The 144,179-nt window shown below is 37.9% G+C and overlaps 3 protein-coding genes across 6 annotated transcripts; 2 read left to right on the top strand and 1 right to left on the bottom strand.

Moving 5' to 3' along the window:
- The first annotated feature begins 1,487 nt into the window (after window positions 1-1,487).
- On the top strand, window positions 1,488-20,156 carry CSRP2 (cysteine and glycine rich protein 2). 4 transcript variants are annotated; one of them, XM_053921036.1, is made up of 6 exons: window positions 1,488-1,507; window positions 11,510-11,622; window positions 14,229-14,397; window positions 18,470-18,599; window positions 19,223-19,316; window positions 19,850-20,156. In XM_053921036.1, the coding sequence occupies exons 2-6, from the start codon at window positions 11,511-11,513 to the stop codon at window positions 19,924-19,926; spliced, it is 582 nt and encodes a 193-aa protein (XP_053777011.1). In that variant the 5' UTR covers window positions 1,488-1,507; window position 11,510; the 3' UTR covers window positions 19,927-20,156. The 4 variants fall into 4 exon arrangements, with proteins under 4 accessions (XP_053777011.1, XP_053777013.1, XP_024435471.1 ...); XM_024579703.4 differs by lacking the exon at window positions 1,488-1,507 and adding an exon at window positions 1,709-1,935; XM_053921037.1 differs by lacking the exon at window positions 1,488-1,507 and adding an exon at window positions 6,130-6,148.
- Window positions 20,157-25,511: 5,355 nt separating this feature from the next.
- Window positions 25,512-120,474, bottom strand: ZDHHC17 (zinc finger DHHC-type palmitoyltransferase 17). The gene is made up of 17 exons (XM_024579699.4): window positions 120,171-120,474; window positions 92,364-92,467; window positions 83,179-83,301; window positions 75,376-75,453; window positions 74,704-74,848; window positions 69,406-69,470; window positions 68,590-68,752; window positions 61,376-61,501; window positions 49,233-49,375; window positions 47,549-47,649; window positions 36,729-36,853; window positions 35,649-35,711; window positions 33,005-33,098; window positions 32,125-32,208; window positions 30,968-31,125; window positions 30,299-30,393; window positions 25,512-28,370 (listed from the first exon to the last, which is right to left on the bottom strand). The coding sequence occupies exons 1-17, from the start codon at window positions 120,261-120,263 to the stop codon at window positions 28,232-28,234; spliced, it is 1,899 nt and encodes a 632-aa protein (XP_024435467.1). The 5' UTR covers window positions 120,264-120,474; the 3' UTR covers window positions 25,512-28,231.
- On the top strand, window positions 87,333-87,777 carry LOC112322135 (protein tyrosine phosphatase type IVA 1-like). The gene is made up of 2 exons (XM_024579698.2): window positions 87,333-87,642; window positions 87,719-87,777. Exons 1-2 carry the CDS (start codon window positions 87,333-87,335, stop codon window positions 87,775-87,777), a joined length of 369 nt encoding a protein of 122 aa, XP_024435466.1.
- Window positions 120,475-144,179: the final 23,705 nt, after the last annotated feature.

The raw sequence follows: 144,179 nt of genomic DNA, 5'->3' as shown, positions 1-144,179 counted from the left end.
GTAAGATATACTAACACAAATACCTATATGGACAGAAATACTTCCAGGTTCGAAGCAAGCCCAAGTTCAAGTGACAGGATGTGGCCATGGAGTTTAGGGTCAAGAAGAGCCTGTTGGAAAGCTACAGTCTTGGAGAACCCAAGGGTTGGAGAGAAAGGATAACGGTTCTAAGAGAACCAGGCTGGCGGTGAAGTTCACAGATACAGTTTCATTCAGTAGAAATACTACGTAGACCTATGCGAGAAAAAATAAGCAAACAGCAAAGCTAAAGTACATTCTGAAGGACAAACGTTTCATGTGTCTCAAAAGTCAAGTCGCTTTTACATGAGCTGATTTCATGAAAATACAGATTGCCCTTATTTAGAAAAGCTCACAGCTGGCAGGAATTCTTCCAGACCGCTGCCACAATATCAGGAGATGTCAGTCACCACTGTGTTTTTGCACAGTGCTTGGCAGACAGAGAATAAGGCCACTATTAATAATGAATTTAGCCTGGACTGGCCCCAGCATATGAAATAAAACAATATTATGATAAGCCTAGTCTGCACTTTGTCATGCAGATAGAGAGCAGGGCAGTGGTTCTCAACCAGTGCCTTCTGCCCCCTCCCCAAGTGGGCATTTGGCATGTCAAAGAGCTTTTGATTGCTCCAGTGGGAACAGGGCAGGGGTGTGCTATTGGCAGCTAGTGGGTGGAGGCTTCCTACAAAGCATGGAACAGGCCCCCACAACAAAGAATTACCCAGCCCAAAACGTCAATAGCGTGGAGGCTGACAAGCTCTGGACCAGAGGAGGCTACTACATTTGTGGCCTGAGGGATAGTTTTACTGACTTTTCTGAGCCCCCCACTCTTCCAAATATCTATTCTCCGGGATCATAGCTTCTGGCACAGAGGTCATCAGTAGGCCTAGAATGTGAACCCGATATAGAGACCAGCATTTTTACTATTCTTTCCATTTAAAACAACAGATCATCCTGTAGCTCCGTTATTAGGTCCCCTCGATTGTCAGTGGCATCTCTGGGCTTTCTGACACCAACAAACCTAAACCTAGGCCCTTTGGAGCACCCCGCTTTATGGCTGGGTTTAGGTTACTCCCCCACAGCAGCCTGTGTAGCTGTGCCCTCGTGGTGGGAAAAGCAAAACACTTGGGGAATGAGGCGTTTTCGTAACGTCATTTATTTAGTCTAGAGGAGAAATTCTGCTCTTTAAGAACAGGAAGGTTGTGGATTCCCAGAAGCTGGGAATTGAACCAGAGACTATTTGTCCTCTGGGGAAGTTAGTCACGTTGTGTTTACTTAGAAGGATAAGGCAAGGAAGCGGGTGGTGGAAATTCCCGATTTGACCGATATTTCGTCGCTGGAGCCTCCTTGACCTTGGATTCCACCCCCCCCGCCCCCCCCCTCCCCGGCCCCTTAAGGAGACGGGACGCCCGCGGTGAGACGGGTACAGCACTGGGCGGCGGGGGCTATTTGCCGACGGGACCGTCCCGCGGCCCGCCCTCTAAGCACGGTAAGGAAGTCTCCTTTTCCAAATCCCAATTCCTTCTAGAAACAGTTCCGCCCGGGTGGGGTAGGGTGTTAAAGCCGGCCGGCTCGGTCGGGTAGGTGGGAAGTTGCCGAGTGGGCGGGAAGCAGCAGGAAGAGGCGGGATTCCTGCCTTTTGTTTCACGGTCCTTCAGCCCGGAGTCCTGCGGCGCAGACGCCCAGCCTCGAGCCAGACGCCCCCAGCCCTGCACGGCCGGTGCGGGAATCCGCGGGGCTTACCGGGGCGGGGCGCGGCAGGGTGGGGGCGTGGCTCACACAGACCCCGCCCGTGAAAGCATCTTTTAAAGGTGCCGCACTCGCTGGGCCGCGGCTTCTGGACTTCTCGCTCTCTTCCTCCTCCTCTGCTTCGCTAGCCATCTCTGCCCGCGGTGCGTGGTCCTGCCTCTGGCTCAAGTGAGTAGCGTCGGTGGAGGCGTCTCCGGCGACCCTGGGGGAGGAGGGTTCCACCAGCCGCCGAGGGTCCTCAGGCTTCCCTGCGCGCGCTGCCCGCATCTACTCTGACATCCCGATCTTGGTCCCCATTTACACCAACCATTCAACTCACCCCTGCTCTCCGATCCTCCCCATCCCCCTTCTCACACCAGCGCCCCTCCGGCCGCCCTCGGGTCCTGGGCCCGATCCTGTGCCCGCGGGGCAGATAAGTAATAGTGCATGACCTCCATATCAGTGTGTCCCTACCGGTTTTCTGAGACAGAGAGAGACACGGGGTCGAGTTTCGCGTGGCTGCTAATCAGCCTTTTTTTAGTAGCCCTGGGCCCCCTCCTCCGGCGGCGGGTTCTGTCTCCGCGGAGGGGAAGGCGGGGTCCGAGTCTTGGGGTCTCCGCTGTCTGGAGTGTGGTGCGCGCTGAGGGCGAACTTCCCGGGGGCTGCTTTGGACCCCTGGGGGTGAGGTGGGGGCTTCTTCAACCCGCGTAGCCCAGAATCCTTCCCCTGCTGTGGTAAGGAGCTACGGCATCCCATTGTTCGGTGGGCTTTGCCCACTAAGCCTCAAACCTAAAAAGGAGCAGTGAAATGTCAGAGAGAAAGCTCCCAGCTTTTCCCGGAACTTTCTGCTATTTAGGTACAAATAGGAAAGTAAAAATGCTTGGCTGTGAAATTCTGCAACAGGTCCTTGAAAATCACATCGTGGGTTTCAAAGCTCCACGTAGGCAGCCCCAGTGGAGTCTGGAGACACCCACCTCCAGCCGCTCCCAAGCTAGGACATTTGGTGAACATTATTTGTTAAATGGTTAGCTAAAATGTTTAACCTGTTTTATGTGCAGTCTGCAGACAAAGTACACTTTCATTTTATAAATGCTTTTTATTTGGGGTAACTTTATACTCGGATAGTAAGAATGGTCTCTTTAGCTCTTAACTTCTCTAATTCACCTGTTTTAAACCTCTACCTATATAAAACGCCAAGAACTCAAATACAGCAATCACAAAGTTGGCTATAATTTGCCTCACATTTTTCAGGAAAGAGATGAGCAATAATCTAAGAGGGTGAATCTTACAAAATTTCAAAGCTGCTTACCAAACTCTAACCAATTTTATCAAATCCTCCATGGTCTCCCTGCGTTGCCTTCTTGGTCATTGCTCCTCCCAGCTGATTCCTGCTGATCCTTTTATCTATACTGCTCAAGGTTCCTTCTACTCTGGGTTCTAGTTTGTTTTGCTCTTTCAGGGTGAAGTTAGATGGAGACAGGATCTGCATCCCATGAATCCTTGAAACTCACCGCCCTTGCTTGGGTTCCTTAAACAGAGTTTGACCAGAGCCATTGTTGGTTAATTGAATGAAGGAAGGAATGAGTAAGGTTGCAGTTGTAGTGAACGAAGATTTAGTGGCACTCAAGCAATGTGTGCATTAGCAGATTTGATCTAAGGTTTCTAGCATAAGTTTTTTAATGGATTCCTCTAAATATATTCAACAAATATTGGTTGATACTGTTATCCGCTAAATACTGTGCCGAAGGCAGTACTCGGTGGAGCTCTACGTCCTGATTAAATTGCCCAACTGGCAGGGCTGAAGCCAGTTGGACCCTCCAGCACCCATTGGTTTGATGACCTTGGGCAAGTTATCCTCTAACCCCAGTTACTTTATCTTGTAAAGTATGTATAATATCACACACCTTGCTGGGTTGTAAAGCCCAGCCCAGTCTGGAGAGGTTCTCTATAATTAGATACTGTTTCACATTTTGTTGAATCTTCGGGGATAAGGCTATTAGTGAAGGTCTCTTCCAGCAGTGAACACTATCTCTAGGCCTTGCCCAGCGGCCAGCTCTCTTCCCTAAGCAGACATTCAACAGGTTTCCATATTTCCCGGTCTGGTATTTGCATGGACTCCCTTGGGACCTTGATCACCAGGATGGTGCTACCTAACTGTTTCTGTGTCATGGGCCTTTCTGGCATCCTGGTGAAACCTCTGGACCGCTTGTCAAAAATGCTTAAGCGCATAAAATAAAGTACTTGGTACCACGTTCACTGATCCCCAGAATTTCAAGGATTGTGTGGACCCCCAGGTTCAAAACCCTGGCTTAGGGGAGTTTTCTCAAACTGGATTGTGGAGGAGCTGGGCACAAGTTCTGATTGTTAATAATTTTAACTTTTAGTGTAAGTCATAGAGGAAGAACCAATATAAGTATACTGTGAATCATTTGCAAAGAATATCAGGTTCCTTGCGTTTTTGCTTATCATCTATCTCATTGCCAACAGTACCACTAATTGTCCTGGACTCATAAGAAGAAACATAGAACCATGTAATACATTAGGGCCAGTTCACTGTAAGAAAGAAAGTTTCACGATGGCTTCTTGCCCAAAAGAAAAAAAGTGAAGAGAGAATTGAATCTTTATCCAGCACATAGCAGTACAGGAAATACGCAATTTAAAAACAGTCTGTTCCAAAGCCATATAAATCAGCGCTACATTTGTGTGGCTACCAGTGGTTTAGTTTTAGAGAAACATCAATCAAATAAACTCAAAGAGTGTATTTGAATTTTATTGATATTAATTTTTAGGTTGAATTGGTAATTTTGTTTTGGTTTCACAGTTATGAGCCATTTGATATCTCTATACCTCGGCTTCCCCACCTATAAAATGGGGATAATGATAATGCCTACCTCAGTTGTTGTGAGGATTAAGTTATGCTCAGTAAACTACTTAGCATAAGTAAAGCATATAGTAAGCTTTATAGAAGTAATAATGTATAATAAGTGAATAATGATGTAGTAATTATTTTTACCTATGATGTGCAGGCAATATTCTAAGTGTTTTACATATATTGTTTAATGTCAGAACTGCCTTGTGATATAAATAAGCATTATCTCCATTTTTAAATTTTTTTAAAAGACTTTATTCATTTCTTTTTTATTTTTAAATATATTTTATTGGTTATGCTATTACATTTGTCCCATTTTCCCCCCTTTACTCCCCTCCACCCTTCACACCCCCTCCCACTCCCATTCCCCTCCCCCCATTATCTCCATTTTTGAAATGAGAAAACTAGTAGATCAAATAACCAACCTAAGATCATTTGGCAGATAAACAGTAGTCTTGACAAATAAATCTTGGTCTGACTCCATGTGTAAATCTTACAAATGTTAAATTCGAATAATTAAATATCTTGCAGTTGGCACCGGTTGTGAATTGCTATGGCAGGTGCTGGAGGTCAGGGTAACTGAGTTTGTAGCCCAGTCACACTCTGATTACAATGCGATTTGCTGGGTAGTGTCCAGATCTCTGTCAGGGATAGTGCTGTACTCTAAGTTGAAGCTGTAAGTCATAGCAGACTATCGTATTAGTAATGAATGGTGAGGAGGAAGACTGGGTAGAGGAGAAGGTGTTTCTGTGTGCAGGTCTTTGGTACCACAGGACTGATAATTTTCAGGTGACTTGAATGGTCTCAACCCTTAAATCAGAAATGGGAGTTTTGGGGACAGTTTAAGGACCTGGAATCAAACAAGCATGGATTGAGCCTGGATTTGCTTCTTTGGGGGTCAGTGACCTCAGCAAGTCACTTTACCACTGAACTTTTTGCAGCCACATTCAGGCCCAGTAGTACTCGTGAAGGAAAAGGAAACCAGCATTGGTGGGGTACAGGCTCTTTGCCAGGTACTTCAGGAGCGGTATCTTATTAAATCCTCCCAGCCACCCTGTGAGGGTGTTCTCGTTAGTTTTCAGGTTATAGCTGAGGACGTCGAGGCTCAGAGCTTAAGGAGTTTGCCAGGATCATGCAGCTGCTGATGGACTTTCACACTCCGAGTTGCACACTTTCCCTTTACCAGGTGTGTCTCGGAGGTGGCATGTGCACTGCAGTTTCCCTGGCAGACATTGTTAATCGCAACAATCTTTAATGTGGAACCTCGACTGAACTTCAGAATCTTTCTCAGCACAGTTCAGGAACCCCCTTCCGGTGGATCTACGGGACGAAACCGTGTTGCCATCCCTGTAGAAGCAGACGGCGCAGACTTCGCAGCGCCCTCTCTACACGCCTCTGTGTCATTGCCTATGTTGTGTTGCTGTCATTTGTGTGCGGATTTCTGCCCCGACGGTTGGACTCCCTGAGAAAGAGGCACACTTCATGAGAACCCTTTTACCCTCAACTCCTGACCCAGGATGTGGCTCATAAAAGGTTGAATTAATACTTTTGTACGAGAACGCCATAAACAGTAAAGTATTGTACAGCGTGTATTAGCTGTCCCAACCCTAGAACAATTACCTGAGACACAGAAATGAAGTCAGGAGTTAGCTGGGTGAGGGAGGGAGGGAGGGCAGTTGCCCTGAGGGAAGGGGTTGGGGCATAAGGACGAATGGATACATGAGATGGGTAGAAGAACATGGGTATTGACAACAAGGATTGAACTTTGCTAAATGTTGATGATAGAGACTACCAATAATTGAGTGCCTACTATAAGCATTTTCTCAGCTCATTCTCTTAACAATTCTGTAAGAAAGGTACTGTTATCCTCATATTACATAAGAGGGAAATGAGACTATGTTGACTCCAAAATCCATGCTCTTAATTCACCCCTAGGCTGAGAATCTGAAAGGCCAGCTAGAGGATTTGGCTTTGGTAGAAGGAGTCAAATGACACACAGAGCCAATCACAGAGACACAAGGGGTCTGTCCTTGGTTCACGGTATTCGCTTACATGAAGGAGATTAAGGTAATTTGGGTAGAAGAAGAAACAATTTTTAGAATGGTCATTGAGTAAAGCTTCATTTCCAATTATTGACAGCTCTTAAACTTTGGCCTTGTTAAAAATTATTGTAATTGGGGACAATGCTACTAACTTACATTCTTTAGCAAGTGACCCCTCTGGATGTGGCTGAAGATGAAACTGATGTATAATAAAAAATTCTCTTTTTGGGAAATTGGATTATAACCACATTCTAGTGTAACAACGAAGCTATGCATGCGGTAATATAATGTCAGAGCTTCTGGAAGCATTTAGAATGTGGGGGTATTGACAGACTCGCTCCAAACCTTTGGTATTAGAACAAATAACAAACTACAAGTGGTGACATGTAGTCTCGAAATTCATGGTTTCAAGTCATTCCGATTCTAAAATAAGACGGTAAATGCCGCAGGTGGTAAGAGTGATTCATGTGCTCACTTTGCGGCTCTCCTTGGTTATCTAGAGAATGAGGTAATTGTACCACAAGGTGACTCAGGGTTAGACAATAGTAATTTTCTTCTGGGGGTAGGTCTTAGGAGTTTTGGGCGGCGTCTTAGACTGAGGAGAAGCAGCGAACAGAAATTGCACGTAGTATGCCGGCGTCAACAAGCTTTTCAATCTAACCCAGTGCATGAGTCCTCGTGCTGAAACTCTTTCAGACACCGGAAACCAAAACCAAGGCGGAGCAACAGAACAAGCCTGTTCGGCCAATTTGTGCGAAAAGTGTGTGAAGTGGGATTTTATTTCTCCTCTTACCATTCTGTAAATTAATACATAGGATTAGGGCGAGGCACGCAGCCCACATTGCTCAGTGAAAATCCAGTTTGCTGTGATTAATGTCAGCTGTTGTGAAGTTGTGCAGCCAAGGGGCTGTGTGAAAAATGAAGCCTCGGGTTTCCTTACATGCATAGCCACGCCAACGGGTGACAGAAGGGAAGACGATCACACCTCCCCCTGCCAAGTGCGGGACATGGCCACAGGAGTTCACCCTGCAAGTGTGAACAGGAGCTTCATTGCTTAGACAGTCACCACAAGTGGAACTATCATATTTGCAGTCTGTTTCAGTGTCCCAGGGAAAGAAGGTTTCTGAGTGACCAAACAGCTCCGTTTTTTCTTTATCCTGTTTGTGGTTCCGAGCTCTGTTGGATAGGTGCTGGTCCGTGGGTTTTCCTGCTGGGGTACTGAGAGCAGGGTGGACAGTATGAGATTCCCCCTCCTCCTTCAAGCTAATGGTCCCTTTATGTCTACCAAGGCATTTGTTTACCGCGTTTTGTCTTCTCGGTGTCTGAGAGAGGGAGAGGGAGAGAGCTTCAGTTCCCTACTTCGCAAATGAGAATCTGAACTATATTATAGATAAGCCCAAGGTTGTACAACCATTACAATAGTAAAGTTAACCCGGGTCTGTCTAAACCAACCTCCCCCTCCCCTCCCTCCTCCTTTCTTTTCCTTTTTCCATTGGGAAGTATTTCAGACATACACTCTAGAGAATATAAGGAACACTCAAGTACCCACTGTCCAGCTTAGAGAATAAAACAAGTTGAGCTGAAGCTTTCTGAGGACGCTCCTTCTGTTACACCATTCGCCAGGACCACAGAGGGGGTTATTCAGAAATCTTTAGGAAAGCTTTGAAACTGGATGGGACTTTAAAAAAGTTAATGACTTGAAAATTTTACTTAGACTCCAAAAAAGTGACAAAGAGAAATAGAGCAATTCTGCCTTTGTCTTGAGAGGTATAAGATCTAATTGGGAATCATACCAACGGGTTGAAAGAGGAAGGATTCTTTAAAACGATGGACATGAAATATTTCGATATAAGCCAAGTACTCTGGTAGGTGGGAGGATGTGGGGGGAATACAGACGTGTGGTCTCCACCCCTCAGGGGAAGAAGTTTATTACATAGTAAGCTGAGTGCTGGAGAACTTTGATGGCTACTTCCTGAAAAGATGACACATTCACATTTGGCTCCTGTGGATGTACAAGAGAAATTAGACTTGACATGCAGGAGGTGAATTTAAGTAACCCCGAATTACGTAAAACGTCCAAGCTGCTCGAGAGAGAATAACAAAGTGATGTTCGGTTTTTAAAAATGTATTTTTAAATGTTGTTCAGAGACAACCCCCAGGATAGTGTTAACTTTGATGGAAATCTGACTTATTGGTGATGGCTCCAAAGAAAATATGTGGGACAATGGAAGATGACAGGTCGATAGTAGACAGTAGACTTTCTAATACGATGATAAATGACTACACAGTAACAAAATAGGTTAAAAGCCAGCTGGGCTATTCATTCTTGGGATCCGATTTTAAGTATTGTAATGTCATTACCTACAAGCCTGAATCTGGTTTTTGGTTTACTCAGGAATCACGAGGGTAGTGCTCCCAGATGTCTGTTGCCTACTGAGAGCGTTCCAGAACACAGGTAGCTTTGGAGCCATGGGGCAAGGTCAATACCGCTAAGTGCACTCCAAACTCAAGCCAGTGCAGGCAGTGGGAGCCAAGGCTTTGTGTCAGGTTGTACAGCCAGGCTCAGGTTTCATTGTATGTTTAAACAATGGAGCACCTGTCTCCAGGGAAGGGAATGAGAGATTTACACAACTACTAAAGGAAAGCTCGCAAGGATGTTCTGTTATTGCAAGATATTGACCCTGTGTGGACGCCTTCACAGTAGCCTGGTAACACTGTGGACCCTTGGAATTACTTTGTTCCTGCCTGAATAAGGGAAGTAGGCTTTTTGCAAGTTGAAACTGAGTGTTGGGTGATAACTAGTCCTATCAGTCAGGTGTCTTTGTGTGAGTATGTGTGTTATTGTTGTTTGTTTCAAGGAACGGGAGCGCCATCTCCAAATGACTTGAAAAGAGAATTTTTTGGCTCACCTAGAGAGTACAGGATTGGATGAGGCATGGCTATAAAGTGTCTACATCTGGTCTCTCCATCTCTGTTTTCCTCTGTGTTGGCTTCAGTCTTAGCCTCTTTTCTTACAGTGGCTAGAGACAGTTGCTAGCAACCCCACCCCTGCATCCACACAGCTCTAAACCAAAGCCCCGGATTTCACTTGCACTGAATTGGTGTGGGTCGTGTACCGGTTCCTAAACCTGTCCCCCGTGATCTGGCCGCCATGACTGAGTCACAAGCCCAGCCCTGGAGTTGATGGTAGAGTCAGTACTGTTCTACCAACGCTTCTCAAACTACCTGTGATAAAGGACAGAAAGGGCCTTTTGTTTATTTCAAAGTACTGATCGATTCTGTGACTCTACGCTGTTCACCAAGATGAGTTCACTGATCATGCTCTTGTTACAGCATGCATTGCATGGAAGTCTAGAAATGCTTGCCTGAATTTTGTCTTGAATTGGTACTTTCTGAACCAGAGGGTCTAAGGAAGAGATGTGTGCTTCCCTGAAGAGAATCTGGGGAAAGTATTATCAGAAGAGGCCCAAGAGAATGCGTGCTGGGTGCCAGAAAGACGCCCGACACAACAATTCACTCTTTCTTTTGGGAAAGTCTCAGGGCCATGTTCAGAGTCGATGGGTTCTGGATGGTCTTAATGTTGCAGGAATGGGAATTTACTGCCCTCCTGTTTACTTTTTTTACTGAAGACTCCTCGGTCTTTTTGCTTAGCAGCCCTCCTTCCCCTTCTTTTCTAGCCACGTTTGAGTTAGTAAGGAGGTTTCGGCTTTCTTAACCAGCTAGTGCCTAGAGAAGCCAGTAGCTTACCTGAGACTTAACAGGCAGCAGCTGCAAATACCACCCACAGAAGGGAAGTCTGAAAATGATGGTAGGATATAAAGGAATTCTTTTGTTGTGTTCTGAGGGCCCAACTCAGGGCAGGGCAGACATGACACCCTGTCCTTTTCTGTACTGGTGCGGGCACAAGAGTCCGTTGGCCATTCAGAGCTAAGCATTTAAATGGGGGCCAGGTAGACACGTTCATTGAGAAGGAAATTAGAACACGTTGGCCCTACATCCTAGCAAGGGAGCGAGCTGAGGATGTAAAAACTTCCAGCTCTAACACAGCTTCGGGCCACATTGCTCAGAGCTTACTCTGACACACCCAACAGACTTCACTTTGCTGGGAAGCGAACTTGGTAGCACGTTCCGTTCATGTGTTCATGTGGATTGACAGCCCCGGGCCAGAGGAAAGATTAACTGTTGGCTGGACTAGGGAAGGACAGCCATCCGGGCGGGTGTTTGTTGTGGTTACAGCCAGGCTCCGTGCCTGCAGGCGCGCTGGTCAGAGACCGGCTCTTTATGCTATAATCTCACATAACTTGAGCAGACAGATACAAGATGTGTTTTTGCAGGGCAACGCAACACTTCCTTCCTCCTTAGAAAGTGTGTCATAACTTGTATAAGATGTTCAGAATTTGATAGTGTTATAATGAATTAAACGTGTAGTAAAAAACTCCACCCAAGTGTAAGTTCTTCAGCTAAGTTTTTAAAAACCATTCATTATGCGTGTGTGGGGGTGGTGTTTGCCTCTCCACTCCCCACCTTTACCTCCTGTGGATGCCAGTGGCATAATTTGTTTTGTGCCTGGCGACCCAAACTATTGTAGTGAATGTAGGTCCTTTGTCCTGTAGGACAAAAAGGAAAAAACATTGTGCATGACAACCCAGAGCTTTCTAATGAAAGACCTGTAATTCGGGAGAGGAGATGGGGTCATTTTGGAGGCATGCAGGCCTTTTAATTAAGACGTGGTTAGAGTGGTTCATAGAGAACCAAAATCTTCCATGATCCCTGGGTTTAAACAGCCCCCAGGGAGCTTGTAAGACACCTCACAGGGTATGGGGTCATTCTAATAACCCTTTCATCCCTTCAGAATGCCCGTGTGGGGAGGTGGAAACAAGTGCGGGGCCTGCGGGCGGACCGTGTACCACGCGGAAGAGGTGCAGTGTGACGGCAGGAGCTTCCACCGCTGCTGCTTTCTGTGCAGTAAGTATCTCCCCGGCTCAACCCGGGACCCTTTATGTGTAAGAAGCTTCAGTCTACTTACTTTAGGAAAAAACCTGTGGTTTTGTGAACAAAGATTATTTTAGAAGCACAAGTGGTTCTTGCCTCTCTAGTTCTCCTGGACCTTGTAAGTGCTCAGCCCAGCAGCGCGAACAGCAGGGGGACCCAAGACACTCGGCCTTCCTGGGTCCTCCTCGCCCCGAGTCTCCATTTGGCCTTGACTCACCTCATTTGTTACGTCTGCCTCCCCTGCTTCGTCCCCTGAGAGTTCAGTCATTTATAGTCTGGCAGCTCACAGGGCTCCTGGCACACCATCAGGGGCTCGGCTGCCGTTTCCGAGGGAACGTGTGGCTCCTCACCCAGCCAGCTTTCTCCTTCTGGCTGGGCTCCTATGCTTGGAAGCTGACTGCTTGTTTCTCACTGCACTATTAGTCGAAATTCAAATGTCAAGAAGCTCCGTTTCTCTAGAAGGGCATATTCTGTTCTCTCTGCTAGTGAATATTCAGAGTTATTTCTGGTTATTGACATCCTACATTTAAGGGAAAGGAACTTAGGATATGAAAATCCCACAGAAGCAAGTTGGACATTACTATTGTTTCTAGAGGGGAAATTATCAGAGGGTCTGATTTAGGTAGGAAGTGGGACATAAAACCACGCAGGCCTCCGTACTCGAAAGAGTAAATACCTGGTAATGGAGAGACGGGGATAAGAGATAAGCCCCTTCTCTGCTGCATGTTCCCTCCAAGTCTTCAGTTTCAAAACAGGAGAGCAGTCTCATCAGAAAGCTCTTCGCTAATCATCTTCTGATTTAAATGACAAAATTGTTTCTTATGAAGGATTTGTTACGGAGGAACCCACCGATATGTGCAGTTACTTGCTTTACCTATAGCACTGCACAGTGAACAGGACTGTTAAAAATAAACTTGGTTACACTAAAATAATCTCTGGAGAAAACGTCTCAAGTTTTAGTTGTCCTTTGCCTTCTAGGCGCCAGCATTCGAGGTGTCTGGACCTTTTTATAGTGTAACTGCTTTGCAGAGAACTAGAAATACAGCATAAAGCCACAGTAACAAAGAATAAAAAGACAACCTGTGAATGTTTGCTAGTAGCCTCCATGATGGCTACCATTTCTCAGATTTGGTTTAACTATTCCTTGTCTTAGAGGTTACTTTTTTTTTTTTTGAGAAATCCATTTTTCAGCAGGTTTGTAGTTAAGAGTCTGTGAACACAGAGGAAGTGCAAATACTTTAGAAATTCTTAGTTTCATCCAGGTTAAGCCATGGTGTTTACACCATAATAAAGTCAGTGTTTACGAAATGTGAGGGTTTTTTACTGGTCCTTTTTACTACTCCTTCCTAATATTTGTCTCTGCTGACTTAAAGCCTTTTAAGGAAATAAGACTATTTGGAATAGGGGTGAGGACTGGGAGAAGGAGAGGTGGTTGTGTAATAAAATTTTCCTATGCATGAGCTTGCCTTGGTTATAGATGTTTTTCAAAACAGCTTACATACGAATTTGTATTTAGAGTCTGTGAAGGGTGTTTGCTCTTCGGCAGTGTGTGCCGGTGACCTGTGTCTTCAAGCAAATGTATGTCAGTACTTGAGTCGGCACAGCAAGGTTCCAGAGAGGGCGATGCCATTTTGTTCTATTCTCTTGGTCTAAGATAATAGAGACTTCAAATTTACCTCTATTTTCAGCCATCCGAATAGTCGCCTTTCCTGGCCCATCTCTTTCTTTCTCTCCTCTTTTTGTTTCTCCCCCTCTTTTAAAGAAGAGGGGGAGACCCCTTGTTCTACTACACTGATGTTGGATTGTGCCACCAATGAGCTCCCTCACAATCTCTTTTTTTCCTCAAGCTTAACTGAAGTTTTAGAAAGTGAAATAATGTCTGGAATAAAGATGACACTTGGCAGTTTTGTGAACTGGAGTACATAGAAATGCCTTGTGACAAGAAACCCATCCAGAAAGATTGCGTTCTCCTGTGGGATGGAAGGGAAAACCAATGCAGACTGGAAAGCACTTGATCTTCAGACGGCCTTCGGGGGGAAGCCGCGGAAAAGCCAGGAGCTGGAAAAGTAATGCTCTTTGTCCTCGAGACTGGTGGTGAAAACTAGGACTCTGGATTGGACGGAACGCGGTTTTTATCCCAGGGGCGTTTTCAGGGAGGGCTTGCTTTCGTTGGTTGCTAGGCTCTGATGTCGCGGCGTTTGTAAGGAGAGGCCCTAAGGACTTGGGTGTTGCGGGCTTGGGCGCGCAGTGTTCCTTTTGTTCGTGCCATCAGCGCCATCCCAGACTTCTCTCCCTCCTGCTAGAAAGGCGAATCATACTGAGAAGTTCGAGGCTTCAGGGCGTTAAGATTCTGATACGTTCCTGAAGCAGCGGCCGTGCGCCCGGAGGAAGGCAGACGGCCTCTGATGCAGCCGAGCAGACCAGAGGCTGCCCCCGGGCTTTGGGGGAACCACGGAATAAACTAGGAATGTGAGCGAGCCTGTGCCGCTACCATTTGTTGACCATGTGTCTCTGCCCCCATTGTTCCCAGGGAAAAGTGTCTTTGGCACAGCTTTAAATTCTAACTTTCTCCCCCTCAGTGGTTTGCAGGAAGAATTTAGATAGCACGACAGTGGCTATTCACGATGAAGAGATCTACTGCAAATCCTGCTACGGAAAGAAGTACGGGCCAAAAGGCTATGGCTACGGCCAGGGCGCCGGCACGCTCAACATGGACCGGGGCGAGAGGCTGGGCATCAAGCCAGAGAGGTGAGTTAGGACCGTGCTTGTTACCTGCAGAAATGAGTGGTAGCTATTAACGTTGTTTGGCGAACAGGAATCTGGGAGTTCTCAGACTTTTATCTTAAAATAAATCAAGTGACTCAGATTTTCTTGTATAAACTAGTCACTATTGTTTGATCTCAAAGCATTGACAGTTTTGGACCTAACACAGTTCATGGTGCTTATCCAAGTGACTTCTAGTCCTGGTTTGAGAGCATTCCAAAGTGCATCACGCAGTCACGATGTCCTCGAAATCACATGGTTTAAATTTGCTTCCATTTCACAGCACGCTGGAGACCAGATGTAGGGAAGGCAAATGATAAAGAAATGAGGCATCTGAGTCATGAGATGCATTTCTCATGTGCGATTGAGCAGTCAGTAAAAATTCCTCAGTCGCTCCTCGGGTGTGAGAGTGTTGCATCATCAGGAAACTACTCTTCCCTAGCTTAAAATTTCTTAAAAATGCCACTTTTTTTCTGTTTTTGAGGCTGAGACAATTAGTATTAAACTGTAAAGGTTTCAGTACTAAAGTAGCAAGGTGCTAAGTCTGCTAAACTTTACTTAGTATTCCCTGATCAGGCTACCTCATTTCTTCATTGGGGATTTCCTCTTATTTGATGCGGACATCCGCAAGCAGTGTCCACGGCGTTGTGGCTAAGATGAGACAAATTCACACGGACTACTGAGTCCTGTGGAAGAAAAGGGACGGCAGGGCCACTCTCTCAAGGGGAGGGCACTTACCCTTGCCTGGACAGGCTTTTATTGGCTTAATTTGCATAGGAATACAGGGCGTGTATGGAAAGCTCATCAGTCATTGTCAGGCAGAAATGATCAAATAATAGATAACATTCAGAGAACTATGACAGCTTATTTAGAGTCAGGGTCAGATAGCTAAAGGGCTGTAAAACTTTGGGGAAACAAACTCATTTCTTGCTTAGACCCTTATTATTTAGATTGAGGGTATTAGCAAAGCAGGTTTCACAGGATTTTATGCATTCTTTCTCAGGCCTGATCACCCTGGGGAACCTGCCCTTTCCTGCACAGGGCCACACCCACCTCCACCATTGTTTCAGGCTTAAGTCAGGGAGGGGAAGTAAGGCAGCCAAGAGATTAGGAGACTTCTGGCAGACAGAATGAGGACTCGGCTATGTTAAAGCCAAGGGGCGAGGGTCCATCACCCCCCCTTTCTGTAGTTCCCCAAGTTATTCTCTGATGGCCCCGTCGCGACCGTGCCTGTCTTAGGTCGTCCCTCTCTTGAGGAATCTTACCCGTCATTGGCTAACCAGTCATCTGCCCAGGGCCAAGCAGGGTGAAGTAAAAAGGGGCAGAGGTGGTGCCCCTGCCAGGGAGATAAGCTTTGTCTCCTAAGTGGCTTATGGTTCCAAGGTCTCTCACTCAGGCCTAGCCATGGGGAGTTATAGCTTCTGAAACCAGGCAGGGCGGTTTCCCAACACTTACTTCTATTTTTGACCCAATTATTCCCTCATTTGACCTTCACATTTTTCCAGATCCATTTTATATCAAAGAAGCCAAAATTGGTTAACATTCCAGTCAGATGGCCTTTTCCTGGACAAGACCATTAACGGTGCCCTTCCTGTGCGCTGGACACCGTGCGGCAGTAACGCACGTTAGCTCGTGTGATCCTTACAACAGCCCTGCCAGGTGGGGCTACCGCCTTACTCAGGAACAAACTGAGACAATGGGAATGAAGTGATTTGCCTGAAGTCACACTGCTAATTAATGGTAGATAATTGTAGGAACTGGAACTTAACCTAGTCTAACTCCAAACCTTATGATCTTAAACACGGTACATTATGGCCTGCCCCAAATTATTGAGTGCCTGTTGTCTGCTGAACATTTATGTTCATTATGTATAATCCTCACAGTCACTGAGTTTAGATACTTTGTCCCTATTTTATAGATAGGACATTAAGGCTCAAGTCACAGCAGTAAGTGGCAGAGCCAGAACTTGAACCCATGTCCATTTGGCTCCCAAACCAGTGCCGCATTGTGTACTACATCAAGGCCCACCTTTCTGTTACTGGGTTTTCTCCACACTCAGTTGTGCACCAGTTGTGCAAGGGCCGACTCATTCATTGTTGCACACCATCACTTACAGGAGCCCAGCTTGTCTTTGTTACACTTCATTGTTCTTATTCTGTTCTCCTTTTCCAACTCGTAGAATCCAGTCATTTCCCACGATCTTATTTTCATACCTTTCAAAACATAGACATTTGTATTCCCACCCCCAAACAAAACCAAATTCACTCATGACCCCAAAAGTCAGGCAGTGGCGGTGGCCATGGTTTTAGGAGCAGAGACCAGTGGACCTTCCTCTTTCCTCCTGCTCCCCCATCTTCAACACCTGTTGAGCCCCCTGTTGAGACCTGTCTCAACGTCTGCTTCATCTCTTCCCCTTCTTAGCCTGGCCACACACTTACTATCCTTCAGGACCAAGCCGACTACCTTTGGTCTGGCTCCCCCTTGTGGCGAGTGGTAATTGCAACAGTCAGGGGACCAAAAGCCTTTTCAAAGCTCTCGCGGAGAGGCAGCACTGGATGGGCAGAAACACTGAGGCCCACTGGTGGTTTTCATTCAGGTCCACCAGTTTACTGACCCCCTAGCCTTTCAGAAAGTTGCTCAACATCTAAGCCCCCATTTCTTCACCTGTATTTTGGGGGTAACAATTATCCTTAACCTACAAAGTTGTTAGAAGGCAGGTGGGAGATAATCTATATGAAGTTCTTGTTAGTACGATTGACAGATTTGGAAAATAACAAAACTGAAGTGTTGGATATCTGTAAACAGCATCTTTTTAAAGACCACTTTTAAAGGAAAGCATATATACAGCAGGTTGTGGAAACATTTTTAAAAGTATGCCTCTCCAGGGACAGTTGGAGAAACCATTACTGTGTTAGTGCTATGAATTGGTATTTGTTGCTTAGAATAAAATTTCCAGTGGCCACATCAAACATGATTTTAAGAAATGCTGTGCGCTGGCCAGTGTGGCTCAGTTGGTCGGAGTGGCAACCTGCAACCCAAAAGGTTGCGGGTTCAATCCCTGGTCCAGGCACGTGTGATCCCCAGTCTGGGTGTGGACAGGACGCAGCCAGGTGATGTTTCTCTCTCACAGCAATGTTTCTGTCTCTCCCTTCCTTTCTCTTTAAAAGTGATGAGAATATAATGTCCTTGGGTGAGGATACAGTTTTTGAAAAATATTATACTGTATAATTTTTTTCCAGTAAGAAAAATTGATACTTGTTACCATTTGCTACATGCTAACTATTGTTATTATATCTGATCTGCTCGACTAGTTTTTAAGGTTCTAGAAGGGCCTTTAAATCTTCTCCAAGCCCAGAATGGTGTTCTGCATAGTACGCACACTAACACTGAATAGGAAAAAATTAGAAAGCAAGGAAAATACAGTTTACCCAGTGACCTATAATAGTGACAAAAATACTACTCAAGAGAAAAAAGTAAAGATAAATAGATCACATAGTAATAGGCAAATTTTCTGAAGTATTTTCCCACAAAGAAAGTGGTAGAGTCAGTTTCCCCTATGTAAGCTATTGGGAAATAAATTTGTAAAACATGCTTAATTTTCTTAGTTATAGACTACTTAAGTCAACTGACCTATATGCAAAAACTGCTTAAGTTAACATTGATTTTCAATTTCGTGTAAAGTAAAAAGCTAGATGGGATTCTAGTGGCGCTAGTAGGACTCTGGGTCAAGAATGTGTGTTTGGATGGGATTTTACAGAACACAGCCTCATGGTTTTCATGGAGAGGCTAGCCCTGGGGAGTAATGAAAGTGGATGAAATTAGGCTTGAAAAAAGAGATATTTAAGTTTGGGTCTTTTTGTAATAATGATGAACTGATAAACAGGTTAAAGTAATAACTCTGGCCAGCACCTGAGATCATTCTCCTTTCTTCTTCGCCCTCTGCTGGCTGCCCCCATGGCACAGTACAGCAGGAAGTCCCAGAGTCCCCTGTGCCTACCTTATGGACTTACAAGGGCCCTTTGGAAAACCTTCCATTATTTTGTCTCCTTTCCATTAGTGTTCAGCCGCACAGGCCTACAACAAATCCAAACACTTCTAAGTTTGCTCAGAAATACGGAGGTGCTGAGAAGTGCTCCAGATGTGGGGACTCCGTGTACGCTGCCGAGAAGATCATCGGGGCAGGAAAGGTAGGACGGGGTTTGGCAGCGACAGCAGTTCATGGCCACTCCCCACTGTCTGCCTGTAGCCCTCCACATCCCACTCGGGCACTCTGTCTTATACGTAAATGCCTTGGTGTAAACTTTTCCTTAACTGCATTTCCATTGGAATGGTTAATTTTTTGAAGCGCCGCCCTTATCTGACAGCAGGTTGACAATGACAACGGCCGGGCTGTTCACCAGTGTGCACTCTGCAGGTTGTTGGGTGTAGTGGCAGAAAAGCAGTGAGCCGCAGCCAGGACGCCTGCTGCGATCCTGGTGTGCGGATGTAGAATTTACTTAGTCACTTCCCCTCTGACCTTCAGGGTTCTCAGCCATAAAGGCGGCGGTGTTTAAAGTGCGCACCAGGCTTGCCACAGGCTCTCAACTGCTCTTAGCGAAGGGCCCTCCCACGGCACAGCGCCCAGCCCCTGCCTTCTATGGCTGGAGTCTGAACTCAGACCAGCAGTGTAGACACTGGGGAGGTGCAGGCCCAGCCTTCTGGGTGGGCTGAGCCCCAGCAGTCAGGAGCTCACTGTGGGTTGATCTTCCCGCGAGTCTAACCCGTACTGCAGGAAACCGGCCTCTGAAACTTAGTTATTTGTCTCTTTCAGCCCTGGCACAAAAACTGTTTCCGATGTGCCAAGTGTGGAAAGAGTCTCGAATCCACAACTCTGACTGAGAAAGAAGGTGAAATCTATTGTAAAGGTAACATTAATTTCAGCAACCGCTATCCGCATGAATAGCCCATGCTGGCTGGCTCTTCGTTAACAAGTGTCGTCAGCACTTTAAAAAAGAACCAAAAAGTACTCTGAAAACGGGGGAAGGAGTGATAGTGTCACTGGTTGTTTGAAAGAAGATCTAAATAAAAATAAATAAGTAGAAGATCTAGAGACACTTAGACATGACAGAAAACCACAGAACAATTTTACATTGACACAGTAAAGTGCCCGATCATTAAAACGCCCCTACCAACAAAAACAAACACCCCAGAACAAAGTCTTCTTTCAACTTCTTGTTATATCTAACTTGTCTGGCCTGATTGTCATGCTTGTACATCCGTGGGACCACGCACACTGTGCAACCAGAACACTTGGAATTGGCCTTTATATTTACTCCATCCTTACTAAGTTGAACTCTTTTTTGGCATAGTCAGCAGTTTTTGTTTGTTTTTTAACTTATGGTGGGTCTTAAGCAATAAGCTCAGCGGGCTGGCAGTAACTCTCCCTTTTCTTTTGTAGGGTGCTACGCAAAGAACTTTGGGCCCAAGGGATTTGGCTATGGCCAAGGAGCAGGAGCCCTTGTTCACGCTCAGTAAAGGTGTAAACCCAGAACCGCGATCGCACACTGAGAATCTCTACGTAATCTAGGCACAGATAATCTAACACTAAACTACTGTGAAATTCTACCAGCACTCACGTACTGTATGTTGCCCGTACTTGGATAGGCTGGCTGACTAGTAGGAAGAGAGCACTGTCTCCTTTTGCTTTATCCATCAGCATTTTCAAGAACCACTTCTTTTACATTTTAAATAAAAGTTCAGCTTGATTTGGGTGTTCAGTGTCTTTCAGTTAACCTGTTGGAAGAGCGGTTGTGATTTAGGTGAATGGAAAACCCTTTGGGTCCCTACCTTCATTTTACTCGTAAACAGTGTCCACCCCATTATCCAGTTGACTCACTAGGTTAATGTTTCCATTATAGCTCTTGGAAAAGATTTCTTTTTTAAGATGGTAAGTGTGCCTCCAGAGGGAGGGTTACTAAGCAACAGTCCGTGCCATTCAGACTCCTCAGAGCTAGCCTTTCAGCAGTGCAGTATCTCCTCTGGCAGGGGGGTTACTCCTCTTTCGGAGCAGTTTCCTAAAGAATGAATGGCTCCTAGACATCCTGCACTAGAATCACATGAGCGTATTAAAAGGCAGAATCCTAGGCCCCACTTCAGCCCCATCACAGCAGAATCAGCAGGGGCAGGGCTGTAGCCCTTTCAACAAGCTCCTCAGAAAGGTGCATTGATCTGGGGTGGGTACACTGTTAAAACTTAAAGATTCTCCTCTATACCTGAAGATCATTATGAACAGCTGCCTGCTGACAACTATCAAGTCTCAGGCTTAGGGTGACCTTTCTACTAAACCCTAGAAATGGGAGTGCTTTTCCCCCATATTTCAATTCTGCTAAGTAGCACACTGCATTGTCCTGGCTCATGAAGCTGGCTCAGGTAGAAGAGTATTATTAGACTATGTAACGAATGTTTTCGTTATTTAGAAACCTTTTGTTCTTTACCAGAGACTCACTCAATCCAAACTTTTATTTTCCAGGGGTAGGTCTGAAATTGGTGTGTTTCAGTGAAATTGAATCTGCCTAATCTGTGAACACATCTTAATCTTTTCCAAAGCCTATCTTGACATGTTACTGGTATGTTGCTTATTTTGAAGAGCTAAAGGAGTTGTGTTACGTGTGACGTAAAAAGATAGCAGAAAGAAGTCAGCTGAGGGTATACCAGGTGAAAGAATTCAAGCTCATTTATGCTGTAGCCTTGAGGACTTCAAGAGTTCCATTGTGGGAGAGCCTTTTCTTTAAGCACACTACGCCAGTTTATTGGCAATAGAGGAGATACCTTGATATGACAACTTAATGCAGTAATTCCTCTGTGGAAATTTAAAAACCCGTCCATGAATTCTTTGACAGTCTAATTCCCTTCCCTTTGAACAAAAGCTAACCTTGGTGGCATTTTTAACTAACAACATTTGATGGACAAGGCTAGGTTAAAAAAATAAAAAAGGCAATACAGCTTCCGTTGCTTTCTCTTGGGATGCTCACTCTTAGAACTCAGCCACTGTGTTTTAAAGAATCTCCAACTCCATAGGGAAGCTAAATGCAGGTATTATAGACAGAGCCCCTTGGCTGACATCTGACCCCTCACCTGGACCAACCAGCACACTTGGAGTGATTCTTTAGATTACTCCATTCCCATGTCTGAACCATTCCAGCTCACAGAAGGGGACTAAAGGGAGACATTCCTGCTGAGTCCTGACCAAATGCAGATCTGTGAACAAAAACACCATTTTCAGCCACTAAATCTAGGGGAGGGGAGTTGTTGAGGGCAGGAATAGATTACCCGAATGTTATATGTATTATTAAACTTCCTCACAGAGCCAACATTTCCCACACTTAGTATAGTGTTTCCCAGTTGTATTGGAGATGCTCGTAGGTACACTACAGGAAAATATTCTAAGTGAATTGCCAGGTGCCTGGTAATTTAAGATTTGTCTGATAAAATAAACAATTTAGAAACCCATTTGTAATGTGAATTATCCTTAAATTGGGAGCCATGGCAAAACTCCAAAACTGTGAACTTACCTTCCAGCAGTTTCAGGAGTGAAAAAGGGAATCTGGCTTTGGGAAGACTGTTCTGGGGCAAATCACTTTCATCGTTTGGATGTAAATCAACACGGTGGCGCCAAAGAAGTCCAAATGTGGTATTAAAGTGCTGCATGGCAAATACACATTTTCCCTTTAAAAATGGCACATTTTGAGTATTTTCAGCCCCTTGTGATTTGGTATGTTTATGGAGGACTGCTGGCAGAACTCTGATTCCAAAGTGACTTCCTCATTACGTTTAGGAAGTGCTGCCGCCATCATACTGACGATCTTGAGATGCAGTGGTTGAGAAGTCTGTTCCCAACTTGGAAAAGGCCTGACACTCTGTTAGTTGCCCAGAGGACCACTAACATCTTGAACCCTGGGAAATGCTGGTCTGGCCCACTGGTTTTCAAACTTCTTGATCTACAGACCCCTCAACATTCTTAAAATTATTGAGGACCCCAAAGAACTTTCGTTTATGACAGTTATATCTGCCAATATTTTCTATGTTAGAAACTAAATTTAAAAAAATATATTAACTCAGACTTCCACTTACAGTCAAGTTGAGGTAAGAGGGACAATATTTACCTTCGCTAGAAACAACCAAAAACAGGCATGAAAAAAAATATGGTTTTAAATACACATATATAAAACTATACGGTTTTGTGACAATTGGACGACAGACAACAAAGAACAGTTATAGGGAAAATGAGATCGATCTTGGGACTCGCTAAGCTTACTGCTTTGACCTTCCAACCTACAGTGCAAGGAGGTAAAACAGGTGGAACTGGACACATCCCAAGTTTGGGAAATGAGGACGAGTTCAGAGAGACTGGAGAGATTAGAACAAAGAAAGGACTCCAGAAATATGAATATGCAGAGTATACACCAAAACATACCGTCCAGGCCTTCAGCTGAGTTCTGAGAGCACATGCCTGTGAAGTAAGTGCCCAAGAACATGGGAAAAAACCACCTGAAAGATAGGCACGTGTCTGGTGCTCACACGGAGACTGGGACAGTGCCCATTTCCACCCGTGAGATTGGGAAACATGCTTCCTGGGGCTTTGGATGGAGTGCACGGGTCTTGCCTCAGTAATGGGGAATAATTAACCCTAAATTGAACACTACTCTTGGACCTGCCTAACAAATCTTAGTTAATAGCAAGACCTAAAAGGATCAAAATTTTCAAATAACTGCACTATAGAATAAAGCTCTGGAATTCTTACAGGAATGCAAAAAATATCCAGAACTCAATTCATAGTGCCCAGCATCACCATGTTGTCAATCAAAAATTATCAGCATGCATCTGGCTGGCATGGCTCAGTGGACTGAGCTGGCCTGCAAACCAAAGGGTCACTGGTTCGATTCCCTGTCAGGGCACTTGCCTGGGTTGCTGGCCAGGTACCCAGTAGGGGGTGCACAAGAGGCAACCACACACTGGTGTTTCTTCCCTCTCTTCCTCCCTTCCCCTCTCTGAAAATAGTAAATAAAATCTTTTTAAAAAAATTACCACTATGCAAAGAAACAGGAATACGATCCATAATGAGGGAGAAAAAATACCTATCAAAACCAGGACCTGATAGAGGGGAAAATTAGCAGTAAGGACATTAAGACAGTTAAGCTACTTCATATTTTCAAAAAAAATAGAGATTTGGAAAACACAGTCCCAGTCAAACATCGTAGGTGCAAACTATGATGTGGAAGATGAAAAAGTACAACTGAATGGTATTAGTGACAGTGCAGAACAAATTTAAGTTAAAACTCAGAAACATACAACCTATCCAAAATAAACACTGGAAAAATAGAGAATTGAGAAAATGAATTGTCGCCCTAACCAGTGTGACTCAGGTGGTTGGGCATCATCCCACAAAGTGCAAGGTCACTGGTTCCATTCCCGGTCGGGGCGCATCTCTGGGTTGCGGCCCAGCCCCTGGTCGGGGTGCGTGCGAGATGCTACCAATCAATGTTTCTCACATTGCTGTTTCCCTCTCTCTCTGCCTTCCCCTCTCTCTAAAAGTAAACACAATCTTAAAAAAAAGAAAAATTAATTGATCAGTGAGTTGTAGGTCAGCTCAAGCAGTCTAATACATGTGCAACTGGAATTTCTTGAAAGGGGGAAGGAAAAATCTTTTAAAAAGTAACTGAAAACATTTCCAAATTTAATGAAAATTATCATCTACAAATCCAGCAACGAGGCTTTCTAATGCTTTGAATGGAAAGTCCCTCCCTCTTAATACTAGAAACATTGCTGTCTATTAACAAGTATTTTTTGATCCAAGTAAATGTCAGATGAGAAATATTCTAGTAAAATTTATTTGAGCAAAACATTCGTACTCTAAAGGCAAAGAGTATTCTAAGAGACAAGGCTGGTTTTCTTGAGTTTGTGACTTAGCTGACCAAGATCAAGGGACATTCTCAGTGTCACTTGGAATTACAGATTTTTCTATTTGAGAAGTAACATAAAGATATTTAATAGAAAACTCTAATACCAATAACTTGATGAAACTGAAGGTTTACTTTCTGACAAGAAGCTAAGATTTCTTATCCTGGTATGTACCATTATTTCCAATCATCTCTATACATTCTTAGATCCAGACATCCATATCATAGGTACAATCTGTTAATATGGGAGGGACTTGGAGGGAGGGTGGACGGGATCCAGACAAGGAGACAATATAGAGAAGAAAACTACCTAGAATGAAATAGATGGCTTGCTGTAGAATCTGCTTTATTCTATATACTTGTTCAAAATATCATTACTTGAGCTCTAGGTACCTCTGGAGGCATCATGTTCAATATTACAAAATAAGATGAGCCCTTGCTGGTGTGGCTCATTGGACTGAGCACCGGCCTGTGAACCAAAGGGTTGCTGGTTCAATTCCCAGTCAGGGCACATGCCTGGGTTGTGGGCCAGGTCCCCAGTAGGGGTGCAGAGAGGCAACCACACACTGATGTTTCTCTCCTCCTCTTCTTCCCTTCCCCTCTCTCTAAAAAATAAATAAATAAAATCTTTAAAATAATTAGTGACTGTTAGTCCAATATGAAAATATTTAGTACACTGGGTTCTCAGTTACACCACAAACAATCATGTGAACAACAGGAAAGGGCTCCTTCATAATTTTTACATTTAAAAGTTTTTCAAATAAAGCGTTCTTTGTCATGCATAACTTCTCAAGTAATATTGGTGTTGGTAGGTTTCACTTTCCAATATTTTACTACAGTGTCTTTAAGTATATTTAAAACTTGGAGATTCATACAGTCCCAGAAGAACCTAATTAACTACATAGAATCCAAGATTCTTACAGAAAACTTTATTCTTTATTAAAAGATAATTACACACATACACATAAATACACAAAAATTGTGGAGCTTTGTTTAGAATACCACCACCACCTTTTTTTTACTTTTGCTAATTTCTAGAGTCTTGCAACTTGAATCCTGGGCAACTCAGACAAAGTATACAGAATAATCTTTTCATATCATAGGTGCCTCCACCAGCGTTTCATCAACTTCTTGAAGTGAATCGAATGAAATAACAAGCAAGCACACACTTAAGAGTCAATATTTATTCTGATTAATATTTTACAAAATTTTGACAGATTTAATTTATGTAAGGAGATCTAATTTATTAAACACTTTACAGGTTTTTCTTTCCACAGAGTAACACGGTAAGTAGCAAAATAATACTTGGCACAGTTATAAATAAAGAAAATATAAAATAAAAATACCCATAGCTTAAGTATAAGGATGCCGTTTTATGTCTATTGATATTTCAAACAAATTCCTGGGAACAACAAAAATATGAAGGAAATGAAGCTCCAAAGAAACAATTCATGTTCAGAGCTGAGAAATAAGTTCCTATTTGCTAAATGTATCCAATTAAGCTGATATGAACTACTTCCCAAAGGGTCGCCTTCATACACAACTTCAGAACTGGGTTAAGCTGGTTCCACACACAAGACCTACGAAACAATTACACAGAGGGGACACTGCTGCACAGCTGGCTCCTGCCCGTCCGGCCAGTTCTGAGTTCTGTGTGTCACTGGTACTATGAGATGGTTAGTACTAAAGCAGTAACATTGCTGATGTTTTCCATGTAATTATACGTCATTTCCCCCCCTATTTAACTGAAAGACATCTCTTTTGCACTGAAAGGAACATTGTACCACAAAGAAAGAACATGGTAACACACTCATCCAAACTAGAAAACCACCACAGTATTTGACTGTTAATAAAAATGTATTCAATAAAAACTGCAACCGAGTCTTCATGTGAAGTGGCTCAAAATATAAAAAATTAAAACAAATTCTAGGCTTTTATAAATAATTGTGAATTTAAAAATTATCTAAATTTTGCCCCAATTAGTAGTCAAAACACTAGCAGAGACATTTGTAAAGTTAACCAGTCCTTCACACTCTGACAAAATGGCACAATACTATTGCCACCCCATGCCCATCCCTTCTTCCCTTTTCAAAAATAAAGTACGTATGCCAATTTTCTATTATTAACACACTCACATATGCTAAGGGTAATCTTTTGTGACTTATGTGTGACTTATGGTCAAAGAAACTCCTATATAAAAATGGTACTTGGAAATACTGAACATCAACTATATACATTTTCACTGCTCCTCTTTACTAAGGCAAGGGGCGGCTATACCACTAGATTGCTTTAATACCTGTAATCTGCATTGTACAGGGAATACTAGTTTACCAAGCATCAGACATGCAGTGGACTTGCAGGATATAATGCCTATTAACAGCAATATTGAACATCACTAGAAGCTCATCAGTTATCTCCCTTTTCTCCTGGCTGGATAAAATGAAATGAGCAGCTCTGCACACTAACAAGACACAAGGAGAAAACTATCTGATAAATTACTTATATACAGATACACAATCTTTACACTGGCCTAGGGTCTGCCATCAGTCTGACCGCCCTTTTCCCGCCCTCCCCAGCCCGCTCCCTCTCCAGGTTCCCCACAGGTTGCTCGAACCACAGTGTGCGACAGCGCTTAGGAGGACTACAGGGAGTCTCGCTCTGTAAACAGTATTTATGGAAGCAGTGAGTAAATAGTTCACCACAAGTATGAAAATGTTGCAACAAAAATCAGTGCATCGCGTTCAACAATAAAATCTTTTTGAAATTGTCTGAGATGGCATTAACAAATTTCATAACATCAGTACTGAAAAAATTAAAATAAACTTGGGGATTAAGTTCTTTCTGATAGGTCATGTTTTTGAAACCAGAACAGACCATTAGCTTTTCTTTTATTCAGATGTGCTATATACAGAGATCATGCTCCATCTTCAGCAAAACTCCATCATTTTGTCTATAATTTATTTTGCTGCTCAGAATTTAAAAAGTATATTCATTTATCTCTATTACTGAGAATTTTGCGTTAACTAATTTCTTCTGCCTTTTCTTGAAAATACCTTAACTCTTAAAAATTAGACTGCACATCAAATTAAATTCTAATTTATGCTTTACTGGGTAGTATGTGCTAGTATACATTCTATGAGGTATATCATGCACTTAGTAGGGCTTTTATGCTTGAACAAAATAGCATGACTTACTATACTCATGCAAGTGTTTTTTTATCAGACCATAAAACCTCATAGCAAGGTTACTACAAATTATTTCACTGAACCAGAAATATATCAGGACTGCAACAGCTGATAGCAATGAAGTATTAGCACATTTTTTTTTGGTGAACATTATTTTCTTGTGCCTTTGAAGACACATTACAGAGGATCCCTAATAAAACCACATGATTTCCATCAGAGTATTTACATATACATCCTAAAATGTACAGACTACTAGTCTGAATCAATTTAAGACAACTTCCATAGAATTAAATGCAATACAATTAGATTGTACCATAAAATTTTGCTGTTTACCATAAATTTAGTTTTAGCAAGACTCAAACATTTCTGATTAGTATCTGTCAAACAGAATAAGTTCACTCTTTTTTTGTGAAAAATGTGATGAGAACAAAATCAACAAGTTGAGTTTGTTGTGAATTCCCACATTAAGAACCATTAAAATTCTTTTCAAAACCTTTACTCTTCCCAGAAGTGGCAGTGGTGTGTTCTGTCCACGTTTAGTTTTGTTAACAAAAATGTTGAAAAAAAGACTGAATTTCACCGTTAGCCCTACATATAGCATGCTATTGTTCAAAGGATGTGGATTCGAGTGTGAGAGAGACGGACAGACACAATTTTCAGGCACCACTTAGCAATATGCTTCATACGATAAAGACGCTGCTACACGAGCTGGTACCCAGATCCTGATATTTGGTCATATTCTATTGTATACTGCCTGGTCCAGTCCACGATAACAGGACGAAAGAGGCCACAGCATCGAAATTCAAAGAAGTCTATAATATTCCTTACACATCCATGGCTAAAAAAAAAAACCCCCGAAACAAAATACCCAAGAAAGAAAAAGAAAGTCTGTTAGTACAATAATTTAATAAATGAGTTTTAATGTAATTTTGGTGGTAAATGTATTTTTTTCTAAACTTAACAACTCAGGTTACTTGCCAGAAAGAACCTGTTGTAACTATAAAATATATATGCACTCACGTTTCTTCACAGTTTGGCCAACCCTGGTTTTTCTTTTCTCTTTTGCTAATTTAAGGGGTTACACAATTACATTTTGAATGTAAGACCTAAAGCCATAAAACTCCTAAAAGCACACATAGGTAGTAAGCTCTCAGACATCAGTCCTGGAGATGCTTTTTGAATCTGACACCAAAAGCAAAAGCCACAAAAGCAAAAATAAACACGTGGGAGTACGTCAAACTAAAACACTTCTGCACAGTAAAGAAAATCAACAACAAAATGAAAAGGCAACCTACTGAAGGGGAGAACATATTTGCAAATCATTTACATGATAAGGGCTTCCTATCCAAAATATATCCAAAGAAGTCATACAGCTTAATAGTGGGGAAAAAAACAAACAATCTGATTAAAACATGGACAGAAGATCTGAACAGACATTTTTCCAAAGAAAACATATAAATGGCCAAAAGGTGTATGACATGAAGAGATGTTCAACATCAGTAATCATCAGAGAAATGCATATCAAAACCACAATACAGTAACTATTATCAAAAAAGACTAGAAATAACAAGTGTCGGTGAGGAAGCAGTGAAAAAGGAATCCTGTGTGTGCACTGTTGGTGGGAATGTACATTAGTGCAGCCACTGTGGAAAACAGTATGGAGATTCTTCACACCTTTTAAACTAGAACTATCCCACTTCTGGGTATTTACCCAAAGAAACAAAAACACTACCTTGCATGTTCATTGCAGCATTATTTCCAATAGCCAAGATATGGAAACAACCTAGGTGTCCACTGATGCATGAATGGATAAGGAAAATGTAGTACGTACAGAGAAAAACACACACCACATGCTATCGCTCGTATGTGATAAACAAACAAGCAAACAAAACCCCGCCCACAGATACGGAACAGACTGGAGGCTGCCAGAAGCAAGGGGTGGGTGAAATGTGTGAAGAGAATCCAAAGGCACAAACTTCGAGGCAATAAAATTAGTAAGTCCTGGGTGTAACGTGCACAACATGGCCACAGATAATGACACTGTGTTGCCTATTTGAAAGTTGCTAAAAGAGTAGATCTTAAAAGTTCTCATCACAACAATTTCTTTAAACTATGTATGTTGACAGACGTTAACTAGATCCACGTGGTGATCATTTTGCAATATATACAAATATCGAATTACTACATTGCACACCTGAAACTAGTATCATACTATACGTCAATTAGACCTCAATTATATACACAGTAGGCACGTGGGGATTTTTGTGTCATTCAGATGGTAAATAAAATAAATGACCTGTACTGAGAAGGAGCTGCCCTGGAGCTTGGGAAATTTCCCTAAAGATCAATTTCAATTGACTGTATTTTTAAAAATCTTATTTCACTGCTATGGATACATTCATTTTTTAATGAAAATTTATAAATTGATGGAAAAAGTTAAAGATCAAATACTAACATTAGTAGGTCAATAAAGTTTGAATTGTGCAATTAAGAAAAAAAGAACATCAGAAATTTATCAACAGTTAATGTGATGAATTCTAAAGTTATGATAAACTAACCAATGCCACGTCCGGCAGACTTTACCAGGATTTATAAGCTATTTTACATACTGCTAAGTAAAAGAAATACTTCCTGTTTAACATCCTGTTGCCATACCTAAAGAAAACACTTCTTTTTGATGTATTCACTAGATTAATTGCTGCATTTGGTTTAGTAAGGGAATTTGTATGCCAAGGGAAAATATTAAATCGATAAATATGTACGTACTTGAATGGGCTTTCAATAGATGTTGTTGTGACTTTAAAGTGCTTGTATCTTCTGGCGTTCATTCTTTCATTTGTGGTAATACCTAAACATGATATCTAAGAGATAAGGGAAAGCAAATTATTAATTCCCTCCATATTCAATGTAAATAAGTTAGTTAATTCTCAAGACCAGAATGCAGGGGAAAATAACGAAGCCCGTTTTTGGTTTTCCATCAGTAGCTAGTTAAATGGGGAAAGTATTTTAAAACAGGTTACCTGGCATTGAGATGGACACTGTGTAAACAGCCCCTTTAAGAATGAGCTTTTTAAAAAATCCTGATTTTAAGAGACAAATATTGATATTTGTGGGTAATAAAACATTACTATTAAAACAAACACAAAATTAATGGCATCAATCTAAGCTTACAAACATATCCAACTGAATGTATCTGAATCAGGAAAACCAGAAAGAAATAAAAAGTTCTGTCAGAAGTTTTAAAATAAGAAGAGGGAGGAGAGCAAGAAGGAAAGAAAAGTAGAAAGGAAAAGTAAAATAAAACTATTCCTTGAAATGTAAGAGTGGGTGGAAAGAGAATAGAGAATACATTATTGTCTTTAAGCACAGAGTGAATTTTTAGGTTTTCAATTAGCACACTAAAGAACAGTTAGTACCCTAAGCACTTTCACATACCTGGTACATCTGACACATGAGTAATACCGCCACCCACATGAAATGAAAAACACTGTTCAGAAACATCCAAAACATCCAAGGCGAACATGTGGCGATCTGGGTAATGTACGTCCAAAATCCATCCTTGGTGTAAGTGGTCTCGCAGTGCAGGCCCCAGTCTAAAGTCAGAACAGAAGTATTCACGTTTACTCAACAGTCATCCAGGCACCTGTGCAGACCGCTGTGGTAGGCACCACTTAAGAAACATGATCCAAGAGTCTAGCTTTAATTAATGACTTTCAATGCACACTTTTTAATACATATGTGAAAAAACAGCAAATCAAACATGGAAAGAGAAGCAGCTCATCTTTAAAAAAAAAATAAAACTACTGTAACAATATACAGTTTTTATTTGATGGGTACTACAAACATCTATTTGAGGACATAACCTTCTTTTTTTATTAGAGCAATAACAGAGATTATTCTTAATATCTGTGGGAGTAGGAAGACCAGGAAATCATCCTCCTAACACTTACTTTTTAAGTTCGGATCTAACAGATTTTTATGCCAAGTACCACCAAAACCTGAGGCATAGTAACTAATATCTTTATTTAAAACTCTTTCCAAACTATGTTCTCAATGCAATGAAAAGCCGTGATTTCCTCTAAGATACTAAACCTATATGATCAAGTGAATGACAACTTATTCTTAAAAGAGTAACTTCTAAATACCTTTTAATCTTCTCTGGTAGGCAATAATTATACCTTACTTTTCAAAATATTTCAAGTTCTCTGCAAAGTTAACTTCAACTATCTTTTTTCAACTGTTTGGTAAGAAAGAGCAACTAGCATAATCATAAAATCTACAATACACTACTAGAGCAAAGCAAGCGATGTACAAAATGTGTGTATTTAACCCAGAAGCTTTTCAAAGCCTATTAAGCCAACACACTCGTCAGGGGACACACATATTAAAGGGTAGTTAACTGATAATTCTGTTGCTTACACTGTATGTTGAACATGTTCACTAGTTCTCCTTTTTCTTTATGCTTCATTGCAGTGAGGCACCTCAAACCATAAGTTTGAGAAAATTTCTGTCATCATATTTTTTGTTAATATGGAAAGCATGACTATACAAACATTTGTGTTTTAAGAAGAGAAAAAACTAATTGTACTCACAAGAAATACAACCGTAAATCATCCAGCAGATCATAAAAAGTAGGAAGAACAGGTAGCCCATAAAATATCTATGGTTGCCTGCACCTAAAGAAGAACATAGAAGCAATTTTTTTCAGCTAAGACAAAACAACTGGACACACACCAGGGGTGGAGAGAGATGCAGGGAAGAAGGGACTGTCACGAAAGGTGTGATACAACTTAGACAATAATCACACACATTATTTTAGAAAATGTTCTTCAAGAAAATAATGTTTTAATTAAAGTCTTAATGTAAGATTGCTTATAATTACATACAAAGGCGTGACGACTGCAATGATTATTCATTCTGAAGGCAAAAGAGTCCCAATGAGCCAAGTCAGTCACAATTCTGAGCTTTAATGCTACTGTTTGCTTTGTGATGTTTAAAATATCCCTATTAGCTTTACTTTTATAATCCAACTTTTCAAGAGCCTCTCCCCAACTGAGTTACACAATCTTTGTAATGTTTCCCTGTTGGCACCTCAGAAAGTCCCCAGGGCCATCTCTCAGACCACTCAGGTATCTCCTCAGACTACACCGTTCTTGAACACTAAAGTCTGCAGAGTTCTTATCTGCCATTCCTCTCTGCCTCTGAGCCTAACATCCTTTCAAATATTTTTATAAGAAAGAGTAGGCACCAGAAAAAATTGATAGAGAAATGATATCTTTTCTAGATACTAATTTTATAACTCCTCCTCCTCAACCGAGTTACTGTTTTGTCAACCAGAAGATAATCAGAAGGATGAGGTGAGTGTAGTAAGGTATAAGAATGAACTTTAACTACTTTAATATTCTACTTCATAAATTACACCTAGAATGACTTTAACAAACAATATATTTAGAAATTACTAATAAAACTTACCTACACAGTTACCCACCCACGGGCAATGATGATCAAATTTTGCTATACAGCGGTTGCACACACCACAATGTTTGGACCTCACTGGTTTCCGTATCTGTTAATAGGTATGTTAAAAGATTATGAAAGGCACTATACCTTAGAGAGGAAAGCAGAACATTTATTTTCTCAAAATACAATTATGAAAAAATAAAGCAATATTTTTTGGGAAAGGATTATACCAAGGTTTCCCAAAGTAAAACAAAACAAATTTCAACTTCAACAACGGAGATAAAAGGATAAGGCTACTCTAGAATATAAACTCTTAAAAATGGACTAGAACCATCAATTTGTTTAAGTGATTAAAAATCAAAGCCCAATTTGCTGTTTGGATAAATGGCACTATATTTAATTCCCTCAAATTTCTAAATAATAAAAATATCACCCTCTAGGCTTCTAAATGCAAACTTAATGGTCACGACACTAGTTGTTCTTTAATAAAAAGGAACTGTGCATTGGTAAAAGGAAGGTCAAGTTAGAAGTGAAGAAAAGCTTTTAAAATTCAGAATTATTTACCATGCGTATTTCCAAAGTTAACATAGCTAGCAAAAAGCCATAAGTGTACGTATCTATTTCTCTTTGAGTGCCTCCTGCAATCTCAGATGAAGACACACCATGACCCCTACTGAAGGGCACGGCCGAATCTAAGAAAGTGCAGCGTGCTCAGGAAGTTTAGGTAGTGCCTATTTCTGGCAAAACAAAATGTAAACTAAATTATTCAGCTCCTGACAGGCAATAAGGAGTTCAAGTTTATAATGTCTTAATGTTTTAACTGTTGTAAAATGTTTTACTCTATATTATTCTAAATCAGCCAAGTGAGTACAGGAACTCAATAGTAATCTTTGAAGAACTTGTAGTCCCAATGCTGGAAACATGACAAAAACTAGAGTTATTAACCAATGCCAGAAACATAATATCTTTCATTGGTGTTTCAACAAAAGCACTGCCATCTAGCCAATAGTTTTGCAATAAAGTTATACACAATTCTGTGGTACTAAGAAAAAAATACAGGTGGACTATGCAGTTCTTAACATGTACTATTAGGGCCCGTGGATCAAAGAAGAGAGCAAGCTATTCTTTACCACAGACAATGAGACTACATCTACTTAGAAGAAAGCAGTAGGCTTTATCAAACAAATTCCACCCCCATTTCAAATCCTCTGCTACATCTCCCCTTTGGGAGTTCACCTGTCAATGAATTCTGAACTGAAGATGGACACAGGCTCCTGAATACAGTGGTCTCCTCAGTTCACTTACGGAGTAATTATTTTTTAGTAAATTGTGATCTACGTGTGTCTTCTTAGGGACTTGTCTATCTATCGAAGTGAAGGACACCCATACCATGGCAAACACCTGTGTTGATTTGAATCATTTCATAATATGTATACTCTTACTTTATGGCACCAAATTATCTATGCAGAAGTACACAGCTTGCAATAACACATAATAAAATGTTTATGCTATGATGACAAATAGTCTTGTTCTTGCCCTTAAATATGTTTGACAATGAAACGGTACTGAGTGACTCAATACTGTGTTTGCCAGACGGAAAACACAGCAGCAACGCTCGCTTGCCTTTAGGGGACAGATCGGAATTTCCACGGAACAGCAGACTACAAAAACATTCTATATCTTAATGCCAATCACGTAAATAACCCATTGTAAAGCACAGAAACAAAAACTTTTTAAAAGAATGCTTGAAAATAGAAAGAATCTATCTAGTCAGCACCCTAAAGTTACTTCCAAAGTACAGCAATACATATTTTAAATATTCAAAATTATGACTGGTCAAAGAATTCTAAGTGAAACAACTTAAAAAATATGGGGCACTTAGAGCTCAGTTTTAAAAACTCATTACATAACCCTAAACTAAGTTAACTATTTTATTATTATTCAAATGTTAAAACATTAGTTCAGTGGCAATGTATAACTTAAAGAGCATTTAGTTTCAGGTACAAATTGAGGATATTTCAATTCCATATAGAAAAGCATGGTAACCATTTATAGCAATTTACACATTTTTCACAAGAACTATAAACATTAAGCAGAAAATAAATAAAACTACTATTAGTGTTATTCTATAGAAATTTGAAATCTATAATCAAATAAATAATACCATACTGACTCCGTTAGGTAAATGCTATTTAATTTCATACATATCTTTGTCTACGAGCTGGTTGAAGATGACAATTTTTAATATCAATGATTAAATTTTTAAGATCCAAGTTGCATAAACATTCTAATACAGACATATTGATGTAGGTAGAAAAATAGAGTATTAGGGACCATACTAAGCCTTTGATTTGAAAGACTTTATTACTTAGTTTTTTATTTGTTGTTTACATTTTAGGAGACAAAAAGAGAGTAAGAATGAATACAAATAAATGGCATCTGAATAGAACTGTAGACGAGTTCTACTATCAGGGAGAATGAAACACATTGGGGAGGAGACATCCTTTTACCATCTTTCCTCTTGTATCACTGATTTGGAGGTCAGGAAAGGTGCTCGGCAAGAAAGCAACTGTTCTCCTTGTTCCCCACACCCTCTACGCTCTGCCATTGCTAGGGGAAGACGGTAGACGGAAGAATGAAGAAAAAAAAATACTACCAAACAGGTACTGCAGAATATACTGAGGTCCAGACTTCCTGTCTCTGCAAGTTCAACTATTGTCTGTGAATTAAAAAAATAGATATATGTTTTATTTCAAACTGAACAATGTTCAACTATTGTGCCACCAATATCAATCAATAAATGTGATATTTATCTTTAACTAATATTTTCAACATGAAATCTTTTGTTCATTTACTTCTGCTATTTCATCACAGTATAAATATAGGAATTTTGTTTCTTGGATACAAGAAAAGGCAACCCTAAACTTAGTTATGGGAATATTCCTCTGAAAATAAAACTAAGTTACCTACCCTAAGAGCTGGTCTACGCAGTTTCATGATTAAGGCATGAAAATAAACCTAAGTCCTAAATCTTTAATACTGGGTTATAACTAACTAAGAAGATCTGACAAACCAATTAGTAGTAGTAATGTCTGAGGACACTGTAATACTATAGCCTTAGAGTAGCAATCTCTATGTAGCCTAGAAAAAGGGGGAGTAGGCCATAAGAACATATATGCCAGTGGTTTAGTCCCTTGTAGGCAGAAATAACCCATCAGGATTTGTTGTTTTCAGAAACTGGATAAAATAGCTCTTAAAATAATCTAACTGCCTCTAGTCCAATTCTCCACTTACATGATTATATCTTGGGATTATAAATCTGGCTTCCTAAGTACTGGTGAGGGGTACCGTGCATCATATATACAAATATTTCAGTTACTGGGACAATATATCTACGCTACCATCCAATTTATTGGCCTTCCAATTTACAAAGGTATTCAACAAACATTTACTGAATGCATACCATTTGCTGAGGGGTTTACAGAGATATTTAAAATACTGTATTCACCCCTCAAAGCAATCACAGTAGCCTAACAAATAAGAGAAACACGAAATTATAAAATGTCAGGGAAGTGTAAGGACAGGTACCACAAGAATAGCAACTATATACCCACTTTGGTTTCAAACTTCTTTAAATTCTAAACAACAGTTTCTTCCTTTGTACTCTAGTATCTGCTACAACTACTGATAATTTGGCAGTGAAGCACATGTGACTAATTAGATGGTATCTTGCTACCTTTTTCTTTTGTTCTTCTGTAGCTTTAATTATCCCTGGATCTGATTTCCAAGATTTCCCAAAATTGTAGAAAAGTGCAACACTATTGGCAAGGAATGGAAGATGGATAAATAAAAAGTTAAGATGTACCTAAAGTTAAGGAATCTAAAGAGACAATGATAATGAGTTACTCTGTTAGGTAAACTTATAATCCATAAAATTTTACCACAAAAAACCCACCTACCAATCAAAAAATACAAGCTGGTTTATTTATTACATCAAAATAGGTTATTACATGTACAATACAATCGAGTTTATCTACTATGGCAAAAGATACATTTTCCATATGTCCATAACTAAAAGTAAAAAGTAAAAATGTGAGTTCTTTAGGAACTTTAAAATCAGGCAGGCTCATCTGACACTTTTTAGAAGTCAGTGTGGTGACTTCGAGGGTGGGTGGACGTGGAAGAGGCTATGGGGGGATAAATGGTAATGAAAGCAAACAATAAAAATGTGATTTAAAAAATACAAGTCAGTGACTACATTTTACAGATTCACTGAATGCATCATTTTCAAAATGATTATTATTTTTTTTGACAAAAATGAAGGGACTTCTCATGTTATTATTATTAACATGTAACTTTATATGCATTAAAATCCTTATTTAGCTATCAAATACTTCAGATATCATACCCATGTATTTAAAAGATTGCTTTCATATTCTCTCCATTGCCTTTTTTGAAAACATTCCAGTTGATTTTAATTTTAGAAAAGATATTTATAAAGTTGCTTAAAACAGAAATAGTTTCTATGGTCATATTTTTCTATCTAATGAAAACATAAAAAATGTACTAGGAATTTATAAAAATAAGTGAAGAATCAAAGACTTTTAAAACAACAGGAAAAATAAAGCTGTGTTAGAACAACACATTTCTGAGACACAATAATCTGGAACACTAAGATTTCATTTTCAAGACTTTATGTATCATACAATAATTTTGTAAGGTTTTTGGACATTACCCCATATACACACTATTTAAATTTCTTATGAAGTACAAAAAAAGCACTGCTTCTTGAATAGTATAACCACATAAAATACAGGAGAAAAAAAAGGGAGGAGAAAAAGAGTAGTTACTGTCACCTGCTATATATAGAAGTGATTTGTCTGTCTCCAGTCTCCTATTTCTCCCAATGTTCACCATCTTTATTTCAGAAAATGCACCAGTACAGCCAGAGGAGAGTAAACAGGAAGTCAAATTTCCACCTGTTCCAACAGCTGAAAATCTCTTGAGAATAAAGCTGAGTAAACGTATGTACAAAGAATGCTGAACCCTGGCATTTCTCAGGGGCAGTACCTTCAGTATAACAGTTTCAAAAAGGTGCTAACATGTAAATAAATAGGTCAGGTTCTTATAGCCTGGATGAAATTTGCAGGGGGCTAACTACCAGCTCAATAAATGACTACAGATTTGAAAGAGATATTCAGGAATTAAATACCAAAAGAACTTTAAAGATTTTTTTTTTTGCTTGTTCTTTAAAGGTAGAGATTAAGTTCTAGCCAAGATGGAGGTGTAGGTAGAAACCCTTCACTTCCTTGCACAACAAAAAGGAGGATAACACCAATCTGAAATCAATAAATACCCAGAAGCGCCAGAAAATCAAACTGCATGGAACTCTGACAACCAAGGAATTAAAGAAAAAATCAACCAGAACAACCAGACCAGTAAAAACCTGCAGCACAGTGGCAGACCACGCAGACCGGGCTGGCTGAAGGCGAAACCGAGACTCAGAGCTGGCTGTGGACTATGGTGGGGGTTGCCACCATGGGAGAAACTCCCGGTCTCACATGAGTCAGTTGGAAAGCATGCGAGAGCCAGAGGCAAGCTGCACTGTCCCTTCTCTAGCCCCTCCCCCACAGGCAGCTCCACAGCACAGCAAAGAGGGTTGCCCTGCCCAATGAATACCTAAGGCCCCTCCCCCTTACAACTTATCAGGTTCACCAAGACAAAGAAATATGGCCCAAATGGAAGAACAGAGCAAAACTTCAGAAAGAGAACTAAGCGATGAGGAGATAGCCAACCTATCTGATGGAGAATTTAAAGCCCTGGTAATCAAAATGCTCACAGACCTCATTGAGCTTGGTCGAAAAATGAAAAAACAAATGAAAGATACCCAAAATGAAATAAAGCAACATATTCAGGGAACCAACAGTGACAAGGAGGAAACCAGGACTCAGAGCAACGATTTGGAACAAAAGGAAAAAATAAACATCCAACCAGAACAGAATGAAGAAACAAGAATTCAAGAAAGTGAAGAGACTTACAAACCTCTGGGGCAGCTGAAATGTTCCAATATCTGAATTACAGGGGTGCCAGAAGGAGAAGAGGAAGACTAAGACTGAAAACTTATTTAAACAAATAATGAAGGAAAATTTCCCCAATCTGGAGAAGGAAATAGACTTCCAGGAAGTCCAGGAAGCCCAGAGAGTCCCAAAGAAGTTGGACCCAAAGAAGAACATGCCAAGGCACATCATTATTAAGTTACCCAAGATTAAATATAAAGAGAGAATCCTAAAAGCAGCAAGAGAAAAGAGACAGTTACCTACAAAGGAGTTCCCATAAGGCTATCAGCTGATTTCTCAAAAGAAACGTTGTAGGCAAGAAGGGGCTGGAAAGAAGTATTTAAAGTCATGAAAGGCAAGGACCTACATCCAAGATGATTCTGTCCAGAAGAGCTTTCAGTTAGAATGGAAGGGCAGATAAAGTGCTTCCCACATAAGGTCAAGTTAAAGGAGTTCGTCATCACCAAGCCCTTATTATATGAAACGTTATAGGGACTTATCTAAGAAAAAGATAAAAAATATGAACGACAAAATGACACAAACTCATGACTACCAACAAATGAACCTAAAAGAAAAGAAAAACAATGAAAACAAAAACTAAGCAAACAACCAGAATAGGAACAGAATCAGAGAAATGGACATCACATGGAGGGATTTCAGTGGGGAGAGTGAAGGGAGGAATCGGGGGGGAGGAAAGGTACAGGGAAGAAGCACAGTTAGTAGGCATAAAATAGACGGGGAGAGATAAAAACTGGTATAAGAAACAGAGGACTCAAAGAACTTAGAAGTATAAAACATGGGCATGAACTAAGGCGGGGGGATGGTGGAGGGTTGGGGGGCAGGGCGGAGGGGGGATAAAGGGAGAAAAATTGGGAAAACTGTAATAGCATAATCAATAAAAAATACTTAAAAAAAGTAAAGGTAGAGATTAAATATATTCAAATGGTAGTCTGAACTTAGTTTCAGCAATAGGTCAGACCAGCTAATTTTTAACATTTACTATAATAGCCACTCTATAATGCTATGATAGTTTTTCATAAAGGTTTAAAACTTTTTTTTTTTAATACTCACATGAGGATAGGTTTTCATTGCTTTAGAGAGGAAGGGAGAGAGAAAAACATCGATGAAAGGGAGAAGCATCAACTGGTTACCTCCCGTACACACCCAGACAGGGGACCAAACCAACAACCTACATATGTGCCCCAACCGAGAACTGAGCCTGCAACCTTTTGGTTATGGGATGATGCTTTATCCAACTGAGCCACGCTGGCCAGGGCTAAAACTACCTTTATTTTTGATGGAAATCAGACAACACTAGAAAGTATAAAGACAAAAACAATAATCCCACAACCCAGAGATAAGTTCTTTTATTTTTTGCACTGTGTATTTTTTATCACAATTGGGATCATAGTGTATTCATTAACATTAATAAAATAAAAATCACACAGTCGCCAACTACGAGTGCCATTTAAGCGACATAAGCACTCTATGATAAATCCTGCTGTCTATCCTCGCTGTATAGATGACAAACTGAGGCAGAGGTTAATTAAGCAGTCTAAGGTTACCAAGTGGATCAGAGATAAGAGTGCGTATTAAAACCGAGGCTCTTGTTATCTATGCTACTCTGCCTCCACAAAGTGGTCAGTGGAATGTCCTAGGCTATTAAATATTACGAAAACAGTATCTTCCTGTTAAAAATTTTTAAAACTTGATATATATTGTATACTGTCATATATTTCCAGAAAGATAAACTAATTCATAACACTACTAGCAACACATAAGGTTTGATTACTATGTCTGCATTAGCACTGGGTAAAGAAAAAAATGTTGCCAATTTTACAGGCAAAAGAAGCATTATTTTATTGTCTTAATTTTACTTATGCTTTTATGCTTAGTCTTCCAATTAGAGATAAATATTTGTCATCAATGTTTATGGAATCTTTTTTTACCTTTAACTCTTTAATCTACTTGAATGTTATGTGAATGCCTGCTGTGAACTGCAGCTCAAACTTTCTGTAATACCTAACAAAATGAACCAAAAACAGCAAATCAAAACAGCAAATCAAATTTTGCCAGGCAAAATACCAGAACTACAAAAAGGGGACAAGCCACACTATGTCATAAAGGATAAACAGCAGTTCAAGGCAGGCTCCCTAGGGGGTTCTTAATCCCAACTCCACCAGTGTAACTAGCATAAAAAAATGTAGAGACAAAATCAAACTCAGAATTCTCACCAATCCCACTCTTGTCCTCTGCTATGGTCTGAATCATGTGTGAGATCCTTTCCCCATTCATATGTTGTAGCCCTAACCTCTAATGTGATTATATCTAGAGACAGGGTCTTTGGGAGGTAATTAAGTTTAAATGAGGTTATAGAGGTGAGACTCCAATGAGATAGAAATGTGGCCGTATAAGAGGAAGAGAAAGATCCCTCTTCTGACTGCCTCCCATGTGAGGACCTATGGAGAAGGTGACCACTTATATACAAGCAACATCAAAGTTGATACTGCAGTTGAGTGAGGGTAGGGTGTGTTGGAGCAATAACTTCTTTAACAAGCAAAAAGGAAGATACCACACTCTTCCCTCACATCATTCATTATACACTATAGTCAAATACATATGATAAGAACTTAAATAAAAGATCACCTTTAATGACTTCAGAGAAACTTTCGTATATGTGAACAAAAAAAGACTACAAGAATATTTATAGGCTTCTTCCAGCCAAGATGGAGGTGTAGGTAGATACACTTTGCCTTCTTGCACAATGAAAAGGACAATAACAAATTTAAAAACAAAAATTAACCAGAACTGCCAGAAAATCAAACTGTATAGAAGTCCAACAACCAAGGAGTTAAAGAAGAAACATTCATCCAGACCAGTAGGAGGGGCCGAGACGGGCAGCCAGGGGGAGAGGACGGGCAGCAAGAGGGTGGCTGAGGACTGGTGGTCCCACATTTGCATGCGGGTAAACCAGAAGGAATAATTGGGGAGTGAGACAGACCACACAACCCAGGGTTGTGGTGTCGGAAAAGAAAGCTTCAAAACCTCTGGCTGTAAAAACCTGTGGAGATTGCAGTGGCAGGAGAAACTGCCAGTCTCACAGGAGAGTCTGTTGGAGGAGCCCACGGGGTCCTAGAACGTACACAAGCCCACCCACCTGGGAATCAGCACCAGGTGGAAGGGTGCAATTCACTGGTGAGTAGTGGGGGAAGTGCTGAAAGTGGGGTGAGAGCTGAGCAAGTGGCACTGTTTCCTCTCAGACCCCTCCCCTACATACGGCTCCACAACACAGCCAAGTGCATTGCCCCACTCTGGCAAATACCTAAGGCTCTGCCCTTACAATGTCACAGGTGCACCGAGACAAAGAAATATGGCCCAAATGAAAGAACAGATCAAAACTCCAGAAAAAGAACTAAGTGACGAGGAGATAGCCAACTTATCAGATGCAGAGTTCAAAACACTGGTAATCAGGATGCTCACAGAAATGATTGAGTACGGACGTAAAATAAAGGAAGAAGTGAAGGCTATGCAAAATGAAATAAAGAAAAAATATATAGGGAACCAACAGTGAAGGGATCAAATAAACCAGGACTCAAATAAAAGATTTGGAACAAAAGGAAGAAATAAACATTCAACCGGAACAGAATGAAGAAACAAGAAATCAAAAAAATGAGGAGAGGCTTAGGAATCTCTGGGACAGCTTTAATGTTCCAACATCTGAATCATAGGTGTACAGAAGGAGAAGAGAAGGAACAAGAAATTGAAAACTGATTTGAAAAAATAGTGAAAGAAAACTTCCCCAATCTTGCTAAGGAAATAGACATACAAGTCCAGGAAGCTCAGAGAGACCCAAAAAAGTTGGACCCAAAGAAGAACACGCCAAGGCACATCATTATTAAGTTACCCAAGATTAAATATAAAGAGAGAATCCTAAAAGCAGCAAGATAAAACGAGACAGTTATCTACAAAGGAGTTCCCATAAGACCATCAGCTGATTTCTCAAAAGAAATGTTGCAGGCAAGAAGGGGCTGGAAAGAAGTATTTAAAGTCATCAAAGGCAAGATTATAATCTAGATTACTCTATCCAGCAAAGTTATCACTTAGAATATGAAGTACTTCCCAGATAAGGTTAGTTAAAGGAGTTCATCATCACCAAGCCCTTATTATATGAAATGTTAATGGGTCTGAGAAAAAGATCACAACTACGAACAATAAAATGACAACAAACTTACAACTATCAACAACTGAATCTAAACAAACAAAAAAACAAACTAAGCAAACAACTAGAATAGGCAAAGAATCACACAAATGGAGATCACATGGAGGGTTATCAAGGGGGAGGGGAGGAAGGTACAGGGAATAAGAAGCATAATTGGTAGGTAAAAAATAGACGGGGGAAGTTAAGTACAGTATAGGAAATGGAGAAGCCAAAGAACTTATATGTACGACCCATGGACATGAACTAAGGGGTGGTGGGAATGATGGAAGGGAGGGGGATACAGGGTGAAGGGGGATAAAGAGGAGAAAAAAATGGGACAACTGTGATAGCATAATCAATGAAATGTACTTTAAAAAGAGAAAGAGAATATTTATAGCAATATTGTTGGTGGTGATTGGATACCTAAGAAAAGGTATTAGAAAGAAACTAGGAAAGATACACAAAATTGAAGAAGTCTTAAGAGTAAACTACAGAAAAAAAATGCTTAAAAGGAAAATGCATAGAAGAGAATGGTGAAAATGATAATTTTGTGGTCTCTTCATTTTTATGTATGTAATCACCCCAGGCTCTAGAGTTTTTTGTATCTATCTTGAATTCAAAAACTTAATTGAACTCAAAACCTAATTGAAAATAATTTATTTTTAGACACAAAAGATTTCTAATAACCTATTGTCAATATTTCAAGAGTAGTTCTATGTACTGACTATGACAATGAATTTTATATTATTATAAAAGAAGCAGTCAACACAATTTTCAAACATATAAAAGACAAGAAACAAGATAAAATCACTCACGAATTTAACACCCAGAGATAATCACTGCTATAGTTACATGTACTCACTTCTAGTTCATATATAAATTGTGCATTTTAAAATTAGAATCATTCTGTAAATAACATTTGGTATTTTTTCACTTATTATATCCTAAGTTATCAGCCCATATTATTAAGTCTTTAAAAAGCATTTTTAATGGTTATTTTATCCTATTCCATATGTAGTATAACTGATAAAACTATCCCTGTATTAAGGTTGGATATTTAGGTTGTTACCATTTTTCTCTATTACAATAGTACTATAATAAACGTGTAGTAAATAAATCTTTTTGATCTTCTCCCTGATTACTTACTTACGAGTGATTAAGAGATCAAAGAATATTTTTAAAATTCTTTCTAGAGGTTGCCAAATTGCTTTACAGGAAGGTTTACTAACCTAACATTATGTTTATGGTATAATATAAGGACATTGGAAGACACATGGTAGCAGTTCAAAAGGCTGGGGTCTGCACCAGGCTCGACAATCACCTACCTATGTGACCTTGAGCAAGACACACAACTTCTCTGAACCTCGATTTATCCATCAGTTAGGAAACAGCATTGGTTTGTGCATTTTGTTTTTCTTTCTTTTCTCTTTTTTTTCCACTCACCCCACCCCACTCCCCTGATCCCACCCACCCCTTGGTTTTAATCCATGTGTCCTTTATAGTTGTTCCCCAAAACCCTTCCCCCTTTATGTCAGTGTTAACGAATCAAAAATAAGTATTAAATTTGATGTTTAAACAGAAACACATGTAAAACAAGCTTATCTACTGATTGGCTCACCAGAGGCTTAGAGGAAGCTAATCTTTTTCCCCTAGCAGCAATGAGTATTTGCGTGACTTTACAGAACATAACTACCATGAATAATGAAAATTAGAATTCTACTTTTCAAAGCTAGTCTAATCAGCTTTAATTACATACATAGCCTTTAGTAGTATGAGGAAAGTGACAGAAGCAAGAGCGAGGGGACTGGGGTCAGCAAAAGAGGTAGTCCCTGACAGCTGCTGCTATTTTATCTCCGTACCACGAACCTCACGGCTCTTCCCCGTCTAACATCCTCTGTGTGTCCGCTCTAAATTAATCTGGGCTCTTCACTGTTCCCTTCCTGCAGGTTTTTTGAGCTTCTCTCTCTGGCCTCAGACATTTAAAACTGGAAAACAAAAAATATAGCTCTCATCTCATTTAGGTTCTAGAGATACATTTCTTTTACAATATAGAGAAGTGTAAAGGGTTTTTTAAAAATAATCAGAATTTAAAGTTATTTGTGATTTCATTCCACATTCCATGAGTAAGATACACACATACACATTCAAATATGTAAATGTACATTTAAAGCCCACTGGGGCACAAACTTAAAAAGTCATATATAAGTAACAACAGGGACTTACTTTAGCACTTCTTATATGGCAAGGTACATCTTTAACTATATTACACTCATTTTTTCAAGAATTCTCTGAGACAATACGACGATCAACCCTCCTTTACAGACAAGTAGAAAACTTAGTATTCTCATGCTACAATTTTTATTTGAGAAACTAGCATGTATAATTTATTCTGTGCATTTAAAAAATGAATTGCATTATTCGAATAGGGCAAATGAAACAGACTTGATTGTTCTGGCCTTCCCTTCAAAATCTACCTCTCACATTTTCAACTCCCAAGCTATGGTAACTTGCAGAGCTATTTTTTTCCTATATCAAAATAAAGAAAATAAATTCAAATTATACTATATAAGAAAGTCTGACACAGTTTTCATTATTTGGTAATTTACTAATTTTCTTGTTTTTCTCCACATACATGCATAACAGATTAAGAGTTTAGCAACAGTCTTAAAATTATTTTAACATGGAAATCTAAGTTTTTTCTTGAACATAAAATTTACTGTCCAATTTAGGAAATAAAGTTAGAAAATATGTCTGGAATACGAAAGTCATTTCAGAGGTCAGTGCTGTTTTTAGAAATTTAAAATAGATGAGGTAATGAAAATAAGCAAATCTGTTTTACTCATTAAATGTCCCAATAAGATAAGTCTAAGGTTTAATAATAAATCCTTTAAGAACAATTTTATGTCAGAGTATAATTCAAGGACAGAATGAGATAGTAAAGACTGTCACATGAAAAAATTTCACTAAATATTTTTTTTTTAAATCTTCACCCGAGGATATATTTATTGACTTTAGAGAAAGAGGAAGGGAGAGAGAAAAAGAAACATCAATGTGGGAGACAAACATTGACTGGCTGCCTCCCATACATGCCCTGACTGGAGACTGAACCCACAAACTAGCTATGTGCCGTGTCAGGGAATCGAACCACCAACCTTTTGGTGTACAGGATAATGCTCCAATCAACGGAGCGCCCAGACAGGGCCTGAGGAAATATTTTACAAGTATTACACTTTCTGAAAGTAATCATATACACTGTAAAAATCTAAGAATTACAGTGTAGCTACAATTTTGCCTTATTCTCAAAAGTAAAATAAGCATGTTTTGTTTTACAACTAAAATACAGGACAACTGAACAAAAAGAATGCAGTATTATAACATGCAAGGCTGTGAAACGAAACCAGGTATTAACTAAAATCATTTAAGTCACCAAAAACTTAATCTATTTAAAACATATCTATACACTTTATGGAAATGTTTTAAAAATGACTTATTAACAAAAATACATTTATGAAAAATGTACTTTTATTACAATAAATCAGACTATCTTCCTGACTGGACCTTTTCTATGCAAAAATATCAGAAGTTGACACTGACCTTAACTTTTTTGATATCCACACATACACAAATATCTACGATTTGAAATTATATTACTTTTTAAAAGTATACTACACTGAAATAATTTACTGACATCAGCAAATATTTGAAGATGCAGCATTACATTGCTTCTAATGAAGCACAAGAGAAAATTAGCTGTCTGCTATCAGAGCAAAACAACATTATGAAATTAAGAAAATATTTAGAGAAAATAGTTTGATACTAAAACATAAAATCCACAGTTTAAAGGAAAGGTTTAGAATATGTGTTATAGAATCTGGTAAGTATGTATTTTTATTCCACCTATACCTGGGACTAGTTGGGTGGCCTTGGGCAAGGAAAATATTCTAACCTATTTAAACCTAAATTTTCTAATTTATAAAATAGAGATAACACTAACATACAGGATGTGTATTAAATGATACAAAGTACTTAAGAAAATGCCCTTTAAACACACAATAAATGGGAGCTATTATTATTATTGATATTATTAAAATCAGTTTCCAAAAGCAACCTGGTCAATACGTAACACTGTTAAAATATTTACATATTTATTGTTCTAGAAATACCGTTCATACTTATTTTTCTAGAAATACTGTTTTATTGTTGCTAATTGTGAGTTCAGTATTAATGTTAAATTATTATGAAACACTTGTTTAAAAAACAAATAAAAATTGCTTGGGTACGACCTTTATAACCAAAGGATATCATTCCAAAACCAGAAGAACCACGTCACATACATCCAGAATTTGGTTGCCAAATATATTCCAAGGGGCAATGCACTGTGCATTGAATGATCAAAAAAGGACCTGTAACAACAATAAAAAATATGAAAAAAAATTTTTTAAGAAAAAAAAAGTTACTAAGAAAGAAAGAAAACTAAGTGGCCACTAGCAGTATAATGGGCAAATAAATTGTATATTTATGTATGGAATGTTATGGAGCAATAAAATGAACATTCTACAACTAAAAAAAAGGACCTGTAAAACATAAGTTTTATAAAATTTGAGTTATATATTTCATTATGAAAATGAGTATTTACATATTTAAATGAAAATTACACATTTCGCACAATAAATTCTGGTTTAACCAAAATCCAGAAGTCTAGTATGCTTAAATACCAAGGCTGTTTTCATGGCAATCAACAATAAATGAGTTCACAGCTGATGACTCACCAAGATTGAAACTCCTTATTTAATTTACCAAGAGTTAAAATTATATTCCATTTACTTTTCAATGTCAACATTTCAGTATACTCCTACGCTCTTAATCAAAAGTTCAACTTTAGTAATGCTGCTATCATTCAGCATATTACTCACTGATGATATGTTATAATTTTGACAAATAAGTACAAAGCAATCTTCAAGTTTTTCTCTACATCATTATTTCTCTTAACCTACATACTGCTGTTAGTCTTCATCACATCTTTTCAAGTAAAATGAACTGCTAATTTAGTGGAATTGAAGGTCATTTACAGCATTTAGAGTTCAGGAAAAACAAGTTAATTAGTTATTATATTAATATATTAATTATATTATTAATAAATTTCATCAGACTTAAGCAGGATCAACCATCCATGTAGGCTACTTAGAAAATCTTGGTGAATTCCTGTTTATAACAGCCCTCAAAGCTCCTAGAAACACTTAAATGAGATTAATTACCTAGAATTAAGCTCCTTCCTAAGAATTAACACATTAGTGCATTGCTGATCATTCTCATCTCTGTGTAAATTATTTGCAGAACTCTTGTTTGAAACGGAAGTAAAAACAGAGTACTAAAGAAATGAATGGATGGTAAGTGAGATGTTCTGGATCACAGACACCTGCCTAGGCTTGCTAGATGGGCAACGTTAAGGAAATGGGATCTAGGGACAGGAGAAAAAGAAATGATCACAATGTTTCAAGAAAAAAGAAGGAGAAGAAGATAATAATCTAAAAAGACTGAGATTACTTCATATGCTTAGACTCTACCTTGCTACTAAAATCCACCCTCTTTCCTGCATACTGCCTGTAACCAAAGACAATGCAATTCCTATGGAAAGGTAAACAAGCAAACTCAAGTATTATAATCACCTAGAAATAAACAATATATATATTACATTTAGAGTTCAACAAATTCAAGTCCACTTTTACTGAGATGTTTTAAAACTGTATTTTAGCCTTAAAAAATTAATACTAGACTGTATTTGAAAGCACCTTTAGAATCAGTTTAACAATATTAAAATTTTTATATTTCACATATAAATTGCCAAAATTCTTTAACATTGAATTAAGATCAAACATGTAACATAAAGACAGTGTTCTGAACACATAAAACAATAATTTTTATATAGCAGGATCCAAATTATAATCTTTCATGTTTAGTTAAAAATATAGTTAAAAAAGACACTTACTTTGAAAGAAACTGTACTGTAGCCCAAACACCGCCATACATTAGCCCCTTAATGAGCCAAGAATCAATATTTAGGTCTGCTATAAATCCAACCAACCAAATAACTAGGAAAGGAGTTCCTAGCATTACTTTCTGCCGAAATTCCTGTACAGAAAAAAACAATTAGTCAGAAAGTTTTGCTTGTTTGTAGTAATTTCAATGTGAACCATTGTTGCCTTTGTGAAAACATGTAACAGAGTGAAATTCATTCATCCAAATAAGCTTACTGTATGTAAATAGGTATTATTCAAGATGTTAGTCTCTGTCTTCTGGAAACAGACAAAAAAAAAACCCCATAATTTAAAAGTGCCTTGTTGAAATTGTGAAAAATGAGAACAGAAGTTATGAGAGTGTGTCTAGACAGATAAAGAAGAGAGCAGTACCAGCTGCTAACACACAGACAGGCTAGAAAACAGTTCATGACAAATATCTCCCCATTTTACAAGGGGCACTGGTAACTGGAGACAAGGACAATCAGAATAACTGATGGTCTAAGAACTACATTAGATAAGAAACTGAGGATGCTTAGCCTGAAGAAGACATTTTGAATGATACATATAAACAGTATATCAAAACTTTGAAATTGAATAGATAATAAAATCCAACAATCTACAGAGTAGAATGGAGATTATGTGCCTCTGAAAACATATCAAAGTAGAATGCTTAGCACTCTAGAGATAGTTCTATTTCATTTTTATACTGGTCTGGTTGTTAGCAAGTCTATTCCAAGTATAAAACCTCTCTACTTCCTTGTAATATCTACCACAATTTTATCTTTGGAGCAACACAAAATCTATTACCTCTTCCCCATAACAGTCCTTTGCAAATTACATGCTGGTATCGAGTTTCTCAAGTTACCTTAGGTGAGAAAACTATATACTTTTTCATGTAAATGGCCATGTCTTTCCCAATTCAACCACCATAATTCATTTTCTGAACTAAATGTGTAATTTTAATTTAGAATAATTAAACATATCAAACTCCACAGTTTAATTTTATGCCGCAGTAAAATACGTGATCCTTCCAATCTGTTTTTCATCTCTAGTATTTGTGAATTTTATATCAAGACATTAGAGAAGATTTATAACTGGAAGAAAGAATGTGTAAGTCAGGGTATTAGGTGGGATTTGAAAGAGTCTTTTCTATAATTCTCTGTAATTTGGCTTGTTTTTAGCCAAGATACTTGCTTTCCCTCAGCAATGACCACATTTCTTCATCATTAAAAAACAAGATATAATTCATATATAGTAAAATTCATCTTTTCTGCATAGTTCTCTGAGTTTCGATTAACATACACAGTTGAGTAACTGGCAAGAAAATCAGACACAGAACAGTTCTATCCAGTCAGTAAATACCCTTGGTCCCAGTCGCAGCTCCTGGCACACACTAACCTGATTTCTGCCCCTATACTTTTTCCTTTGCAGGAATGTCACATAAATAGGATGATACCGAATACAATCATGTGAGTCTGGCTTCTTCCATTTCCAGAATGCACCTGACATTCATCCATGTTGTCATGTATATCAGCAGTTCTTTTTTAATGCTGAGTAGTATTCCATTACAGGATTTATCAGAGGGTTTTTTTTTTTTTCCAATCCATTCCTCAGCTAAGGGATTAGGGTTGTTTCCATTTTTGATGATTGTGAATAAAAGCCACTATAAACACTTACATACAAGTTTCCATGTAACCAAAGTTTGTTTCGCTTAGCTAAATACCTATGCATGGGATTTCTAGATTTGTTTTCAAACTGTCACTTAAGATGCATATTATAATATTATAAAGGTGTAAATGGTGACATGCTACTTTTTATAAATAAGAGAAATCTATTTTTTCTCATATTTTTGTGTGGAAATTTTCAAATATAGAGTAAATCTCAAAGAATTTTACACTGAATACCTGTACGTCCATCACCTAGCTTCTACAATTCAGTAATCTATTGTTCAATTAAACTTTTTATTTTGAGTAACTGTAGATCCACATGCAGTTGTAATAAATACCATAGACAGATCCCAAGTACCTTTTAACCAGGTCCCCCCAATGACTAACATCTAGCAAAAGCGTAATACAATACCACAACCAGGATATTGACATCGATACACCTAAGACACAGAGTATTTCCATCACTCTAAGGGTTCCTCCTGTTGTCTTTTTATAACAACCTCCCTCAAACCCTCTACCCTCACCCCGTAATTAACCTTGGGCAACCACTAATCTTTTCTGCATTTCTGTAATTTTGCCATTTCAATTATTTTATATAAATGAAATATTACAATATATAACCTTATAGGATTGGCTTTTTCAGTCAACATAGTTCTCTGGAAATTCATCCAGGTTATTGCATGTACTGTTAGTTCACTGTTTTTTATTGCTGAGGACTATTCCATGGCATGAATGTATTAATACTACAGTTTACCCACGGAGGAATTTTGGGGTTGCTTCCAGTTTGTGGCTATTATGAATACAACTGCTATAAACATTCACATTCAGGTTTCTCTGTGAACATAAGTTTTCATTTCTTTGGGATAAATAATTAAGAGTGAAGTTTCTGGGTTGTATGATAATTGCATCTTAAGTTAAAAAAAAAACTGCCCAACTGTTCTCCAGAGTGCTGTACTGCTTTACATTCCCTCCAGCAATATATGAGGAGACTGGTCTCTCTGCATCCTCGCCAGCATTGGAATTCACAACTTTTAAGTGTATGAAAGTAAGTCGCTGTGGTTTTAAGGTGCATTTCCCTAATGACTAACGATGTTGAACATCTTTTCATGTACTTATCTGCCATTTTTATATCTTCTTTGGTAAAATATCTCTTCATGTCTTTAGCCTATTTTCTACTTTGACTGATTTTTACTTTTGAGCTTTGAAAGTTCTTTATATATTCTGAAAATTAGTTCCTTACTGGATATGTGTCTTGCAAACACTTTCTCCCAGTCTGAAGTTTGTCTTTTCATCCTAAAAAACAGGTGTTTCATTGAACTAGTTTTAAATTTTGAAGCTCAACTGACCAATTTTACTTTAATGAATCATGCTTTTTGTGTCATGTCTGACTCTTTGCCTACCCCTATAGTCTGATGATTTTTCTGTTTAAAACTTCTGTAGTTTTATGTTCTACATGTAAGTGTGTGAACCATTTTATTTTTTATATGGTGTGAGATTTGAGTAAGGTTTTATTTTTATTTTTTGTGTATGCATGTCCAAATGCTTCACCATTACCTGTTGAAAAGGTTATCTTTCCTCAGTTGAATTGCTTTTCACTTTTGTCAAATCAGCGAGCATATCTTGGTGGTTCTATTTCTGAGCTCTCTGTTCTGTTCCATTGATCTCAGTTTATTCCTTCAGCAACGAAGGAGGAATATAGTCAACCTGCATGTTGACTACAGAAAATATTGCTGGGCTTTTTATTTAATTGCACTGAATCGGTATATCAGTTTTGGGAAAACTGACATTTCCTATATGGAGTCTTCCAATTCATGAACACAGTATGCCTTTCCATTTATTTATATCATCTTTGACTTATTTCATTGGCATTTTAAAATTTTCAGTATACAAGTACTTTATGTGGCCCTGACTGGTGGATTGGGCATCATCCTGCAAAGCAAAGGATCACCAGTTCAATTCCCAGTCACAGCACATGCCTGGATTGTGGGCCAGGTCCCCTGTTGGAGGCATGAGAAAGACAACCTCTTGGTTTCTCCTGCACATTATTTCTTTCCCTCTCTTTCTCCCTCCTTTCACCATTCTCTAAAAATAATTAAGTAGAATTAAAAAAAAAAAAAAAACAAGTACTTTACATATCTGGTTTGATTTACCACTTAAGTATTTAAATTTTGGGGTTTCTTTAGCACGTCTAAATAGTACTTTATTTTTTAACTTCAATGCCCACATGGTTATTGCAAGTATATAGAAATAAAATACATTTTAAATATATTTACCTTATATCCCGTGACCTTGCTGAATTCATTTATTAGTTCTAGAAGTTTATTTCACAGATTCCTTGGGATTTTCTATGTAGACAGTCAATGTCAACCACAAACAGGGACAATTTTATTATTTTTTCCTTTCTGGTTTATATGCCTTTTAATTTCCTTTCTTTCTATTACTAGGTAGAATTTTCAGTACTATGTTGAATAAGAGCAGTAATAGGGATATCTCTGCTTCGTTCTTGATCTTAGTTAGGGGTAAAGCATTCAGTCTTTTACCATTACGAACAATGTTAGTTGAAGGTTTTACATATGTTCTTTATAAAGTTCAGGAAATTCTTCTCTATTCGTATTTTTCTCAGACTTTTATCATGAATGGACATTGATTTTTAATAAATGCCTTTTGACTGATATAATCATCAACTTTTTCATTTTTAATCTGTTAATATGGTGCATTACACCAAATAATTTTTTAATATTAAATGGGCCTTGCATCCCTGGAATAAATCACGTTTGGTCATGGTACATAATTCCTCTTAGTAGTGCTGACTTCATTTGTTAATACTTTGTTAAAAATTTTTGAGTCTATATTTATGAGGGATATTGGTCTATAGTTTTCTTTTTTGTACTGTCTTTGGCTGGTTTTGGTATTAGGGATACATATGGTTACCACTCTGTTACTCCCATATGTAAGCAACTTAACAATATTCTTACATGTGAAGTGAGTTTCTTATAGATAGCACATAGTAGGGTCACACTTCACCATCCACACTGCCAATATCTGTCTTGATATATTTAGATCATCTGTCTTGATTTATTTAGATCAATATTTGACTTGATATATTTAGATAATTTGCATTTAACATAATTATTAATGTTAGGGTTTAAGTCTGTAATTTTATTTTTTATTTTGTCTGTTCTGTTTTTTGTTTGTTTTCTTTTTTCTGCCATCTTGTGGGTTACTAGAAAGCTTTCTAGAGTTCTATTTCATTTACCTACAGTGTTGCTGAGTAGAGTTTATTTAATGATTACTCAAAATATTACATTATATAAACATAACTTATCACAGTGTACTGGTGTGATAAGTTTTTTCATTTGACCAGTTCAAGTGAAGTCTGGAAAGGTTACTCCCCTTTATGTCCCTCTACCCTCCTTTATTTGTATTACAAATTATCTGAATATATTCTCTACATAGACTAGAGCCACATCAGGCAGCATCATAATTTTTGCCTCACCTGTCGAGCAAAATTTGGAAGACTTAAGAGAAAGAGAGTCTACTGAATTTACCCATAGTTTTGCTTACCATAATTATGTGTTCCAAGATTCTCGCTTTTATCATTTCTTTTGTTTAGAAAACTTCTCTTAGCCACTCTGTTAGGATAGGTCTGCTGATGACAAATTCTCTTAGTTTTCCTTTATCTGAGAACGTGTTGATTTCTCCTTCATTCCTGAAAGATACTGTCCACTGGAATGGGATGATGGGTTGCTAGTTCTTTCCACTCAGCACTTGGAAAAAATGTGCCAGTTCCTTCTGGGGTCTATGATTTCTCTCCATCTTCCAGTCATTTGAATTGTTTTACACCCTATTGGTAAAGGGATTTCAAGATTTGTATTTTTTCCAGAAGTTTGACTCTGGTATGTTCAGTGAGGATTTCTTTGAGTCTTTTCTGTTTAGGATTAATTCTATTTTTTAATCTGTAGTTTTGTCTTTTGCTAAATTTGGAGAATTTTTTGGCTACTATATCTCTGAGTGCTTTTTCAGCTTCACCTTTTTCTCTTCTTCTGGGACTCCATCACATTAATGTTATATTCTGTTATAACCACGGGTCTCTGAGGCTGTAACAGTTTTTTTTAACAGTTTATTTCCTTTTGTTGTTCAAAAGGAGTAATTTTTATTGTTCCATCTTCAAGGTCATTGATTCTTTTTCCTCTGTCACCTATATTCTGCTGTTGAACCCATCCAATGATTTCTTTTGGCTATTGTAATTTTCATTTTAAAATTCTGATTTGGTTTTTCTTTATATTCTATTTCTATGTTTTTATTTCATTGCTAACTCTATTTTTCATTTGTTTCAAGCATGCTCATAATTGCTCAGTGAAGCTTTTTTATGACTGCTTTAAAACCTTTTATCAGGTAATTCTAACAACTCTTATATTGTTGGCACCTGTTGATTTTCTTTTCACTGTTCCAGATCTTCTTGGTTCTTAGCACGGTGGGTGATTTTTGTTTGAAACCTGGCCACTCTGGATATTGTGAGACACTGGATCTTAGTTAAACCTTTTCTTTTAGATGGATTCCTCTGTGTAGCTTGAGAGGTGAGTGAGGCACTCTCTCTTTCCTGCTAGGTGGGGTGCAAATCCAGGATTCCTACGTGGCCTCCACTAACACCTAAGGACTGGGCTCCTCATTCTGGTTGACCAAAGCTGGGACTTCTGGCTCTCCACTGTACCTCTACTGATGTCTCCAGAGCTGGGAGCAGTGCCTCATTACTGTTTCCTATGTGCTCTCCACTGATACAGCAGAGGATGGAACTTCATTAACAGCGAGTGGGAATGAAGTCCCAACTCTCTACGCAGCCTTTCCTGACACCACCCCCTAAAGAGAAGTTGGAGCACCTCATTATAGCCTGCTAAAGGCACAAGTCCAGGTCTTTGCTGGTGTGAATCAGGGTGGGGCCACAGTTTTTCTGTATGTTTGACTTTAGTAGAAAGTTACTTTCTAAAAGTTTCTATTTTGCTAAACTGCCTCTTTTGTGGTCTTTTTACTAGGGAATAAATTTTTTGTTGCAGCTTTTTTTGTCTATACCCATTTGTGATTCTACATTATTAGCTTTGTCAGGCACAATAAAACTCCAAAAAACAAAACCAAAAACTATAGGGAACACAACACCATGTCATTCTTTGGGTCCTGAGTTCCCTAGCCACTCTCTTAATTCCATCATCCATTCCATCTTCTCTCTCTCCATCTTCATATATTCCAATTCTCTCCATCTTCCACCGCCTTTATATATTTGTTCTATAAATAATGTCCAGGTTTTTTACTTGTACTTAGCAGAGAGGAAAAGCAAAAGGCACATACTACTCCATCTTCCCAGATTTCTTTTCACATAATCAATAAACAACATTAAAGAGGAAGATATATGAGATTACCACTGTTAATGAAAGGGATAATGGATTTTTTTTTAATGTGGAGAAATACTACTTTAGAGATTTCCACCTAATTTCTTATTAAGCAAGTTAACACTTATTTAACCATAAATCTCCATGTCTAAAATCTCATCTTAAAAAACCCAAGAGCTTCTAAAATAGTTTTCTAAAATCAAGATTCCTTCCATATCCAACTGTCTATGAGTACTGTCCAGAATTTTTTTGTGTGTGATGACTTATTCTTAGTGTAACTATTGAGTCCTAAGTGTTACTGTTTCCTTGTGTAGTTTGAAATAAGAACATACTTCACAGACTACCAAATCAGGTTCATGATTTAAATTTCTCTAATTCAGATGGAAAGAGAACAGTCTAAATAATTACAAGTACTTAATTCAAAAAAGCCCCTAACCAACATATATTTTTATGTAGTAACCTTTTTTAAAAAGTAATATATTTTAAGCTACCAATGCAAAAAAAACAAAACAATGCAAGAAACACCCAACTACTCAAGTTCTGAACTAACCATCATAAATACAAATGTTAATAAAACTGTGCTAAACTTTTTAATGAAATTCTCTTTTTTTAAACCAAATCATATCCAGCACTTCTGGTCAAAATGGCAGCATCAGTGAACATGGCTCACCTCCTTGAACAATCACATCAAAATTACAACTAAACTATAGAACGCCCATCATTTAAAACCAGCAGAAATCAAGCTAGATAGAAGTCCTACAACCACAGAATTAAAGAAGTGTGGGGAACCGTTCCAAGCATGGGAAATGTGGCTCAGCCCCCACTCAGAAAAGCCAGTGGGGAGCGAGGTTGGCGGGCAGGACCCACGTCCATGGATAAGTTCTCCAGTGGGAAATCAGGCCTGCATTGTACCCAGACTGCTATGAGACTTGCTCTTGCTGAAACTTCCTCACCTTGAATTGAGAAAGCAAATGTTTACTGAATATTTTTATCTTTACAGAATCTGGGCTAGACCCTCCAGGTATGGGACATAGCCGTTTTGACCATTTCTCCTTTTACATTGCAAATGTCCTCCTTTGATGTATTCAGTGACATCCTCTCTGTTGTCAGCAAAAGATAATCACCTAAAACAAACCTTTGTATAGTAAAGAGGACCTTCTTTGATGCTTAGGGGCCTGAAAAACCTATAAAGGCTGGTCAAGGCAAGGCTCTTGGCGCTCCCCCCTTGAGGGAGTGGCCGAGGCACTCAGAGGCACTCTCCTCTTGAGAGAGTGGCCGCACAGTCCCTTTTCCCCCACAGGACGTCTGTAGTCCCTGTGTATGTGTATTGGAATACTGAAACCTCAACAGCAGATCTTGCCGGCCGAGATCTGCGTCAAAAAAGAAACCACATCAAAACTGGTAGGAGGGGTAGAGTCACAGAATGTGCTGGTCCCACACCCATGTGTGGAAGGTAAATACTGGGAGGGATATCTGAGGAGCGAGGGGTCCCATCCCCACATCAGGCCCTCAAGCCCAGGGTTCCAGGGCCATGAAGGTTCCCATAACTTCTGGCTGCAAAAACCAGTGGCAATTGAGGTGGTGGAAGACAGAAACTGCTGGAATCCCTGGCAGTTCCTCTTAAAAGGCCCATGCACAGATGTATTTTGACTCACTCCCTGTGAGTGCCAGCATGGGGGCAGTAGATTGAAAGACCTCAAAAACATATGGGGAGGAACCGAATTGCCCAACATAAGGCAAGAGCTTTCTCCCAAAAAGAAATGTTGGCAGAGTCCATTGTTCCTGTTCTGGGCCCTCCCCTAACACAGCAGGATGGGGGAACCACATCTTAGACTCCATCAACCTGGCTCACAGTGTTTGCCCCACATTGGTGATTCCCTGAAGCCCTGCCCCATCCGACTTTCAGACCCACCCAAGCTGTCCCCAGTGACTTTTTAATAGGAATGGCTTGTCTTGACCCATACTTCAGATCTTCCTAAATTCTTTCAAACAAGCAGCATCTGGCTTTGGCAAGCCCTGTACCTCTCACTAAGTTGCCCAAGGCCCAGCACTACCAACAGCCAGTCTTGTTCAAAACCTGGCCTCACCTGGGCACCTCCAAGCCCAGCACAAGTAACAGCCATCTGCAGATCGCTTTGTAGCTTATGCTCTGTGTCCCTGGACAGAACACAGTCAGTGGCTGACCTTGGACGTGCCAATAGCAATCAAGGCTCAACTACAACAGGAGGGTGCACACAGCTCACACAGTGGGTGCACCTTGAGTATCCAGCTTGAGTAATAGGGGAGGCTGTGTCACTGGACTCTATCAGATGTAGCAGCTCTACCTAACACATAGAAATGAACACAGGGAGGCTGCCAAAATGAGTAGATAAAGAAACATGCCCGAGTTGAAAGGGCAGAACAAAACTCCAGAAAAACAACTAAACAAAATGGATACAAGCAAGCTACTAGATGCAGAGTTCAAAACATTGGATATAAAGATGCTCAAGGAATTTCGTAAGGACCTCAATAGCATAAAAAAATCCAATCAGAAACAAAGGATACACTAATTGAAAGAAAGAACAATTTACAATTTTAAGGAATCAACAATAGAGTGGATGAAGCCAAGAATCAAATCAGCAATCTGGAAATAAGGAAGCAAAATGCAACCAATCAGAACAGCAAGAAGAAAAAAAGAGTCCAAAAAAGTGAGGACAGTGTAAGGAGCCTCTGGGAAAATTTCATGCATACCAACATTCGTATCAAGGCGGTGTTAGCGGAAGCAAGAAATTGGAAACCTATTTGAAAAAATAATGACAGAAAACTTCCCTAATTTGGTGAAGGAAATAGACATACAAGCCCAGGAAGTGCAGAGATTCCAAACAAGATGAACCCAAAGAGGCCCCCACTCAAGACACATCATAATTAAAATGTCAAAGGTTAAAAGCAAAGAATCTTAAAAGCAGCAAGAGAAAAGAAGTTAGTTACCTACAAGGGAGCTCCCATAACACTGTTAGCTGATCTCTCAAAAGAAACTTTGCAGACCAGAAAGGATTGGCAAGAAACATTCAAAGTGATGAAAAGCAAGGACCTACAACCAAAATTACTCTATCCATCAAAGCAATCATTATACAATGGAAGGACAGGTAAGAAAGAGATCCCCAGACAAGAGAAAGCTAAAGGCATTCATCACCACCAAATCAGTATTACATGAAATGTTAAAGGGTTTTCTTTAAGAAGAAAATAAAAAATATGAACAAAAACTGGTAATAAACATATATCAATCATATATCTATGATTCTAAAAAACAATATAAACAAACAAGCAGAACAGAAACAGAATCATAGATACAGAAAACATTTTGATGGTTGCCAGATGGGAGATGCTTTGGGGGACTGGGTGAATAAGGTCAAGGGATTAAGAAGTATAAATTGGTAGTAACATGGGGGATGTAAATACAGCACAGGGAATAAAATAGCCGAAGAACATATATGCATGACCCATGGACAACAGTGTGGGGACCGCCTGAGGCAGTAGGAGAGCTGCATTGAGGGATGTAAAGGGGAAAAAACTGGGACAACTGTAACAGCATAAACAATAAAATATAAAAAAATTAATACAAATCATATCCAAACACATAAACCTGATATATAGTTCACTATTGCTATAATAAGTAACTTCAAATGTTAATGATTATCTAGAATTTACAATGTCATTTTCATCTAATAAAATTATTATTTTTTAAACTTTAAAATATTTACACTGAACAAATTAAAGCATATAGATTATGGGACCTCCCAAAGTAATACAAGACACTTTTATTATTAGATTAGTTATTTATAATATGAGACACAAGCTATTTTCCACTCTGTTGAGCAAAATTGCTCTAAATCCTGGAGGATAGAATGACATCAAAGAAAATAAATAATAAACCATTTTATATCATATTTAATAGTGAAATGAAAGAGATAACATAACTTGTAAAAACTGTTCATTATTCTCAACTACGGCATTAAAAATAGGGAAGTTTATAAACATTAAATCTAATTCTTGTGATGCCTAAGTAATACAGCACTAAACTTTTCAGCTCATTAAGGAAGTGTGAACGACAAGTAACTGAGTCATGTTTTCAAATGCTTCCCTTTATCCAAAACTTGTCATTTTGTTCTGATAACAGACAGATCAACATTAACTTTAAACCTATACCACTGGAACAACCTGAAAAAGACATACATAAGATAATACTCAAGGATTAATGCTATCAAGTAGTGATGACTGACAAGTTAGCAAATACCTTGTCAATTATTTAGGTATACAAAGAAATTGTCAGTCAGCTAATTTTTCCTTTTTTAAGAGAAATTTTTAAGGAATACAGGCCCTTTTGAGAAAACATTCTTAGTTTGAAATAATATAATTACAAATAAGCAATTGAGCCAAAAGTCACATAGTTTATAACTGAAGGTATATGAAAGGTCTAAAATGGGGTCTCTAGAAAAGTGAAAAATATGTTTACTCTCATTAAAAAAAGTTACAATATATTACAAAAAAATGAAAAGCTTAAATTAATTCAAGGTAGAGTTGTGAGGAGTTAAAAAAAGATATGTATTAGGACTAAGATTTTTCACAACTGATTACCATACTAACAAATGCATTTAAACAGGGAAAATTTTTACCTGTCTACTAGTCAACAAAGGCCAGCTGAATCAATGAACTAAAATTTATGCTAGTAGACTATGGAGATTAAAACAATTTCACATATACCCTTCTTAACACAAACAGGCCATCAGCCAAATAGGCGGAGCCCTGAAAACTTTGCTGTAAAACTTTATTTTATCCTGGATGAAATACTATTTTAAAAATTACACTGGCGGGGGGGTTTGGCTGGGGTGGGGTGGAGGGATGGGAGCAAAGGCACACAACTGTAATTGAATAACAATAAAAAATTAAAATTAAAAAAAAAGAACTTAAAAAAAATTACACTGGCAATGTCAAAATTAAAGGCTGCAAATACTCATGCTAAGAAAGTATACTATGAATCTTACTTAAAAAGACTATGTATTTGAAAATCTTCAGTCTTGAATTTACCTTATCAGCTTTCAGCTTTCTAAGGAAAGATGGATTATCGTATCCTTTTGCTTGCCTTGCCTCTTGCAAATGGTTGATCATCCACACATTTTTTCTCTGCTTTGCCAAATCAAGTGCTGACTCGCCCTGAATGTAAGTGGAAAAAATTCATATTAAAAATAAAAGAAAAAGCAAAGTATTTTAGTTACTAACTTTTAAAGCACATCCATAAAAATAAATTAAATGCACTATTAGTTCATTAATACAGTTTTTACATTGGGCAGTCAATTAATAGAAGAATCTAAATCATTACACATTACTTATTTTGATTTCCCATTCAAGGTACAATAAAAATTTTATTTACTCATAACAGATTCTATTTTTGCTTGCATTTTGACTTATATTAGAGAGCAAATCAAAAAGTAGGTATTTCAGCATCTGCTGGATCAGAGGATATCATTAAGTTTATCAATTATTTCATGTTCTTTAAAGATTTCATTAGGAATAGTTACTGCTGTGTAACATCCTGCTATAATACCACATTTCCAGAACTTTCAGTTTAATTTCAGTGATAAAAGTCTACAGATAAGAACAGAAATGAAAAAGAAAAGTCAACTTCTACTACTGTTCTACTGCCATTCTTCATCATCTTAAATTCATTCACCCACCGAAAAATTTCCAAAGAGAGAAAGAACAATAACAACAAAAACTCAAGTTCTAAACTTGTAGCTCCTTTTTATTTCCGCAAAAAGAATGCCAAGAAATGTAAGTAAACAGACTAAAACAATTTAAAGGAAATATGAAACAAGAAACAGCATTCCTAATTCTAGACCTATACTTCTTTTAGCCTTTATTAATTTAAAATCTTATTTCTCCTGCAGTCAGATACCTACATATCTATTCTATTTAATATTCTCCAGTATTTACCTAGTTCTTTAAGTATGAAAGTGAAATTAAACAGTTTGCCAAAAGTTCAAGAATGTATGAATGAATATTCAAAATTACTTAAAAAATACTGAAATTTTATTTTAAAAAACTGGATGAAAATAAAGGAATAAGGAGCATTGAGGTGCCTTACTTAATGAGGGATGATTATCAAGTATGAAGTACAGTTTTTTTTAAACCTGAAAAACAAAAAGCAGCAAACAAAAAAATAAACAGACCACTACCACCAACTGTAACAACACCACAATAACAACAAAAAACCCAACTAATCCTTTAATAAAAAGATCAATAGTATTTAATTAGGAATAGGCTAATCTAGGTGGGTCTTCTACAAATAGGAATATTTACTTTAAAATATCTCCTTACCTATTCAAAGATTCTATCACCTAAGTTGTCAGAACCAGCTAATTAAACCAAACTATAAAGTTTACCTGAATAAAAGCAATCCCTTGGATAACAACTCCCAGAGAATATTCTGCAGTTGCCTCGGTCCAGCTGAGCATCCCTTCCACTAGAGGGCCATGTGACACCTAGGGATTGCCTAGATAAAAAGATGGAGGGAGCTTTAAAAAATCTTTCAACTACTCCTCTAGTCAACTGACTGCTTTTGTAGTTCTTTTATTCAGCTGGTAAAATAAACAAGCAATTAATTTAAAGAACTGTATTAAAACCAGGGTTCCGAATGAAGCCTATACTTGCTCACTCCATGTGTTAGCTAAAATAGTAAACAATAACAACAGCAGTAACAACAAGAATTCATGGAGTATTTATGGATGAAGCGATTTGTATAAAAGAAATTCTTCGAGGATTTTGCTGAAATAAACATGGAAGGTGGAGAGTGGAAGATCGTATTTTGCCTAAATGAGCTGAATTTCATTATTCAAACTAAGGAAAATTCTTCCTTGGAGATCATCCAGGTCAGTTTACTGAAGAAGTAATGGAAACTATTGTCTGAAAACAGTTTCTTACCTAATTTAAAGAAACTACATTAAGATTCTTCCAATTCTTAATTAACAAAGCTCAAATTTTACATTCTTCACATGCTAAAAATTACATCCTTTGATAATTTTAGAAAGAAAAATTTACAAATGCTTGGGCATCACTCAAAGATTGTTTCCCCAATATTCAATTCATCTATATTAATCTATAACCAAAAACAGGTGCAAAGGGGTAAAATACTTTTTAAAAAATCCACAAATGAGATGTTACCATAAAAAATAACTATATATGTCACTTAGAGAAAGTCTCAGTATCCCAAATCACCACCCCCACTGTTATTACCTAAAATTCAAATTCTTAAATTCTTTTGAGTCATCAGATAAAAGCCATTGGCCCTCTCCCCAGAAAAATGACGAAATGTAACTTTTTAAGTAACAATTTCAGAGGTCCATAGACCCCCCCTCCTAACCAAAATCTACTGGTGGGTCCCAGATTAAGAACTTCTAATCTAGAGTAAATGGCCTTTTTTGATCTTTCTAAGGAACAAAATAGCCATTTGCAAGTTACCCTCCATTTAATATGAATTGTCCCCAAAATAAGTTCTAACTTCTTTTGATAAAAGAATTTGTTTATACATTAAAAGAAGAGAATCCCTTACTCAAATAATTAATTTACAAGGGTAAATACCTAGTTAATATAAGGACAGATTTCTGAGAAACTTAAGCTTCACCTTATGTAGGCAATAAGTATTTTAGAAGAAATAGGATCAAATGACAGTTATTAACTAACACAAAGTATAATTTTGCATATTCTTTGAAGAATGTAACTTTTACTTGCTATTAAAGCCATATCCAGATTTGTAGGCTACATCTTTCTGTTATAACATAATTAGTACCAAACTGTTTCTTAATACTTGAAAAAAAATGTAAAAATATAGAGATATAAATCAATTTTATTTGTTAAATTCTTGGACATAGAATCTAGGCTGATTTTTTAAATCAATAAATTGCCCCCTTTCAAAATTTTCAACAATTTAAGTTTACTTAATTAACTTGGCATTCCACATAGCTAAAAGGCACCACCTTAAATTACATGTAACTAAAGCAGAACCAATTCCTATCACCTTCACCCCAGAAAGTTATCCTTCAGCCTTCAGAACCTCAAAACATATCCACAAGACATTCAGTTGTTCGAACCAATACGTAAGTCATCAATGTTGTTTCTTTCACCCTCATATCTAATCACTTCATTTCTACTTTAAACTATCATTTCCAAATCAATTTGTATCCCTCCATCTTTACTCCTTCAATAATAGGTTAAACTAAATTGTCACTTGCCTGACTTACTGCTATAGCCTAATTGATCTTCATCGGTCCCTTCCATTTCCTTAATTCTTTAATGCATTCTTCATACAGCAACCAAAGTAACCTTTTAATAATGTTTAAAACACAAAGATTATGTAACTAGCCTACATAAATCCTTCCAATCATTTCTCAGGACTGAGAATACAATTAAAGCTCCTTATTATGGCCCTGCATGATCTGGCACCTGCTTCTGTCAGTGGCTTCACTCCCTCCCTCACTGCTATCAGTCCAGGCTATCATTTCTGCACCTGCAATACGGCAAGCTTATTCCTGGTTTATTCACTATCCCTGGGCCTTGCACGTGCAGGTTCCTCTACATGGCAAGACTTTTCCCACATATCTTTGCATAAATCACTCTCACATGATGTGGCCCCCTCAGCCCAGCCCTCATCACTCTACCACATTTGTCTCTGTGCTCATGTGCAGTTAATTTACTATTGTCTATTCCCTCAGTACAATGCAAGTTCTGAGAGAATAAAGACTTCACCTATCAGGTGAAGGGACTAGTTAAAGAACACATATGAAGAACCCATGGACATGAACAACTGTGAACAGACAGATTATGGAAGTGGGGGTGGGCTGGGTGGAGGAGGGCAAAGGGGGAAAAAGTGGGACAATTGTAATAGCATAAACCATAAAATATTTTGCAAAGAAAAACAAACAAAAAAGACAATCTGTCTTAAATACTGAGATTTCCCAGCACTGAACACTGTTGTATGAATTAATAAAATATTTCCATTACAAGATGGTGATTAGACTTCAGCATACTAGGAATGCCAAGTTCCAGTAGAAAAGACATCTGGTACTTATTTTATCATTTTAATTACATAAAAAGTACATTTTAAAACAAAAGTCGACTTTTCCACCAGTGTGGATAGAAAGATTATTTGCACTTTGAAAGTGTAAATGTTCCCTGAGCAGCTGAAACAACTCCTATTTTCTTTAAAAATAATGTCATTCCAGAAACTACCAGGGAAATAATTACATTTAAAATATTCTTGTCAACAGATCACCCTGATTATACATGGCAGATAAAATTGAAATATTCATAAAGAGAAAAGTGACTTAAAAATACCATAAATTTAAATAAAAGTTCTACAGGCAAAATAATTTACCTTAGTTACTAATATTAGATTCTGCAAGGCATTCACATGAGCTAGTTAAAAAAGCTACATTCCAGTTTATCCTAGCTTGGTACCAAATAAAAACATGTGTCTGAACCTAGAAAACATTAAAAGTATAAGGTTCAAACCTTTTAAGTCTTTTCAAATATTCTACTCTTACTATTACCTGTCTAAATTTATTAGAGATTATTTCTCTTACTAAGACTGATCAAAAGTTTCTGCGATGGTTAATGTGGAGTGCAAGTGCTCAGTATTTATTTGAAACGACATTAAATTTACAAACTACACCTCAAATACTTAAAAATCATGATCAAAGGGAAGTTATCTAAAATTTTATGGAGACAGAAAAGATGTTATTATTTTACCATAATAATTTTTTCCATTACCATTCAGTCCTCTTATACCCCTCCACCTCCCAGCAATCACCACACCACACTAACTCAATTAAAAATGGACAAAGGACCTGAATACACACTTCTCTGAAGAGGACATACAGATGGCCAACAGACGTATGAAAAGAAGCTCAATATCACTAATCATCAGACAAATACAAATTAAAACCACAGTGAGATATCATCTCACACCTGTCAGAATGGCCATCATCAATAAATCAACAAACAAGTCCTGGTGAGGATGTGGAGAAAGGGGAACCCTTTTGCATTGTTGGTGGGAATGCAGACTGGTGTAGCCACTGTGGAAAGCAGTATGGAGATACCTCAAAAAGTTAAAAATGGATCTGCCTTTTGATCCAGTGATCTCACTTGTGGGAATCACTTCTGGGAATAAGCCACTATGTTCACCACAGCATTATTTAAAATTGCCAAGATATGGGACATTCACATAATGAAATACTACTTGGCCTTTTAAAAAAGAAAAATTTACCCTCTGCAACAGTATGGATGGACCTGGAGAACATTAAGCTAAGTGACATAAGCTAGTCAGAGAAAGACAAACACCATATGATTTCACTCATATGTGGAATCTAATGAACAAAATGAACTAACAAGGAAAATGGGGGCAGACTAACAGACGGAGAGCAGGATGACAGCTAAGGCAGGAGAGGTTAGGGGGTGGAGGGACTGAGCAAAAAGGAAAAAGGACTCATGGACATGGACAACAGAAAAGATGTTTTTAAACGCTCAAAATATACACTACTAGCTTCAAACTCCAGAACCATGTAGTCATCTTGTCGTAATTCTTTGGTATTCCTACAATTTTGACATACTGATATGGCTCTTGACAGTGTATGAAGACTCACTATTTGCCATATTGAAACTGGTTCTATCTTTTCAATATATATACCACTAAATATCTTGAAATGTGTTCCTGGGGCACAATCACTTTAGGAATGTCTGTCTGGTAGCAAAGAAAAGAAAAATAGCACTCTAAAGCAATTCAGGTTACACAAATCAGTAATCTCACTGATTTTTTTTCTTAGGGGGTTATTGGTCAGATTTAGTCAAACTCCTCCTTCCTTTTCTTCTAGGCCTAACTTACTAATTACAGTGTTATGAATCTTTCAGAGTTTCCTATTTAAAAATGTTTGGAAAAGCAAGAATTTATCTCTATAATTTCAGAGTGGTAGAGAGGTATACTACTCAAGTCATGAAAACTAACTTAGAAGTAAAGCTCAAAACTATACAACATTCAGTCAGTCAACAAATACTTAAGAGTATCCATCACGTGTCAGGAACTATGGTAGAAACAAGAAGACTTTAAATTTTAAAAGAGAGAGAGAGAAAGAAAGATAAAGAAAATACATGGTTTTCTCAATTTCTTAGTTTCCAATGAGATACTTTATATTTACTTTTGACTAAATATTTTTAATTAGACTCATTTCTAAATATTGATTATATTAACTGAATTAGGTTTCTTATAACTAGTCTAAGCTACTTCATTTTAATAGTTTAACCTTCACTTTTTAGAGGAACCCAGTAGAGAAAGAACTAACATTGAACATAAATCAATGGCCTGATCCAGCAGGAGATAACCTACTTTTTGATTGCCATTTCAGATAATTACATGGCTTGAATCCCTTTCATATTTAATTAGCACATATCCCTTGGAGATTTAAAAAACATGACTCAGAAAAAACTATAGCTTATACTCAAAATTAAACAATATTTGTCATTGGTACCAAGTTATTTATGAATGCAAATTACTTAAACATGATGTTTAAAAGTTTAAAGTCATTTCACAGAAAGAACCTGTTGTTGAAAGGTGAGGTGGATCCTTAAGCTTCAAGAATGAGTATGGTTACCCAAAATTTAAAACTACCAATAAAAAATTCCTACAGGTATTCATAAAATATCCACAAATTTCTAAACGCTCAGAGTATAACTGGTAACTGAGTTCTGCTTAGGTAATTCCGCCTCTTTCTCCTGGAGGAGTCGGCGTTGGGAGAACAGGGGCTCTCCTCTAAATGTCGTAATGATGTTTACCACATTTAAAGGTCTTGACCTTTAAAAAATAAGACAATAAATGACCTGGTCAAAAAATTACTAAAAGTTACCACAATGTGGTTTAACTACAAACTTATGACTCTCTGTAATGACCTTTTTGAAGAAACCAGAAAACTGTTCCCTTCAGCTATAAAAATACAGATTATCTAATTTCATTTCCAAAAGTAAATAAGAATTCACTAATGAAAAGGCCACCAAAATCTGAAAATTACTTCAATACTAAAAGATGAAAATAAACAAACCAGTCTTTCACAATAAATTCTTGTATAGAGGCAAGTAGTTGAGTTTAAATATGAAGTTTCTTCCATCTTTGACAGTCTGTGAAAGAACTTGTTTTATTAAGAAATTTACTTCTCAGTAACCACAATGCACACAGCATAATAAATACAGGATATTTTTACCTTGATATTTTGAGCATCAACATTAGCTCCAGCTTCCAGAAGAAGACTAATGACTGTGGTGTTCCCTGCTAGTACTGCCCAATGCAAAGCAGTGTTTTTGTGATACTTGTCACCAAGGTTAACTGAAACATTGAATGTTAAAAGCAATCTAGTTGGATCCACACTGAAAAGGAAAAAACAAAACAAAACAACAACAACCCTAATTTCAATTACAGAACTCATTACAGACACTAAACTGATTGTGGTTGTATTTGCATTCCATCTGGAAACACTTCTAACCTATACTCAACAGCTTTATAATCACTAATGAGATAACATTTTAATATAAAGTATTAAGTATGTGCATCCTCATAGCAAGAAATAAAGTTCCACAACAAAGAATACTTGGTCCTGATATTTTTTTGTTTTGATCTTGGAATTATGTCATTAACATCTATATAATTAAAGTTATATTTTTAATTTTAAATCTAGCTTATTCCAAAACTGATTTAAGGGAACTTACTAATATATTAAACTTACCAATATGCAAATCACATAAAAAATTTACTTAAAAAATTTCTTCTTCTATTCTTAAAAGTTGTTGAAAGAAAACAGATTAAGGTACTGCAATTACCAAGGTAAAGGTAAGCACAGAGACTCAAACACCAAAAATGGTAATTTATGTTAATATGTACTTTATGTTACAAATTATAGGTTATATGTACTCATACTGAAAAATTTAAGTAAGTATAACATTAACTGATTTTTCTTGTCAGCTATTTTACATTTTAGTATGTTGAAAATTATGTGAATAAATATTTTATAATGGTTACATACCTATGTGTTCTATAAGCTGCCCACATTAAAGGTGTCATTCCATTCTGATCCATCATATCTACATCCTGATGGAGTAAAAAAAAAAAAAAAAAGTTACAGTAAAAATTTCTAAGTTCTTATTAAATTTACTTGGAAAAATCTAATTTACACATCATAGGAGAAGCCAATAAAACACTACTCAATCACAAGTGATTTATAAAAATTTTTCTTAACATCAAAATAAAACTATTTATTTTCATTAAAAACTTTAATGTGTATATATATATTTAGTTGATGTGCATATTACATATGCATTTAATTAACATATAGTTTTCCTTTTTAAGATGCATTAGTAATCAACCTTTTAATATTTTGCATTTAAAGATCTTGACTTACTCTTGATCTTTCAGCCACAAAGGATAGATTAAATGATTAAAGTCTCCGAAAACTTACTATACTAATTCATGATAGAAAGGAATAATGAAACCCTGTTTATCCCTAGGCATTTCAAAACAAAGAATTAAAGACCTTTCTTTTTAATAAATTTTTAAATTTTTTTTAAAAAGGCGAAAACAAAGTAAACTTAAAAATTTACTGTTTGCTTTCCATTCTATCATTATGAATGTACATTTTTAGAATTAAATAATTCTATAAATTTTCTGGTAAAAAAGCAATTCTCTGCCTTATTCCCCACTATTTTCACCTTTTTAGTCCATTGTTTTGGTATTTACCTCCACATCTTAAAATATGTAAATTGTTGCTTTTTCATTTTTCAGTTTTAGACATTATCTTGTGAGACTCCTCAGTGTGCAAAATGAGAATTTCTCTCTTTCCTATCCTTGCCTTATCACATCACAAGGATACACCTTTCCTATTCTTCCCTCTCAAGAGATCTATTGTAATTTTGACTTTAAAACACCTGATGTTTACCTTATTATAAATCTATGACTATTCCCAGCAAAATCATGTAGTAAAACCATGATTACTTTTCCTCCCCTACCCAACTGTTTGCTTTACTTGGTACTATATTTTCCTCCTTTGGCTTCATTTTTTTTTTCTTTTAGCAAATTGAAATTAAAACTACCACCTATTCTACCAAAACTCTCCCCTAGTTATCTAAATCCTCTTTCATGACCTTCTGATGTATCAGGAATTCTATCAGTTTCACTTCCCTACAATTACCTCTCCTAACTCGGTCCAATGATTATCCTACATGACTCAAGGCATCTGTCTCATTAACTGGGAATTCTTTGAGGATCAAAATTGTATTAAATTCTTATATTCTCAGTGCCCAGCAGAGCAGATGATCAAAAACCATTCATTAATTGAAAAGACATGTTTATCCATCTACTCTTCAACGCTTGGGAAAGGCACAGCTTTCAGAGTAAGACAGACAGGGCTTCAAATTCCTGGCTGTACCACTTAATAGCTATTAAAGACTGGCAAAATTACTGAGCCTCAGCATTCTCCTCTAAAAATATAAATATAAATAATGGCTTCATCAGACCCTTGCAATAATTAAATGGAATACTGTGTATACAGCATCTAGTCCAAAGCCTGGAACATAATAGACATTCAACAAATATTAAGTTTCCTCTTCTTCCCTTCCCCATTTCTCATTCCTGAATTACATTAAACCAGCAGTCCTAACCTGAGCGGTGTTATCTAATTTATCAGTCATTGGAGATAGGGCAGAGCTATAGTTAGTATGCTGTAAAGCGCTTACTATCTCTGTGCAGCAGTTCTCTGTGAGCCACTAGTATGAATGGGAATATGTCTCAAACATCAACATTATCCAAGTGTATGAAGCAGGGAAAAAGCTGAGAACCACTACACTGGACAAACTAGAACACGTGTGTGTGGACGTCGTCAGTTCAGTCCTTCATCATGAATAGTATAATTGAATGTTATGTCTTATCTATTACAAATCAATTTTGGGGTTTACTTTAAGTGCCTTGGAGAACATCTTATGTAACTTGAAACAATATTTCCAATACTACATACATCGACTTTTTTCAATAACAATCTTTTTAAAAATGACAAGCTTCCTTGTTTCTTACATGAGGGTTAGGGACTATGATTTATTTTACTTCCTTCACTGTCATGATTTCAAGCTCAGTGAAATCTGAGGCTTAAATTTAAAACAAACAGGTAAATTCTTATGTTTAAGTTTCTTCTTCCTTTTTGTGAATTTTTCAGATTTATTTTAAAAAGTGATGGCATGAAAAATATCAATAAAAATGTAAAAATTATGCCACATCTTTAGAGTACTAAAAGAAAAATAAAATTCAACCTTTTCTCTCTTTGGGTCGGGATTTAAAACTTGGTACTTCTTTTCCAAGTTCAGCCTGGATGTATGGGTATTCTCTACTAGGAAGAATTAACAAGCCCAGATCAAAAGCTTATGGGAATTCCATGACCAACAGGGATCCATAACTTAGCATTTCCCCCTTTTCTCCTGAAAATCATCCAAAAAGAATTGGTAGTGAGCACTAAATATATTTAACAGTATAACTAAAATGAAACATTTGTGAAGAATAGAATGACAAACTGAATTGAAATGCTATATGCCCTAAAAATGTAAAATTGATCCAATTAACAAAACAAATGGGGAAAACAATGGAAAAGGTAGAAAAAAGTAGGAGTGCCTAATCTCTAACAGCTATAAGTCAAAGGATATTATTTAAACCTGAAAAATCAAGTAACAGAAATGTAGTTGTATTTATCAGAGCAAAGTTAATACTAAGAAAAACAATATTATTGACTAAAGTCAGTGAAAGGTAAAAGAAGAAATAGAAACACACTTATTATTGCTTATAATTGAGAACTAGTCAAAACTAATAATATTTGATTCAACATCTGATTGAAGAGAGAGACCTGTGTGACTGAGGAAAGGACTCACCTAGCAGAACAGCAAGCACCAAGGTCTCTAGACAATAGCATATCAGAGCTGCTCAAGGAACAGCAAGACTGGGGTGGTTAAAGCAGAGTAAGTGAAAGGGAGATGACAGAATATAAGCTCCAGAGGTATCCATGGCTAGATCATATATAGTTCTATAGGCCAGGGAAGGACTCTGGACCGCAAAGTATGATGTAATGCACATTAGACAGGTGTGCTTTACAATATGTTAGAGTATACATGGAAAAAATGCTGAAAAAGTACATGCTAAACTGTTAAAGGAAGTGACCTCATTGAGAGGAAGAGGTAAAGGGAGAAGTGAGATTTCATTTTCTAACTCACGCTCTTCTATTATGTTTGAATATTTTACGTTAAGCATGGGTTACTTTTGTAAGCAGAAAAAAATTGTGAAAAAGAATATTTGTCAGGAATTTATGGTACATCATGCATTTACTGTACAAAATGTGACTGTCACAGGTAGAAATCTCTGCCCTTTAAGACTTTTATAGCCTATATCGTAGGCTAGAGTGAAAAAGATTACTGAAATCATCCAAACTCCAAGATCAATAAACTAACAAAAAAGACTACGGAGACTCCAAAATTTATACCACTTTTCTTATCCAGTTAAAAACTGAGAGAAAGAGAAGGAGTATTGCAAATTTACATCTGCAATACAGAAGCTACTAGAGCTGCTGTCATGTGCCATCTACTCCTTCCACCACCGGTCTAGAAGAAACTGTGGGAGAACAAGGATACTCCCCTGTGGTAGCTGGTCTCCAGATATGGCCCCCAACAAACCTCGCCTCCTGGTATTCAAGCCCTTGTGTTCCCACAGTGAACACGGTCCGGCTACGTTACTTGCTTTAACTGAAATAATGAAGATATGTTACTCTGCTTGTTCAAGACCTAAGACATAAAAAAGGCAGAACACCTTCTGTTTTTGTTGTTGGGACCTCTGAGCCACAACATCAGAAGTCCACTTCCCCTGCTGGAGAGACCACAGGGAGGGGCAGTGTGGAGAAGAAGAGACTGCAGCTGAAAAAGACAGAGGCCAAGCTGTCTCAGCATTCCAGCTGAGCCCAGCCTTTTAGCCATTCCTACCAGGTGCAAAGTTATGTTTAAGTGAGCTATCCTCTAGCTCAGCTGAGTCCCCAGATGACTGCAGCCCCCAGCCATTATCAAAACTAGAAAAACCACCTAGTCAAGGCCAGTCAAAGTACAGAATTATGAACTATAATAAATGGTTGGTGGCATGTCACACCATAGATTTTGGGGTGGTTTGTTAACACAGAAATAGATAATAACCTCCCTCTTCCAGCAATTAACTTAACCAGTCTATGCCTCTTTTCCTAAGCTACAATGCACAACAAACAACTGTCATTGCTTGACACTGGCAAAAACAAGTATCTTATGGGATTCATAAAACAAATCCTATTGAAATTCTAAATCGGCATAAAATTAAAAAAAAAAAAATTTTATCCCCACCTGAGAACATTTTTTTCCCATTGCTTTTGGGGGGTGGGGGGGGAGAGAGAGACATCAATGCAAGAGAGAAACATCAACTGGTTGCCCCCCATATGCACTCCAACTAGGGATCAAACCAGCAACCTAGGTATATGCCCTGACTGGGGATCAAACCCACAAACTTTCAGTTTATTGGACATTGTTCCAACCAAATGAGCCACCCAGCCAGGGCATAAATCAGCATAAAATTTTAAATTAAAATAACAAATATATGTTAATTGTAATGAATTAAAATACTTTGTCTCGCTCTTATGATGAGATCCTTAGCTACAAACTAATGTTAAGTATAATCAGAGAAAACACATGAAAGGAAAACTGAGTGACATTACTTTTAACAAAATGCATTTATTAGAAAAACACGGTGTACATAAACTTGTAATATTTAACATGATTATAGTCAATGCACATTCTGGAGAAAAATCAGAAGAACCACTTAAGTCATGAGAAGTTTTCTGAGATGTACAAAGCTGCATCATTTTACTTAGCAGAAACTGAAAAACTGATCTTAAAGAATTTATTCTCAAGAGGTACTTAATATAGAAAATAGCTAGTTCTATCTTCAAAACAGTTTAAATGAATTCAGATGACATATTTTTAAAAATACCTTAATTGTCTCCCATATTTCCTGGGGTTTGTCTCTGTCACTATCAGAAATAAAAAAAAAAGCCCAACTTAATGAACTATCATGTGGTTCATGATTGCCTTTCTTATTTTTATGGTAACTACATTAAATATTACATAGCTGAATATCTAACTATATATTTATTAATTCTCTCATCACTCAGAAAGTATTATTTAAATATTACTAGGTTGTTACACTTGTAACACCAGTAATATCATGCACTTAACCCATGAAGATCATCTGATTGAAATCCACACCATTGTGATTTTTTTACCTGTCCTTTCGCAATGAGATAAGCAACAATTGAGGTATGTCCAAACTGAGCAGCCAGATGAATACAGCTACATCCTTCTCCGTCAATTAATGAAGGATCTGCACCATATTTCATTAGCTGCACAACCATAGATAGATGGCCTTGTCTAAAACATAAAAGAATAAACACTTAGCTACATAGTTATTTCAAATAGTATCCTCTGGAAAGTTTTTTTTTTTTTTAATAGTGTAATGGTGAAAGAGATAACACAAATATTTTTTCAGTTATTTTATATCAGGCATATGTCAAGACGCATTTAGGGTACATGGTTCTTAATTCTATATTCTATTAATTCTATTCTAATATGATCTTAATAATCTCATAAGCTGGGCAACCTCTTTAATTGTGAACATATATAGGCTGCAAAAGTATTACATTTACATTTACAAATCTAAAGTTTAACTCAGTCATAGAACTAACTGGATTTAATATAAGCATGATTAATTCCCCAAGGACATTTTGGATAATAAACTAATGCAGGTAACACTGAGCAGCAATACATTAGTGTAATAATGAGGTTAATATAGGCCTAATAAGTTCTCCCATTCATTTTAGCATACCATTAAAAAAATTGCTTAATTATAGACCAATAAAGAAACCAAAGGGGAAAATAATCAAGAAGCAAATTTAAACCTTGTGGCCCAATGTAATGGAGTTGAATTGAGGTCTCCTCCAAGCTGATCCACAATAGCACCTTTCGAAATGTAGTATCTGTAATACAAATTTTAAAATAATGTTGAAACTTTCATTTTCAAATTTAAGAAATTGTGTGAAAAATAAAGAAAAAAATGTTTTCCATTTTAAATCTCATGCTAGTTTATGCCTTTGAGAATGTTTTATAATAGTTTAAAAAAGTATATTTAGAATTTAATATCAAACACATCACTTTCTTTTTAGAAAAGAAAAACACTTTTTAAGTTACAAAAAAATAGTAATACCAAATAACAATCATATAAAAAAGCAAGATTCTCCCCCCAAAAAATCAAGCAGTCACAGAACCACAATGATTTGGTTCAGAGATCAGCAGGTAAAATCTTGGAATTAGAAGAGCTAGAGAACATGCTAGACACTTAGTCTACCATGGGTGGAAGCTCAATTTTTTAAGTTTTACTTACCTCACAAGATTACTTTAGATTAAATCAAACAATACACATGAAAGAATTGTATAAATTATAAAGTATAACATAAAGGCTCTTTATGATGCCTTGTTATGCCTTTAAAGCTGTATTGCTTTAAAAAGAGAGAGCAACCTCATTGCTTAATATATTAATGTCATAACACCATGATATTCTGTAAAATGAAGAGGACCTAGCAGTTTCTTACAATGCTTGCTTTGGGAATAATCAATGCAATGACTCTTGGATATAAATGATTTCGTGGCATTTTAATGTCAAATGCTTGATGGTGTATGTATATTACTGAGGCTTTTAAATTGTCCTAAATTTAATACAATCACTCTTTAATACACATATTTCTAAACATTTAATATACTCATACTTACATGCTTGACTTGGAAATTTTGTCTTATATATTTATTAAATATTTATTAAATTGGTGCTTATAAAAGCATTATGCAATGGAGAGCCCAACTCCACTGTCATGTAAAACAGTTTGAAGTAACTTAAAATAGTTTCACACTTATATTCTCAGTAAAAAATATGAGCTTTAAATTTTGTAAATTTGGAACAAAAATACAGAATGTCTGTAATCTGAACACAGACGTTTAACTGGCCCTAAATTGTTTCTTAAGGTACTTGGCAGACATTGTATACTGCATTTTGCCGTGTATAATGCACCCCATGTGTAATGCGCACCCACATTTTTGGTCCAAACTTTCAGGGAAAAAATCTTTCATTTTAATTTTTTAATTCAATTTTAATTTATTTATATTTAGATACTTGGCTTTTGTATTATAAAGGAATTTTAGTATTTATTTTTTAACACATTATGTATGATACAAGAAATCTCATGTAACAAATAATTACAAAACACAAGAACAGACACTAGATAACTCAGGTACTACCCATATATAATGCACATCCTTATTTTTCCCCTCAAAAATTTGGGCAAAAAAAGTGTGCATTATACATGGAAAACTATGGTAAGAAGTGAAAATTGTATTTTGAGTCCAAAGAGAAGTACAGCTTAGCCAAAGAACAGCTTTGATAGAAAATATTTTATACAAAATTCCAACCGGAATTTTTTTTAAAACTAATTTGATTACCTTCTTTATAGTCAATATCTGTTCCGGAGAGTTATTTTTACTCACATTTCAAATACTTGCTAGGGCTATGACAATTAGTGATATCCAAAAGGGTTCTAAAAATATAACTTTTTTCCACAAGGATAGGGATATTTTTTTTTCCCCATGCTGAAAAGAATCCCTTTTATTGCCTTTTCATTATAAACTCCTGGAAGAAAAGTACTATATTTTTATGTTATTCTTTGTAGCTTTAAGACTCTAGTTCAAAACTACACTCCTGAGAAGACCGTATAATTCTTATTTTTAAACTCAAGCTTCCCTGCAATACTAGAAGAAGGTTGTTATCAAGGAATGCGACTGCAGGTACTAATGATCCCCGGTTTTGAGAAGGGACCATCAATGAACAAGAGATGTCAAAGTATTTGAAAGATGAAAAGCAAATAGCTAAAACTCAAATGTCTCCAGAGGGGAACACCAATGGGAAGCAAACCACAATGTTGTAAACCCTAGAAAAGCTAAGGGACTGAAGTCAATTATTACCTCTGAAGGAAGTAATAAGGAGCTGGACTGTAAATAGAACACTGGTTGAAAGTCAATATATGTTAATATAAAATTGTTTTCTAACCTATACTCTCACTAAAATGAGTATTTAACATCACAAACAGGCATTTCAGTGACCTGGAAGCAATTAAGCAGCTGAAAGTGCCAGAAAAGTATTCACTGATTTAACAATGCATTGCACACTATACTGTTAAATAATGTTAAATCTTAAAATGTGACTATTTGAGCTTTTAATATTATTGTAGTAGTAATTCAAACTCTTCTTTTAAATTTCAGTTCATTCTTATGTCCCTAAACGAGACTTAGGCTTCAGCCTCAGGCTCGTGTTTATTTTTAACACTCAACCATCAGCCTTTGCCAAAAGGTATATTCAGTTTACCTTCACCTAAGAAGTTTGAAACTCCAGAAATGAAATCAGAGAACCATAAAACATTTTGCTAAAAATGCAGCAACTCAATGAAAGTTTACATGCTGATCAACAAGAATCCCAAGCCATTTCCTTGCTCAGGTCAGCTAGCAGCCACCACAGATTATAAGATTCTTCTCTTAGAGAAACTGAACTCCAGAGGAAAAACCTCCAGAAATGGACATTTGGGAGGCTCCTGTTGTAAACTCTCAAAGTCCCAAAACTTCCAATCAGTTTTTTAAATGCCTATTTTAAATATAGTTAAACAGGATCACATATAATTGAATAAAACTTCAAATATGGATGAAGACCAAAATAAAATAGGAAACCCAAAATAAAGAGACAATATACATAGAAGAAAAACTTAAAAAACAAAAGTTATAATTCATGTCCTCCAAAAATAAAAGAATATACATATAAGAACAAAACATTTTTTTTAAAAAGGGGGGAAACAGAGATCAAGAAAGAATGCTTGAAAATTAAAAATGTATTAGATAAAATTAGAATTAAACAGAGGGATTAGAAGATAAATTAAGAAAATCTCTCCAAAGTACAACTGTTATATTGGGAGATAAAAGGTAGCTGGAATAAAGTTAAAAAAAAGAATGACTTTCTGGTTGGTTCCAGTATCTGACAAATAAGAGCTTCTAAAAGAAAAAACAAACAAACAGAAAATGAAAATGAGGCACTCTTGAGGGCACAATGCAAGAATACTTTCCTAAACTACCGAGACAAGTTTCCAGGCTACAAGTGGCAAATTAATGGCCATAAACTAGATTTTTAAATAATATATAAATAAATAGAAACATATTGATGCATGATAAACTTTCACAAAGCTGGAGATAAAGAATAAAACTTACATACTGCCAGAAGAGTAAGCCACACACACAGTGTGTGCTCAGAAAATTATAAGTTCCATCTTTTTTTAATAAAGGCCATATTCTTTAATAAAGTCTTGATTTGAAATCAAATGAAATCAGAGACTACATGCATTATTAGCTGTTGTTAATGAAAAATCTTAAGGTAAAAGTAGATTGCTGAAGAGGTTGAGCTCATCTTTTTCATTTTATTACATTAGGGTAAAAGCTGAGAAGTTGAAAGACTTTCAATTGAAAACATTAGGAATATAAACCTAATCCAGGCTGAAGATATCCTCCTTTTCAAATTATACTAACTCTGTATCTTATCATGAAAGTGATCCAACTACTTTGCTTATAGAAAGCTCCTTTAATACATCCTGATGAAACCTAACTAACAGAAGAAACACTTATCCATAGGCCTGTTGTGTCCCCATATGACTTGTTGGATGTATCAAGAATGCAAGGCCCCACCCTCCATTCACACAGGCTATCTCTCCGAGTTATGTTTGAATCAAGCAACCTTGAGAGATGAAGTAACATTTTCCCTGGGACAAAGAACAGGCTTGCTTACCACTTACTATAAAAGCACTGAATTCCCCGAGCTGCAACACAAACCCACTGTGTGTGCTGCACCCATGCGGGCCATGGCAAGCTACTCTCATAGGACCCAAAGAGCAAGAGGGTTCTATGCAAATATTATGTTCATGCTATCTGCTATGCTATAAATAATCAAGACCTCTGTCTCTACCTGAGTCATGTATCTTCTGCCAGCATCCATTAAATAGCAAAATGTTATAGCTTTTAAGTAGGGTGTAATTCCAGACCCAATAGTGAAAATTAATCTTGAGGTTATGAATACCAGTTGTTACTGGAAACTACATTTACTCACCCTATGTTTGTTTTAGGAAAGTTACTTGCTAGACTATGTACTGTTAAGAAATTAAGTTTACCGACCTGAAAATAAAATATATACAGACACTATGATTTTTAACTCACTATATAGTATACTGACTTTACTTTGTAACCTCACTAATCCATAAGTGGTTTGGAACAACTTGTAAGGCATGCAGCATTAAGACTTCTTGTCTGTATTTCTCACTTCAAACTTTCTTATGTATTTTTAAATACAAGACAAATGTGACTATTTTGATCAATAAAACGAGATCAAATATACCTCAACTATAATACTTAAAGCAAGAAAATAACAAAGTAATGCATTAAAATTCTGAGAAAACTACTTTTAATCGAGAAGTCTATGCTCAGTCAAATAACCAATAAGGTGTGAAGGCAGAAGATATTGTAACTTCAAAACATTTTCCTCCCAAGCACTCCCCTCAGCAAGCTATCAGAGAACCTGCTTTACAAAAACCATGTAGCAAACCAAAAGAGATAAAAATCTGAGATCCAGGAAACTGAGACCAACACTGGAGCAAAAGTATTTTCCAGGATGTCGTCAAAGGAAAGTCGTAAGATAATTGTTACATACTAACTCTAAAGAGCAGTCTGGGCTGGAGCAGAGGGTGGAGAAATCCAGGAAGAACTGATAAAATTGTCTGATATTGCTTGCATACAGAGGGGTTTTATAGCTCTAAGAGTGTGGTAAGAATTAGTTACAATATACAGAAAATTTAAAAAATGAAGTAACTGTTACTTCAGGCAAAAATCAGAATTCTATCGGAAAGAACAAATAATCACTGAACACTTCTGGGGTTAGCAGTGAGAATTTACATACTAACAACAATTTAAACTTTGCGTAGTGGTTTAACGGAAACTCCAATAGAGGTTGCAGCAAAAAGTATTAGTGGTGAGGTGATCTGGAACATCTAGTTATCCCCAAATAGAAAGTCAAAATACAATAACTGATAAACCAAAAAATAAGGGCATAGAAGTTGGCAATATTTGTTAAAATACAAAATTCATCTTTCTAACTTACTCCTAAGATATCTAGATAGGTAGGAACATCAGCAAAATGATATGTCGACAGCGCAGCACTGTCTATAACAGTAAAAACACCAGAATCAATCTATAGGGAAACCATTAAATGAATTAAATCCATATAATTGAATACTGTACAATTTTTTAAAAAGAATTAATACAGTTCTATTTGTAGTAATCTGAAAAATCTCAAAGATATATAAATTAAATGAAAAGCAAAATAGTGTTTGCTATAATTTCTGTAAAAAATAATGTTCTAGATAAAAATAGCAATACAAATATATAAAATACAAGAGTAAATACTGAAAGAAACAGCTGAAGTACTGAAAAAAGTTGCTTTGGGGTACAGAACTCAAGAGAGTGGGGAGGGATTGCTGTTTCCCATTGTAAACCTTTAAGTATTATTTGATTTTTCAAATCATTTATGTACTATTTTGATTAAAATACTTTAATTGAAAAACTACAGAGGATGTGGGAGGCTGGATTATCTGAGCCAACGTCCCATTAAAGAAAACTGGAAAAGCTCGATGAAATATAAGAGACATTTCCTAAAAAGCACAGCCTAAGAAAAGTAAAAGCATACACCACCAGGTCAAGATTCAGGAAAGGGTTACAACCTAGAGAAGTGAGAAAACCACTTGGGCACCAGCTGCCCTAGAGTCAAAGGTGGGGTCCAAAAAGCAGCACTGTAGTAATAATTAGGAACCAGAAGTAAAACTGGCTCTAGCATGGTCTTCAGCCACCTGAGTGATCCAGAAAATGTAAAGCCTTAAAATTAAGTTAAAGTTGGGCCTAGTAGAAACAAAGGAAATATCTCAGACCTCAGCTTACTCAACAAATAATTTTTCAGACACAATGTCTAATGCATATTCAAACAAAGATAATCAGGCACACAAAGAAACAACATAACAGATGCAGACCCACACAGACTCCACATGTTATATATTCTCACACAAGATTATAAAACAACTATATTTACTATGTCCAAGAATATAAAACAAGAGCAAAATTCAGGAACAAATAATTTAATTAATACATGTTTAAAAACAACAAACTTTCTAGAACTGAAAAAAAACAAAATTAGAAACCCAATGATAGATTTAATAGCAATTATACATTAACAGAGAATAAATAAACTGCACTATAGAAGTTTACAGAATGAAGCAGGGACAAAAGGATAGAACACAGAAGAGAGGGTAAGAGTATACAATGAAGAGGTCAAATATATGTTTAACTGGAATTCCAGAAAGAAAGCAAAAAGAAAAGGGGCCTGAGTAATAGAAATATGGCTGAGATTTTTCCAGAACTGATGAAAACATCAATCCACAGAATCAAGAATTCCTTGCAATCTCATTCAGGGTAAATAAAAAGAAATTCACACCTAAATACATCATCATGAAACTGGCAGTAAACCAGGAACAAAATCTTAAAACAGCCAGAGGGGGTGAAAGGCCTTCAAAAGCACAAAGCAATACTTAAGAATGATTTCTCAAAAGAAATAGAAGCCAGAAAACCATGGAATAATATCTTCTACATAAATAAATAAATAAATAAAACCAACAAAAGCTGCCAACCTAGATTTCTATACCATGTGTAAATTTCCTTTACTAATGAAGATTAAAAACAGAAGGAAGGTTAGAGACACATAAAGGAAAAAAGAAAAAAATAATAAAAATATGCTCTCTGGAAGAAAGTGATTCATGGAGCTCAGTGCTTTTGGTATTACTTGCTTCATCTTCAGAACTGTAACAGCAAACAAATTCTTCTACCTGACATTAATATCCTACTTGCCCGTAGACACTGTGTGCTGTGCTTAACCGCACATTTGCAAGCAGTTCATTTCAGATTTATGTATTCATCTGCAGATCTTTTATGTCCAAATTAAAGACTAATAAACCAGATTTACTAAGATATCATCTGACTCTTGCTTATTTAACCACCTTACTAATACTAAATCAGATTAGGAGTAATAAAAATCACTTTATACTTAGTACACATTCATCACCTAGGCAAGTATGAATAGTTAAAATCAGATTATTATTACCCACTATCTTTTTAACCCTTGTCTTTCCTTTTGTAGCTTTCCCCATAGAACTCCCATTTAGAATGTGAGCTGCAAGTTGGACTGCTGGGGTTAACATCCTGACTCCAAAATTTATTAGCTACACGTCATCAGTAGCATATCAAACCTCTTCATGCTTCAGTCTCCACATCACTAGGACAGCAGTGATTGTTGTTTTTCATATAAGGTTATTTCAAGAATTGAAATTAAAGAAAATATACATGGAAAAGCACTCAGCACAGTACCTGGAACATAATCATTCAATACATGTTAAAAACAATTTTTTTCAAGAAAAAAGGTACATGGAATTTACATTTTAAAAGCTATGATTTTTAGAAATTATTGTTATAATCATTTCTGATAATGTTATAATAATAACTAATTACTTAAAAATACAGAAAATACATACTTGACTAAATCTATTCTATTATTGATGGCAGCCCAATGGAGGAGTGTAACATTTTCTTTGTCTGGTTGCCGCACATCGTAACCTGCTTCCACCAATTCTCGGCAACGTTCATATATTCCATATCTTGAAAAAAAAAAGAGATTATTATTACTATTTGACAAGAAATTTAAAGCTAAAAATAACATTTTCAGAAGAAAATAATGTTCCATTTTGATATCTGAAAATTAAAATGAACTTTTCAACATAAAATTTACTTTTAACATATCAATGTTCCAGCAGTTTTTATTAATCCATTTTATAGTTTTGTGTCTTCTGTAAGAATGCAATTATCTCATTAGGTGGAAGAGAAAAGGATATCAGTTGCTTGTTTTTATTTATATCACTACTTATTCCACAAAACACTTGAGGCAGCTTATAAAAGTACATACAATTATGTTAAAAAATATTAAAGATCCCTAGCCTGTGTGGCTCGGTCGGTGGGCATCATCTTGCAAACAGAAAGGCTGCCAGTTCTTCTAGTCCTAGTCAGGACACATGCCTGGGTTGTGGGTTTGGTCCCCAGTCAGGACCCATGCAAGAGCATTGTTTTTCTCACATTTTCTCTAAAGAAGAGAAGGATATAAACAAATCTCTCTTCTCTCTCAATTAAAAAAAACTTTTAAAAAATATTAGAAATAAAAAGTAACAAAGAGATACCAATGATTTATGAAGAGCATCAAGAAAAAAGCATGTTTTACAAATTTAGCTTTGATATTTATGAAGGCAAATTTAAAAAGGATGTGTGGGGGTAGGAAGTGGGGGGGGTGTCTTGTGAGTTCAAGCCAATGAAACACAGGAGAAAGTCAACTGGGAGAGTTCTAGGAAAGATGTTCACATTTACTAAAGAACAAGGCACATACAAAGAGCTTGATCCTTTCCCACCTTTCTGCTTTTGGTCATTGTGAGGCAGCATGAGTATTTTTAAACTATTATGAAAATTGTCAAGCATAAGAAAAAGTAGAGAGAAGAGTAAAATAAACCAAGAATCTATCATCAAGCCTCAAGAACAATCAACTTCATCCTAAACAAAATACTGTGTCCTTGGAAATATAAGGCACAAAAACAAATTTAAATGAACTTTGACTATATTTGATGACAAATATCAGAGTGGTCTCCAAAATGGAGAGAGCACACCACAGGGTGAGGTTGGAGTAGGAGTGGCACACTAATGGGACATTCAAAACAAATATTAAAATTTCTACCTATACTCACGTCTTAGCTAATACAGAAATTATGCTTTACTAATATTTAGTGCAGCCTTCACAGTGTTGCTCTCAAAGGTACACACACACACACACACGTGCACAAAGTAATCGACCTAAGGGAAGAGCAAGAGTTTCACAAATCACAGGAGATGACAGAGGTACATTCTTCAGTTCCTTCTTCTTTTCCAAAACATTGTTTACATGTGCCCAGTTAAGTGAACTAGGCATACTACCTTAAGAAGCAAAATCTACTTCACACTTTGAATAAGTGGCAATGAAAATGTTTTTAACCATACAAAGAATCACTGGTTATTTTTTTTAACAGTTAAAAGTGAGTATGCATTTTCCCTTTAACAAAAAGGACAAGTGTTTCAAATTGCTGGCTTTTAGTGGGGGTGTGGGGAGCAAGGGGATAGTAAGGGCAAACAACTGTGAGTGGTATGCTATTAACCATACATTTTTTATAAGATTTTATTTATTTATTTTTAGAGAGATCAGAAGGGCAGGTAAAAGAGAGGGAGAAAACCATCAGTGTGTGGTTGCCCCATGTGCCCCTACCAGGGACCTGGCCTGCAACCCCGGCATACACCCTAGACTGGGAATCGAACCAGCGACCCTTTGGTTCACAGGACAGCACTCAATCCACTGAGCCACACCAGCCAGGGCTCAACCATACATTCTTAACTGTGAATAGTATGCTGTCAACCATATATTCTTAAGGTTAAAAAAAAAATTAAAACAAAATATCTAAATAAAATCAATTTAGGATCAGATTTCCCTATTACTTTAACTAAAATAGTAAACCATCTAAAATAATAATAAGGAAGCACATTTAATTACACCACTCACTGTAAATAAGATTAATGAAAGACATTAAAGTACATCTTTAATGTATCCATGAAATATATACACCAATTTTCCTCCAAATTGATCTACAAATGCAATGAAATTCTAATTTAAATCCTAAGTGAATTATCTCACGAAATTCCCAAGTAGAACCCTAAATTCACTTGTGAGAATAAAACACCAAGAATAGCTGAGACACTTCTGAAGACTAAGAAATGATTAAAATAACGTGGTACTACACAAGATTAGACAAATATAACGAAAGAGTATTTAGAGAAGGACCAGAGAGTGAGATCAGCATCATGGTGGAGTAAGACATCCACCATTTTGTCCCCCCTCCCACAGTAATTCTGCAACTACCCGTAGGCAAAAGTGCCTCTGTGGAGCTGGGGGATCCAGCACCATATGCCAAGAGAGCTGGGAGAAGTCTCACTCACCCATGTATTGGATCACAGGGACAGGGACCTCAGTCCCAGCTGTGGGCCCTGCAATGGTCCATAAACTGGCTCTAGCCCCTCTCCACTATGGTCTGAGAGCTCAGGAAAACTCTGGAAAACACTATCTTAAACAATCACTATGAGAGGGACTTTGTGGATGTCCAGGTTTCCAGAAAAGTTTCAGCAGAAAAAAAAAGAAAAAGAAAAAATACAAGTTTGGACACACTAGAGAAGAATACTGAATCGTGAGCTACATGACTGGGGGGCGAAGGTGGGGAGAAGCTGGGAGAGCTGCTGATAGGACTCTGGGAGGGTATTAGAGGGACAGAGATCCCACCAAGGTCATAGTAGACTACATCAAAAATACATAAAGAACTTTTACAAATTATAAAAAGACAAAAGAACTCAAAATGGGTAAATAATTCAAAATGGCAATTTACCCAGGAAGACACTCAAATAAATGATCAATATACATAAGAATATATTCAACACCATCTGTAACCAGAGAAAGGCCCATCAAAACAGAGAAAACCATTTGATAACTATCAAACGAACAATTATTAAGTATGACAAAACCAGAATTTAGCAAGAATGTAGTGAAAGAGGAACGTTATTCCTACAGTGGAAGTATAAATTGACACAGCCACTTTAGAAAGCAATTTGGCAATAACTGCTAGTGTTGAAAAAGAGCATCCTCAACGAGCCAGAAATTCCACTTCAGTTGTCTTTTTCAGGAAAACTCTTGTTTACATGCAGGGGAAAGAGGTGGAAGAGCATTCACTGACAAAATATTTGTAATAATGAAAAAGTAGAAGCAATTTTAAGTGTGTCTTCATAAGGAGTGATAGAATACAGCAGTCGCCCCCTTATCCCCAGAAGCTACATTCCCAGATCCCTGGCAGATGCCTGAAACTGCGAAAAGTACTGGACCCTATACATACTGTGATCTTTCCTATACATATGAATCCATGATAAAGTTTAATTTATAAATTAGACATAGTAAAAGAATAATAACAGTAATAAAAAACGAAAACTGCAAAGCCTTCACCGCATGGCCATGACCACCGCTGCCCCCTGTCCTGCTGCTGCCGCCACCTCTGCCATCCGGGTCGCTAAGGCCTCAGGACCGGCTGTGTGATTAGACCACAATCTTCAATGAGTAAACACATTCCTCACTTCTGGGCGTTCTTGGTCACACATTTACGGAGTTTCTGAAGGGCAGTGGTGATTACTGCCATGCACAGCATGACTCCTATGCAGACAAGTGAACTGTAGAAACTCATTACCAAGGGTTTCCACTAAGAAGCCCCCATAAAAGTGGTTAACCTGGACACAGAAGTGTTGAACTGAAATCTGCAGAGCATTTTACAAGAGTGCTGACCTGGATGGGTGAACTTCAGTGCACTTCCTTTCTATTGCCTCAGTGTTACTAGATTGAAGAACTGCTGCTGCTTCTTAGGAGGTTCATTTCATTTCCCATGACTCCTAACTTCATACTCAAGGCGCTGAGAATTTCAAGTGCAGTATATTGAAGTAGATTCAGTTCCTTTGCATCATTTCTGTATACAACTTTAAAATTCTTTCATCACCCCACTGAGTGTTTTTTAATTAAATTAACATGGCTTGAATGAACCTCCCAGCTCCTGTGGAAGTCACATACAAGAACACGAGATTTCCTATTACACACAATCCAACCAACGCAACCCTAAGCAAATATATAGAGGAACTTAAGAAGTATGGTGTTACCACAATAGTTAAAGTATGTGAAGCAACTTATGACACTACTCTTGTGGAGAAAGAAGGCATCCATGTTCTTGACTGGCCTTTTGATAATGGAGCACCACCACCCAACCTGATTGCTGATGACTGGTTAGGTCTTGCAAAAATTAAGTTTCATGAACAACCTGGTTGTATTGCAATTCATTGTGTTACAGGGCCCTGGGAGAGCTCCAGTGCTGGCTGCCCGAACAATAATTGAAGGTGTAATGAAATATGAAGATGCAGTACAGTTCATAAGACAAAAGCAGCGTGGAGCTTGTAACAGCAAGCAACTTTTGTATTTGGAGAAGTAACATCCTGAAATGTGGCTGTGCTTCAAAGACTCCAATGGTCAAAGAAACAACTTGCATTCAATAAAACAGGTGCCTGATGCCAATGTCTTGGAAGTGGAACTTGAGACAGAACCTAATTTACCACACACGTTAGCCAATATATTGGCATGGTGAATAAATCTAATGAAACTTCCATAGGAGTATTACAAATCAGTTTTACCAGGCCACGACGAGCTTGAAAGAATTGCAATCTCAGTGTTTGGGTTACAATCAACCTATTTTGACACTTAGCAAAAGATTCTTACTGTTCAGCATTAAAATGTGCTTATCATTTGTACCAATTGACTTTTCCTGAAATCATGCAGTATTAAGTTATATCTTTACATCTATTCCCATGCCAGAACCTTAACAGTATATATGAGGTTTAGAAAGATTAGGTGCCAAAATGTCAGGCACGATACTTACAGAACTAAAATCCCAGGAACTGTGAACACTCTGGACCTTATGCAGTTTATCCCTTCAGTCATTTCAAATGTAGAAAGTAGAACCTATGGGGTTATTTGCCTGCTCACTTTATGTTTACATCTCCCACATTCATACAAGTATACACCAGGCTTGTTCAACTTTTTGATTTTTATACCAAGTCTTAGTGATTATTTAATGTCTTTCTGTAAATCTCACTCTGTGCTGTTATGGAAAGCCTCCATTTTGAAAATCTACACTGTACGGAAGCCCATGTCTTTAATGGCTCCAGACAAAAAGCCTTACTGTAAATTTTAATGTTTGCACTTGGGGTGCAAGTGCAAGGGACGGCCTGAGAAAAGAATGGGAAGGGGCTATCAAGTATTTTTAGTAAAATGCTGCCTCTGTCTTGCGTGGAAGAGGTAGAATATATTCTTTATAAAATACGTTTTTAAAGGTAAAGGTAGAGATGCTTAGTTGTAGCTAAAACAATTCTTACTCATAAAAATTCTGAAATTCATATATTTGTTCTCATTCTGAGTTTATTTACCAACTTTTTAAAATTAAATACTTTTGAATTTTATTGTTGTTCAAGTAGTTTTTTGCCTTTTCCCCCCACGCCTCCCCACCACCCCAGCCATCCCCACCTCCCTCCCGTTTCCACCCCTCCTTGTTTTTGTCCAGGTGTCCTTTAGAGTTGTTCCCATAAACCCTTCACCCCTCCCCCCCATTATCCCCTCCCCTCTCTCCTCTGGTCACTGTCAGTTTGTTCTTAATTTCAATGTCTCCGGTTATATTTTGCTTGCTTGTTTGTTTTTTTGATTAGGTTCCACTTATAAGTGAGATTATATGGTATTTGTCTTTCACCACCAAGCTTATTTCACTTAGCATAATGCTGTCCAGTTCCATCCATGCTGTCGCAATACCAACTTCTTTTTGTTTGAAGTGTGATTTTTTTCCTTCCCACCCTCTCTTGCAAAAAAAAGTGGGTTGTCCGCTAATGAACTGAGTAGACATCTAATATTTTATATACCCTCTGATCTGTGTAACTTAATATTTGGATAATTGATGATTTCTTCAATTATGTAATTGATAAAACAGTGATGTGTATGAATGCTAGTGAAACAGTATGCTTATACCATCTGGGAATGTGTGGTTATATTTTTGTGGGGGAAATAATTTGTCACTGTTCACCAGCTTGTAAAAAATCTAGTGCGAGAGCTTAAACATCTAAATAAATAATGAAATGCAAAAAATTAAAATTAAAAATAAAAACAATTATAACAATACACTGTGATAAAAGTTACGTGAATGTGGTCTCTCTCTCATGCTCTCAAAATATCTTATTATACTGTACTCACCCTTCTTGTGATGAAATGATGTAATTTAAGTCAAGAACTTTTACCTTTTCACTTAAAGGAAGCACCTTAAGGCTTTGTTTTGGCATATGTGAATTGCCAGCATCCCTACTCTTGTGCTTTGGGGCCATCATTAAGTAAAGTAATGGTTACTAGGAAACAAGCCCTGCCATACCTCCACAATGGATCTCAGAATCAGGATGGCAATGAAGAGACTAACAGGGCAGGTGGCTTACATTGCACAAATATGCTGGACAAGGGAATGATTCATGTCTGAGATGGCATGGAATGAGACAGCACCAGATTTCATCACAATGCTCAGAACAGCATACAATTTAAACTTATAAACTTGTTTCTTTCTGGAATTTTCCACCTTAATATTTTTGGACCATGGTTGACCATGGGTAACTGAAACCACAGAAAGCAAAGCCATGGGTAAGGGAACTACTGTATTACAAAGCAGTGAAACAAAATAAACTGTCTTTATTAACAATGATAAATCGCAAAAGCCATATAGCTTTTTTTTTAATAAAAGCAAGCTGCAAAAAGGTATGTAGTATAGAATACAATTTATATAAGTTTTAAGCATATAATAGCATATTTTGTTTATAGATATTTGTAGAAATGTACAAGAATGTTGCAAGAGAGATTCCCTTGGGGGAGATAGGGAAAACACCACACTGAGTAACCTGTAGCAATCACACCAAAATGTTAACATCTGTTTAATCTGACAGTTATTCTTCTCTGCAGGACTGAAATGTTTCAAAATTTAAATAAATGTTTTTAAAAGTAGAAATTATACATAGCATACTTACATACTTTTCAGGAAATAGGATAGTTAGAAGAGTATGTGATGGATAAAGAAAGGTGGTTGTTTTTTTTCTTAAAAAACTAGAATATAGACCTGGCTGGTGTGGCTCACTGGATTGAGCACAGGTCTATAAACCAAAGGGTCACGGGTTCGATTCCCAGTCCGAGCCCATGCCTAGGTTGCAGGCCAAGCCCCCAGTTGGGGGCGCACAACAGGTAACCAAACACTGATGTTTCTCTCTCTTTCTTCCTCCCTTCCCCTGTCTATAAATAAATAAATAAATAAATAAATAAATAAATAAAGATAGTGGAATATATTTGCTGATTGAAATGATGCATTAGGTAGGGCAAGAGAGATTAAGGACAAAGGAGAGAAAGGTGATATCAAAAGAAGCAAAGTCGGGACAGTGAGGAGAGGGGATTACAGGAACTACTATAAAAGACACATGGACAAAATCAAGGGGGAGGGTGGAGGTGGGGGAGGGAGGGGGGTTTGGCTGGGGTGGGGTGAAGGGATGGGGAGAAAAGGCACACAACTGTAATTGAATAACAATAAAAAATTAAAATTAAAAAAAAAAGAAGCAAAGTCTCAAAAGGAAAAATGAATGTAGAGCAGTATAGTTTGTTTGTTAAATACAATTGGCCCAACGTGCTTTGATTTTTGATACATAATGCAAAAAAGTAGGGTAACATCAGTAGATTTAGGATCTCTGAAAGTTTTCCTGTCCACAAAAGTAATGAAAAATCTGGCAAAAAATGTCAAAGTCAACTTTTTCAGAACTCTGGCAATTAACAAAAGGCTTTCAGCAATCCAAGAAACATTTAGTCAAGAGAAAACAACTGAATTTCAGGAAGAACAGAGAAACTGGTAGCATTTTAACACATCATGGTCCCATCCTCTGCTGCCCAGCAGCCTTCAAAAATATTTGCTGTACCCATACTGGTATTGGTACTGAAGTGAGCAGAATAGGGATTGCATTCTTTCAAAGCTTCATTCCCAAAGAGGAGTAATTTTTTGAGCTGTCTGGTTATTGTTCCCTGGAAGTCTACTTAAGAGGCTTACCCAGTACATCTAACTCAAACTCATTAAAAGCTTCTCCCTGGGTTTATAAGCCAAATGTTTTAACATCACAATTACTTGAGAGAATGTATAACAGTTGGGACAAACAACAGACAAATCAAAAAGCTTAAAAGTAAAACCTAAGTAATGAGCTATCCATAGGGGCTTTAAAAAGCCTGGACATATTCTTGGGAATATGCACATGCCATGCACATAGTTATGTACACATATTCAGCAAAGACTTGAGATGGCTCTAGGTTCTCACTTCTGATCGCCATCAAGGTTCCGTGCAAGCAGAAACTCAAAAAAAGCTAAGTCAGAGCTGTCAGCTGCCTGGCTGAGTGCTCAGTGTCCCAACACGCACAAAGAATCCATCAACAAACATCAAGACTTACAGATTCTAAGGATTTAAGAAGTCTGTCCAATCATTAGCTGACACTAACTAACCCAGTACAGACTTCAGTGACCACAAAGACAAAAAGACAGACTTTACAGAATAGTTCTGACATTACACAGCAACAACAAACCCTGGAAGAACCTGACACCCAGAATTGCCACATTACATTATTTGACTAGTCCAGTTATCAAGAAAAAAATTACAAGACCCCCAAAGAAATAAAAAAGTATAACTCATACATGTGTGTTTGCTTGGGGGGTGGGGTGCAGAGACAAGTAATAGAAACTGTCCCTGAAGAATCCCAGACATTGAACGTACTGGTCAAAGATTTTAAATCAGCTATTTTAAATCTGTACAAAGAACTAAAGGAAATCATGTCTAAATAATCAAAGTATGAAAACAATGTCTTGCCAACTACAGAATATCAATAAAGACAAAGAAATATATGTGTTCATGTTTCACTTAAAATATTGATGTCAAAGTATCAAAGAAGAAAACAGAAACTACAACAGAAACTTACTGTGTAGCCTTGACTATGTCCCATGTGCTGTAATCATCAATATGAGTCTTCCGTCCAAGAGGTTCACCATATCCATGGTTATAATGGCTTTGGGGTTTGATTTCCTATTAGAGAGAAAATCACACAGAGGCAAAAATTGAGAAAAGGTACAGAAAACATTTCAATATTTCTCTACTGGTTATATACTCTTTGAAAAATGCTCATTATTTAAATTAAGTTTTACTTTTTCTGAGGTCCGTACTCTTTAGAGAAAAACCATGTTCAAATAAATCTACCCTTGGTACACACTCTCAAAACAGAAAACAAATTAGTAACTGAAATTCATCTTCAGTTCTATACAACACTGTTATCCCTTCATCAAATTAACTCTCTCTCTCTCAGATCAAGTTTCCTATTATTCTAGCATTATCCCCAGCTGTAACACCTTCTTTTAAAACCTTCATTACACGTCAAATAAACTCTAATGTCCTAAAGACAGGAACCCAGGGATATTATTATTCTATTTTTCTCAGGTACTACCTTTTCTTATACTCATTCATGCACAGGACTTGTTAAGCATCTACCACATCAGGTGCATAAAGAACAATAGGACAACCCTGATAAAATGTAAATCCACTTAAATAGTTCTAAAAATGTCAATACTCTTAAAGAAACCTTTCATGTAAAAATTCAATTAAACACTAGTTTCATAGAAAATTATATCCATTCAAAGCTTATATTTTGTGTCCAATTTCCTATTTAAAGTACAAAGTTTGCTATGCATAGTCTGCTACCTCAATATAATGCAGCACTGAGATAGCTTTATTTTTTATATACAAACAGAAAAATTGAACATACTCAGCTCTAATATCAGCCATTCAAATTTATGATCCTGATATCTCTCTCTTGTTCTCTCACGCACACACACGAATGTAAATATAAGTAAAAGAATAAGGCATAACAAGAAATCTGGGAAGAATGAAATCCTTAGAAGAATTCATGCTCTCCTGGCTACTGATATTTAATAATCCAAATTGAATGGCATTTTATTGGAGAAAAAATGCTATAATCTTTAAATTACTCTAGCCATTCAATTTGTTTGGAAAACTCCAATATTAATTTGTTTGAGCCATAAACTGAGAAAACTGTCAATCTGAATATTTTCAAGGACTAGGAGTTAAAAAATCTCACAAAGCAAATTCTGCTTAGTATAGAACTTTTCAACATATTACTTCCTTATGAAAATGTTATAGCCAATATTGAAATACACAGTAATAATCATAAATCCATACTAGCAGAAGAAAATAGACATCAGTTTTAAGCAAAGATTCATAACACACATAATGCATATAGTTTATTAAGTGATTTTTTGAGAGACTCTTGGCTCAGATTCCATTAAAATGTAACTTGCCAAATTTGAATATGGGCAAGTATAGTTAGTATTCTGGGTATGTGCCACATTCTGAATAATCAATGAAGCAAACCAATACATAAGATTTTAACCATTTAATATTTTTAATCTTTCCTATTTAATTTTTGCACTGAATTACAGTTCCCAACTTCTCTGTATATTCAGAGAAGTTGGGAACTGTAGCTTTATATTCAGTGGGGTGAAGTCAAGAAAGACACTTCTTAGACCAGTAACACTTCTTTCTCTCTAAATTTTCTTTTCTGATTTTTATTCTCTCCTACCACCAGGAAAATAATTTTTTAAACTTTTGATTCTGACTTCTGTAGGGCAAAAAGGCACCTGAAGGAAAATAAAAATTGGTAGTAATTTACAAGCAAAATGGAATACTGCTGTATACCTGACAGAACGTGTATTGAGAGCTTACTATACATAAAGCACTCCCCACTGCACTGGCACTCCAGGCCAGGATAAGTATGAGGCCAGTACAGAGTTTAAGAAGGCGCCAAAAAACTCAGTAATAAGGGTTTCAATATTTTAATGAATTATGTTTTAAATATCAAAACACAATGGGAAAAAAAACCCAAACACCAGCATTTTAAATATAGACTGCATCATTATTGCTGATTTTTCTATTTGTGCCAGCTTCCACTGCAGTTGAGAAGCACTACAATACATGACAATGACAATACACTGCTTTACAGGCTTGAAACAAATTCTCATAAAACAAAAAATAAATTTCTATTTAAGGCTTACTATTACATTTCATGCTCTTTAATGTCATTTTTATCCCCAGAGACCCAGTCTCGGTTTCTGTACAGTCCATTTTGTCTGACGTTGCCAACTATGATCTTCCAAATGTACTAAAAATAATGATTTTATCCAACCTGCAAGGTTTTTTATTTGTTTTTACATAAGTAAAAGAAATCTTATTTTTTAAAAGATGGCTTTAAATATATCCCTAGAGTAATTCTAGAGAGGTAGAGTTATTCTCATAAAAAGTGTAAGAAATGGTGTTTAAGCAAATCTCCAACCTGTTTTACGACCAAAAAACAAAACAAAAAACCTATAATTCAGAACTTAATTTATTTTTCTCACTTCTAAACAGACTGGAAACTGATTTGTCTTTAGAATTAGTATGCTGTCAATGTGGCAAATGCCAACACTGTCTATTACCACAACCACTATCACTAGGCTTAGAAAGAACAACTGTAGTTTTTAAACCTTAAAGACACAAAATAAAAAACCACTGTGTTCATGGAAATAAGTATATCTTATAAATATACAGACAATATTAATTTTTTAAATTACAAATTTGCTATTAGATACAATTCAACATACAAATATTTAGTGACACTTGAAAATTCTATAATTTTTTCTTGATTTTAATGGGAACCAAGAAGTAAATTTTTTTTTTAACTTTTAAAACAGGAATAAATTTAGGTGGGATGAGTTGATTTTTTTTTAATTTTTATTGTTATTCAATTACAGTTGTATGCCTTTTCTCCCCATCCCTCCACCCCACCCCAGCAGAACTCCCTTCCTTCCCTCACCTCCACCCTCCCCCTTGAGTTTATCCAAGTGTCCTTTATACCTGTAATCCCCTCTCCTCACTGTCCCCTCCCCACTCCCCCCGGGAACCAAGAAGTAATTTAATTGAAAGCTCTGATATCAGATTCCTTAAAAAAAAAAAAAAACACGATTCAGCTGCTCTTTAAAAATTAAAAAAAATTCAAAGTCCTCCAAGATTTGAAGTCCTCCCAGACTTCTTCTAAGGCTAACATAACAATGATTTTATATAGTACCAGGGTATAGAAATGACAACCACTCGGAAGTTCCTTCAAGTACCTAGTTGACAGCCCTGGTACTCGTCGAAGAGAATTGGAAAGAGAAGAAGCACCTCCAAAATCTGCTGCTGAAGGAGTAGACACCAATGAGAAGAGACTGGGATAAGCTCAGCTACTATACACTACTGCTAAGAGAAACCAACATACTAGAACTCAAATTCTGTGTAAGTGCTGGCTTGTATGTCAAGATAATAGATGCCATTTATACACTGATTCGCATGCCCAGGTAGAATTACCAAACCAATCAACCCATTACCAAGTGTCCATGTGAAATCTGGCCAGCTTTTTAAAAATGCTGTGCCTATTAAATCTTTAGTTTACATTCACACACATATACAGGGTGCGACAGAAGGCCACTGAGTGTGGTTGGTAGGGTACATGAGTGTCTTGCACGAGATGGTCAGCAATTTGAACATTTTACCTAAAATGTCATATGGTTTGCTTGCGTGTGATATTGTTATGTTACAAAATTACATGCTTGATATTTTAGAATAAAAGATTTGGTGTAATTACTAGAGCATTAAAAAAGGGCGCTATTTGTGCCAGACCAAGTATAAAAAGGGTGGTGGTATTGACCAAAGAATCCTCTATAGGCCCAGTGCTTCTAGGTTTACTACCAACCAAACATAGGTGTGTTATAAGTCAAAAAAGGTTCTCCAAGCATGGGTTCTACAGTACAGTATGTCTGGAAACAAACATTCAGGAATATTCAGAAAGAAGAGTAAGGGAAGAGACCAGCAACTACAACACATTAAAAAGCAAACTAATGTAAAAATAGGGGCATTGTTACAAAAAGTCAGAGCAAGGAAACACAGCTTGAAGAATGAGAATCAAAATCAGGAGGAAAAGATATTCAATAAATGGTATAAAAAGGACAACTGGCTAGTCATTTGGGATTTTTAAAAAATTCACCAGGCTCCAATATAAAAGGGTGATACGCTTGATGAAAAGATACCAATAAATACACTCAAGGCTATAGTTTCTTTAATGGCAGATGATATGAGCCTGAAAATAACAGGACCAGAGCAAAATTCAGGGCAGCATGCTCCCAGGTGAAGGCTTCCCAGGTCAGCCATACCCCCACAAGATGCCTATACCCTTCCCTGGTGAGGGACACATGCATACCTTCCTCTTCTTGGGGAGTCTTTGTGTCACCCCCCTGAGATCTCTGGAATATTTTGGAGACTCTGGACATATGCTTCGTGCTTATCAGATCTAAGTAACTTGTTCAAAACAGCCCCAGGACTTTTCCTAAATACTTACTTCAAGACAAATTAAATTGAAGATCTGTTTCCCAGGCTTCCTGGGTATGTGACTATCCACTAGCAGGACCAGACCTCAGTCTGCCTAAGGACTCTTCCTATAGATTCCCACCTTACTCCTTGTATCAACTAACTTCCAGCCAGACCAAAGACTTAAATATAAGAATACTGGCAAGAAAAGTGCTAATGAAAAAAAAAATCTGAGAAAAGCATAACAACACATTTGAAAAATGGGCAAAGACTATATAGACAATTCAAAGAAAAAAATACAATGGCAAATATATGTATAAACAGATGCCATAATTCTATATTAATTAAATCCATTACCAAACTTAAAAAAAAAAAGGGAGAGAAATCAACTCAATAAAATTCTAGGGCACGTATGTGTTCCCTGCTGCCTGCTTTTGGTGCATAGCCCATATACACAGGTAAATTAGCAAACCATTAGGGCTTAACTACATGCTTATGACTTGTACTATGTAAATGTCTGCTGTCAGGAATCACTCTAAAAGGCTAGACTCTGATTCAAGGAGCTAAATGTACTTAATTATATAATTCTGCTGCTAAAATTTAATTCCATTAAATGTATAAGACAAAATTAGAATACTGCATAGGGATGCTCACAAAAAGAAAACAGAAAAGAAAAAAAAAAAGTCTCTGTGTGTACCTGACACTTTTCTAAGCCCTAACAAATCAATGGGCCAAATGTGAGGCCATCTTAACACCTGAGGAAGTAATGAACTAAACTCTAAGGATACCATAAGGATTTTTAAAAAGAAATATTGATCATCATGAAAAAAGGCAACATAAGCATAAAACATATATAACCAAGTGAATAATAAATGACAAAGGAAAACCTATAGCCACACAAAACTCTAAAATAACTTTCTTTAAAAATGTTTTTAATTAATAGGGCCAGCAGATGGCACTACACTCAAGACAGAATCCTTTACTAAGCCATTTGAGGTGCCTTCTGTAAGGGAAGATGGGACAAAACTTACGTGGTTATATAATGGAAAGATTTCAATTTTTTTCCAGTAAGCAACTGGTCTCTCACAAATTATGTGTTCTTTTGTGGTCCCTGATCCCTGGCTAATGGTACCTGAGTGCTGCATCCAATTATCAGAGCCCAACCTGAGGCAGTTTCTCCTTATGGTGTAGTATCACCCACCATTACCTCAATCCAAACTATCAAATTAATATTGCTTGCTTCCAACAAATTTTAGGCCAGGAAAATGTTCATCACCTTTCATCTTCTTCAAAAACTTGTTTTCACTTCATTTCCTTCTAGCATTAATCCATATGTACACACATATTTGTAACAATATGCATACATTTGGCACTTTTTTTCTTTCCACAGACATTTGATCAACAAAGGCCTATATATATATTTTTCCCCCCCTCTATCTCTTTAAAAATAAACTATTTTTTAGGATAGTTTAAGATTTACAAAAACAGGGTTCCCACACTCTACATGCCCAGTTTCCTCTATTATTAACACCCAATATTATTAGTGTGGTACATTTGTTACAATTAATGAATCAATGCCGAAACATTATTTTTAACTGAAATCTATACTTTATTCAAATTTCCTTAGTTTTTACATAACGTCCTTTTTCTGTTCCAAGATCCATCTATGATATCACATTACATTTAAAAATGGCTCCCTGCACTCCTCTTGGCTATGACAATTTCTCAGATTTCCTTTGTTTTTGATAAGCTTGACAGTTTTTTGAAGGGTCAGGTATTTTGCAGAATGTCCCTCAAATGGAATTTGTCTGGGTTTTATTCCTCTAATCATTAGACGGGAATTTTGTGTTTTTAGGAGAAGGCATTTTTTAATTCAACCTAATTTTTCAAATTTCTTTTCACTCTTGCTATACAGTCTTTATTTGGCCACATTTATATATATATATATTCCCCCCCCCACCCAAGGACATTTTTTCATTGCTTTTAGAGAAAGAGGAACGAGAGAGAGAAAAACATTGATTTGTTGCCTTTTTGTACACACCCTGACCAGGAATCGAACCTGCTACCTTTCGGTCTATGGGACTATGCTCCAACCAACTGAGTCACACAGGCCAGGGCAAAATGTTCATATATTTTATGTAATCTATAATCACAGTACTCACATGTTATACTCCTCCCTTTTATACTTCCTCATGTCATTACACATAATTTTTTATAAGTACTGTACTGCTTTTAACCACTGCAAAATATTTAAACTGATATATTGAAACATACTGAAACACTTCCCAACCACTGAACATTTAGCTTATTCATACATTCCTTAACTCAGCGATTTTCAACCTTTTTCATCTCATGGCACATATAAAATAATTACTAAAATTCTGCAGCACACCAAAAAATATGTTTTGTGATGATCTGACAAAAAAAAGGTATTAATTTTGATTCATTCACACCAGATAGTTATTGTGTTGGCCACTGTCATTTTTTAATTTGATAATCTAAGGGAAAATAAGTCAGTACTACTGACTAAATGGTCAGGTATTACATGTTTTAAAAATTCTTACAGCATGCTGGTTGAAATACGCTGCCCTAACTAAACTCATAGCTATTTCTCAGGCATGCCACTTCTATGTCTTCCCCTAATGTTCTCTACACCATTAGGCTGTAAGCTATGACAAGGTTAGAACCCTATTTTAATAATTTGTATACTCCCAGTGCTTTGCATGCACAGAACATAGCATATTAGTGCCCTTAAATGAAAGAATAAGTGAATGGATTTTTTCCTAAGTAAAAAATATTTATTTTAACTCATTTAACATTTCTTCTTTTTAACTGGAGTAAACTTCATGGTAAGAGATTCTTGGAGGGTATAAATATTTTTATGGTTCTTGATATGCTATCTAAATTGTTTTTACAAAAGGATTATATTTATAATCCCACCAGCAATATATGATTAACCATTTTCCTATAAACTCACTGGCACTAGGAATTATTTTTTAATTATCCCCAAATTTAAATAGAAATTTCAACTTTAAATATAATATCCTGTTCTATTTCTTTTGAGAATTTCCCATTCTTATCCTTTAGCCATTTTATTTGAGTCCTGAAATTTGTTAAATACATTTCAATCAGATTTTTACGGCTATAGAGAATTAGATATTAACCTTTTTCTTAATGATCTAAACGCTTCTGTTTCATTTTTAGTATTAAAGCTTTCAATATATTTCAAGGAACATACTTTTTAGAGTTACATACATTATTCTTTTTCTTGGGCTCTTTTGGTCTTGATTTTTATATTTACACTGTAATCACCAGTACCACCCATCAAATATTTCCAGCTCTCTTCCAAAGCACATGGCAGGGTTGTATGTCCTTGGTCCCTTGAAAGTTAAGTGTGTCCAAGTAACTGACTTCCTTTTTAACCAACAGAATACAAGTAAAAAGACATGATGCTTTCAGAGAATAGGTTTTAAGAGCCATACACAATTCCTCCCTCTCTCTTTCCCTCTGCCACGGAGATTGTCAACGTTCCAGAGAATGTAGATCAGTCCGGGTCCAAGGGCAGCCACCATCCAGCCCACAATGTATGTGTACTGAACCACAAACATTTAAACCACTAAATTTCAGGACTGTTTCTGCAGCAAAACCTAGTTTACCCTGACATAAAATTCTGAGAGTTATTTTGGTAAGTACTATGCAGATGGGGAATCTACATAAATAATTTTCATTGAATTTGGAGCTAGTTATTAACTAGTATATGGGAGTATTACAAATGTTCAGCTTTATCTTACATCTGGCCACAATATAAAAATGTAACCTCTGATTTTTTGATGATCTTTTTGAATAGTCTAATAATACAATCAAATATGTGAATTAGTATGGTTTTCCATTTCCATGGCATAGGCAAAAACATCAAATGCAATATTGGAAAAAAATGACAATACATCCTTATTTCTTTGTATTTTTCTCCATTTTAAAAAGGCAATCCTTTCATTGTTTCTCCACTATATATAAAGTTGTTAAATTGTCCTTATTCAAATACTGTACATTGCAAAGAATGAGTTAATACTGCATTTGGATATAAATGCCCACTTGACCATCACATCCTGGCATTATAGAATATGTCCAATTTCACATTTCAGTCAAGATTAATTCCCAATTTTATTCTTCAACTCTAAGATTGTAACTAACAGTTTTTAATATAACTCCCAGTAGAACTGAGTACGGAAGTCACCTTCCCTCCCTCTTGCCCCTCACACCCACAACCTACTCTTCTCATCAGCAGCCCGAACCACATTTTCAATGAGGCCACAGAAAAGTGGAGCGTGTACACACAGAATGCCCCATATCTGGAAAATTCTGAGGAAGTACTTTTTGGGAGTTGTAATTTTTTTTTTTAACTTCATGGATCAAGTACACAGGTAAATTAGTTAAGTATAATTACCAAAATGCAAATATAGAAACACTGAAAATCCTAGAAGAAGAAATGCACAAATCCCATCTTCAAATGAAAATAAACAAAGGCACTTTGGCCTCTAGTTCAGTAGGCAAGAGAATCAGGGAATTTTGGGAGAGGAAATAAGATTAGATATGCCATTTTAAAAGATCATCCAGTAATTTTTCCCCCTTACCACCTCGCCAACATATTCTTCCTCCTTCCTGTACTATTTACTAGAAGGCATTTCCAACTATCAAACATCCAAGGTAAAAACTCATTCAACCTTGACTCATTCTCCCCAAATCTCAGATGTAATTAATTAGTTACCAAGTCTTAACTACTTTTCTCAAAACAAATCCTTATCAGTCCTTTTGTTTTACCTCTGGACTATCCTCTCAACACACTGCTGCCCACATTGCTGCTCCCCTGCTTAAAATTCTAAAAATTACACAGACAGGGTAAAACAAGAAAATTCTAGTAATCGTACAAAATTGCATAAACTGGCCCAAATTTACTTTTTCCCACGTTAGTATCAACCATTTCCTTCCAAGCATCCTACATGTTTAATAGCCATTTCAAGAAGTCATGTTGGGGGGGATATGGAGACTACTGTACTTGAACAATAAAAAAATAATAATTTTAATTAAAAAAAAAGAAGTCATGTACTTTCAAAACATCAGTATCTTTTTGCTCATGTTAGCATTTTTCAGAAGGCACACTGCATCTCAGGTTTGGCAAACTTTTACAAATCCTTCGATTCCAATGTCATCATACCCATCCCTCCTTGTTCTCCTCAGGCAGAATTAACTGTCCTGCCATCTGTGTTCCTGTTGCTATGCAAACATACTAGTGTACCATGTGATGGCATATGTGTTAGTTTCCCATTGCAGCTATAAGAGATTACCACAAACAAGAGGAATTTATTATCTCTCAGTTCTGGAGGTAAGAAGTCCAAAATTAAATAAATATCAGTATCCCAAGGTGTCATCAGGGCCATGCTCCCTCTGGAGACTCTAGGACAGAAGCCATTCTTTGCCTCTTCCAGCTCTGGTGGGCTTCTGGTACTTCTTGGCTTGTGATGACATCACTCCAATACTTGAGGCCACCACCTTCAAATTCAGCGAGTCAGCTTCATATAGCCTTCTCTGCGTGTACGCTCAAATCTCCCTCTGCTCCCTCTTATAAAAATACACGTGATTAAGCCCTGGCTGGTGTGGCTCAGTGGACTGAGCACCACCCCACAAACCAAAGGTCACTGGTTCCATTACTTGTCAGGGCAAAGTCTGGGTTGCAGGTTTGGTCCCCAGTTGGGGGTGTACAAGAGGCAACCAATCAATGTTTCTCACACATTGATGTTTCTGTTCTGCTCTTTCTCCTTCCCTTCCCTTCTCTTCTCTCTAAAAAAATAATAAAGAAAATCTTTAAAAAATGAATACATGTGATTAGCCCTAACTGGTGTGGCCTGATTCATAGGGTGTCATCCAGCAAAACAAAACGTCACCATTTGATTCCTGGTCAGAGCCCATGCCTGGGTCGTTGGTTTGGTCCTGGTCCGGGTGCAGGCAGGAGGCAACTGATCAATGTTTCTCTCTCACATCAATGTTTCTCTCCCTTTCCCTCTCTCTAAAACTAAATAAGTAAAATCTTTTTAAAAGAATACATGTGATTACATATAGGGTCCGTGTGGATATCCAGGATAATCTCCCCATCTCAAGACTCTTCATTTCATCATCCCTGCAATGTATTTTTCCCCTACAAGATAACATAAATTCCAGGTATTAAGACTTGCTATCTTTGGGAGAAGATGGGCGGGGTGGAATATTCTGCCTATCATAGGATGAGCACAAAGGTGGAAAAGTGAGAAGTAAAGGAACGAAGTTCACTTTACACAGGTTGTACTTTTCTCTCAGCTATCAAAACCCCTCAATCATTGGTGATACCAACTGTTGGGTCTCTCATGTGAGGCCTTCTGAGAATTCTAAAATTCACCCCATGGAAACAAAGACTCTCTTTTCAGCCAAACTTCAGTCCAACTCCTCTGAGCTATCTGCTCAACTAGGCCTCAACCTTGGATTCCGTTATTACTGGACAGCATAGTCCAGTTTTAGCAAAAACCCTGCCAAGTCAGTAAAAAGAGAATTTTCCACCCCTGATATCTGATCAACCTGGCCTGCCTTCAGCAAGAATCCTGTTAAATTGGTTTAGCAAGAATTCCATCCTTAATGTCTCCTCTTAGTATTTTCCATCCACTGACCCCCTCATTCTGTTTGTTGACTTTCAACCCGCAATTATCACTGCTGTCTTTGGAATTGAGCCCAGTTCCATACCGAGGGCTTCTTTTTCCCTACTGCAATAGTGTCTGAATGAAATTCATTTTTACCACTTTACTGTCCAGCTCTGCTTTTCTTAACAGAACCTGCCTCTGCAACATTCTCTGGTGCAAAAGAGACATTCTCCAGCTCACTTCTAAAAACTCCTTCTCAGCCCCTATCCCAGGGGTATAACCCTGGGGCTGCTTCTGCAGAGCAGTCAACTCTCTTTAATAAAAGTCTCTTTCGAGGTGGCTCTAGTTTATCTAGCCTCTAAACTGTTTGGTTGGCCCAAGGAAATATCAAACAGAGAAAGTTCTCGCTCTGGTTCTTCCATTGCAAGGTTATTTTTTATATCTCTTACCCTTTTCACTTCCCCAGTAGAACAGCAGAAGTGGCCAGTTTCTGAGCCTTCAACAACTCCAAGGGACCCATATCACACTTTTCTAAGAATTCTCTAACACTCCAGTCAGATAGCACCTGAGGGAAGCCTCACTATTTTCTGCAAACTAGCAGGAGTCCAGCCAAAGAAACATCTTCCTTCTAGAAAAATCCCAGTGTTCCAGAGGAATTGTTTGCAACCCACATGGAGGGCAATATAAACACCACAGCACTCCCTCTCGGGTTGATAACTCTTCAAAGAACCCTTCCTCCCATTAAAGACTCTATCTTGTATAGACCGGAAGTAACAGTTCCAGAATAAATTATGGCCATTTCCCAGCAAGTTAAGCATATCTGTTCATACCACAGGAATCCTTTGTCAGCTACTGTCCTCAGCTCTAAGTTCCAGGAAAAAATGCTTAGATGACAAGAAAAGTCCCACTTAATATCCTATTATACAAAATACATCATAAAGTATTTATCCTTTCATGCTTAGTTTTCACTTAACATTACATTTCTGAGATTTACCTGTGCTGAAACATGTAGTTCTAGTTTATTGAATGCAATTGCTAGGGGACATCCCACTATATCAGCAATTTTCAACCAGTATGCGGCAAGAGGTACGCTAGGGTGCCACAAGAATTTTTAAAACATGCAATCAATACCTGACTATTTAGTCAGGGGCACTGACCTCTTTTCCCTTAGATCAGCAGATTAAAAACTGACAACAGCCAATACAACAATAGCTATATGCTATGAATGAATCCAAATTATACCTATTTTTTGTCAGATCGGCAATTCTATATTTTTGGGTATGCAGAGAATTATAGTAATCAGTTTATGTGCGCCATGAAATGAGAAAAGTTGAAAGTTAGTGACTTATATGAATAAACCACATACATTCACCTTCTAAGAGACTTTTTGCTACTACAGACCATACTGCAATAACCAATCTTATAGAGGTCTCATCTGTAAGTTTCTCTAGGTTAAACACCTAGTAGCAGAACGTCTGGATAAAAAGACTTCAAGTTATCTTTAACTTCACTATCATTAAAATGCTTTCTAAGGTGGTAGTACCAACTTACATTCTCACTAGCAATTCATGAGTTTTCCTTATATTATACTTAAATCTACCAAACTTCTTGACCTGGGAGGGGATCTAATGGGTATCAAATTACATCTTGTTTTGATCTTCAGTTCCCTGAAGCAAAGTGAATAAACTTAGCTAGGGCAGATCAACTATTTCAATGATGTTGAAAAGTCAAGAAGGATAAGGACTACAAGTAGACCACTGAATTTATCAATACAGATACCACAGTACTTAGACAAGGTGGGGGCACATAGGAGAAAGAAAGAAAAGACAGAAGAAAAATAGCAACGGCAAGTACAGGCAAATCCTTTGAAGAGTTTTGCTACAAAGAAGAGCAAGAAAAATGTAGTAGGAGAGAAGTGGAATCAAAGAAAAATACAATTTTGGTTTTTTTTTTTTTTAGGCTAGAAGAAACGATCCCTAGCAGAAACAATCTAGTAGATCCAAAAATCATTGATGTAGGGCTATGAGTAGAGCACCGCTGAAGAGACGCCTGACATGGACCTGAGAGGACAGAAGTTAGTGTAACCAAACATATACAGTACTTTTAAGCTGAAAACCACAAAACACCAATGAAAGAAATCCAAGATCTAAATAGGCACATACTATATTCATGGATTAAAAGACTCAACATGGTAAAGATGTCAATCCTCCCCACACTGATATACAAGTTTAATACAATTTTGATCAAAATTTCAGCAAGATATTTTGTAGATATAAACAAGGTTATTCTCAAAGTTATATAACAAAGCAACTAAAAGTGCTAAAATAATTGTGGAAAAGATGAATAAAGTAGGCAGAAGCAACCTACTCAATTTCAAGACCTAATATATAGCTAAAGTAATTAAAATTGTGTAGCTTTGGCTGAGAAATAGACACAAACACACACACACACACACACACACACACACATATATATATATATTTAAAAAAAGAACATAACCCAGAAATAGAAACACATAAACATGCTCAACTGATTTTGACAACAATGTAAAAGCAATTCAATGAAGGAAAGATAAGCTTTTCAACAAACTGTTGAACATCTTATAGGCAAATAAATAAATAAACACACCTCAACCTAATTCTCACACTTTACATAAAAAATAACTACAACCACCATGGCTGGGCATCTCTGCTGGTTAGAGCACTGTCCTAATATGCCAAGGTTGCAGGTTCAATCTCCGGTCAGGGCACATATGAGTACAAGAAACCACCAATGAATGCCTAAGTAAGTGGAACAGCAAATCGATGTTTCTCTCTCTCTCACACCCCCACTTCCGCTCTCTCTCTAAAATCAATAAATTTAAAATTTTTTTTAAAAACTCAAAATTGACCTTGAATTTAAATGTTACATGTAAAATTATAAACTGTTAAAAAAAAAAGGGAAGAAAATCTTTGGTAGTTTGGCAAAGAGATCTGACTTGACACACAAAGCACAATCCATAAATATAAACTGGAATTCATCAAAATTTAAACTTAGGATCTGAGAAAGCCCATTATGAGAGTCAAAAGACAAGCTATAGGCAGGGAGAAAAATATTTGCAAACCATAACAAAGAACCAGTGTCTGGGAAATATAAAAACCCTCTCAACACTCAACAGTAAAGCTAGCACACAACCCATCCTTAGCAGCCCCTCCTGAACAACAAGCTGGCTTCAGGGTAAAATATTCTCCGATCTACTACTTCCCATCATGCCACTCCTGGTCAGCCCACTTCCTCACACGCAGTTCTTTCTAGCCTTGTTAACTCCTTGCTACAAAAGAAAACCTTTTTCTGCCTAATACTTGAGAAATGTGTAGATCTTTGGTAAGCACATTCTTCCACTGTAAAAGCTTCCCTCTCCCTATTGCAATAGTTCTTTCCTACCTTGCAGTAATCATTTCAAATTAAATCTGTCTTTACTAAGAAAAAACACTCAACAGTAAAATAATCAATTTTAAAAATTGGCAAAAGACACTGTTGTGAGCTGAACTGTGTCCCTCAAAATCTCTGCATTGAAGCCGTAACTCCCAATGTCTCAGAATGTCTCTGTATTTGAAGCCTGGCCCTTTGAAGAGAGGGTTAAGTTAAAATGAGGCCATCAGGGCAGACCCTATTCCAGTATGACTGGTGTCCTTAAAGGAAGAGAAAATCTGGATGCATAGGCACCAGGGGCCTATGTGCACAAAGGAAAAACCATGTGAGAACAGAGCAATAGGGCAGCCATCTGTAAGCCAAAGAGTGGGACCTCAGAAGAAACCACACTGGCCAATACCTTAGTCTTGGTTGGACTCCTAGCCTCCAGAACCTTAAGAAAATAAATCTCCATTATTTAAGCCACCCAGTCTGTGGCATTTTGTTATGGCAGCCCTACAAACTAATACAACACAGATATTTCACCCAAGGGGATATATGGATGACAAATAAGCACATGAAATAATAGCATCATTAGCCATTAGGAAAGTGAAAATTAATACCACAATGAGCTATCACCACATATTTATTAAAACAGGCTAAAATTGAAAAGTGACACCACCAAATGTTGGTGAGGATACAGAGAGATCAGACCACTCATCTACTCCTGGTTGCAGTGTAAAATGTAAAGCCACTCTGGAAAACAGCTTGACAGTTTTTTAAAACATTATTGTACAACTACCATCTGACCCAACTGTACTCTTGGGCATTTATCCTGGGGAAATAAATATTTATGTTTACACAAGGACCTGTACACAAATGGTTAAAGCACCTTTATTTATAACAACCAAAAATGGAAACAACCCAGATGTCCTTCTATAAGTAAACAGTTAAACAAACTGTCATACATCAACATATTATCCAGTAATAAAAAGCAATGAACTACTGATACACTCTACAAACTACATGAATCTCCAGAGAATTATGCTGGATGAAAAAAGCCATCTTATATGGCTACACATGACATGGTTCCATTTAAATACATTCTTAAAATTAAAAAATTACAGAAATGAAAAATAGGTTAATATGGTATACAAAGACGATATGATTAGTGTGGGTATATAATGGCAATGTGAAGGATCTTGTGGTGGCAGAAATGTTCTATATCTTTAATGATTCGATATTAATCTCCTGGTTGTGATATTGTATTATAATTTTACAAGGGGTTACCATATGGGGGACCCTAGGTAAAGGGCACACAGGATCTCTCTGTATTTTTTTCTTAATTACATGTGAATCTACAATTATCTTGAAATGAAAGTTTTTAAAATTATCAACTTACAAATTTAAAATTCATGTAATTTATCATAAATAAAATATGCCTCAATAAAGAGCAATGCAGTAAAAAAATTTTTTTAAAGACATACATTTTTTTAAAAACTATCCATATCAGTGTTATACAATAGAACTTTCTGCAATTATGAACATATTATATATCCACTAGCCACACATGTGGCCAATAAACACTTGATATATTACTAATATGACTGAAAAGCTGGTTATTTTTATTCATTTTAATTAATGTAAATTTACATAGCCACATGTCATTGGTGGCTACCATATTTGACAAGGCAGGTCCAGACATTATGAAAAATGGGAAATATCATTATATGCTAAGATGGAACTATGTCCAAAGTACATTCAGAAAAAAATGCAAATTTTATAACATATGATACCATTTATGTAACAAAACCAAGGAAATAAAATATATATAAGCATGTACATAAAATATACATTTATATGTGCTTTTACATTTTACTACATACCCTTTTGTACTATTTAAATTTTTAACAATAATCATGTGTCACTTTTTAAAAATTTTATTATTATTATTATTTAATTCTTACCCTAAGATACATTTTATTGATTTTAGAGAGAGGAAGAGAGACAGAGAGAGAGAGAAACATTGATGTGAGCGATAAATCAATTGGTTGCCTCCTGTATGCCCCCTGAACCAGGAGCTGAACATGCAACCTAGGTATGCGCTCCAATTGGGGATGGAACCCACTACCCTTCTGGTATACAGGAGGCATACAACACTCCAACCAATTGAGCCACCAGCCAGGGATATGTCACGTTTTTTTTTAAGACAAGAAAATCTCTGCTGGAATTTCAATTTCTGATACCTTGAAAATTCATATACAATTCAACAATACAGAATAAATCAGATGGCAGAATAACAGTTCAGGAAATTTAAGTTTTTATTTGGTGTGCTATGTTATAGAGCTAGATTCTAATTTGTCAATTTTTTCCCCCAAATGTGGCCCTTTTTTTGGATTTGGTTACATTCAATTATTCACAGGAATAAAAAGGAGACAAGGAAAAAATTTCAAATAATGGTTACTTCTATCAAGTTAATTAACTTCTTAAACAACTGGAAGATCCTGGATATTTACACTGGGTGTTCAGTAAGAAAGCAAAATTTCTTTAGAAAATAATGTCTACAGTTTATTCATGATTATAACTATAGAATTATGAATAAAGATTAAAGAAGTATTTATAAGTACAGTTAAGGGAGATAAAATCTCCAAGGTGGAAACAGGTTTAACAATGGTATACATGCACTCCTATAACCTTGAACTGTTGAAAGAAAGGTTATAAAACAATATAGCTAACTCTATGTGCCAAGTACTCTTCTAAACTTTATTTAGAGAAAGGATTCCATAGAAGCAAAGATGCTATTGATTTTAAGATGCACTATTACTGTATGCATCACTGAGAACACTGCCAACTGATCTATATACAATGCTTTCTATCATTTAGAAGTTTTATTTTTTACTAATTGAAAGATTGCTTCTAGACTTATTTAGACAATTTTATCTTATATGACTCTTTTGATATATTCAAAGGATAACCGTATATAAGCAAAATAAATTGGTTACTGAATTGCTAAAACATTACTACCACTTGACCAAAAGCAAGACATCATTTTCAGAGATATTAAAACATAAAATATGTACATGTTAAAATCTACAAAATATGGTTTATTAACTCTTTTAACTTCAAAAGAAACCTAAGAGATAGATGCTATTATTGTCTCCATTTTCCAGATAAAAATGAAGCACCAAGAGATTAAGCAATTTATTATCTCAAGATCAAAGATCAAACAACTACTAATTGCTGGATGTGGCACTCAAACTACACTGTTCTTCCTGAAATGTACCCCAGAAAGCTCCTACCAGAATGTGTCTAGCAACAAATCTTTAGAAGAGATTTAGAAATAATACAAATGATAACAGGATTCTTCCAAAAGGCTTAAACCTGAGGTACCTACAATTAAGCCAGCAGCACTGGTATTCCCATTAGCTATTGACACAGATTTGATACTGAGAACATTTATCTCAAACCCCTCTACCCTGATCCATACCTTGGGGTATTTCACTTCCTTTCAAGGGATTTTAATCAATGAAAATATATTTTACCTTATGAATTTAAACAAAGCAGGAGAAAAAAACTAAAGGACTGAATTAAAAATTTTTGAAAAAGAGGGATTTTAAGGAAATCTAGTTTTATTACTTCAAGTCAAAGGGTTACTCAAAGTGGCCTTAGATCAACTGCCAAGATTGAGACCTCCCATAGCTACTTTGATAACTTGGAAGAACTGACAGTAACTTTGACAGAATTTTTTCCTTATTTAGTAAAAAAATAATTTGCATTTTACCTATTAATTTATATGGCACAGTACATCTGAGGGTTATGGGTTTGGTGTCAGAGTTCAGGTTCTAATAAAAACTCAGCCAAATACTAATTATGTGAAATTGAATAAATTACCTCTATGAGTCTGCGTCCTAGTCTGTAAATTGAATAATACCTACTTTTCAGAACTACTATAGAGTAAATAAGCAAAACATGGATATAACGAAAATGTGAATGGATAAACTGTTACATCCAGACTATGGAATATTATTCGGCTCTAATAAGAAATGAGCTCTTTAGCCATGAAAAGACATGAGAAAATTCAAATGCCTATCACTAAGTGAAAGAAGCCAGTCTAAAAAGGCTACAAACTGTAATCTCAACTATATGACAGTTTGGCAGAAGTCCTGACCAGCATGGCTCAGTTGGTTGAGCATCATCCCACAAAGCAAAAGGTCATTGGTTCAATTCCCAGTCAGGGCACATGCCTGGGTTGCAGGCTGGTCCCAGCTGGGGCGTGCACAGGAGGCAACCAATTGATGCTTCTCTCACACATAGGTTTCTCCCTCTCTTTCTCCCTCCCTTCCCCTTTCTCTAAAAATAAAAAAATACAACAGAATAAAAAAGCAAACAAAATATAACCAGAGACATTGAAGTTAAGAACAATCTAACAATAGCCAGGGGGGAGTGGGGAGGGTACAGTGAGGAGAGGGGGTTACAGGAACTACTATAAAGGACACATGGACAAAATCAAGGGGGAGGGGGGAGGGAGGGAGGGAAGTGGGTTTGGCTGGGGTGGGGTGGAAGGGTAGGAAGAAAAGGAATACAGCTGTAATTGAATAACAATAAACATTTTTTAAAAAATAAAAAAAATAAAATTAGATAGGAAAAAAAAAATCCTAAAAAAAAAAAAAGACTAAGGAGACAGAAAACAACCTAAAAAGATCAATGGTTGCCGGAGTTAAGAGGTGGAAGGGATGACTAGCTGAACACTGAGACTCTTTAGAGGCAGTGAAACTATTCTGTATGATACTGTAATAGCAGACACACGTCATTAAACATTTGTCAAAACCATAGGACGTATACCAAAAGTGAACCATAATATAAAGTATGAACCTTGGATAAAAATAATGCACCAATCAATGCAGGTTCATCAACTGTAACAAATGCACCACCCTGGTGCAGGATGCTGACAGTGGAGGAGGCTCTGCATGTGTGGGAGCAGTGTGTAAATGGGAATTCTCTATACTTGATGATCAATTTTGATGTGAACCTAAAACTACTCTAAAACACAGTCTTTAAAAATTGTTTTTAATTTTTTAAGTAAATGAGGACATTCGCAAGCAAAAGCTAGCCAGTGCCTGCCTGGCAATTAATATTCAATCAACCCTATAGCTATTATCACCACTACCACATTGTGCTGTGCTAGAAAAGGAGGCAACTGGATTTAAGCAGTTTGAACCTGGATTCAAACTCAATTCTGCCACTTAGCAGCAACTTACTCTCTCTATGCCTCAATAACCTCATATGTAAAATAGATGTAAAAGCAGTGTGAGAACTGGATGAATGAATATGTAATACTGTGGTACCTCGGTAATCATTAATTCGATCTGGAACTCATAAGGAGTGCTGAAACCAACCAGTACCTAATGATGAAGCAATTTCTCTTGTGGGGTTGTGTTGTGACTCATAAAAGTTGTAGCATATGCAATGAGTCCCAAGCAAGCTCCAAGTGCTAAAACATTTTTTTCTCCTCAAAATGCAAGGAGTACAGGATTTGATGAGTTCTGAAGCCAATGAGTACCGAGGTATGATTATATATGCAAAACTGTTTAGGATAGTGCCTAGCTCATAGTTATTATATGACAAGTGCTAGCTAGCAATTACCATTATTATCATCTATATCATCTATGTGATTGAGGAGGAAACATGAAAAGTACAAAGTACAATGCCTCAAACATTAAATGTCAAATTAGCTTTCTTCCTCGTCCTGTAACAAAACTTTTCCTATATATCAAAGACATATCAGAGAGTGAGGGATCACATGTGGGAGTATATATCAGATCACCTCTGGAACTGTTCAAAATATACATATTACAAACCCACATACTAAATTAGAAACTTTAAGAAGTGTATATGAAAACATGTATATGCTAACAACATTCTCCATAGATTCTTACACACACAGATCCTTCCTTTACCCAACCACACAACTCCAGTTCTGATGAAGTTAAAGCACACCAGCAATTAATGGGATTCAATATCCTGAAATACCACATATTTTAGTATAAATTTCTTGAAGTTTTTAGGTACTGTCTAGATCAACAGCTGGCAAATAGCTCACAGGTCAAATTTGGCCCACCATATGATTTTACATATAAAGTTTTACTGGAACACAGGATACCCGTTCTTTTAAAAAATAATAATAATCTCAAATATTTTTATTTTTTCCTATCCATAAAAATTATTTTTTATTTAATCTTTATTGTATCTTTTTTCCATCACCATTTAGTCTCCTTCTGCGTCCCGCCTCCACCAACAATCACCACACTGCTGTCCATTTATATCTATTGCTCGTGGCTGCTTTCATACAACCACCACAGGGCTGAGTAGCTGTCACAGAGACTAGATGGCCCCCAAGCTTGAAAACATTTACTATTTGGCCTTTACAGAAGTTGTCTCCCAATCCCTGGTCTAGATTATTCATTACAGAATGCTATTCAGTAGCCCAACTAGAACATTTACTGTTATGAGTAAGTTCAATGTAATTAAAGCAAATAAACAATTCTTTACATTGATAGTATAAAGCACCGAAGTAGTTTTTCTTGCTAGCGGTCCTTCTTTAAGAAAACTATTCCTCCCCCAGCTTCACCAAGAGATCTTTGCCGATTTTACTGCCCTATCCTGTGGTCATAGAAGTGGACACATGACCTAAGTCAGGGCAACCCTATGCTACTTTACAATGTAGAATAAGGGAAGATATGCAGACCATCTCTAATGGTTAGTTGAGATTTGAGATATATAGCAAAAAGAATGCTGGCATCCATACCCCCAGTACAAAGAAGCTGCTCTACATGAGAAAATGAAGCTAAAAGGCAGAGACGAGGAGAGATAGAAGGCAGAGAGTTTTGGTGACATTCTCAGCTCAGAGTTTAACTGCACCTGTGCTATCCTGAATTTGGGTTATACGAATCCTTTTTTTGTCTAAGTAAGTTTTAAAAGGGCTGGTGACATTTGCAACCTGAGGATTCTAACACAAGCAACTTAGGTCTTCAGTTCATAGAAGAGCTTTTTTTTTTTTTCATGAGAATGAAGATAATTTTGGTCACTACTTTTGTTTATCCCTTGTTTAATCCTACATAAATTAACAAATGTTCATAATCAGAAAGTTATTTTCAAAAAACTGAAAAATACTGCAGCTACATTTAGCTTTATCATCTCATTTCTTCAACAATAATCACTGATAATGAAATAGATGAGCCTAAGATACTATAATATTCTGATTTATCAAAGATTCTATCTATATTTAGTATGTATTATCCCTAGAAAATGGAGTAATTTGTTTGACAAATTTTCAACAATTTTTGAAACAGAACCTAAAAATATTGTTTAACCCTCTATAATCCAGGATATTAAGTTCTTACAATAACTCCTTTACAAAAGGCTAAAGTCCCACTGTACTTCTAAATTAGGTGCCTACAGCTTTATTTTAAGGAGTTTTTAATAGAAGGTATTATCCTATAATTGATAATTTTTACATTGGGTAAAAACTTTACTTGCATATTTTGTAAATATAATATTGCCCTGAATCAAGTTTTCAAACTTGAAAATTTAAAATAGCTATTTTATTCTTGAATTACCTATCTGTAAGACAATCTAATCATAAAATAATAATAGAATTAGATGATGCTTTGAAAGAGAATTGTACATAACCTTGATATTAAAATAATGCCTTTTTGGATTATGTAGTTGTTGGGGGTTCTATTAAAAACACATTATATCAAGACCCCTTAACTGACTAACTAATCCTAACTACCCTAACATACCCTTAGGATACTCTCTGGGGGAAAGGAGGTCCACATGCATTATTTTTTAAATCCTCACCCAAGGATATATTTATGGATTCCAGAGAGAGAGGAAGGGAAAGGAATTGAGAGACAGACAGACAGACAGACATCGATTGGTTGCCTCCCGCACGTACCCACAGACCCAGACAGAACCCGCAACCCAGGCGTGTGCTGTGACTGGAATCAAACCAGTGACCTTTCAGATTGCGGGACACTGTTCCAACCAACTGAGCCAGGGCACACATGCATTTTTAATTTTTAACAAAATGTGTGCGTGTGTACACACACTCACCGTCATCTTTCCTGAGGATTCTGTAGGACTACAATTAATCTTCTGTTACTTTGCAGTGCTCTATTTTGTATTCCTCACCACTCTGTGGCCTAGCAAAGCAACAAAACCATACTTAGCCTCCAATCATAGCACACATCTTCAAGAAAATTAAATAATGCAAAAAGGTGTTGTGAAAGAGAGATCTCTGCCAATGTGCTCCTCAATCCCCAGACAACTAATTTTAATTCTTAACTACTTGGTCAGTTGCCTCCATATCTAGTATGTGTGTATTACCACCATTACTTGAGGTATTACTAACTTCTTACCACAAAATTAAGGGTTAACATTTACTGTCACTAAATGCCAGACACAGAATTATCTCATTATCTCATTTACTCTTCACAACAACCTCCTGAGGTGCTGTATCTCCATTTTAATTCAGAAATTTGGGACACAGTTCAGTAACTTGCTCAGGATCATGGCTGGTAAGTGGCAAAACTAGGATCTGAACTCAAGCAGCCAAACACCATCACTCATACTTTTAATTTCTCTTTGATATCCACCTACTTCATAGTCCACTCTTATCAAATATTTTGGGGATAATTCTCTCAAATTAAATAAAAATAGTAAGAAAAATTAAAAAAGAAATCAAAATAGTTAAATGGCATTTCTCACAACCAAATGTAATTTTTTGGTTCTATAGGTCAGTAATTTTCAACTTTGGCTTTTGCCCCAAACCATGAAGTAGCCAGTTAGTTGTATTTTCATTTTATATATTTTGACTCGGAGGTTACTATGCTTAAGATATAGTATTTATAAATCTAAATTATAATTATTTGACCTACAGCATTTGTGCTGAATAAAAAAGGCATGAGATCCTAAAGACTGCCAGAAAGATATGTTTTGAAAGGAAAGTGTGCCAATAACCTATCAGAAAGAGAAGAACAATTTTCAAAGTAATTTTATATATGCTTTCTGAAAGCAAATGAGTTAATTTACGTATATGTACACATGTATATCTCTAACTACACAATGGGGCAAAAAATAATAATGGAAAAAGGCAAAATCACTTTTGCTAAAAGCTTCAAAAAATAGATTTTATAAAAGATGTGAAGACAAAAGATATAGTAGTACCTCAGTTTAATATTCTAAATGGAGAAAAATGAGACACAAATATGGACAAAATTAATAAGAAACAAAAATGTAACCATTAAAAGAATGAGAAGCTAGAGAGAAGGCAATAATAAAAGTTTTGAAATTGAGGGAAAGAACTGAAGCAAGAGATGAAAGCCCTAGATAATCTAGGCAATCCAGTTCAAAGCTCTGAGTCAGATATTGCTGAAACAGACAGCCCCTACCTACAACACCACTGTGGCAGACGGCAGTATCATGGTCTCATCCTAGGAAAGAGCGGAAATGACTTAATAGAGATGTACTAGTGGGTGAAATGGAAAACTGGTGATAGCAAGTCAAGGGAACCTGTACATCAACATATGGTCTCTATTTCTCTGTTTAAGTCTTTCTTCTAACCATTCTAGACGACGAGAATCTGACACTGCTTATAGGCTACACTACTCAACTCAACACTTAATTTAGATTCTGTTAAGTGTTTCATATGTCTTCTCAACTAGATCATTCACTTCTGGAGAGCAGAAACTATCCTATTTATTTCATTTTTACCCATATAACCTAGCACAGTGCTATGCATCTAACAAATAGATGCTTAAGCCTATCAATTCTGAAAAATTACAACATAACAATTGGAACATTAGAGTTTGAGGAAATCTTAAGAGATCACCTAGTCTAGACTCTTTATCTTAAAATCAAAGAAACTGAGAGTAGTTAAATGTCCACTAGCTTAAAGTCAGAGCTCAGATTAGCACCCTAAACCTCTGATAATCAGTTCATCCTTTTCCAAATAACCTATAATTTCCTCCATTATGATAAAATGAATAATCATCTATTTGATCAGAAAACAAAGTAGCCCTGGCCAGGTGGCTCAGTTGGTTGGAATGTTATCCCATGCACCAAAAGGTTGTGGGTTCAATCCACAGTCAGGGCCCATACAGGAGGCAACAGACTGATGTCTGTCTGTCTCTCTCTCAAATCAATAAACATACCCTCAGGTGAGGATTTTAAAAAAGGGAGAAAAGGGAGGGAGGGGGAGAAAAGGGGAGGGGAGAAGAGAGAAAGAGAACGGGAGGGAGGGGAGAGGAAACAAAAGAAAATAGCACCAGTATTCACTATATGCTATAGGTCAAGGCCTTTTGTAGGTTAGATCTGACTGGCAGCCTATGTGCCTAACTCTATGGTGACTGCTTTATAAACATTACTCTATTTTATACTCATAGTAACTCTAGGAGGTAGGTATTATTAACCCAATTTTTTAAATGCAGAACACGTAATTTGACCATGATGATAGTAAATGGCAGAGCCTGGATTCTCAATTTGTCACCAAAGTTCTGGTTTGGTGACACCAAACATCAATCAGTAGTCCATACTGCCTCTCAGTGAATTCACCACAAAAATCCCAGTCTCAAGAGTCCAACACAGTGGCTGACCCAAACAAGATAAACAAATGTTTCAATGACTGACTAAACAAATGGAGTATTTAATTAAAAATGTTCTCTCACAACAAATACCTCTAAAAAGAAGGGTTCATTGTTCATCTAATTACATAATCCCGTAAGAAAGGTTTTAATGGTGAGCAGTTTGCACACTAATAGATTTAAGGAATGGCTAATTTTTTAACCTACAGACAATTCATCTATTCAACAAATATTTAGCGAGAAACTATTTTTGTGATATAGCATTAAATTTTAAGATGAACAGTGAAATAAAACTTGTTCTGCAAAGACCTGTTTCACTAAATTAAAACACACAAATTTCTAAACTATTCCACCAAAACCAAATTAAATGTTTAATAGTCCCTCCTTCTTCTGGTGCAGAAAAAAAAAAAATAACATTAACTGAACAATGTGCCCAGTTCTTGAACCTCATCATACAGGCTCACCTAATCCTTTACAGCCAAGTAAACTAGATAGGGAACATCTCCATTTTCTTCTGAACAAACTGAGGCTTTAAGCAATTAAGTACTTGTCTCAGGTCACTTAGCTAAGGGGTACAAATCCGTAATTAGAACCCAAATCTATCTAACCAAAACTCTATGTTCTCTCCAAAAAGGGGCTAAAAGTACTATTTTATTTGCTCACCAAGGCAGAGAATGAGTTTCTTTCCAAGGGAGACTGAAAACACTGCTTATTTTACAACAACAACAAAAAAGCATACATTATCTCACTTAATCCTCACAATAGCTTATTAGTAATTATTATTTCATCCCATATTTTAAAGCTAGAGCTCAGGGTAGCTTGCCCAAGAATGCACTGCAAGGACGTAGAACTATACCAGGTCTGCAGCAGGTATGAATGTAACGGTAACCACAGGAAAAATGCAGAAGACCTTAGTTAGCCCTGTAGTTAAAAGCTTAAGACACAAAGCAACTAAACTAATCAGCCCCTGCATATGTTGGGTGAACAGGAATGGTAGATATCATTTATATAAACTTCCACTTTTAATAATGAGGAAGCCAATTTCCTACAGTAATTATTAAATGCCAACCTGAAGACTGGTCTCCAAATTTCAAGCCATTCCATTATACCAGCAATCTCTGGATGTGTTACCAGTTAAAATTACTCTTTAAGTACCAAACAATGCAGCATTTCACAAAACTAATATTTATGAGGAGGAACCAGTATGTTATCATATACATACAATCAACATTTAAAGTATTTGAAATTACTTTCACAGGAATAGATGAACAGAAATATTCTTTGGCCACATTTTCAATATATCATCTGAAAACAACTCTGTCTACTTTTTGACATATTTTCAGGGCCTAAGTGCTAACTAAAAGAGAGATCTCCAATCCCAGTTCTGAAAATGTTACCACGTTGGTTAAAAAAAACAAAACAACAACAAAAACGCCTAGTCTTACTGTTCAGTTCTGCTTGTCAGAAATCCCGAATAGCCTTTTCTAGTGAGACTGACACAGGCATTTTCTTAAGAAACTGTCCCATCTCTTTTTAATTAATCAAAGTAATGAATGAGAGTACTTGAATATTAATATATTATATGAGTACATGCTTTTCTTTATTTGCATTTTACTAAATAATAGAAGCATGGTACAAATCAAAATCCATCAATAAATAGAATCATTCTAATGAACAGTAGCCAGGTACAGACGTCCATGTTTGTTCGTCTTACTACAATACAGATTGTCTTCATCCTTTTTAACCTCATAAAAACTACAGAGGTCCTTCAGGAAGCTTTGCCGCTGCCCATCCGCACATCACTGTGGATCATTAAAAACAAGAATACATCAAGAACTGCTTGCAGGCCAGAATTAGCACTAGTTCAGCCATAAACTAAGAAGTAACCAAGTAGAGAACGCGACTGATCCTGGAGCGGGGGCACTGTTTACTTACAGGGGAAGATACTCATGTAGTGAGGGGTAACGTGTTGCACTGTCCTCCTCCGGCTCCAAAACAAAACATAAAACAAAACAAAAATCCCGATACTCTGACGAGCTGATGTGAGCGTGGGTCTACTACCAAAAGTTTTGACCTCTCTTTTTAATCGCTTAAGGGCAAACCCTCAAATAGGAATCCGACAAACGATGCCTAAGGTGCTGCTTACGGCGTAACATGGAAGGACATCACTTTGTCCAAGAAACTGTGTTCTTACCCTATACTCCCCCACAGTGAGCTAAATGGAATTGACAGCGTCATTCACCAGGGCGAAGGAAAAGAAGAAATCAAAACCAGACGCGCTTCCTCCTCGCCCCGGAGAAGCTTCGGGCACGACTAGGAGCTTAAGGTGCGGTTCCAAACCAGCATCAGGCCCCCGCCGCCCGTGCACCCGCCAGCAGCGAGGCGACAGAGCAGAACCATCAACACCTCCCCCTCAGTCCTCCAGGCACAGCCAGGGACTGCGTCCCAGAGCCCGCCCCGGCCGGGCCCGCCCCGCTATCTCCTCCCCCGTTATCTGCTCGCAGCCGCGCTCGGGCCTGGATTTGCCTCCCCGCCGTCCCCAACTTCGGCGTGTTCCACTACCCCACACGCGTAGGCCGCCGCCCTCCGCGAGTCCGGGGAAGAAATGGCCGGGGGCCTTAGGGCGACGAATGCGCTCGTCCTCACCTCTGGGTGGAGAAGAGGCACGCAGCCCGCTTCAGTCTCGTACTCATCCGGGCCGTCCGCCATCTTGGTATTAAATCCCTCCTCCCGCTGCATGCCGGGAGAAAGCGTTTCACGCTCCCGGGGCAAGGGTGAGGCGAGGGGCGAGCGCGAGGGTGAGGGCGAGCCCCGCCGGAGGCGACGCGACCGCCTCCTTCTTCCCCTGCCCCCAGGACGCCCCTTCTGCCCCCTCCCCCTCGGAGGGCGCGGGGACCCTGCGCGCGTGCGCGCGAGCGCGCGAGCTGGGCCGCCCGGGGCGGGAGCGCTCCTTGCGGCACTGCGCCCGGGCTGGCGGGCGGAAGGCTCTGGGCGTGGGCTCCGTTACTCGGGGGCGGGCTCCAGGCCCGAGGCAGGTGTGCGACTCTGGTCGCTAGCGGGAGGCACGCGGAGGAGGGGGGTGGGGAGGGCACCGAGTCATTAACGTGGGAAACCCAGCGTAGGCAACGGAGTGCGAACGGACTCGAGTGGAGTAGCGGTGGTCGAGGTCCCCAGGCAGCCGAGGCAGCCCATTCCCACAAGCCAGTGTCCCTCCCCGAGACCCACGGGATCCCTCCTTAGAGACCCCGGGCGGAACGGTCACCGGATTCCAGGTACAAGGTTTGAGGATCTCAGCCCTTAATCCAGACTTACATCCCAGATGAAAACTAAGCACCCCCTTCCTCCAAGCTCAGTAAAGGTCACTCCCAAATTTATGCCCCCCGGAGAGGGGACGCCGGTAAAACACGAATAATGTCCCAGACAAGCCTCTTGAAAATGATCCCAACCTGTCTTCCATGGACTTGAATGGACAGTAACCACAAAAAATTAACGTTTTCAAAGCCCATGAGCCCCCATCTGCAACGCTTTAATGTAACCCAATAATGCTGAAATGCAAACCAGATAAAATGACTAAAGCCATTTTTAAACGGGTATTAGGGATGCATGGGGTGCGGGATTTCTTCCTAGAAATATGCTGATGGGACAATTATATAAAGCATTCATCTTTGTTTTTAGCTATTAAAAACTATAAATCTAAACTGTTCAAACGAAGATCTAGCAGAGCTCATGAAACCTGACCTGCAAGAGATCCTGATACTAACCTGCCTAGTGTTAAAACCAAATCATCCAAAAACCGCCAGGAAGAAATCTGCAATCCACTAACATAAGATTTATTTGTAAGGAACCAGACTCTAGGGGAAGTTTGGATACCCCTGGAAAAGGGAAGAGGAAAAAGCTCCCTTTGTGAGGTTTAGGTTCCCGCCAAAGGAATCAGCAGGGTCCAGAAAGAGCTGGGACCGGTTTTGGATTGGACGCTGTTTCTGAGGCGGGATTGGGAAAACAACAACAAAAACGGGGATTAACCAGGGATTGGATGCTCTCCTGAAAAGTGGGTCGTTTAGTGATTGGGTAGCCCAGTAATCAGCGACAATAGCAAAGTGGGCCTGGGTGTCATTAATGAGAACACGGTATTACTCAAGGAAGGGTGGATATGGCATTTTACAGTCGTTGCCTGACAGTGGGAAAAACGAGGTTCTCTGGTAACTTTGCAGCTGGCTTTATCTGTGTCTATCCTCCTGGCACAGCTGCTTTTTCTTATTTTGATTAGAGCTGATTTTCATTCTTTTGGTCTTGGCCTACACCAAGAATTTTGGTTTTGACTTTCACCCAGCCAGTAGAACTAGAGAGAATTAGGGTGCTGCTTTTGGAGCTCCACGGTGCTTTCAGACTCATTTTAACAGGGACAGAAGTTATTTTCACTTCAACAGTTCAAAATTGCATCTTGCCCTTCCTTATCCTTTTCCATGCATGTACTTGGAAATAGAAGATGAGCTTAACGAAGCAGTGCAAAACTGGGGAGGTGAGGCAAAGAAGGTATTTTATTACAGAGAAGTGAAGAAACTAGACATGGAGAACAGGAAAGAAAGTTTTATGGGTGCCCATGTATTAGGGATATTGGGGCAGGATATAATGAGGAGATTTCAAAAAATGATGATGTTTAGCCTTCCCAGTGATCCTAGGTTCACAGACATCCTAAATGGAAGGACCAAGGGTCAAATTCACCCAGCAAAAAAAAAAAAAAAAAAAAAAATGTTTTATTTGGCCCACATGGTAGTTTTCCAAATATATCTTAGGTAGATACCAAAATGCAATGAATTAGTAGATTTTTACCTCAAAATCTAGATTTCTAGTTTATATGGAAAATAGTTAAGTGCCCAGGGCATCCCTTCATTCTGTTTGTGGGATCAAATTCGTCTTATTAAGCACCGGTGTTCCATCATTTTACTAGTCCTTGGTGAGACAGGATGAGCCTCTCATAAACAGATGGGAATGCACTTCAATTATCTTTTAAGCCTCTTCTAAATAAGTTTAAAGTTTCTCTTTAGGCACGCCCCAAAGAGCTCTGCTCTGCGCCTGCGTGAAGAACCCAGCCCTTTATAAGCCAGACCCGGGCAACGGTTTTGAGCCGTATTCTTCGTTAGTGTGCGCTCCCTTACTGCATCAAACTCCTTCCCTTTTTCCTTTCCCTCCACCTTGTCTTCAGTAAACTTCTTTTTTTAAATCTGTTTTGCCTCCTTTCTTCATTTCTATCTTGAGGGAGGGCAAAAACCCCTTCACCCGTGATGTTGGGAATAACAAGGTATAACCATGCCAGGCAGTGCCACTAAGTTTTACTCTTTGCCTTTTGCCCCTCACCCTCTGCAATGTTCCAGGGCACCTGTAAGCCCAAAGGAATCCCTTGAGCACCTGTGATTTGGGAGATAGGAGGAGTATCTGAGAAAGGCTCCATTGAACAAGCTTGAGACTCTAAGACTGTGATCAATGAAAGCCCTTCTTATATACATATGCACGTTTTTTTTCCTGGGGCATCCACAGCTTTTGTCATATTTATAAGTGGGTGTTGATAAAAAAATTGCCCCAATATAGGGACATTTGAAATGTAAAATCTACATTTTTAGACATATTGCCTCCTTTTACATTATGAAAATCTACACCGGGGGGTTTTACTATATTATGTAAATGATATTAATTAATATGAGTGGTTTGTAAATGATAATCTTCATAAGAACAGGAATACCAATCCTTAATATATTGCTTTCTCAAAGTAGTCATTCCATAATTATTTGTTAAGTGAATAATCAGTGAAGAAGATAAGAAAAAAGAAAAGCATATATGAGGCTTTGTATGGACAAAATTTCACATAATTTACTTCCCCTAGGGGGAAAAAGATAAAGTTATATACCAACTTTGTCAGTATTCAAATAGTATGTTTGGTTAAAACAGAAACTGGTCCAGAGTATGTAATCTGCATCCCCCCTTCTCCTTACTACCCTTCCCCCATCCATTCTTTGCTCTTTTCTGCCTATGCTTTAGCAAACAGATCACCAAGGACTTCATCTCCTGGGCTACCCAGTCAAGTTGGCTGCTGTTTGGGTTTGCCTGATAGGAGGCACTGGCAGAAGAAAGGTCAGAGTATTTCTTCCCAATCACTCTCTGCTTTGACAAAGCATCTGTCAGCAGCTTCATCCCTCTTAGACTACAGTGCCTACCTGGTGGTCCCTCTTCTACAGTTCCAGCTGTCAGCTGGCTCTCCTCCCCGTGCCCCCTCAGCCTGATCATCTTGCTAGTCCCTGGGTGGCTACCATCCCTTACTTGTTCCCTTAAACCTATGCCCATCACTGTAAGTAGTATTTTCACAAATATTTCTTCCTTTGTCACGGGAAGGGAATTCTATGTGCTGAAGGGGCCCTGACTAATACACATTCTCTGTGTCAGTCACTGTTTTAAATGCTTCATGTACATTATTTCATTTAATCTTCATGTGCAGCCTAAGAGATAGGTACTATTAGTATTGTTATCAAACCAAAGTGGGAGTTCAGCTCCCCGCCCCAAACAATAGGCAAATTCTAGAGGCAGAGGCTGGTAAGAAAGGAAGGAGGTTTTTAATCAAGTGCTGCACAATTTGAGAGAATGGCAGACTCTTGTCTCAGGCCCATTCCCTCCAGGAAACCCAAGAAAAGCCCAGCCATCCTCAACCAAACCAAAACTAAAGGCACCGTCCAGAGTTCCTTCTCTCATTTAAAGTTCCGTCCTTTGGGAACCACAGGTGGTCACTGAGTGGTCATCCAGGCAACTCAGCTTTACTTCTAGCCACTGTCAGGACTCAGGCTCCCTCCTGGAATGCCCACGTGGGGCTGGCCTCACCATGGGCCATGTGGCTTCCAGAACATAAGTTCCCGCAAACATATGAGCCAGTACATTGGCAAGGTGGGTAAGACTGTCCCTTCCTTCCCTTGGGTTTATATTAGTTTAGGGTGTGGAACAGACCAGGTGCTTTCTCAGAATGCCGAATTAACTTCCCAAACTTCTGCACTCCAGGAGGATCAACCCCCTGACCAATCACTTCTCTTCCCCAGGCTAGACTAACAGTCCTCTTCAGTCCAGCATCTCCCCCTGCCACCATTCTGACCTCTATGGCACATGTGCCTGCCTGGTCCCACCCCCAATCAGGTACCGGAATGAGGTAGAAAAGCTTTTCCCCCATCCAATTATCTTGCTAGTGTCACATGTGCTCAGTGCAATACTTCTGTCTGCTGCCACCTTGCTTAGGGGTTAGGGATCTGCTGCCAGGAGTAGGACCTCTGCACCCAGTGCAGCACCATCAGCAAGACACAAGCTTGGGTACCTGGAGCAATGTGGCCCCGCCCACCACCTGCTATCATTAGGCAAAGCTGTTGAGAGAAGTTTTAAGCCATAGCCCTCTATGAATTAGGGGGAAATGTAGAAAAGGTAAAACATCTTTTCAATGATCTCTACATCTTTTCCACACCTCTACCCACCCTCTGCTTGCTTCCTGTATGCTGCCGTATAGTTAGTGTCATTTATGGTTTTCAGGATGACTGCTGGACTTACAGGACTAAATTCTGCACATTTTCACTGACCCAAACCCACACTGAGCACAAATTGGGTGTTTTTTATACTTTGTGTTAAAAAGAGGACTTTGATTTTGCTGTTGTGACACATGAAGGAAGTGAACCCAACTATGACATCCACTCACCTGGTAGCATGATTCTAGGGCAGAATACTCTTATGTTCCAGACCTTGGCCAAGGTGGCTCAGTTCATTGGAGCATTATCCCATGCAATAGAAGGTGGTAGGTTCAATCCCCATTAGGGCACTTACCTAGACTGCAGTTTCAATCCCCAGTCGGGAAATGTATATAAGGCAACCAATTGATGTTCTCCCCTCATCCCCCCTCTTCCCCACTCTCTAAATATCAATAAACATATCCTTAAGCCCTGGATGGTGTGGCTCAGTGGATTGAGTGCTAGCCTGTGAACCAAAGGCTCACCAGTTCGATTCCTAGTCAGGGCACATGCCTAGGTTGCAGGTCAGTTCCCCAATAGGGGGCATGCAAGAGGCAACCATACATTAATCTTTCTCTCCCTCACTTTCTCCCTCCATTACCCTGTCTCTAAAAATAAATAAACTAACTCTTTTTGACAAAGTGATATCCTCAGGTAAGAATTCTAAAAAAATTTTTTTTAAAGAATAATGTTTCAGGCATGCTTAACTTAGGGCTGGAAACAGCAACAGTCGGGGTGCTAATAAGTGTCTTGAGCCACTGCGCTGGACCACTGCCAAAGCTCCTGCTCAGGAGGATATTAAAAGAGTAAATTTTTATATCAGGGTTTCATTAGGACGGTATGGATGTGTGGTAACTGTTGTAGGCCTAGACTGTGACCAGGTCACTTCCACAATGTTCCCCAGCAGTACTTCCCCTAAGCTCTTCCCCAAGATCCTTCTCCATCACTGGGAGGATAGAACCTAATTGGTTGATGTTGGCTAAGCCATTCAATTAGGAACTAGAGACTCTTCTCTCACCGCTTTATTTACACTTAAAAATCACACTGAGTTGGAAATCTAGCTATAGTAGTGTCAACTGCTTTATCTTATTTAGGAAATAGTTTAGTAAATCAAAACTTTATTCTATCCAGATTTCCCAGGCTAGTGAGACCACCTGGGTTTGAATTCCAGTCTCATCTTAACTCTGTGACTTGAGGAATGTTGCATATGATCTCTGGCTGTAACATGCTTACATGGTTAGTATGCCATTATTTTTCATCTTGCTCAGGCTTGGATAGCTCTGATAGATAATTCCATTTGTTGTGATACAGTGTGGGTGGCTTTTTACTTTCTTTTCTCCATATATGAGTCCTGTTTGGTTTCCACTCTTAATTTTTGTTTGAGGACACAGTATTTTATCTTCTGTTTACTTTTCTGTACCTCAAGGAAATGGTGAAAAAGAGATAAGCGGCAAGATACAGGCTGCATTGGAAAGCCTGAGTCATGCTGTCCTTGCTGAGTGCCTGTTCCAGCTGAGAATTATATGTCATTTCCATGGGGAAATAGCCTCAGGCATCAGGTAGTCTCCTCACCTCAGAGAGTAGTCCTGGAACTTTCACTTTCCTTACAGTCAGCCCCCTAGTTTACCTTCCCCATATCACCAGCCTTTCTTGTAGCTATTCTGGTAATATACAGTGAGGAAATAAAAAAAGTAAGAAGGTCCATTACATTTGTTTCTCTACAAATTTGGAAGTGACTCTAGCATGACACAGAACTTGGCATATTTATAACATCGGTATAGCTTGAGATGGGCGGGTAGATGAAATGGCTAAGTCAAGTAGTGAGCCCAATCATACTCTACTCTGTTTCTGGAATGGTATGTTTCTTTGTGTGCCTGTCAGGTTTTTTAAATTTCTCTTTTTAACTCTAGGGTATGCCTTTTTCATCTTTTGGTTGCTAAATTGGTAAATTTAGTAGACTTTTTTTTTTAATATATTTATTGATTATGCTATTACAGTTGTCCCATTCCCCCCCACTCCACTACATCCTGCCCACTCCCCTCCCTCCCACATTCCCCCCCATAGTTCATGTCCATGGGTCATACTTATAAGTTCTTTGGCTTCTACATTTCCTACACTATTTTTACCCTCCCCCTGTCTATTTTCCACCTATCATCTATGCTAATTATTCTCTGTACCTTTCCCCCTCTCTCCCCCTCCCACTCCTTTAATGACAACCCTTATGTTCTAGTTGTTTGCCTAGTTTGCTCTCGTTTTTGTTTTAGGTGTGGTTGTTAATAACTGTGAGTTTGCTGTCATTTTTACTGTTCCAATTTTTGATCTTCTTTTTCTTAGGTAACTCCCTTTAACATTTCATATAATAAGGGCTTGGTGATGATGAGCTTCTTTAACTTGACCTTATCTGAGAAGCACTTTATCTTCCCTTCCATTCTAAGTGATAGCTTTGCTGGATACAGTAATCTTGGATGTAGGTCCTTGCGTTTAATCTTGGGTAATGTAATTATGATGTGCCTTGGTGTGTTCCTCCTTGGGTCCAGCTTCTTTGGGACTCTCTGAGCTTCCTGGACTTCCCGGAAGTCTATTTCCTTTGCCAGATTAGGGAAGTTCTCCTTCATTATTTGTTCAAATAAGTTTTCAATTTTTTGTTCTTCCTCTTCTCCTTCTGGCACCCCTATAATTCGGATGTGGGAACGTTTCAAGGCATCTGGGAGGTTCCTAAGCCTCTCCTCATTTTTCCAAGTTCTTGTTTCTTCATTCTTTTCTGTTTGGATGTTTGTTTCTTTCTTCTGGTCCACACCATTGATTTGAGTCCCAGTTTCCTTCTCATCACTATTGGTTCCCTGTACATTTTCCTTTGTTTCTCTTAGCATAGGCTTCATTTTTTCATCTGTTTTTCGAATAGATTCAACCAAGTCTGTGAGCATATTGATAACCAGTGCTTTGAACTGTGCATCCGATAGGTTGGCTATCTCTTCCTCGCTTAGTTGTATTTTTTCTGGAGCTTTGAATTGTTCTGTCATTTGGGCCATTTTTTTTTTTTTTTTGTCTTGGCGCGTCTGTTACTTTAAGGGGCGGAGCCTTAGGTGTTCACCAGGGCGGGGTAACGCTGGTTGCTGCGCTGTGACGCTGTACGAGGGGGAGGGGCCGAGTGGGAGCAATGGCGGCAGCCTCACTCTCCTCCGGATTTCAATCTTTCACTCCGTTACCCACAATCAAACTGGGCCACTCTGGTGCTGGTTCCCGAGTAAGTGGGCCTGTGCACACTCTAGGCCCCTGTGGGTCTCTCCAACAACCTCTTCTGTGAGGCTGGGAGTCTCTCCTGCTGCCGCCCCAACCCCCAGGGGCGCTTTCAATCAGAGGTTTGAGGCTTTATTTCCCGGAGCTGGAGCCCTGGGTTACGCGGTCTGCTTCTCTCCCTGCCGTTCGTCCGGTTTATCTGTGGGCGAATTTGGTGCCGCAGGGTGCTACCCGCTGCTCTGCCTGCCCCACTCTCCGCCACTCTGAGTCCGGCCCTCTGGGTTTATCTGTGCAAATGTGGGACCGCAGGGTCTGCTAGTGCTCGGACTGCCTGCGCCATTTGTCCCACACTCCGCCAGTCTCAGTCCCGCCACAGCCACGCGAGTCCTCTCCACCCCGGTGCCCGTCTCCGCCCCTCCTACCAGTCTGGATGAATGGTTATTTTCTATTTTCTTGGTGTTGGTCCCCCTTGCTGTTCGATTCTCTGTCAGTTCTGGTTGTGTGAGGAGGCGCAGTGTGTCTACCTACGCCGCCATCTTGGTTCTCCGTAAATTTAGTAGACTTTTTAAAAAATAAATTTTAAGGGATAGAAAATCCGTGGTGCAGTTTTAATTGGCCACCTGGACATTTCAAAAATTCTCCAAACAGGGAAGTTTTCCTCTATTCCCACACAGCTTTTGATATGCTGATATAATCAGATGCATTTGAAAATATTCCCACATCACTGTACCTGAGAGTACCTGCACCCCTCACTGCTGAGTTTGGGTTCTTTCTATAACTGGTTATTTCCTTCATTGCATGATTTTTCCTAATTTAACTCTCTGAGATTAATCTCAAATTCAGCTTTTGGGATATGTGCTATTAGATTAGTCTATCATGAGGAGGCACTGGGAACTACAGATTTCCAAACATACATACACACAATTTTACATAAACACCAGAGGGTCAGGCCTCCCTGAGCATAGTCCATGGACCCTTTGTGAAAAAAAATCCCTGATTGTGATGAGTCATAGTTTTAGTTTTTGACTAATGTCTTTAACCTACAAAGGACTTTGAGAAGTCGTCTAGTTTATCCTAGTGCCTCCAGACAAAATAATTCTCATAAATGTGGTATACAAGGAAGACTATTTTAAGAAACTGGGGGCTTCCGGCCAAGATGGAGGTGAAGGTAGGCATGCTGTGCCTCCTCACACAACCAAAAGAAGGACAACAATTTAAAAACAAAAAACAACCAGAACTGCCAGAAAATCGAACTGTATGGAAGTCCAACAACCAAGGAGATAAAGAAGAAATGTTCATCCAGACTGGTAGAAGGGGTGGAGAAGGGCAGCCGGGGTGGAGAGGACTCACAGCAAGGCGGCGGCTGGTGGACTCAGAGACACAGCGGATTGTGGAGCGAAAGGAGCAGGCCAGGCTGCAGCTAGTAGACCCCACAAGGTGGTGAGGGGCAGACCCCACAGCCCCACATTCACACATAGATAAACCGGGAGGAATACCGGGGGAGCGAAGCAGACTGCATAACCCAGGGCTCCAGCGTGGGGAAATGAGCGAAGCAGACTGTGTAACCCAGGGCTCCAGCGGGGTGAAATAAAGCCTCAAACCTCTGGTTGAAAACAACCATGGGGGTTGAGGCGGCAGCAGGAGAGGCTCCCAGCCTCACAGGAGAGATCGTTGGAGAGACCCACAGGGGCCTAGAGCGTGCACAAGACCACCCACTCGGGAATCAGCACCAGAAGGGCCCAATTTGATTGTGGGTAGCAGGGGAAGGGAGTGACTGAAATCCGGCAGAGAGTGGAGCAAGCGCCATTGCTCCCTCTCGGTCCCTCCCCCATGTACAGCATCACAGCACAGTGACCAGCATTACCCCGCCCCGGTGCCCACCTAAGGCTCCGCCCCTTTACTGAATAGGCCTGCCAAGACAAAAAAAAAAAAAAGGCCCAAATGAAAGAACAGATCAAAGCTCCAGAAATAATACAACTAAGCAGTGAAGAGATAGCCAACCTATCAGATGCACAGTTCAAAACACTGGTAATCAGGAAGCTCACAGAATTGGTTGAATCTATTCGAAAAACAGATGAAAAAATGAAGGCTATGCTAAGAGAAACAAAGGGAAATGTACAGGGAACCAATAGTGATGGGAAGGAAACTGGGACTCAAATCAACAGTGTGGACCAGAAGGAAGAAAGAAACATCTAACCACAAAAGAGGGAAGAAACAAGAATTCAAAAAAATGAGGAGAGGCTTAGGAACCTCCAGGACATATTTAAATGTTCCAACATCCGAATTATAGGGGTGCCAGAAGGAGAAGACGAAGAACAAAAAATTGAAAATTTATTTGAACAAATAATGAAGGAGAACTTCCCCGATCTGGCAAAGGAAATAGACTTCCAGGAAGTCCAGGAAGCTCAGAGAGTCCCAAAGAAGCTGGACTCAAGGAGGAACACACCAAGGCACATCATAATTACATTACCCAAGATTAAAGATAAGGAGGGAATCTTAGAAGCAGCAAGAGAAAAGGACACAGTTACCTACAAAGGAGTTCCCACAAGACTGTCAGCTGATTTCTCAAAAGAGACCTTACAGGCAAGAAGGGGCTGGAAAGAAGTATTTGAAGTCATGGAAGGCAAGGACCTACATCCAAGATTACTGTATCCAGCAAAGCTATCATTTAGAATGGAAGGGAAGACAAAGTGCTTCTCAGATAAGGTCAAGTTAAAGGAGATCATCATCACCAAGCCCTTATTATATGAAATGTTAAAGGGATTTATCTAAGAAAAAGAAGATAAAAAATAGGAACAGTAAAAATGACAGCAAACTCTGTTATTAACAACCACACCTAAAACAAAAGCAAAAGCAAACTAAGCAACAACTAGAACAGGAACAGAACCACAGAAATGGAGATCACATGGAGGGTTATCAACAGGGGAGTGGGAGGGGGAGGGGGGGAAAGGTACAGAGAATAAGTAGCATAAATGGTAGGTAGAAAATAGACAGGGGGAGGGTAAGAATAGTATAGGAAATGTAGACGCCAAAGAACTTATATGCAAGACCCATGGACATGAACTAAGGGGGGGAATGTGGGAGGGAGGGGGTGGGCAGGATGGAGTGGAGTGAAGGGGGGGAAATGGGACAACTGTAATAGCATAATCAATAAATATATTTAAAAAAAGAAACTGATCACTGGTTCTGGCTTTACAGCTAATTAACTATATGACCTTTGTTACTTTAATTTCTCAGCCTCAGTTTGTCATCTGTAAAACCAAGAGGCTTAGAATAGGTGCTCTTTAAAGTGTCTCTTATTGTTATGATTCTAATTACAATAACATCTTCCTAAATAGATGATGCTTTAAGCTGTCATAGTGAAAAGTCTGCACAGTCTGCAATTAACCTCTGTTCTGTGCCGTCTGTGGTGGTTTTCACCATCAGAAACTTCTTCCAGGTTTCTGTCTGAAACCTCTCATGCTGTATGTCTTCTTTATTTTATTTTGTTCTCAATCTTCTTAACATTCTCTCTATCTTCCCTACCTATATCATTTCCAGACAAGTAAAGTCTTACTGGTGAAACCTAAGGAAGACTTCATCACTAAGTACCCCTTTTCCCACTTTTAAATTATTAATGCACACGGTAAATGAGATGAGACACAGCCTTAACACCCAAAGGAAGTTCATTAGATATTCTGTCTCTCAGATAAAAAGCTAAACTGTTGTAGTAGTGGTATCTGGTATCCCCTGCTCTTCTCTCCTAGATTATACCCTTCTAAGCGTCACTCAGAGAGAAGATGGCATAACTAAAGGTACCACATTAAGAGAGTAAGATAGACGTGAAATCATTTATCTGAATCTAGAGCCTTCCTCCATTTTAGGCATCAGCATTGAGTTGTTATATTCCCAGATTCCTGCAAAATCATGTCTACTTAAAAATTAATAATTTCATTTATTTTTTAAATCAGCTTTTCAATGTTAAAAGTAATACTTGCACATTATTTCATTATTTATTTTTTAAATTTTATTGTATTTTTTCCATTACCATTTAGTCCCCTTATATGCTCCTCCCCTTCCTCCCAGCAATCAAAACATTGTTGCCCAGGTCCATGAGTCCTTTATCCTTTTTGCTCAATCCCTCCACTTCCTGACCTCCCCCTCCCCATAGCTGCCATGCTGCTCTCTATCTATGACTCTGTCTCTATTTTCTTGTTATTTCAGATTGTTCATTAGATTCACATATGAGTGAAATCATATGTTATTTGTCTTTCTCTGACTGGCTTATTTCACTTAGCATAATGTTCTCCAGGTCCATCCATGCTGATGCAAGATTAAAATTTTCTTCTTTTTATGGCCAGGTGGTAGTCAACTGTGTAAATGTCCCATAGTTGTTTTATCCACTCATCTACCAGTGGACACTTGGGTTTGCTTCCATATCTTGGCAATTGTAAATAACACTGCAATGAACATAGGGATGCTTATGTTCTTTCAAATTAGGGTTGTGGGTTTCTTCAGATATATTCCCAGAAGTGGGATCGTTGGATCAAAAGGCAGATCCATCTTTAATTTTTTGAGGTAACCCCATACAGCTTTCCTGAGTGATTGCATTAGTCTGCATTCCCACCAACAGTGCAAAAGGGTTCCCCTTTCTCCACATCCTCACCAGCACTTGTTTGTTGATTTATTGATGATAGCCATTCTGACAGGTGTGAGATGATATCTCATTGTGGTTTTAATTTGTATCTCTCTGACGATTAGTGACACTGACCATCTTTTCTTATGTCTATTGCCCATCTATATGTCCTCTTTGGAGAAGTGTTTATTCAGGTCCTTTGCCCATTTTTAAATTGGATTTGTTCTTTTTTTAGTGTTGAGCTTTGTAGGGTCTTTATAAATTTCATATTAACCCCTTATCAGAAGTATTGTTGAATATGTTCTCCCATTCCATGGGTTGTCTTTTTATTTTGTTGATGGTTTCCTTTGCTGTGCAAAAACTTTTTAGTTTGATGTAGTCCCATGTGTTTATTTATTTATTTATTTATTTATTTATTTTTGTTTCTCTTGCCTGGGAGATATATCAGGTAAAATATTGCTATTAGCAATGTCCAAGATTTTACTGTCTGGAATCTCCTAGTTTTTTTATGGTTTCAGGTCTAATATTTAAGTCTTTAATCCATTTTGAATTTATCCTTGTGTGTGGCATAAGAAGATGGTCTAGTTTCATTTTTCTGTACATCTCTCCAATTTTCCCAACACCATTTATTGAATAAACTATCTTTCTCCTATTGTATGGACTTGCTGCTTCTGTTGAATATTTTTTTAAGATTTAATTTATTTATTTTTAAAGAGAAGGGAAGGGAGGCAGAAAGAGAGGGAAACATTGATGTTTGATAGAAATATCAATCAGTTGGCTCCCCCCAAACCAGGGACTTGGCCCACAACCCAGGCATGGGACCTGTCTGGAAATCAAACTGGCCATCTTTTGGTTTGCAGAGTGGTGCTCAATGCACTGAGCCACACCAGCCAGGGACCAAACATCAACTGGCTATACAGGTGTGGGTTTATTTCTGGGCTCTCTATTTTGTTCCATTGATCTATGTGTCTGTTTTCATGCCATTCCCAGGCTGTTTTGATCACTATGGCCCTGTAGTATAGTTTAATATAGGTATCATGATTCCCCCAACTTTGTTCTTCTTTCTCAGTATCCCTTTTGCTATGTGGGGCCTTTGGTAGTTCCATATACATTTTTGAAATATTTGTTTTAATTTTGAGAAATATGTCATTGGCATCTTGATAGGAGTTGCATTGAATCTGTAGGTTGCTTTGGGTAGTATGGACCTTTTAATGATGTTAATTCTTCCTATCCGTGAATGTGGTACATGCTTCCACTTAGTTGTCTCTTCACAGATGACATGATACTAGAGAACCCCAAAGATTCCACAGAGAAACTGCTAGAACTGATAAATGAATTTGTCAAAGTAGCAGAATATAAAATTAATATCCAGAAATCAGTTGCATTTTTATATGCCAATAAGAACTAACAGGAAGGGATATTAAGAAAACAATCCCTTTCACAATTGCTTCAAAAAGTATAAAATACCTAGGAGTAAATCTAAGCAAGGATGTAAAAGACTTGTACTCAGAAAATTATAATACACTGAAGAAAGAAATTGCAAATTATTTTAAACCTTTAAATAATAAAGCAATACTTAAAATAAACTGTCTTTTTTCTCCCTATTCATCCCAACAGTTACCAGAGTTAATCATGGTTAATTGTAGTACTTCCAAATTTTAAGATGTATATATATCATATATATGATATATATGACATATAAAAAAGTTATAAGATATATAATGTTTATATACCTATAAGGTACATACATATCTTTAAAAACTGATGACCTAACAGTGCAAACTGTTCCACACCTGGCTTCTTTTTTTTACTAATGAATTTGTCTTATCTCTCCATTGCAACATTTATAGCTCTACTTTGTTATGTTTAATGACATGTAATATTCTCCTGGGTCCTTCAATATCAGTTAGAATATTTTTGGCTTTAAGTAACAGAAAATAATTAAAAGTGACATGTCTGAAAAATAAAAGTGCCTACATTATAAGGACCTTTATTCGTTCTTAGAACAAGAAGTTTAGAGTAAAGTTAATTCAACACTTCAGGAATTTCATGATGACTCAAGTATTTTTCCAATAGCTCAGTAATATTGTGAAGATTCGATCAGGTTCCTCTCTTCTACTCTGCTATTCTCAGTAAAAAGGTGAGAAACCTCATGGTGTCAACATGGCTGCAGCAGCTCTAGGCTTTATTCATCACTTAGCAGTACCTACTGGCAATAAAAAAGTTGTTCTTTCTTATTTACATCTTTTTTTTCTGAGAATGTATATTTATTTATTTAAGCATATATTATTTCTTTCTGTTTATATCATTCTTAGTAAAGTTCCATTGTTTTTAATTTTTTAATCATTTTTATTGTTATTCTATTATAGTTTTCCCAGTTTTTTGCCCTTTGCCCGCCTCTGCACCTCCCATCCCCCACTCCCACAGTCAACCTCTTTTTTTAAATTAAGGAAAGCTTGCAGAATACCACCCTTCATGCCCCATTGGTCAGGATTTGACTACCTATTCTTGTTAAAGCCAGTCTTTGGCAAAGAAAATGAAAACACCCTAAGTAGCTTGATTAGCTTTCACAAGGGGTTGACAAACTGGATTTATGAATAAATCTGACCTTTGCCCATTTTTGTATAGCTCATGAGTTATGGATTTTACCTTTTTAAATGGTTGCAAAAATCAAAAGAAAAATATTTTGTGACATAGGAAAATTATATAAGATTCAAAGTTCAATGTCTATAAATAAAGATTCTTAGAGGAGAACATAGGCAGGAAAATCTCAGATATTCCACATAGCAATATTTTCACCGATAATATGTCCCCAAGAGCAAGGGACATAAAGGAAAGAATAAACAAATGAGATCTAATTAAAATAAAAAGCTTTTGCATGGCTAAAGAAAACAGCATTAAAATGAAAAGAGAACCAACTGTACGGGAAAACATATTTGCCAATGATATCTTGGACAAGGGTTTGTTTGACATCCAAAATATATAAAGAATTGACACAACTCCACTCCAGGAAGACAAACAACCCAATTAAAAAATGGGCAAAGGACTTGAACAGATACTTCTCCAAGGAAGACATACAGGGGGCACAGAGACATATGAAAAGATGCTCAGCACCACTAGCCATCAGAGAGATGCAAATTAAAACCACAATGAGATACCACCTCACACCAGTCAGAATGGCCAACACAAACAAATCAACAAACAACAAGTGTTGGAGAGGATGTGGAGAAAAGCGAACCCTAGTGCACTGTTGGTGGGAATGCAGACTGGTGTAGCCACTGTGGAAAACAGTCTGGAATTTCCTCAGAAAACTAAAAATGGAACTGCCTTTTGACCCTGTAGGCCCACTGCTGGGATTATACCCTAACAACCCTGAAACACCAATCCAAAAGAACCTATGCACCCCAATGTTCATAGCAGCACAATTTACAATAGCCAAGCGCTGGAAGCTACGTAAGTGCTCATCAGTAAATGAGTGGATCAAAAAACTGTGGTACATCTACACAATGGAACATACACAGTAGAAAGAAAGAAGGAGCTCCTACCCTTTGGGACAGCATGGATGGAACTGGAGAGCATTATACTAAGTGAAATAAGCCAGGCGGTGAAAGACAAATACCCTATGATCTCACTTATAAGTGGAACCTAATCAACAAAACAAACAAGCAAGCAAAATATAACCAGAGACATTAAAATTAAGAACAAACCGACAGTAACCAGAGGGGAAGTGGGAGGGGATAATGGGGGAGAAAGGGGAAGAGTTTTCGGGAACAACTATAAAGGACACATGGACAAAACTGAAGAGGGGTAGGATCAAGGGTGGGAAGTTGGGATGGGTGGGGTGGGGGGGAGAAAATGGAGACAACTGTACTTGAACAACAATTAAAGTTAAAAAAATAAAATATATTATTTTAAAATATTATAAAAAATAAAGATTAGGTATTCTTAAAGACCACCCTTGGCAGTACAGCAGCAGTAACTGGAGTAACTGGAACAGAAACCATATGGCTTAAAAAGCCTAAAATATTTAACATCTGGTTCTTTACAGGAAAACTTTGCCAACATCTGCCTCAGACTATCACCTGAGGCCAGTGAGTCTCTCCACTGAACACCAGACTCTGTGGTCAGTAAGCACAAAGAACTTTTGGCTGTATGAGCAAGGAAGGAGAGGAGGATAAGAAATGGATCTGGATAGGTGGTCAGCAATGTCTCTTTTATGTTACCACATATTTCCATAGAAATTTCAATCAGCTCTCTCAGAACAGATTCATCTTTAAAATTTCATAGGTAAGGGCAACTCATGTCTGTCTCAATGTTGAAAGGGGAGCTGGCTTTCACATTGCTCCAGGCTAGGCAGAAGGTTTGGTATAAGGATTAATGTAATTGTTTCCTTACTGTTTACAAATAGAAGCCCCAACTAGTGTGGCACACTAATCTTCTGACTCCCGCTCACCTCTCCAGCATCCCCTGCTACCTCCAGCACATGACACTATAGGCTATAGCTTCTCCCACTGTGAAGCACTTAAAATTTCCTGAATTTACTGAGGATTTTTCTTCCTCTTTGCTGTTGTCCATGCTGTAACCTCTACCTGAAACTCTTTTCCCTTTTGTCCACATAGAAAATTTCTAAGCACAGACATTAAGACATAACGCAATTGTTATTTCCTCTGAAAAACCTTATAGTGCCATAAGGTTTGGGGCTCTAGCTTACTTTGTTGTCTTTGCTTGGGTTCTCTAAAAAGAAGAATGTGAGACAAGGGCTCAGTCACATTCATTTATTTGGGGGACATAATCCCAGGGAAGAAGAGCTGGGGGTAAAGGACTAGGAGTAAAATGGGATCAGAAGAAAACCAATGCAGAGGTACATTATTGATCTGGTTACCTTTGTAGGCAATGAGGGCTCTTCCCTGCTGGACAGCTTCTGAGGGGTCAGAATTCAGCACTGTTTGCTAAGACATAGAAGAAAGGAGCATCTCACCCGCTATTGATATACTGCTGCTCTAGGAGGTGTTTGCTTTCTCATGTTTCCATATTTGCAGGGCAGAGAAGACCAAGGCTAGACTGTAAAGACACCTGGCGCAACAATCAGGTGTCCTCATGGCTCAGCTGGTAGCTTCATGAAATGGGCTTAGGAGGTGTCTGATATGCCCTACAATGTGTACTCCTCAGAACTGTCAACAGCCTGCATTATATGCAGTCTATCATAGAGCCTTCAGGATGGTAGCTGGCAGCAATGCCTACAAAAGACTCAATACAGAAATGTGAGAGAAACAAGTAATGTTCGGTGAAGCCATGATTGGTCTCAAGGCCATAAGTGATAAAGTTATCCTCTCTCTCTTGATCTATGTTGTTTGCCTGGTGGGTCACCCACTTTTTCATCTTGGAGGGGCTGGAGACCTGTTTCTTTAGCATGAGGGGGTAAGGTCTGTTGCATTTGTCCATTTATGATTATCATTGGGTATGGGAGCACTAAGAACTGGGTGTGGAAACATTTTGCCACTCACTGCTTAGCAGGTCCAATTGGCATAGTGCCATCAGTGTAGCCCGACGTTCTCTCTAATATCAAGTTGATCAGTGTCCTTGTGGACCACACATATCGATACAGAGAGCAAGAAAGTTAATATAGCTCTGGAGCAAGACAGTGAATGTGTTCTGCTTTCCTTCCCACCTAATGGTAACTGCTTTTGCTCCTTTTTACTAGAAGGTATTGAAAAGATCCTGTTCACTAATGTAATAACCACGTGCTTGGTACCAAAGGCTGTGTAGTTATATTCTAGTAAATATAACACAGGACTGTGATTTGATCTATTCTTAGGTTAAGTTTATAGTAGTCCACATCATTTTCTGTGATGTATCTTGTTTATACAGTGGCCAAATAGGCTACATATGTGAGTTGAACAGGAATATGATGGGTACTAATACCTCTAAATTCTTTAAGTCTTTGATGGTCTCTATATTTCCCCTTGGGATGTTATATTCCTTCTGATTCACTGTCTTAGCCAATAAGAATGTAAAGTTTCAGAAGCTTCCAGTATGACTGGTCCTTCCTGTCATACTAATTGTTAGTACACAGGTAAAGAAACCAAAGTGAGCATTCTGCCATTGCTAAGTCTACTCCACTCCAGTTGTTCACTTGGAAACCAAGGATATGAGCAAAGGTATGTCTGTGACTCCACTGGACCACTGTGAGAGGAACTTGGGCCATCTGGCTTCCCACTCTACCTGGAGGCTATGATAGTGCTTCTAGCTTCTTGATAATAGTGTCAGCTCAGATCCTGATCCAACAAGACTTGAAATGCCTGTACTGTATGTTTTCCTTTTGTTAATGTACAGTTTCTCCATAAGTAGGTGTCTGTCTTTTTGGTGAACAATTGGGGGAACATGTGGTATATACACTTGTGCTGGCATAGCTGGGTCTTTGCACAGCCTCCTCTTCAAATGATGGACTTTGGGCCTGAGAACTTGCTTAAATCTGTAAACTGGGTGAGAGGTTTAAATTTTCCATTGAGACAGCTGGCATCAGCCTTCTGTTCACCAGCTGTTGATTTCTTCTTGTTGTACATATAGTTCAAGTAACACCCGTGTGGATACTAATTTAAGTTACCCCGAGGAACACCGTGGTCTATTAAACATGATCTCAGAACCCTGTGGGTGAAGACATTCTGGTTGCCCCACTGGCCTTGCCACTCGTTATTGTAATTACCATCTGGCTACTGATATTTTGGATTCAATCCAATATCAGGAAGTGAAGTTCCATAGCAGCATCTCTTACCATCAACTAGAGTGAGCAGCTACCACTGAGCTTCTCAAAGATGCCAGGGGTACCTTCACCACTGTATTTCTTACTGCCTTGAAGACAGATGTGTCCTTCAGGCCCTTACAAGAAACATGGTCAGATGGCAGGTCCTCAGGGCTCATATTATAAATTTATTCTAATATTCTAAGTCCCCTGCACCTTGTGCCTCCTTCCTCAAGGCAGTCAATGCATTTCTAAAATCCCTTCTGCATTTTCTATTGGCCTTCATCCTATCCAAGGTTTAGGAAGCCATTCAGCAGTATATTAGGACTAGCTCTGCGTGTCCTTGCTCTGTCATGAAACTCCAAGTGTTCTAAGTGTCAATAAATACTCTCCTGTACACCATGATATTCTGTCTTCCCTGACCCCAAACTCTCAAGATTCACTAGCATACCTGTTTCCTCAGTTCCTTCAGGTAATATTATCCAGGTCTACAATTCTTTACTTACGTGCTATGGCCTTATCTGAGGTTTGTGCAGGATCTCCATGCAAAGGAAGGCTGTTGTCCTCAATCAAAGCAGAAGGAACTACTGTGCCAACACAGAGTTCAGAATAATCTGGGCATTTACATTTCTCAGGTTTGTCCACTGAATGCTATAGTTGCGTGTCTTCAGGTTCCATTCTTCCCCTACAAGCGCCTTGCCTTTTCCATAGGAGATTTGTCAAGGCAGTGTTTTCAGTTTCCTCTGTAGCTATGCTACCTTACAGTTCAATCCTGGGTCTGATTATTAGCACAGTTTGTTTATGGATGCGAAAGATAGCATCTCTTTAAATAATGCTGTGGAGGCTTTCTGATTTTCATGGCCTGCCTTGAATTGAAAGTAGTAACTTGAGTGTATCCTTTTCTTAAAAGTCTTCAAGTGCCCTTAACAAAAGTGAGTTAGTCCACAGGTCTTATAAATACCATTGTCTTTAGACTGTTAAAGGACCATCCCTAGGCCATAAGCAAAGGCTTGACTTTCCATCTATACCGCATCCCAATCATCCACCAGTGAAAGTCTCAGTGATACCGACTCAGGCCAGAGTTATCACCTCCCACACTTTCCGTCAGCAGTGGAAGTGTCTGACCGGCAAGGTATTCAGTTCCAGAATCCTGTCCTGGGGGTTGCTTTGTAGTCTACTCCCAATATCAAATGTCTTATCTTGGGTTCCCTTGAAAGCCAGTTTGAAACAAGAACTTGGATGCAGTTGGCCTACTTTGGGAAGTGATTCCAGGGAGCAGGAGTTGAGGTCTAGTAAATGGAAGGAAAGAAAGCCAATCTGAGGGTGCATTATTGAGCTGGTTGCCACTGTGGGCACCTGGACCTCAGTCCTGCTGAGAGTCCTTTGAGAGCTGTGTGAATTGTGCCACAGAATTGTCAGAAGTATCTGACACGGAAGAGACGATTGTTCACTAGCTCTGTTCTTGACTGGTAAAGGTTGTCAGTAAGTGTAAACTCTCTCACACGCCCCAGTCTGTGCCTGTGCCAAAACAGCTGGGTGGGCTTTTGCAGGCACCCCGTGTGATGGTGGCAGAGAAGCCCTACTACAAACAAGAGATGCTCCACGCACTTGAGACAAGGCCACGGCAGAGTACAGTTGGCCTTGGCAACAATGGCTGGAGCAAAAAAGTGTGCTAAGAGAATATGAAAAAGGAATGAAAGATGTCTCTCACACACACACACGTACGCCTCTTTTATTGTGCTAATCAGACTATATCACAGTTATTTCTGTGTACCTGCCATAAATCCTAGATGCTAAGTACTTTAAAAATAGAGACATGGGGTATATTGGCATTGTGTGCCTCCTGAAGTGATTCATTGAGAAGAAGACAATATCACTTCTGTGACATTCCTACCAAAAGCCATCTCCTGAATCTTATTATGAAGAAACAGCTGACAAACCCAAATAAAGAGATAGTTTACAAAATTTATGGCCTGGGCTGCTAAAAAATTTTTCAATGTCATGAAAGACAAAGAGAGACTGTAGAATTGTTCCAAATTAGATAAAAAGCAAGCGTAACACATTGACCCTAAATTTTGTTTAGCTATGGCAGACATTATGGGGACAAATGGTAAAATTTGAATATGATCTCTATGTTAAACAATAGTTTTGCATGAGTGTTAATTTCCTGATTTTAATTGTTGAATTATGGTTATGTAAAAGAATGTCCCTGTGTTTTGGAAATACATGTTGAAGTATTTAAGGATAATGGAACATCATGTCTGAAAGTCTCAAAGAAAAATAATAATGAATTGTTAATGTTTGAAGAACCTGGGTGAAGCACAGGTGGAGATTCTTTGTACAGTTATTTCAAAGTTGTGTCAAAAATAAAAATTTTAGTTTTAAACCAAAAACGGATATATATTTATTTATCCATATATGTATGTATCTATGTATACATAAGTTTTTTGTTTGTTTCCCAATCACCTAACACAATGCTTGCTGTCATACAGAGGATTTTCAGTAAATGCCCTAGAAATCAGGAGCGGACTGCTCTGAAACAAACAAAGCAAGGGCAGATTTCAGGGAGATCCAGCACTTCCATTTTCTGTGACAATAATTCAGGAAACCCTGCTTAGGACCTGAACTCTTTCACCCTAGGCTACCATAAAATTTCTAAATGAAAACTATGCTTTAAAAATGTACCTTGATCAAATATTTTAGGAAGAAGTTATACCATTTCTCTACAATCTCACTCAGAGGATAGAAGCAGAGGGAATATTCCTAACTCATTTTATGAGGCCAGCATCACCCTAATATCTAAACTAGACAAAGATGGTATAAGAAAACTAGAGACCAACATATCTCATGAACACAGATGCAAAAATATTCAACAAAATATAAGCAAATTGAACCCAACAATGCAGAAAAAGAATTATACTCCATAACCAAGTAGGATTTATCCCAGTTATGCAGGCTGGTTCAACATTTGAAAATCAATTAGTGTGATCTATCACATCAATAGACTAAAAAAGAAAAATTACGTGATCATATTAATAGATGCAGAAAAAAAAACATTTGACAAAATCCAATACCCATTTATGATAAAAACTCTCAGTAACCTAGAAGTAAAGGGGAACTTCATCAAGTTGATTAAAAAAAAATGTTGGCTGGGGTGGGGTGGAGGGGTGGGGAGAAAATGCAGACAACTGTAATTGAACAGCAATAAAAAATGTTTAATTAAAAAAAGACATTAAATATGAGTATATGCAAAAAAATACAGCCTACATCATACTTAATGGTGAGAAATTAGAAACTTTCCCACTAAGATCAGGAACAAGGCAAAGATGTTCCCTCCCACTTCCCCTTTGCAACATTGCACTAGAAGAACTTAATACAAAAAAACAAGAAAAGGAAATAAAAGGTACACAGATTGGAAAGGAAGAAATAAAACCATCTCTGCTTGCAGATGACATGGTTATCTATGTAGAAAACCCAAAAGAAAAGACAAGAAAACCTCCTGGAACTAATACTAGAGGGAACCCAAAAGTCCCCGGAATTTTTTTATAAAAAATTGTGTATTCGTGCACATTTAAACTTCAGTCACCTTCAAAGTACTCTCCATTTGATGCAATACACCTATTGAGACGTGTTTTCCACTGCTCACAACAGTTTTTAACTCATCAGTTTTGATGTCTTTTAGTGCCTCTGCCATTTTTTGTTTCACCTCTATCACATTGGCAAAATGTTTCCTTTTGAGGACTTTTTCCATTGGGGAAACAAAAAAAAGTCACTCAGGATGAGATCAAGTCATTAGGGAGCATGGGGCATGGGGGTCATGTCGTTTTTGGTCAAAAACTGCTAAACACTCAGCGTGGTGTGGGTAGGTATGCTTGTAAATCATCCGTCATGAAATGGGCAAACATGTGGTAAGAGTATTAAGAGAAAAAAAATCACTGAAGCTAAATGCAGCCTCTCACAACAACACTGGCTGGAACACTGATGCAGATGGGTTCCTAGAATACGCACCTAGTGGGGGAAGCCTGTACTACACGGGGCCCAACTACCACAAGATAATTCCAGTTTTTGGGGGTCCCCCCTGTAAGTAATTATAGCAATGTTCTAAGGTACAAGGTTAATATATCTATAACTCAATTGCTTTTGTATATACTAGCAATTAAAAAGTGGAATTTGAAATTAAAAACACAATACCATTTATATTAGCACCACCCCCAAATGAAACACTAAAATATAAATTTAATAGAATGTGTAAGATCTGTATAAGGAAAACTGGAGGACAAAATTAAGAAATAATTAAATAAATGGAAAGATATTTCATATTCATAAATAAGAACTTTCAATATTGTCAAGATGTCAGTTCTTTTCAACTTCATATACAAATCCAATGCAATCCCAATCAAAATCCCAAGTTATTTTGTAAATATCGACAAACTGATGCTCAAGTTTATATTGAGAGGCAAAAGGCCCAGAATAGCCAACACAATATGGAAAGAAAAGAACAAGATGGCAGCGTAGGCAGACGTGGCTCGCCCCTTTGC

The sequence above is a fragment of the Desmodus rotundus genome, chromosome 3, assembly GCF_022682495.2.
Source record: "Desmodus rotundus isolate HL8 chromosome 3, HLdesRot8A.1, whole genome shotgun sequence".
In the NCBI taxonomy this organism is placed as follows: domain Eukaryota; kingdom Metazoa; phylum Chordata; class Mammalia; order Chiroptera; family Phyllostomidae; genus Desmodus; species Desmodus rotundus.
This window is presented reverse-complemented; position numbering and strand designations above follow the sequence as displayed.

What these genes read in the sequence shown, in the direction of transcription:
- CSRP2 (XM_053921036.1), top strand. Translation starts at nt 11,511, where the DNA reads ATGCCCGTGTGGGGAGGTGGAAACAAGTGCGGGGCCTGCGGGCGGACC. An exon ending in CCGCTGCTGCTTTCTGTGCA is followed by an intron (nt 11,623 to 14,228) that starts GTAAGTATCTCC and finishes TCTCCCCCTCAG; the next exon opens with TGGTTTGCAGGAAGAATTTA. An exon ending in AGATCATCGGGGCAGGAAAG is followed by an intron (nt 18,600 to 19,222) that starts GTAGGACGGGGT and finishes TGTCTCTTTCAG; the next exon opens with CCCTGGCACAAAAACTGTTT.
- LOC112322135 (XM_024579698.2), top strand. Translation starts at nt 87,333, where the DNA reads ATGAACCTCCCAGCTCCTGTGGAAGTCACATACAAGAACACGAGATTT. An exon ending in AATTCATTGTGTTACAGGGC is followed by an intron (nt 87,643 to 87,718) that starts CCTGGGAGAGCT and finishes CAGTACAGTTCA; the next exon opens with TAAGACAAAAGCAGCGTGGA.
- ZDHHC17 (XM_024579699.4), bottom strand. Translation starts at nt 120,263, where the DNA reads ATGCAGCGGGAGGAGGGATTTAATACCAAGATGGCGGACGGCCCGGAT. An exon ending in GTTCTTCTGGTTTTGGAATG is followed by an intron (nt 36,854 to 47,548) that starts ATATCCTTTGGT and finishes AACTTTAGGTAC; the next exon opens with ATCTTAACTTTTTATTTATC. An exon ending in TATTCTGCAGTACCTGTTTG is followed by an intron (nt 33,099 to 35,648) that starts GTAGTATTTTTT and finishes ACCTATTAACAG; the next exon opens with ATACGGAAACCAGTGAGGTC.